The sequence below is a fragment of the Myxocyprinus asiaticus genome, chromosome 30 (assembly GCF_019703515.2).
Source record: "Myxocyprinus asiaticus isolate MX2 ecotype Aquarium Trade chromosome 30, UBuf_Myxa_2, whole genome shotgun sequence".
Taxonomy (NCBI): domain Eukaryota; kingdom Metazoa; phylum Chordata; class Actinopteri; order Cypriniformes; family Catostomidae; genus Myxocyprinus; species Myxocyprinus asiaticus.
Genome location: NC_059373.1, coordinates 9496185 through 9640363, shown reverse-complemented (window position 1 = coordinate 9640363; position 144179 = coordinate 9496185). Strand labels below are relative to the sequence as shown.

The 144179-nt window shown below is 39.0% G+C and overlaps 4 protein-coding genes and 1 long non-coding RNA gene across 7 annotated transcripts in view; all 5 read right to left on the bottom strand.

The window, feature by feature from the left end:
• LOC127420967 (histone-lysine N-methyltransferase SETDB1-A-like) overlaps positions 1-25485 on the bottom strand; it is a 41919-nt gene extending 16434 nt beyond the window's left edge. The window contains exons 1-12 of one of the 2 annotated variants that reach the window (XM_051663625.1): positions 25252-25485; positions 25107-25163; positions 17003-17200; positions 11214-11419; positions 11050-11075; positions 9195-10911; positions 6878-7150; positions 5904-6105; positions 2272-2345; positions 1460-1650; positions 1267-1369; positions 705-1050 (exon numbers count right to left, since the gene is read on the bottom strand). In XM_051663625.1, the coding sequence (XP_051519585.1) occupies positions 705-1050; positions 1267-1369; positions 1460-1650; positions 2272-2345; positions 5904-6105; positions 6878-7150; positions 9195-10911; positions 11050-11075; positions 11214-11419; positions 17003-17193 (3329 nt within the window). In that variant the 5' untranslated portion in view covers positions 17194-17200; positions 25107-25163; positions 25252-25485. The remainder of the gene's footprint in view (positions 1-704; positions 1051-1266; positions 1370-1459; positions 1651-2271; positions 2346-5903; positions 6106-6877; positions 7151-9194; positions 10912-11049; positions 11076-11213; positions 11420-17002; positions 17201-25106; positions 25164-25251) is intronic. The other variant, XM_051663624.1, reaches the window with a different exon arrangement.
• Positions 25486-26647: 1162 nt separating this feature from the next.
• On the bottom strand, positions 26648-31794 carry LOC127420968 (uncharacterized). The gene is made up of 3 exons (XR_007893921.1): positions 31679-31794; positions 26913-26981; positions 26648-26798 (listed from the first exon to the last, which is right to left on the bottom strand). It is a non-coding gene; the product is annotated as an uncharacterized LOC127420968 (long non-coding RNA).
• A 9292-nt stretch (positions 31795-41086) lies between these two features.
• LOC127420966 (histone-lysine N-methyltransferase ASH1L-like) lies at positions 41087-99909 on the bottom strand. 2 transcript variants are annotated; one of them, XM_051663623.1, is made up of 27 exons: positions 99778-99908; positions 98646-98742; positions 87702-88498; positions 82551-86910; positions 75362-76094; positions 74636-74812; positions 74443-74537; positions 73485-73558; positions 73108-73153; positions 71319-71427; positions 71016-71222; positions 68743-68889; positions 64956-65064; positions 63931-64080; positions 63727-63797; positions 63369-63535; positions 63087-63239; positions 59672-59726; positions 59267-59399; positions 56003-56272; positions 54671-54757; positions 54360-54450; positions 53500-53638; positions 53131-53303; positions 52847-53013; positions 47382-47868; positions 41087-43648 (listed from the first exon to the last, which is right to left on the bottom strand). In XM_051663623.1, exons 3-27 carry the CDS (start codon positions 88278-88280, stop codon positions 43557-43559), a joined length of 8871 nt encoding a protein of 2956 aa, XP_051519583.1. In that variant the 5' UTR covers positions 88281-88498; positions 98646-98742; positions 99778-99908; the 3' UTR covers positions 41087-43556. The 2 variants fall into 2 exon arrangements, with proteins under 2 accessions (XP_051519583.1, XP_051519582.1); XM_051663622.1 differs by having other exon boundaries at positions 98646-99909.
• A 2885-nt stretch (positions 99910-102794) lies between these two features.
• On the bottom strand, positions 102795-111482 carry LOC127421246 (E3 ubiquitin-protein ligase RNF115-like). The gene is made up of 9 exons (XM_051664125.1): positions 111385-111482; positions 110358-110416; positions 110139-110211; positions 109657-109889; positions 108346-108414; positions 108157-108229; positions 107826-107919; positions 106226-106341; positions 102795-104221 (listed from the first exon to the last, which is right to left on the bottom strand). The coding sequence occupies exons 1-9, from the start codon at positions 111460-111462 to the stop codon at positions 104090-104092; spliced, it is 927 nt and encodes a 308-aa protein (XP_051520085.1). The 5' UTR covers positions 111463-111482; the 3' UTR covers positions 102795-104089.
• A 3008-nt stretch (positions 111483-114490) lies between these two features.
• LOC127420979 (secretory carrier-associated membrane protein 3-like) lies at positions 114491-136800 on the bottom strand. The gene is made up of 9 exons (XM_051663649.1): positions 136373-136800; positions 134794-134877; positions 133507-133617; positions 130772-130892; positions 129981-130109; positions 121059-121221; positions 119586-119687; positions 118880-118997; positions 114491-116455 (listed from the first exon to the last, which is right to left on the bottom strand). Exons 1-9 carry the CDS (start codon positions 136424-136426, stop codon positions 116306-116308), a joined length of 1032 nt encoding a protein of 343 aa, XP_051519609.1. The 5' UTR covers positions 136427-136800; the 3' UTR covers positions 114491-116305.
• Between the last annotated feature and the right edge of the window lie 7379 nt (positions 136801-144179).

Genomic DNA, 144179 nt, shown 5'->3' with positions numbered 1-144179 from the left:
TATATATATATATATATATATATATATAAACATAAACACACACACACACACACACACACACACACACACACACACAGTACTATGCAAAAGTTTTAGGCACTTGTGAAAATGTTGCATAGTGAGGATGTCTTCAAAAATAATGAAATAAATAGTTTTCATTTATCACTTTATGTCATACAAAGTCCAGTAAACATAAAAAAGCTAAATCAATATTCGGTGTGACCACCTTTGCCTTCAAAACAGCACCAATTCTCCTAGGTACACCTGGACACAGTTTTGGTTGTTGGCAGATAGGATGTTCCAAGCTTCTTGGAGAATTCACCACAGTTCTTCTATCTATTTAGGCTGTCTCAATTGCTTCTGTCTATTTATGTAATCTCAGACTGACATGATGTTCAGTGGGGGGCTTTGTGGGGGCCATGACATCTGTTGCAGGGCTCCCTGTTCTTCTATTCAAATCTTTTCTATTTGCAAAAGTAATGTTTGGGAGTCTAACATTTATATTTCCTATTGACACACTAAAGCTGGAGATAAAAATAACCATCTTAAGACAAATGCTTTTGTGGAACATCTTATGTGCCTAAGACTTTTGCACAGTACTGTGTGTGTGTGTGTGTATATATATATATATATATATATATATATATATATATATATATATATATATATATATATATATATATATATATATATATGGAACTCACCTTAAAGACACTGTTGTTTGCATATTAGCCTTTGCTACCATGGACGAGGGCATTGCCAATCTCTGCAGGACGATTTTAGGCTGGTAAGTGGCTGATGTGGGATTTTGAGGGTTAACAGATGGTGTTTTGGTGACTGTGGTATCAGCTTGTTGTGTCACACTTTTGGGAGTCACAGTTGATGTGGTATTTTGAGCGGTAATAGATGGTGTTTTGGTGACTGCGACATTAGCTTGATGGGTTAAATGAATGGAAGAGATCGTTGTTGAGGTCACAGCTGTTATAGTAGCAGTTGCTGAGGTAACTGTTGTCGAAGGGGAAGTTGTACTGTGCTGAGGCACAGTACTTACTGCAAAACAAAAAACATATATGGAACAATGATGTAGCCTATTTTTTTTTTCCCAATATGGCTTTGCATTTTGTTTTTACTCTGTAAAGCACTTTGAGGAGATACCTTTAAAAGGTGAAACATAATAATAAGGTTTGTTATCATTATCATAGTGTGCATAAAAAAACAACATAAATTCACATTCAAAATCCACACCAACAAGCACAAAAAGACTACCTGGTTTAGCGGGTTGTATTTTTTGAGACAGACGCTTCTTGATATTAACAATGTGCTCCAACTTGTCTGAGCCTTTATACACCCATTCTTTTTGCTTGTCCCCCTGAAACAGAGACACATTTATTAACATCAAAATGACCCAACATCAAGGATTATAATGATCAGCCTCAACTAGCAGCAGACCCCGTTTTACCTTAAAGCAGATCTGGATCAGACTGCCATCCATTTGGAGCACAGTGCAGGGCTCAAACCTGCCATTCCGCTCCGCCTTAGTGTCCTGCCCCACGCGAAGCACAACGGCAATGGGATTTGGAAATAAATAGAGATATTCCTTCACCTCCAATTGAACAGTCTCATCCTCAATGTCCTTCCATACCCTTTTTACTGCAAAAAAAAAAAAGTGACAGAACAATGTTATGGGTGTACAAAATATAGATTGTATCATCTAATTGGAAAAACATGACCAGATAATACAAAATAATAATAATAATAATTTAAAAAAAGACACACACAAAACAATCTTATTCAGAATGCTTTTGCATTGCTCATCCCCCAAAGGCCACAAAAAAATGCAGCCCTATTTTCACTTCGACCACTATTAAAAATATCATCCATTGCCATATCAGGTCCAAATACACACCCGCTGCCTTTCTGGAGTGCAATTCTAACACCCCACCCTTTCATTTGTGTTCAGTTCTTTTCATTCAAAGGTTATTTAAGCTATACTTTTTGAAATCCCTACATATAAATTACCTGACAGTGTCCTCAGAAATCACAACCCTCTCTTTAAACAGGAAAAAATACTCTAGCATGCACAACATGGCCAACATTTTGTTGTTTAGCCAATCAAAAACACAATGTCTGTTATTCGTTTTGCATGTTCAGATTCACTGATGGTATAGCTATTGTATCTTTAGATACAGCTGAAGAAGAAGAAAAAAGGAAATGGAAAAAAAATAACTGAACCTCAACTAAAAGAACAAACAGAGAGAGAGAATTTCTTACTTTGTTTGCAGACAATATGAAGGTCAGGCAGTGCGAGATAAGCTACTTGGCCATCATCATAAAACACCATGAACCTGAAAGGTTTAGCAAAGTATTAGAAAAACTTTCTAATTTATATACTGTTATCACCCACAACATTAAAATAACATACGGCACAGAGTTAAAACACCAACAGCTTTCAACAAAGCTTTAAACTTCAACAAACATAAGAGATAGCCTACAGTAGTTCACTAAAAGTTAAAAAACATTTCCCCTCCAAAGTACCTCAAATGTAATTGTGCTTGCACACATTCAGGCCTTGCAGTTACAATGTCAATAATGTCATGACATCAAACGTAGGGCTGGGTACTGATACAGATTTTCCGATTCAATTCGATTCCGATTCAATATCGATTCATATGGGTTTATTTCAGTTATAATGTCCCTTTTGCTTACATATAAAATAAATTATCTCCCAGCTAATGCTGATAATTATGCAGGGGACCTTTTAACTAGGTTAATTAGGAAAATATTAATTTTACAAATTATATTTTATTAACTTTTCATCATTTTGGTCACATTTTGGCTTTTTAAAAATGAACAAATATATTCAATCAATAAATAAGATATTATATTTCATATATTATTTTTGCTACATATTTATTGTTAAATTGCATAATTTGTACTATTTGCAAGTATTTACATTGATTTGTTGAAGACATGCTAAAACCGGTACAGTCTCTTTAAAACAAAAACTAATTTCTGTAAACAACGCTTTAAAGCACGTTAACTAGAGAGGACTCGAATGGCTTTACCTCACCTTTGCGAGGCATGATTAGAATTAAATGTTTTTTTTGTAGTTGTTTTTGATCAACAACTGACTGTAAAGAACAGAAAGGGTATTAAAAGAGACAGTATTCATGATAATGAGTGATAAATGGTTGCGTGGATCTCGTCCTTGAACACACATTACACAGAACAACTTTTACTGTCAACACGCTGAGAAAGGATCTCGCTGCTGAACACTTCAATGACTAAACTACACAATTACTGGTGATAGAAATTTAAACATTTACCAGCCAGTTGCCAAATATATTCACTTTAGTTGCATAGCACTTAATTTGGTAGCACATGCGAGTGATTTCCTCTCATTTAGTAGAGGGTTGCGCATTGAGTGAAAGATCGATCTTGGGATTTAAGAATCGATATCGAGATCTTTCAAATGAAGGTCGCGATGCATCGGAAAAACAATACTTTTACCTACCCCTAGTAAAACGCCATTGATGGACCCGGGTTTGAAACATAAACTATAACCAAGTAAACTATAGTGGGTTAAACTTCTATAGCAGTGAAATTAAGACCACAGCAAATATTTAAAAGAAAAAGTCATTTTTTCTCGCCAATTTGGCATGCCCAATTCCCAATGCACTCTAAGTCCTCGTGGTGGCATAGTGACTCGCCTCAATCCAGGTGGCAGAGGACGAATCTCAGTTGCTTTCGTGTCTGAGAGCGTCAATCCGTGCATCTTATCACGTGGCTTGTTGAGTGCGTTACCGCGGAGACCTAGAGCGTGTTGAGGCTTCACGCTATCCTCCGCGGCATCCACGCACAACTCACCATTTGCCCCACCGAGAGTGTACCACATTATAGCGATCACAAGGAGGTTACCCCATGTGACTCTACCCTCCCTAGCAACTGAGCCAATTTGGTTGCTTAGGAGACCCAGCTGGAGTCACTCAGCATGCCCTGGGTTTCGAACTCGCGAACTCCTGGGGTGGTTGCCAGCATCTTTACCACCGAGCTACCCAGGCCCCAAAATTCTCTCATTATTTACTCACCCTCATGATATCCCAGGTGTGTATGACTTTCTTTCTTCACCAGAACACATTTGAAGAAAAATAGAAACATGTCTTAGCTCAGTAGGTCCTTCAAATGCAAGTGAATGGTGATTTCTCTTTTGAAGCTCCAAAAAGCACAGACAGTCAGCATAAACGTCATCGATACGACTCCAGCTGTTAAGTAATGTCTTATAAAGTGATACGATCGCTTTTGGTGTGAAAAATATCAATATTGAAGTACTTTTTAACTATAATCCAATGCTTCAGGAGAGGGTGGAGTCCACGTAGTCTCTCGTGACGTATTCGTGTTGACATGGATACCGAGGTAATCTCACATTCTCCACTCAGCTGAGACATCCAGGATAAGCACAAAAATGCACCACTGTGAGTAAAGAAACAGATAATAACAGATCTAAACCAAAACCAACCAAGCTACTGTACAGTGTTCCTTCTACTCACATGTAAACAGCACTGCTCTTCCAGCTGTGACGCACGTGCGTCAGTTCTTGCGCGTTTCAAATGCCAATGTGATTACGTCACACATGTGTACCGCTGCCGACCGGAAGCATGATTTAGGAATTAAAAAAAGTACTTAATATTTATCTTTTTCGCACCAAAAGCGATTGTGTCACTTTAGAAGACATTATTTTAACAGCTGGTGTCGTATGGATGAAGTTTATGCTGACTGTCTTTTTGGAACTTCAAAACAGAAATCTCCTTTCACTTGCATTTTTTAGGACTTACTGAGCTAAGAAATTATTACATTTTTCTTCAAATGTGTTCTGGTGAAGAAAGAAGGTCATACACACTTGAGATATCATGAGGGTGAGTGAATAATGAGAGAATTTTCATTTTTGGGTGTACTATCCCTTTAAGGCTTCAAAAACGAATGAATGACATGAAAAATAATGTTTTTAATACTTAAAATATGTCTCTTTTTGGTCAACTTTAGTTTTGGTCAATTTTACATTTACACTTGTTTTTTAAACTCATATATATTATATTATACATTTAAAAAAATACATCGATTTTTATTATATTATGCAATAATAAAATATTTCTGTCCTACTTTCTTCACTTTTACACATTATTTTAACACTCTTTGATGAAAACCACGAGCCCTTGTTTCTCATGAAGCAAAACCTTGGAGATTTCATTTTATCACTCCACAGAAATAGTGTAAGCATTTGCCTCCTCCTCTGTGCCACTGCATGTTATAAACACTGCATGTATGAACCTGCTGTGACCAGGAATATTTGCCATTAAATCATCATTTCAAGTGAAGCTGGAGCGCTTTGCATTCACGATCAATGTTTATATTTGTGCGTGAGTTTGGCGCATCGGTGCTCACATCAGAGAAGCGCTTCACGTGCTCTTCGGGACAAGAGCTGCTCTGGTTGACATTTGCAGCTCAGTGATGCTTGGAACTGAATGAGACAAACACACCGTTGATGGCATTTATATATTCGCTTTAAATTCCCTTATTTGGGCATTGAAATGTCAGTGGGATTTGAAGTAGCACAAAAATCGCGGATATCTCAATTAACCACGGTTAGATCAAATAACCGTGATCAGACGGTTATTTTAAAATTGCGATAGGCCTAGTGCTTTTTGTAATTTTTAGAGCTTCACAGGCTCAGTTCCTTTTCATTTTTGTTGTATGGAAAAGAGCAGCCTGGATATTCTGCTAAATATTTCCTTTGATGTTACATGATGGAAGAAAAAAATAAAAAATAATTTTGAATAACATAGAGCTGAGTAAATGAGGACAGACTTTCCATTTTTGGGTGAAGTATCCCTTTACCATATATTCACCTCATGCGATTCCTGCGATCAGGAAGTTCAGCCAGCACAGCACCCTTAAACCAGGTCTTTCCTTCATCTTGGCTGCTGGCCACAACACGGCAGCCAATATAAAGATCTTTGAGCAAAGGAGCCTTCAGACTGGCCACTTGATTAGCAGGCAGCACGCTTTTTTTACCATTCTTAAATTCCACCGTATACCTTTTGCCATCCTCTAAAAGAAAAAAAAAATGGACAGATCAAATGATTGCTGCAGTGACATTTTCTAGGAGCTATATTACAATTATTTTCATTCACACTCAAATTTGGACTTTGATTCGAATTTGCAGTTATTAATTGTTGAATATGTCATAGCCAATCACGATCCTGTAAATTTTAATGGTCAAGAGCAAATGTGATCAGAGATATGATTGAGGGTAAGATTTTCAGTGAATAACAATTACAATTTTGGTCTGATTGTCACATAAAATTATCCTATGTACCACCGTCATGATACTTAAATTGTGCTTTTTTTTATTTTGAGTTTTTTCCATCCCCATTCACTGGAAGTACTCAGGAAAATCTGTAGTTATCAGAGTATGGAACGACAAGAGAGTGAGTAAATTATGAGCATTTTTCTTTTCTTTTGACTTTGACCATTTTGAAATTTACATAAAATAAAAAAAAACATTTTCATCATTTCATTATTTACATTACTTATTTCTGTTACTGAATTATACTTGCTAATTATGTTTGTACAGTCAAAGGGGTCTTGTATCATCTTGTAGGGGTTAATTTTGCAATAAAGACCATCTGACTATATATTATCCTGCTTCTTAGATGGCTAAATTCCAAATAAATAAAATGGATATGAAACACTGATTAGAGTTGCCGTGAAACGATAGTAATACAAATCACATTATAAATGACTTCTAATGAATGTCACTTTGGAATGTCTTACAGAAAACTAAGAGAACACAAATATACAGTCAAAAGATCTGTCTTACCTGTTGTCTGGATTTCTTCTATGGTTCCTTGACACCATGTCTTGTTATTCCACTTCCCCAAAACCTCCGCACTGACCTTCAGTTCAATCTCTTTAGGAATTTTAGAAGGCTCGGGAGGCTCATTGGATAAAGCATTGGAAGCTTCACTGGTTGAACCCTTGGAGACGACTTCACTGGTTGAACCCTTGGAGACGACTTCACTGGTTGAACCCTTGGAGACGACTTCACTGGTTGAACCCTTGGAGACGACTTCACTGGTTGAACCCTTGGAAACTGAGAAGATCAGCGACATTAGGGCTTAGCCATTAGGGATTTTCAAATGGATCACTGGAACCACTAATCGAAAGACTGGTCTTCAGAAATCCTTATACAGCCTGTTTTCAGGTTCACCAGACCCCGATTAGACAATTTTCATAAGGAGCATTTTCAAAAGATGTGTTCTTGCATTAAAAAAAGCTCTTATGTGTATGGTTGTAGTGATGGTGCTTCAGAGGCTGCATTTATGCACATTTACTGTAAATTATGCACAGTACACATATAAACCACAAGCCGTCTGTGCAATTTAAAATATATGTGAATGTGCTTTTGCATCTTTGATTACATTAGAGGCTCTTATAATCTGCAACGTTGATTAAAAATAAAAAGGCCGATTCATACTTCTGCATCGAACCTACAACCTAGGCTCCATGTTGTGGCCAACGGGGTGGTTTGCATTTATAATTATGCATTGTTCTGCGAGTACACAACTAAGTGTTAGTATATTCAGAGAACATGCCTTCATTTCTGAAATAATTATTAATTTAATAAATAAACAAAAGCAATGCAATTCAAGGATTCAAAAGGATTTGTTAAATTATTGTAGCATTAAAAATGTTGAGTTCAAATTATGTGAGCATGTTGAGATTTAGGCACATATTTTTTTATAATACATGTCTGCCATGCAGAGAGAAAAAAATACGGCATTTACTGTATACCTGCTCGAGTCGCTTAAATCATAATAATGAAATATTCTGGCATACTTTTGATGCTCCTTGATGAAAAAAATAAAAATAAAACTAAAACTACTAACAACTCGCTTGACCAACACAAAATGGGTGTAGTTGTAAAGCTTATAAGCTGGACATTATAATGCATATAGACAATTAAACCAAATCTGAACATCTGCTTTTTAATTTGCTGACAAATTAGAAATGTTGTGCTTTCATAACTAATGAAATGTAATCATTTAATACACCATGTCAAACATATGGTCAAACCATCGTACAGAACGGAAAGTTCTTGAGTTGAATACAACAAATATTGTGTCACTCACATACCAAATATTTATCAAGTAAAAGCCCAGAGAAAAAAAGCCCAGAGTACATAAGTTATATAGATGTCTTTTTGTTGTGTTTTCGCTTTTAATTTAAAAAAACATAAATGGAACATAAAAACAGCAGACATTCCCAACAAAACAATGCTCTGAAGTCCAAATGCAATATGATATAATGCATAAAGAAAAAAATCTTTGCGAAAATGTGACGCTACATCAGATATCTTTTTATCATCCCGGAGGGACAATGTCTGTTTACAAAGCAGACCAATCACATCTGTGCTGAAGCGATGTGTTGTTACATTTTTGAAGAGGTGCACGTCAGGCTACGGCACAGGTTACGGCATAACTGCTGTAGCTAAGCACAACCCTACACCGTAGCCTGACTTACACCTCTTCAAAAATATAACAACGTGTCACGTAGATACACAAGGCATCTGATGTAGCGCCAGCTAAAGCACTGTACACTGTCAGCACACTAAGTAAAAGTAGTGCAGCTAAAATAGCAGAACTAAAAATATATATATATCAAAGAAAACATCTAGATTAACTAGATAACATCAACAATTGACTAATCGGTTGTTGGGTGTCTGAGAATAAAACTACTGTAAATAAATCTTACAATTCCATTCAATACTGAAAAGTGTTAATACATTTTTTTTTAAAATGTTTTAAAAGGGGGGCCTGGGTAGCTCAGCGAGTACTGACGCTGACTACCACCCCTGGAGTCACGAGTTTGAATCCAGGGCATGCTGAGTGACTCCAGCCAGGTCTCCTAAGCAACCAAATTGGCCCAGTTGCTAGGGAGGGTAGAGTAACATGGGGTAACCTCCTCATGGTCACTATAATGTGTGGAGCATTACAAATTAGTCACTTATGAGGCTCTACTTAGTAAGGATACTGCCATAGAAGGCAGTTGCAGATGTAGGCAGGAGCCAGGTCACTATGTTTTGGAGCAGATCCAATATCCAGGAAAGACAAACCTAAACTAAAAGGAAAGCTTACCTTGTATAACATCTGAAGATTCAGTAAAAGCAGCAGGTTTTTTGATGCTTGAAAATGAGCCGGTCTCTGCTTTGCTGGTGGATTTGTTAGCAGATGAATTTGTAGATGATGTTGAGGATGAGGGTGAATCAGGGAACCATGATGGATCAGATGAATCATCAGAGTTTGAAGGGCTTTCAGGCTCCTCTATGTCAGTCAATTCAGCACTACTTTCGGCAGACGATGTCGTTCTTAGGGTTTCATTTTGTGAACTGGGAGAGCTGGTTTTGGATCCAGCAGCTGTTGAAGATCTCAGCCTTATTGTGGCACTTGATGAGGGCACAGAGGATATGGCAGATTTCTTCCTTTTTGTCCGTTTTTTGGTCTTCTTGCACAAAGAAACCGATTTATCACCGTCCATAGTTCTTGGTTGTTCAGAATTGCCTGGCAGTGAAGACTTTTTAGGAGATGCTCCTGTTGATTGAGGATCAGTCTTATCAATTGCTGTGGAATCTGAATTCTGAATGGTTCTTTTGGGTTGTTCTGAACTGCTTGGAGCTGAAGAGATTTCAGGAGTTGTTGCGGACAACTGAAGATTAGTTTCATTTATTGCTAATGAATCAGAATTCTGACTGGCTGAAGGACTGGTTTGATCTGAACTGTGTGGAGGTGAAGACATTTCACAAGGGGTCATTTCTGTCCATTGAGGATCAGTATTATTTGTTGCTATGTATGCTGAATTATGACTGGCAGTAGTTTTGGGTTGTTCTGATGTGCTTGGAAGCGAAGTCATTATGGAAGGAGGCATTGCTGTCAGTTGAGGTTTATTCTTAATTGTTTCTTTGCAATATGCTTTATGACTGGCTATAGTTTCGGGGTTTTCTGATTTGATTGGAAGCAAAGACACATTGGAAGTAGTTAATGCTGTCAGTTGAGTTTCAGTCTTAATTGTTGCCTTGAAATCCAAATTACAACTGGCAATTGTTTCAGTCAATACTGAACTGCTTGGAAGCAAAGACATTTCATGAGTTACTTCATTCAATTGAGGTTCAGTCTTTATTGTTGCCCTGGACGGCAAATTATCCATCGCAATTAATTTGCATTGTTTGTAACTACTTGGAATTGACGATAGTTCAAAAGAAGTCATTGCCGTCAATTGAGGTTCGGTCTTAATCATTGCAACAGATGGCAAATTCTGACTTTCGATATTTTCATGTTGATCTGAACTGCTTGGATTTGAAAACATTATGGAAGGAGTCACTTCCATCAATTGAGTTTCAGTCTTAATTGATGGACAGTTATGACTGGCAATAGTGTCGTGTTGTTTTGAACCGCTCGGAAGCGAAGTCAGTTCATAAGAGGTTAACGGTGTCAACTGAGGTTCAGTTTTAATCGTTGCTGTAGAATCCAAATTATGACCGCTCATATCTTTACACTCTCCAGAATTGCTTGAAAGCAAGGACATTTTAGAAGGCCACAGAGATTCAGTTTTAATTACTGCAAAGGAGTGGTCTGTTAGCTCCAGGCTTTCTGTGGGGTTTGTCTGGGTAACTGGTGGGGACGAATGTGTAGGTATGACAGATTCAAAAGGGCTGATCTCAGGGGTTGAGGTTGATGAGGGTCTGGAGGTGATATCTGATGAGGATTCAGCATTGACAGAGGAAGTTTTCTTCACCATTTGGACCAAGTCCTGAACAAGTCTGGAGGACTTCTGCATGGCCAAAGTCACCTTTTCAAGCTGAAAGACAGAAAGACCAGCAAGAAAGAAAGACCAGCAAGAAAGAAAGAAAGAAAGCAACCAACCAAGTAAAAAAGGGAGTGAGAATGGAAAAGTATATATTGGCATGCGTGTGATTTTCTCAGTTCATATCCTCACCATTGGTTCCAAGGTTTCTTTGGTAGCTGCAAGTCAAAGAGAGAAACCTGAGTCAAGAGCACAAAATGGTACAGATTTTTTTAACTTTATTTTATTTAAAAAAAAGTTTCATTATTTACCCTAACAACACTTAAGAAAATTCCATAAACATGCATGTCTCCTACCTCCCAGATCAATGACAAAAAGATCATTATCCTCCTCATCACAGCCAGTAATGTTATCTCCGTCGTCCTCATCATCATCTGTGATATGAATGACATCCTGCGGTTCCTTGACCCCTTCTCCTTCCTCCTCCGAGTCCACGTCTCGGTACTCCAGTCCCAACATTCCATAAAGACCTTTCATCACTGACTCACACTCAAGGACTGATCTGACATAGACACCAAATACAGCCAATCAGAGACTTATGGTTAAAGTATGGACTAACATCATCCATATACATTTGCAATAATTCTACTTTGATATTTTTGAAAAGCATGGAGATACATGAAACACCAAAATTAACATAAAACTAACATACATAACTTGGATTCACTTTAGAGACACCAATGGAAACCTTGGCTGATACCTTGGTTGATCAATTTGATATAAAAAATGTTGTTCTAGCTGATAACTGGTTTGATTGTAGAAGTTAAAAATCTTGTTTTGCTCTAATCTAAGGTTTTACATGCCATAAGAACATTTTAATGTACAGTAGAAAAGACAGATAAGTAGATAATACTTGCCACAGAAAAAGAGTACACAGTTTGAATTGAACATATATATATATATATATATATACACACACATACACACACACACACACACACAGGTGGCCAAAAGTTTGGAATAATGTACAGATTTTGCTCTTGCGGTAAGAAATTGCTACTTTTATTCGCCAAAGTGGCATTCAACTGATCATAATGTATAGTCAGGACATTAATAACGTGAAAAATGACTATTACAATTTGAAGAAAAAAAAAAAAAAAAAAAAAAAGAATTCCTCCACGTCCAACAATGACAGCTTTGCAGATTCTTGGAATTCTTGCTGTCAGTTTGTCCAGATACTCAGGTGACATTTCACCCCACACTTCCTGTAGCACTTGCCATAGATGTGGCTGTCTTGTCGGGCACTTCTCACGCACCTTACAGTCTAGCTGATCCCACAAATCTCAATGGGGTTAAGATCCATAACACTCTTTTCCAATTATCTGTTGTCCAATGTCTGTGTTTCTTTGCCCACTCTAACCTTTTCTTTTTGTTTTTCTGTTTCAAAAGTGGTTTTTTCTTTGCAATTTTTCCCATAAGACCTGCACCCCTGAGTCTTCTTTACTGTTGTACATGAAACTGGTGTTGAGTGGGTAGAATTCAATGAAGCTGTCAGCCAAGGACATGCGAGTCTATTTCTCAAACTAGAGACTCTGATGTACTTATCCTCTTGTTTAGTTGTACATCTGGCCTTCCACATCTCTTTCTGTCCTTGTTAGAGCCAGTTGTCCTTTGTCTTTGAAGACTGTAGTGTACACCTTTGTATGAAATCTTCAGTTATTTGGCAATTTCAAGCATTGTATACCCTTCATTCCTCAAAACAATGATTGACTGACGAGTTTCTGAAGAAAGCTGTTTCTTTTTTACCATTTTTGACCTAATATTGACCTTAAGACATGCCAGTCTATTGCATACTGTGACAACTCAAAAACAAACAAAGACAATGTTAAGCTTCATTTAACAAACCAAATAGCTTTCAACTGTGTTTGATATAATGGCAAGTGATTTTCTAGTACTAAATTAGCAATTTAGCATGATTACTCAAGGATAAGGTGTTGGAGTGATGGCTGCTGGAAATGGGGCCTGTCTAGATTTGATCAAAAATTATATTTTTCTGACTCCTAAGCAACCAAATTGGCCCGGTTGCTAGGGAAGGTACAGTCACATGGGGTAACCTCCTCGTGGTCGCTATAATGTGGTTTTTGCTCTCGGTGGGGTGCGTGATGAGTTGTGTGTGGATGCCACGGAGAATAGCATGAAGCCTCCACACGCACTATGTCTCCGCGGTAACGCACTCAAGCCACGTGATAAGATGCGCGGATTGACGGTCTCAGACACGGAGGCAACCGGATTGACATACGGGTGGCAGAGATTTGTCCTCCGCCACCCGGATTGAGGCGAGTCACTACGCCACCACGAGGACTTAGAGCGCATTGGGAATTGGGATTTCCATATTGGGGAGAAAAGGGGAGGAGAAAAAAAAAAGAATGTGAAATGTCAGAATAAGAGTAGAGAGAATGATTTGACAGCTTTTACTCCTTTCATCACATTCCCAGTGGGTCAGAAGTTTACATACACTTTGTTAATATTTGGTAGCATTGCCTTTAAATTGTTTAACTTGGGTCAAACATTTTTGGTAGCCATCCACAAGCTTCTCACAAAAAGTTGCTGGAATTTTGGCCCATTCCTCCAGACAGAACTGGTGTAACCAAGTCAGGTTTGTAGGCCTCCTTGCTCGCACACGCTTTTTCAGTTCTGCCCACAAATTTTCTATTGGACTGAGGTCAGGGCTTTGTGATGGCCACTCCAATACCTTGACTTTGTTGTCCTTAAGCCATTTTGCCACAACTTTAGAGGTATGCTTGGGGTCATTGTCCATTTGGAAGACCAATTTGCAACCGAGCTTTAACTTCCTGGCTGATGTCTTGAGATGTTGCTTCAATATATCCACATAAATTTCCTTCCTCATTATGCCATCTATTTTGTGAAGTGTACCAGTCCCTCCTGCAGCAAAGCACCCCCACAACATGCTGCTGCCACCCCCATGCTTCACAGTCGGGATGGTGTTCTTCAGCTTGCAAGCCTCACCCTTTTTCCTCCAAACATAAAGATGGACATTATTGCCAAACAGTTAAATTTTTGTTCCATCAGACCAGAGGACATTTCTCCAAAAAGTAAGATCTTTGTCCCCATATGCACTTGCAAACTATAGTTTGGCTTTTTTATGGCGGTTTTGGAGCAGTGGCCTCTTCCTTGCTGAGCAGCCTTTCAGGTTATGATGGCTGCGTGGTCCCATGGTGTTTATACTTGCGTACTATTGTTCGTACAGATGAACGTGGTACCTCCAGGCATTTGGAAATTGCTCCCAAGGATGAACCAGACTTGTGGAGGTCCACAATTTTTCTTGGCTGATTTAGATTTTCCCATGATGTCACACAAAAGAGGCACTGAATTTGAAGGTAGGCCTTAAAATACATCCTCAGGTACACCTTCAATTGACTTTAATTAGCCAATTAGCCTATCAGAAGCTAATTGCCTAAAGGCTTGACATCATTTTCTGGAATTTTCCAAACTGCTTAAAGGCACAGTTAACTTAGTGTAAGTAAACCTCTGACCCACTGGAATTGTGATATAGTCAATTAAAAGTGAAACAATCTGTCTGTAAACAACTGTTGGAAAAATTACTCATGTCATGCACAAAGTAGATGTCCTTAACGACTTGCCAAAACTATAATTTGCTAATATGAAATCAGTGGACTGGTTAAAAAATTAGTTTTAATGACTTCAACCTAAGTGTATGTAAGCTTCTGACTTCAACTGTAGATTTAAACAATGTTCATGATCACGCAGCCTTAGGATCGACAGATTTCTAGGGACCAATATGATCTGATAAAATATAAAATCAAATTCTCTTTGAATACAAATAAGACTTTATTGCTAATCTACAACATAAAACTAAACTATCACACATAGACAAGCATAAAACAGGTTAGTGAGTGAGCTGTAACAGAAGGTGAATGGAAATGATCTGTAACAGAGAAAATTTTACTTTATGGTGTCTATAGACCATGCCCTGAGAACCACTGATACTTCATTTAGAATACCTTGATTTGCTATCGGGTTACCCGAACTATTTAAATAAAACACCAGCACTTTCTAACAAAAGTCTGGAGGTGTACTTGCATTTCATTGCCTTGCTTTGGTTCTTTGGCTGGGTCCGTACAAAGTTCTGGTAGTGCTACGTCAACGTTTTGGACCTCTTGTTTAAGATCGTGGATGCCGGATAGTTCGGTGCTGGAATGACCATGCGGGGCTTTGAAGCAATGACTTCGACATCTTTGGAGAAGTCGGACAGGATGGAGTTTGAAAACTCCTGCGTTGCTCTTAAAAAGAACTCCTTTAGTATGCCGTAATTTGAGATCGGGTTACTCAAATTATATTAAAGAAAGCACCAGATTTCAGCGAAAGTCTGGAGGCCTGTACTTGCATTGATGGATGGGTGATGGAATGACCACGTAGAGCCCCGGAAGCGAGGCCTCCCGTAAGGGAGACTTGGGACTTCCCGGGACAGAGGTCAAAGTGTGTTTATGCCGTAGAGCAGAGAAGAGCATGCAAAAGAGTTGTCCAGGCTGGTCTTTTAAACATTTGTTTTGTCACACCCCGAAGAGGCTCTAAGCCAATCAGAGGCGGCTTTTCAGAGGGCCTGTGGTCAAAGTGTCCTCCCTTCAAGATAATTAATTTATGACCCTTTATTCTATGTTTCCTCAGTTTTCCCACTCAGAAAAAGAGCATGCTTTTATCCTGACTTTTATATAATGAAATCAGTGCAAGAGACATGACATTTGTTAACATCAACATTCTCTACGTAAACAGACAAGCATTTACATATGAAACATGACATAATTTTTCTTTGTGGTTACTTCACAACACATTAAAATTTGAATATACATTATTCTACATTGTATAAGGTCAGAATAATGCATTCTATGATTCTAACCACAGTTAGGCATCATGTGATGCATGTTAGCATATAAAACTTGGTTATGTGTGTTGTGAAGTGTAAAGTCAGATTTGAGTGAGTCCAGCAATTGTCAAAGTTCATAGATCCTTTTAAGCTGCTGTTTGCAGAATAACGAGCAGAGAGGATGTCTCATGATTCCTCTTAGTTTAATTTTAAGCATAGAAATAGGTTATGAAACAGAACAAAGAAGTGTTGGAATTGTGTGTTGTCCATTGCAATTAAGGGGGTTTCTTGAGGGAGTCTGCTTTAGCTCCGTGTCTTGGTAATGAAATTTTAGCACATGATGATTATAATGACCATCACCTCTGCCCTTTAGGGGTGAGGGTCTCCTTGCAGAGATCGCCGAGATGGCCGTATCAGTCATGTGACGGCCATTAACATGAGGTTTTTCTGGTCTTACCACAGGAACTAGAAGGGGGTGTAAAAGAAGGATTTGTGCTATCCTGGACAAGTTCCCTTTGTTCTCAAAACGATTAAGGTTAGGTAAATGTGCATTTCGTCTCATTTCCACAGGGTTGATTCAGACTTTAGGGCACAGTCTTGGCAGAGTCTTTAAATTTATTGCCCTAAGAAATTCCAGTGCAGACTGCGGGCCTCTTGGAAGGAAATATCAGTGTAAATCCTGGATTCAAGTCGTTCTGCATAGAAATTGTTAATTCTTCTACCCATAAGCCCTACAACATTCAGCCCATTTTCACTACCAAATTTGTACAAATAGGCTGCTTCATTTATATTGACGTTGCTTGAAAGGGAATGGAATATATAATAGTAGGAAGACGGAGCAATAACTGGAGAAAAACGTAAATTGCACTTGACCCACCCCATTAGCACTTTGCACATGCATTTGCTTACTAACCCACTTGCGCCTAGTCTTAGCAGATGCTTGAATGAGAATATCAAAAATTCATGACCAGGACCACTGACTTTGCAAGTATTATGTATTGCATAGCACTGCGCTTATGGCATAGCGCTCTTAAAATAGGGCACTAAAGGGTAGAAGATTTCAAATTCAAACTAGTCAAGGATTTTTTTTTGTGTGTGTGGATAATTTCGACTATCATGACCTAACCTACCAAAGAACAAATCCTAACCATTTTAACAATTAAATGTGTATAAGTTACACTAAAAAAATCTAATTAGACTTTGATCTAATTCACAAGCACTGCAGCAATCTTCTGAACTCACTCGCAGGCATTGCTGTACAGCAGACGGGTGAAGGTTGACTCCCTCTCCTTCTGCTTCACCCACTCCTCCACCTGCGACAGCTGCTCCCGTCTCTCCATCAGCTGAGGGTTTCGGTCCACCTCTGCCTGGATCCAGCGCTGCAGGTCCTCCTTCGTCATCCTCAGGAGGTTCTCATCTTTTCCACCACTCATCGCTTTACTGTTGGAGCAATATTACAGATGTTAATACAACAAAGTCCTGGCTCAGACAGCACTGACCAATTAACAAAAGCATTCAATCCAAGTCAAACAGAATTAGGGACATTTTACCAGCAGGAAAAGGATTGCTAAATACTGCAGTCACCTTTAACCAGGGGTGTAAAAAGTACTCAGAAGTGTCACGTGACGCCATACAAGGTTCTGATGTGTGAATAGTGAGCTCTGCGCACTTTGCTATTTTTAATACTTTTTATGTCATAAACTGATGAGATTCGATACACCCTGATCCTTAACTGTTCTAGGAAGACAATATGTCAAAGAATTCAAAATCCTCGGGCTCTAGAGACATTAAAAGACACTTACGTGCTCAAGCTGACTCCCCTGACAAGGCCGCGGACCAAGAGAGTCGATTTGGCCGGAGAAGTGAAGGAAATTCGGCGAGAATTGTTAAATGTGCCTGCAATGCTGACGGAGGTCGTTGCTGACTTGGAGGATCTTGCTGTAACACGTCGATCGATCACGGCTATGGAGACGAAATTCACTGAGGTGGTTACAAGAATGGGGGATGTTGAGAAATGGATCGATTATCTGGATTATCTGGGAATTAACTGCTAATCCGCTAGCGACCAAGGTGGATTTGAAGCACATCTGGGAGAAGTTGGAGGATTTGGAGAATCGTAACCGGAGGACTAACGTCCAAAATGTTGGAATTCCTGAGGACGAAGAAGGTCGGGATATGGTGAAATTCCTGGACGGGCTCTTTCAGAGTCTGCTCGACATAACAGGCCTTAAATTGAAAATCGATCGAACTCACAGGGTTCCGGCTTGGCGATCCGCTGAGGGAGACAGGCCCGGATCAATTCTGGCCAAATTTCTGAGATCATCCTATAAAGATCTTGTGTTATGTGAGTCAAGGAGTAAAGGAAGGCTTTCTTGGAAGAACCACAGCATTTTCTTGTTCCTAGACTTTGCGAATTCAACAAGAGAGAGACGTGATCGATTCAAGGAATGCAAGAAACTCTTACATCAATGGAAGGTCGCTTTTGCACTGATGTTCCTGGCCAAATTGAGAATAGATGCTAAGGATGGCCATAAAGTATTTACATGTCCCCAACAAGCAATGTCCTTCATAAAGTCAATGTTATTTTGTGGTTCTCACATTGCAGCTAAGTGGACCGACTCATTGAACATCCACTTGACCATCCGAGGAAGCTGAGTGCCTTTTTTGTTTCTTTTTGTGCTGGTTCCACCTAGCGGCTAGAGTTTGTTTTGCGGAGGAACACACCTTCGGGACAGTTATGTGGATGAATCTACATGTTCTTTGTGTTTATTCCGCCTATTGGCTGGAGTTTGTTTTATAGATTATCTTCTGTTGTGTAATTCTGTTTTACAAAATTTGTACAGAAACACCGGACTTGAGCAATCCGAAGCAAAGTTGTCACGGGGGCTCTCGTAGGCGTACATGGACTGTTTGAGTTTAGAGGGATGGACGCCAGTTGGAAATGTCATGCGTGTCGTCCTGTCGTGTTTTTTTCTGTTTGTTTGGTTCGGGGGGAAGTTTGGGGTTTGATTGTTGCACTAATGTGGAATATGGTCTTTATCATTTTATTTTTGACACACAATCAAGTTTTTCTAATATGTCAAATGTAGATTGTCTCTCTCCACGTGGAATGTGAATGGGTTGGGGCAGCCCATAAAAAGAAGGAAAGTTATTTCTCTTCTTAAACGTAAGAAATATGATATAGTGTTTCTTCAAGAAACGCATCTTTCCCCGTAGGAAGCTGAACAATTTGGGTAGATATGGGGGTGGACATGTTTTCTTTAGCTCTGGCTCAAGTAAGAGCAGGGGAGTCATTACACTGATAAGCATTCACAATTCAAATGTCTCAAACAGATTAAAGATATATTAGGAAGATTCATTATTGTTTTAACAGAAATTCAGGGCCAAAGTTTGATTTTGGCTAATATTTACACACCTAATGTTGATGATCAGGGCTTTTTTATAGATCCTGAAGGGATGTTCAAGCCACTGGCACCCCTCATGATATAATATTGTGAGGAGACTTTAATCTATTGATGGACTCAGTCCTTGACCATAGTGAAGCAAAAGTGTGTAAGCCCCCTAGAGCAACACTGTTGCTTCACAGGATGTGTAAAAATCTTGGTCTTACAGATATTTGGAGACTTTTGAACCCATCTGGTAGGGACTATAATTTTTTTTCATCAGTCCATAAGATTTATTCTAGAATAGATTTTTTTTTTATATATCCAAGTCCCTCATTTCATCGGTTGTTGATTGCTCAATTGGAAACATCTTAGTCTCAGATCACGCCCTGGTGAGTTTAGAGGTGTTGACACATACAGATAAAAAGAAATCATATAGTTGGTGCTTTAATGTATCCCTTTTGCAAAATCCTGAATTTCAACAAATGTATAAGGCTGAAATCAATGTTTATATGGAAACCAACTGGTCCTCAGTATCCTATGTGGGCGGCGCTTGGGAAGCACTTAAGGTGGTTCTTAGGGGTCGGATCATACAGTATGCCTCATTCATCAAAAAATCCAAAGCACGAGAACTCGTGGAGTTGGAAGAGAATATTAAAAGTGCCGAGGCAGGGCTGAAGCGCTGAATGTCGTCTGATGGCCTCAGAGAATTGACCTGATTGAAATACAGATATAATACTATTTTGTCACGGAAGGTGGAGTTTTGGCTATTCAGGGCAAGACAGTCATACATTGAGTCGGGGGACAAAGCAGGGAAGCTTTTGGCTAGATATATAAAGCAGTGAAATCTGTCCCTTTTATATAAAGTGAAATCTGCTGGTGGTGAAATATTTACCTCAGCCATGGGTTGCCCTCTTTTCCCATTATTGTTCTGTCTTGCCCTGGAACCATTAGCAGCCGCGATAAGAAAGGAAGATGATTTTCCAGGGGTGGTGGCAGGAGGTATGGCACATAAGCTTTTGCTTTACACAGATGATATTTTATTATTTGTCTCCGACCCCACTAGATCTATGCCTTGCCTCCACAGAATTATTAGTTCCTTTTCTAAGTTCTCAGGATACAGAGTCAATTGGTCTAAATCCGAAGCTTTGGCTCTGACAGCGTACTGCCAGTAATGGCTTTTCAGCTGGGTGCCTTTCAGTGGCCCAAACAGGGCATTCAATTTTTGGGCATTTTATTCCTAGCAAATTTGTGTGATTTAGTTAAGAGTTAATTTTGACCCCTTAATAAAAAGGTCTGAGCGATGTAGGCAGGTGGGCTTCATTAAATTTTTCTATGATTGGGAAGGTTAATGTTATAAAAATGAATTGTATTCCAAAATTCAACTACCTGCTACAATCTATCCCTGTAGATGTACCCATCTCTTATTTCAAGCAATGTGATAGCATAGCAAAGTCCTTCATTTGGAATGGGAAACGTCCCAGATTACATTTCAATAAATTACTTAGGCCGATTGACAAAGGTGGGCTAGGCCTACCCAAGATTTTGTTGTATTATTATGCATTCGGTCTCCGACATTTGGCTCATTGGTCACTTCCACCTGAGAGAGCCCCTCCCTGGTTTTATATTGAACAGGAAGTTCTTGCCTCTATTTTGCCATTGCAACGCCTTTCTATTAAACAAACCGGAGAAGTTAAGTTACACCCCGTTATCTCGCATTTGCATGTGGTATGGACAAGTGTCCAGAGTGTTTAATTCTGACATTTATTTAAAGGTTGCCTCGAGCATATGGCTGAACCCAAATTTATGTATTAATAAGTTCCCTTTCTGCTGGTCAGAGTGGATTGTGAGGGAGGTTAATAGACTCGATGACCTATATGAGAGTGGAGTGTTGATATCCTTTGAAAATATGGTTCAACATTTTAGGATTCCCTGATCTCAGTTCTTTAGGTATTTACAGCTGCACCACCAGCTCTATACTATTTTTGGGAGTAGCATACACCCCCCTAAAGCGGCAGATACTCTGGAAGTGGTGATTACTGCTTTTGGAAAAGGTCATGAGGCACCAGTGAATTACTCCCTGTTAATTCAGAGTCTGGGGGATGGAGCTTCAACTTCTTAAGAGATTATGGGAGAAAGATTTAAACTTGTATTGGAGGAGGGAGAGTGGGCTAGGATTCTAAAAAACGTAAACTCTACATCTAGAGATGCAACGGTGCATCTGATGAAATTTAAGATTTTACATCGAGTCTATTGGACCCCCTGTAGATTGTATAGGCTTGGTCTTAAAGACACACCCACTTGCTGGCAATGCCAATCAGAAGACGGGGACACAACCCATGTTTTTTGGGGATGTGTTAAGAGCCAAGAATTTTGGTTGAGGGTTCAGAGCTTTATGCGTGACGTACCGGACACCCAATTTTCATTTTGCCCAAGACTCTGTATCTTGATGGGGCAGTCATTAATATTGGGGATAGATATTTATAAAGTTGGGTCCTAACCGGAGCTATGATCGGCAGACGAATCATCCTCAGGGGATGGAAGTCGGTGGGGGCACCCTCGTTTCGGGAGTGGTGCGGGTAGATGGTCAGGGTGGCGGCATTCAAGGAGGTGATTTATAAAACGCTGGGAAAATGGGATTTGTTTGACAGGAAGTGGGGTGGATATTTGGCTTTTTTTGGAGGGTTGTCAGGGAGGGGCAGTGGAGAGGGATTTGTAGTTTAGATGTGTATGTGCATTCTTGTTGTTTTTTTATTTTTATGTTCTAATTGTTGGTTACCACTGTAGTGCATGTTTGTGTCGGGTGTTCGGGGGGAGGGGTTTAATGTATGTAATTGATTCCGTATTTTATGTTGTGTTTGTTTGTGTTAAGAATGGAATCAATAAAAACTGTTAACAAAAAAAAAAAAAAAAAAAAAAAAAAGTACTCAAATTATACTTAAGTGAGAGTATGGATACTGAGTGAAAATTTTACTTAATTAAAAGTCCAATTATCAAGCCAAAAACATACTTGAGTGAAAGTAAAAAAAGTTCACATTAAATTTCAAAAAATTAAAAAAGTATTTTTTTTTCCTAGCTAGAATGAAATCAAGAGAGCTAATTGTGTGTCTCCGACAACTGTCATATTTATCCCCCAGTGGCATTTGCAACCTGTTCATAGAATCATGTTACAATAACTACATTTTTGCAAAATAACTGTTATGTGTCACTCAAATCACAAGTAAAATGGCAGATTATCAGTTCATAAACACCTTTTGCGCTGTTCCTCACACAATGGCATCTTGCCATATAAACACCTTAATGTTTGCATTACATTACCAACTACACGTACAAGCTTGTTGAAGTGTGATCAAATTTCGCATTAGCTCAACTGATAGTGCTGCTTATGCGATACAAAGAACCGGAGTACGAGTTCAGAAGAGCACGCGAGTTGAAACATGAGCCGAAAGTGTCACAGAAGCACCAAAAAATTACGTGGTTGCTTCAGAAATTGTGTTTTTCATCTCACATTTGCTTTTTATGACACTATCAGTTAGGTTCAGGTTTACAGTGTCATGGAATATTAAAGTCTCTTTTCCCTCTCAGCAAGAAAACTCTCGAAGTCCAGGGTTCCAGATGTCAAAAGTTAGGTTTCATTGAGCAAAACAACAAAACCTGAGATGACAGCTGTTCATCTGATGCTCTCATTCCAAACTCTGATCTTTATACACTTTTGTTATCTTGAATCACCTCATACATATACCTCTCTTGCCATTTTATCCAATAGCTGTGTTGCTTTTATTTTCTCATTTTCCACAATTATTTCTCAATTTCTTTGGATTCTCTTTAACGGTGGAATCTTAACAATCAGCTTATTTTTTTAAATGACTTTTAAATTCATTTATTATGAAAGTATACATTTTAAGTAAATAGAATATAACAGTCTAAGCATAATAAGATAACTTAGCTATGCCATCCAGTGTCTGAGGAATATCTTCTCCACCTAGTACCATTGTGTTTGTTACGGCTGAGTGCACCTGTGTTCCTCACAGCATGATCACGTAGGCCTTACAGCCTTCTAACCTTTTTCCTGGATTATATAATGCCCAGGCTATTCTATATAAGTACTTTTTCTATAAAAATATACTATAATATTTTAAAATATACTATAATAGTTATTATTATAATTAATAGTTGCCTAACAACAACAACAACAACAACTCAGCAAACAAGGAGTAGAAATTCATAGATATTTAAAATTTAAATATTAAGGCAAGTGTAGAAATAAATTACATTTAATTACAAAAGACTTATATATATATATATATATATATATTATATTTGCAACATGAATGATCATTTTTTACTTCATAAACGTCCAATCTGTAGAAGTAGTAGGCATTTAGATTAAAGTTTAGGACAAAAACTGTCAATGTTTCTCACTTCGTGCTCATAGTTTTGAATGAATACATCACATTTAGTCAGGCGGTCACATACGGTCTAGTCGCACAAATATGTCAACATATCCGAAGCTCAAATCAGATCCAAAATTCTGCCTCTGCAGATGGCCGAAACTCCACACAGCCGCCGTGCCACACTCCATTTGAAATGGCTGACCTCTGGTCAGTCATCTGTCATTTGTCAGATGCAGTGAAAAGGCGGCTTCAGTCCAGTAAGACGAAAGAAAATGACTGCAAAAATGTAATGAGTACTTTTCAAGCTAAAATTAAATTGTAAGGAGTAAAAAGTACTATTTTTTATTTGGAAATGTAATTAAGTATTATAGTAGATTTTTATAGTAACATGAACTAAAACATAGAAAAGAACTAACATAGAAAGCCTGGACTTTGTGTGACCCAGGAGAGGGCATATGAGGATACTGAAAGTGCTGATGTTGCAAGAAACACTCTGTGCACTCAGCTGTAGCAGAGACAACGGTACTGAGACATGAGAAAACTCTGGGAAGCACAGCAAATTAAAGATTAACACAACCAATAATCAAAATAACTATATTATGCTCAGATTGTGATATATTATTCACTCAGAATGTATACTTTCATAATAAATGAATTTAAAAGTTTATTTTTTATTTTTTAAATGGACTAAAAACCAGGTTTCCACTATTAAAAAGAAGTCAGAGGCTCTGTGAAATAATGGTGGCAAACAGAATCCATTGGATACCAAAAATATTAAGAGGGCATAAACATGAGTTAATGCTAGATAATAAACTGTATAAAAAAGGAGGGTTTTGACCAAGAGATTCAGATCTCAGCTGACATCTCATGTTTGTTGGTTTGCTCAAAAACCTTTGACAAACTGGGACTCCTGACTTCTAGAGTCTTCTTAGAAAGAGGGAAGAAACGTTTTCCACGCTCCACAACAGTATTCAGTTAAATTGCACTCGAGTACAGTACAAATCCCCAAAAATAATACTTAAGTATGTATCCGCAATTACTTTACACCGCTGCCTTTAACAACCACTGTGACAGACATTGCTGAACACTAAAATTATAATTTGTGAATTTGCATAGACCATTTAACTTGCATTGCACACAGTATACATGCTTTGCACAGTATTGACATTATGAACTATTGTCATTGTTTAACATATTTATGCATATCTTTTATTTGCATGCAATATCTGTATGCATTGCTGAATTGTTGCAACTGATTATATATATATATATATATATATATATATATATATATATATATATATATATATATATACTTTTTGTTTTAAGCAATGAAGTTCTCTCACAAAACAGCTGCTGGTTAAATATATGCACATAATATAAAATAAATGGCTTCTGAGAATCATCAAACCCATTTGGGACAAGCACATGTAGAACGAAAAGTTAAAGACTCAGGACTGACAGATCAAACGGGATAACTGACAGTTCAATACAGGACTGAAAGAAGGCTTGACAACAAATGTATATTTATAAACATAAAACTTGTATTTTCCTTCCCTTAAAACTTACCACAAGGCCTAATACAACCAGCTGTGGATACTCCAATATGGCCTTGAAATAAAACACCTGCAGTAGTGTCCAGCAAGATAATTACTTAATGTGCAGTTTTCCCAACTTGCAGCTGCAATATTTGTGCAATTTGGAAGACACTTACATATCCGGCCTAAGCAGAGCCGCAGCAGCGGGGTTATCTCGCGAGCACCGTTTCCAGTTGTACACAACGCCGGTTTGTATTTCGAACAAGTAAAAGTCTGCTGGTACTGCAATGAGTCTTTACGCATAGCCTAAAATCTCCAAAACCAAACATAAAAGTAATAAAAAGGTACAAATTAACTAAAAACACATGGAGGGCAAGAATAAGTACATCGCTAACGTAGTGGCGACTGAAGATCCTGCATAAAGCATTCTGATTGGTTCAGAGGACGTTGACGCGAGAGCATTAGCTCCTCCCACAATCCGCTTCAATCACAGCAAAATATTTATGATCGTGGAAATAGAATGGAAATTATCATGAAACGGGGAAATTTTCCCTAGATAGTCAGTTATAATATATCTAAAGAAACTAACTGTACTGTAATGTTTCACCGAGTATTTTCTATTGAATGGCTGCTCACTGCTCAGGTGTAAATCGTCGAGCACTTTTGATGTAACGCGGACTGTACTGTCATGTGGCATGTGTTACTTTTCTCAGCGCTAGTAAGGATGAACCAATCACAGTCGTTTGTAGATAGAAGACGCATGAGCAGAGCGCTGCAAATGGAACAGCGAGTATAGAAAGACATGTTCTTTTAACAATTTTACAGTATTAAAGCACATTTATTTTCAAGTGCTTTATTTTCAGAAACAAATTAAACAGAAGCATGATGCAACGAAACATAATACATGATACAACAATCCATCCACTTTCTATAGCCGCTTGTCCTATGCAGGGTCGCTGGGAGTGCTGGAGCCTATCCCAACTGTCTCAGGGTGAAAGCAGGAAACACCTTGAACAGGTGACATCAAAGAGTACAACGAAATGTTTTACCATATAAAAAAAATAAAAAAATAGAAAAACAAACAAACAAACAACCAAAACTAAATTATTATTTAACCACATAGCCCATACGACACAAGTGATAGCAACACTGTGAAGCAAAAATAAAATATACAGTGTGTAGTTGATAAATAACATGCATGGACTGTTTTTATTAACATCTAGATTGTAGGTTAAAAATGTTTAATAAATTAGTAAAATTGATATCTTAGGTTGTGTAACTGGTCACTGGTTTCTTTTAAGCTTTTTGAAACACCCATTTGCCTTCAATGTCATTTTAAACATTATTATATTAAATAGCATTGCAAAGATATGCAAAAAATATTTAATTATATAATATAACAAATATTAATCAAAATGAAAATGAATAACTGGCACAATCAACACATTCTGGAACCTTGCGGAGAGTTGACGCAAGTATTTCTTGTGTTAATCTAGCTACCTGTCCAGTCATTCACCCTGCACACCTTTGGAGGGACAGAATTCAGTTCACTGCTTAACACACCTGAGCAATATGAATGGCACCTGCATCCCCGATACTATTAAAGGCCAAGTTAAGTGACAGGAGGTTTTTGTTGGCAGAGTGTAGAGTTGAAAGAACTGAGCCAATCAGGCGAGCTCCCTCCTCTCCTACATGACTGTTGTGCAGTGATATGTCTGTCAGCCTAGCATGGACATAGAAAGCTATTTGAAATGGGCTGAGTGAAGAATGTATTAAGTCAACATGAGAGAGATAAATTATTTAAGTGTATGTGAGTTAACAAATGAGAATGACTTACATGCTGTCCTCCCCTATGAGTAAGTGATAACTCTGCTCAGGAAGTGGATTACCATCCAAAACCAATTTCCTAGAACAGACATCAGTTAAAAAAAGACTTCATTATCTTTACAGTATCTGTAATCATACTACTGAATTATTTTAAAATGAGATCCTTTTTCTTTTTTTTTTTTTTGAACACGTGCCAAGCCAGCAATATTTTACATAAGATTTACCTAGTCTTCCAAAAGTTGACGTCATGCACTAAAAGCAGTAAAAATACACCTTAACCCATCAATGCACACCTCGGGTCTTTAGTGACCCATGCCTCATTCCACCTTCCTGTACCTCATCCATTTTTGGAGTTATGCTCACACATCTTTAGTATTGCCCAACCTTTTTCTTCTGAATAGCGTAAAATTGCAAAAAATATATATATTTTTTTATAACTGCTTAATTACCAAAAGTTTATAGGGTCATTAAAGACCTGAGATATGTAATAGTGCTGTTTTTTTATGCGCTTCAAAAATTATTTGTTTATGATTATTTCTTATCTAAATAAGTTTACTGTCACAGGATATATTATTTCTTTTTTATTACAAGACAAATGAGTATTATATTCATACTATATCACTATACTGTATCACATTGATTTTCTGTGAGACAATGGTAAATTATCAGTATTTCATTTGCATGTAGTTTGTACACATACATGCTATTTGTTACTCAAGGTTTCTCTGATGTTTCAGTGATTGACTTGATTTAAATTTGACGTTGCTATTTGAAGAAGAAGCAACATGGAAGTAGACATGACTACTGTCATTTGGATTTGCGAACTACTAAAATTATGTAAACTGTGCATCTATTTACACTCAAAAATTGACTGAGAAAATACAAATGTGTAGTTTATGTGTAGATTATGTGTTATGTGTAGCTCTATATGTGTTTGACAGCCAGTTGCACCTAATGAAATTTCAGTGTGGGAGTAATGAATCCTGTTCTATATTTATTGCATAATCTCTAAGATATATGAAAAATAAAACATCAAAATATATCAGAATATATTATATTATATTATTTTCGCATTGCCTTGAAAATGTTTTGGAAACATTCTGGAAAACATGCAATCAGGGAAACATGCATCTGTGCATTTTGCAGATCCATTTGTGATAGATATACGTGCCAGGTCGCTAAAGACCCGAGGTATGTAATAAACCGATCACTCTGTCTGGAGGCAGGGCTCGGGGGACCAAGTTGTAATCTGACATTAAAGGGATGGCTGTAATTGGCTTTTTCTTCAATACAGTAGAGTTTTCATATGGGAAGATAAATGTTTTTTTGTTTTGTTTTTGCATTTAAGTCATTTTAATGTAATGGGGGCCAGCTGGTATGTGATAGCTGTGTGGTATGTGTTAACCTCACTTCCCTGGCCTCAAGAGGCGCACTAGCGACTGACACTAAAGGCTGTAGCCTTTAGCCTCCTTGTTAGCGTTCCCACATCCCATTCCGGCTGATGCCAGTTCGAATTCCACTCAGAGCAGTTCGAGCAGAATTCGAACAGTGGTGCAGATTCGAACCAGGGTTTCTGCGGCATGCTAACGAGGAGCCTCTAGCGTCAGACGTTAGGGCGCCTCTTGAGGCCAGGGTAGGGTTGCACCAGCTGTGCGTAAGGTCTTATGTAAGTTGGGACGTAAAGTTCACACTAAGGGCTTAGTAACTACTAGTTAGTTTGTAACTAAGTCAGTGCTTAATTTGGTTCTTAAGGCAAGACTTAACTAGTAGGTCGTAAGCACTCCGTAAAGTAATGCATAGTTGCATAATATGACGTTTACCTGTATTGATCCAATAAGCAGCCTTCAAATTTGTACACAGAACTGTTAAAATCCGTGAATTTTAATTTGATCTTGTTACGGTTGATGTTCAAACCTTGTTTGCTCACGTAACTGTCAGCTGTAATAAATTACATCCCCACTAAAATACGATATGTAATAAAAGTAGATTTGATAAATAATATATTTGCCCTGTGTAAATAACAATATATAGGAACTGTATCTAAAATAAATAAGGGGGGATAAATATATACTAATACAACAGGCTGGAAAAAATAGACATTTATTCATTTTAATATCTATATATATTTTGAATGTGTTGAAACTTGACACCGGGCGACGCATCCTGAAAACTGCACCGTTTGAACGGTTTCATGCTGAAGAGTTGCTTAAAAGTAATTTTTTTCTCTCTCTCGTAAATGTAAACAAATGTAAATGTCAACATTTTACTGTATGTTGAAAGGACTGATGCCTGTCACGCAAAACATGAGCTCACTGATGTCATAAAATATCAGTCTGCTTTTTTATTCCAAACGTTACTCCTGGTCGGAGGCTTCCATAAATACTTAGTTTATACGTAGGGTTACATTCTACTTAAGTTTAATGGTGCAACGCTCAAATTTTTAGTAGTGCTTAAATTGTGACTTAATGCCCATTTATGCCACAACTAGGCTAAGTTGTAACTTACGTATAGCTGGTGCAACTGGCCCCAGTGGAGTGAGGTTTACCAGTAGCGGATTTAAGCATGGGCGACATGTGCAGTTGGCCAGGGCAGCATCTTGGAGGGGGGGGGGGGGCGGCACGAGACCCCCACACAGACCCCCACACGCTGCTCTGCAGATCTTTGTTTTGAGCGCACTGTCTGTGCTCCCTCCACGCATCTCATCTCATGCACAGAATAACGGATGTGTTGCGTTCAATTGTATTTACAGTGCTCTAAATTCACTTTAACTGGCCACTACAAGTTACTATACAATTACAAATTGAAAATCTCATAACACTAGGATTTTGTGGACAGAAGCAGAGATGAGAGCATTTTACCATATTGAAATTCACAGGCACTCATTCAAAGGCTTTTGTTAACGCCGACTTCACACAGAAAATTTCTGCATTTTTTTAAACCAGATCACATAGCAATGCCGTGTACAAATTAATAAGTTATTAGAGAATATTACTTGTATAATAATAATAATAATAATAATAGTGTTGTTGTTATTAGTTATTGTAATACATTTGTAATCAGGGCTCGACATTAACACTTGTTTTTTAATTCGGCCAGAAAAATAGCCTGATTAAAACTTCAATAACGACAAAATAACCGGCTACATTTGTGATATTGTCTAGGCCTGTGTCACATATTACAAAGTTAATATTCTAACTAATTGGGTAGCTCAGCGAGTAAAGATGCTGGCTACCACCCCTGGAGTCGCGAGTTCGAATCCAGGGTGTGCTGAGTTACTCCAGCCAGGTCTCTTAAGCAACCAAATTGGCCCGGTTGCTAGGGAGGTTAGAGTCACATGGGGTAACCTCCTCGTGGTCGCTATAGTGTGTGGTTCTTGCTCTCGGTGGGGCGCACAGTGAGTTGTGCATGGACACCACAGAGAATAGCGTGAAGCCTCCACACGCGCTATGTCTCCGCAGTAACGCGCTCAACAAGCCACGTGATAAGACAGTCTCAGACGTGGCGGCAACTGAGATTCGTCCTTCGCCACTGGATTGAGGCGAGTCACTACGCCGCCACGAGGACTTAGAGTGCATTTGGAATTGGGCATTCCAAATTGGGGAGAAAAGGGGAGAAAATTACAATATATATATATATATATATATATATATATATATATATATACTTAATAATAATCCAGAGTGCATAACTGTATAATTCGTGAGCGATCGGTGTATGTGTGTGTGCTGAACATGCGCGTGTTCCAAAAATGCTCGTGCTAATGTTCACCTGAACAGTCAAATACATTTCAAAATTCCACCAAAATGCCCGTCTTGGTGAGGTATTCATGTAAACAGAGAGAGTGATGTGTTAAGTGAATGTAAACAGCAGAGAAAAAAGCGGATTTGTATTAAAATGTCTGACTTGTGAGTATAAATGTAAGCTAATAAACCTGCTGCCATCTAGTGTGTCATTATAATAATCAAACAACCAGAACAAGAAAACAAGAAAACACTCACTGCTCTTGACTGCGTAACTTTAGTAGCTTTAAAAAGTATTAATGTATTATAATCATACAGTGAAGACCAGTAGTAATTTCATATCGCATTTCATTCTGAATGTTTACTTGAATACTTGAAACTGCTGTTAAAAACTTTTAAAGCTGTCAAAAAAGCACTGTTTTCATAGTATTTTTTGTTCTATAATTTGTTTCTATATCTATTTCTATTCATTGCTGTTTTTATTGCTGTTTACTTTTTTACTGATGGTTCATAGTCTTGAATAATAACTTGAGAACTTGAAACAATTCTTACATAGTTAACAAATTAGTTACTGTTATTATTTGTTGTGGTATTGAAAGCTTGTATCAAGAATCGTCAAATTAAATGACTGACTACTAAAATTTTGTGCATTGTGACAATATATCATAATATACCAGACAAGTAACTTTTTTAGTCAGACAAGCGAATAACCAATTTACTTGTCCGAAGGACAAGCATGTGACAGTGCTTACTGAACTCACTGAATCAGTGTTGTTCAATGTTCAAATGACAGTGTAGCTAGCTACAGATCCACTTTTACAATATTTTTTTAATAAATGTAAAAATTAAAATGTTACACAAGAGCTGAATTATGAACACTGGCACATGGACTTCACAGTCATCTGGACAACAATATCAAAGGATGGTGAATATCTGGAGTTTTATTTACTTGTACTGGCAACCGTATAATTGGGGGGAAAAAATATTATTATAATAAAAAATTATATATATAATGCACAAGTACCATGGAATTTACCAATAGCTTCTCTCTCTCTGTAGTTGGTGACACTTGAGTTTCCTGCTTCAGCTTCACAGAAGGGTCTTTCACACCCATGAGCTCACAGAACTCCAGAAAGTCCAACTCTAGATTCCCTGAACACTGGTAGTCATCTAGTATATGACACCATAAAACAATGGAAATAAAATTGACTTTATGTGCCTGCATCCATCCATCTATCTATACAGTAATCTACCTGCAGTCTTTGGTGGTTCCTCCTCAGTCCCAGAATCCACCTTGGCCACTTTCTCCTTGGCAGACTTGTTTTCAACTCGTTTTTTAATCTTTTTAAGTGGAAAAATTATTCAGCTGCGACAGCAGATTAAAGCAAATTAACATAAAACAACATTTAAAAAAATAGATCAAAAACAATTCATCAGAATAATAACCTAATTATTTTTTTTTAATTCAGTACGAGCACTGTCGCTATGCTCAGTGTATGCTCAATGCTCTTGTATTCTGTTGCCATGTCAACAGAACGTGCTGATCGTCGTCACCCAAAATATAACGAATGATTTTGGCGCCACCCGGCGGATGAGACGAAACATCTCTGAGAAGTTGCTGCAAATACCGTTGTAAAGACCAGCTGAAAGTGTAGGTAAGAAAGCACAAAATAAAAAGAAAAAATCTATTCCTCATTTGTGAGGGGCTGTTCAGACCGAACGCGTTCTTGCACTAAGAATAAGCTAGACACGGCGCAACGAGTATAACAGAACACAGGTGTCTCCAGACGCGTTTTTAAAAGTTGACATTCTTGTTAAAGGGATAGTTCACCCCCAAATGAAAATTCAGTCATTGTTTACTCACCCCTGTGTTGTTATAACCCTGGGCCCTAACCACAATATACACTGAGGGGAACAAGTCCCCACCAATAATCAGATATGGTCATGAAATGGGAGGGAAATTTATATAAAAATTTAATTTTATATAATTTGATTCCGTATTTTCTGTTATGTTTATTTAATTTGTTGAATGAAATTAATACAAATTGTTAATAATAATAATAATAATAATAATAAAAGATTCCACTGGGGGATAAACACAATGTTTTGTGTATTTTCTTTTTGCTAGCCAGCTGTCATGTCATTGCACAAAAAGAAGGAAAAACAGACAAATTGCTTGCAGTGTATACACAGTGGTAGACTTGTACTGTGTGAACTTCTGTGTGAATTTTGTTTTATCTTTTAAAACCAAAAATTATAAAATTTTGGACCTTTATCGCATTTAAAGCCTTTATTCAGAAAATTATTGCATTCAGAGCCTTTACTATTTTAAAGGACCAAAGAGGACAATTATATTTGTGACCTCAACACCCGCGACCTCTCCACCCCCAAAATGGTTTGGTCCCCCAATGTTCAAGGCATGGTTACGGCCTTGTTATAACCCCATTTAAAGCTACACTATGTAATTTTTTTTTTTTTTAATAAAATGTTATTAATGAGAGAGTGCAACAAAAGCCCATCTTCCAAACCATGTCTTTATTTTATCCAAATACACTTTGATAAACCTATAAAAATGACTGATATTTTAGAGCTGTCAGGACGGATTTCTTGGGAAATTGCATACATACGTCATTCGCCCGTGTGTGTCACGTCATATCCGTACACAGAGAAAATAAGCTCCGGTTACTGTAGTGCATGTATGGTGTGGGATTATCTGAAGCTGAAAGTTTGTTGTCACAACGAAAGAGAAAATTTGACCATGGATCATTCAAAATTGCAAATCACTGGATATAAAAACAAAGAAACCCCAAACAGAGCAGAGTCTACAAGCAAAAAAGAGAAAGCGTCAGAGTCCGTAATGAAACCTGAATCAACATCAGCTTGGCTTTTCAGAGGTGGTGACAACTGAAAGGATTTAAAAGCGACCCAGAGATGTATTTTTTCTTACTCAACAGGTAAGATATTTCATTGAAATGGTTTATGTATAAATGTGTAATCACACACACGTCTGTGTGTGTGTGTGTGTGTGTGTGTGTGTGTGTAGTGAAATACAATAATTATACTGTAATCAGTGCAGAACGTTTCACTTGATAGCACGTGTGTATTTTTCTTTATAACGGCAATAATTTATGTAAATAAATCCTTTAGTCCTAGGCTTGCCAAGGACATGTGAGTCTTGAAATGATGTTGACTACTGGTTGGTAACAATGACAATCTATAAATTAGTTACTACTGTGGTCTATTTGGCCAGAATATCCTGCAGTTATAAAAACTTTACAACGTTTGACCTTATCAGACTAGCAATCATTATGTCTAATGTTAACGACCGATACTTCTAATAAATAGATTTTTATTTTTTTTTCCTTGGGATAAAATGGGTCATTTAAAATTTTAGTCATAATTCATAATTTTTTTTTTTTTTTTTTTTTACATTTGTGAGCCTAAACAGAAAATTATTAGACTTCTGTTTTGTTTACCCTTACAAAAATTAACCATGGTTCCACGACAGTAACTATAGTTTAACCATGGTATTTAGTTAAAACATAGTTACCACACAATTAACCATGGTCACTACAACAATATTACTTTAGTAAAACCATGGTTAACTATTTTTTTAATTACTTATTAACAACAATTACATACATTTTAAAAATTGTCACCTTTAGATGTTATTTTAGCATGAATTTATTCCAGAAGCAGTGGTGTAGTAGTGTCTGAAGAGGTGAGCATACTGTGAATTTATGAAAAACACCACCCACCCCCACCCCATAAAAATAAAAACACATGCACCCGATCTCTAAAATTCATTTACATTTATATACAGTACATATGCAAAATGTGTACGAAATTTTTTTCCCATATACAGTTGTGCTCAAAAGTTTGCATACCCTTGGAGTATTGGTAATATATGTAACCATTTTTAAAGAAAACATGAGTGAGCAAGCAAAACACATTTCTTTTTATTTCTTAGGGGTTTCATATTTAACTGTAGGTTATAACAGAATGGCACAATCATAAAACAAAACATGGCAACAAAGAAAAAAATGAAATGACCCCTGTTCAAAAGACTGCATACCCTTAGTTCTTAATACTGTGCATTGCCCCCTTTAGCATCAATGACAGCGTGCAGTCTTTTGTAATAGTTGTCTATGAGACCCCAAATTCTTGCAGGTGGTATAGCTGCCCATTCGTCTTGGCAAAATGCCTCCAGGTCATGCAAAGTCTTTGGTCGTCTTGCATGAACCGCACGTTTGAGATCTCCCCAGAGTGTCTCGATGATATTAAGGTCAGGAGATTGTGATGGCCACTCCAGAACCTTCACCTTTTTCTGCTGTAACCACTGGAGGGTCAACTTGGCCTTGTGCTTAGGGTCATTGTCGTGCTGGAAGGTCCAAGAGCGTCCCATGCGCAGCTTTCGTGCAGAAGAATGCAAATTGTCTGCCAGTATTTTCTGATAACATGCTGCATTCATCTTACCATCAATTTTCACAAGATTCCCTGTGCCTTTAGAGCTCACACCCCCCCAAAACCTCAGTGAGCCACCACCATGCTTCACAGTGGGGATGGTATTCTTTTCACTATAGGACTTGTTGACCCCTCTCCAAATATAGCGCTTATGGTTGTGACCATTAAGCTCTATTTTGGTCTCGTCACTCCAAATTACAGTGTGCCAGAAGCTGTGAGGCCAGTCAAGGTGTTGTCGGGCATATTGTAACCAGGCTTTTTTGTGGCATTGGCGCAGTAAAGGCTTCTTTCTGGCAACTCGACCATGCAGCTCATTTTTGTTCAAGTATCGTCGTATTGTGCTCCTTGAAACAACCACACCGTCTTTTTCCAGAGCAGCCTGTATTTCTCCTGAGGTTACCTGTGGGTTTTTCTTTGTATCCCGAACAATTCTTCTGGCAGTTGTGGCTGAAATCTTTCTTGGTCTACCTGACCTTGGCTTGGTATCAAGAGATCCCCGAATTTTCCACTATTAATAAGTGACTAAACAGTACTGACTGGTATTTTTAAGTCTTTGGATATCTTTTTATATCCTTTTCCATCTTTATAAAGTTCCATTACCTTGTTACGCAGGTCTTTTGACAGTTCTTTTCTGCTCCCCATGGCTCAGTATCTAGCCTGCTCAATACATCCACGTGAGAGCTTACAAACACATTGACTGTTTATACACAGACACTAATTGCAATTTAAAAAGCCACAGGTGTGGGAAATTAACCTTTAATTGCCATTTAAACCTGTGTGTGTCACCTTGTGAGTCTGTAACAAGGCCAAACATTCAAGGGTATGTAAACTTTTTATCAGGGCCATTTGGGTGATTTCTGTTATCATTATGATTTAAAAAGCCAAACAACTATGTGATAATAAATGGCTTCATATGATCACTATCCTTAAATAAAAGACAGTTTTTTGCATGGTCAGTTATATTTTCAAAATCAATGCCAAACTTTCACAATTTCTGCCAGGGTATGCAAATTTATATTTATATATATATATATATATATATATATATATATATATATATATATATATATATATATACACTATTATTCCCACATAAACTAACGAAATCAATCAAATCAAATCAAATCACTTTATTGTCTGAATGTATATCAGGGTAAATTTCTTGCTGGTATGATGTAGAGAACCCTGCTAAGAACCATGGTATGGTAACTTGATGTTAAATATGTATTTAAATTAATAGGACTCATTAATGTTCCTTTTATTAGGCTACTATGAAAATTGTTAATACTTCATTATTACTATAACTAATAAACTAATTCATAATACGCAATAAACTGTTAAGCATTGTAACTAATATGAGTAGTAATGTTTAAGTTAACACGTTATCTTGTATTACCATATATAGCCTACATAAGAATGTACGGTTATTTGCTTTATTTGTATACTATTATGTGCTTTTCTGTGTATAGTGAAATTGTTTTCCTATTTAGAAATATAAATTTAAATGATTTGATATCACCAGAAAAAGGCTCGGACAGCAGCAAAAGGCAAAAAAAAAAAAAAAAAAAAGAAAAAGAAAAAGAAAAAAAAAAGAGCATCAAAAACTAGCAAGGGTGCAATAACATGCAGTATTTTCACAAAGTTTAATCGCATAAGTTAAATTTAAATGTATAAACATATATTTACATTTAGCAGGGAAATACCTTTACAGTGCAAATTATGGTTACTCCAGGGATGCTCCAGCATTAGAAGCTGGAAATGACCCGCCCCTTACTGAAACGTAAAATATGATTGGTTAGCAAATTTCCAATCGCGTCTGAAATGAACGTTCTGATTGGTGGATCAGCTTAATCCGTCTTGCCTGTGCCATCAGTTGCAGCTCCATGCTTGTTTATATAGCCTATATACAATTCACTCAACGGTGCTGCGGCATCGTATAAGTAGATTGAAAGTTCAAGGTCAAAAGACTACTCGTTGTACTGGCGGCCATACGTATCATCACTTATTTCAGGTGGGCATACGCAAAATCCTAAGAAAGATAGGTGGGCATATGGCGTGTGCCAGAGTATGCCCTAGACTTCACTACTGTCCAGAAGCTGTTTCTCTGATTTTCTATCATTACCTCTACAGGACACTGATCCCTCTTGTTTGAACGAGCCTTGTGACGGCACAAGCGCTTGTCTGCTCGTGTCTTTCAGCATGCATGTTAATATGAGCGGAAGAAGAAATAGTTCCCATCCTGCACAAGTATTTGCTAATATAGCCTAATCATTTTTATTTAACTTTGAAGCTTATGATTATTGTTCACGTTAACCAAATAATAATATCCCTAGTATAAAAAAAAAAAAAGTTTGAATCTATATTTTTGTGAGGATCGATATTTTTGATACAACATCAGTATCGGAAGTATCGAAACTTTAGGATCTATTAGCCCATACCTACTCCTAACATGACGGCAAACGACACTTGATAAAAGGTATATTTTCAATGTTAATCAGAGTTTTGGTCCTAACCAGCCTTGGTGTGCGACAGTACATTCTGTGGATCACTTGGTTTCTATTTTCGGCATCGCGCAATTTGTGCCGTACAGCACCGCCCTGTGAACTGGCACCAGTCCAAAAACTTACTCATAACAGTTTATTGAAGCCTGTATTTCACTAGCCGGTTAAAAACTACTTGATTTTGGGAATGTTACACCTACCTACAGGGCCCTAGCTAGGGGGGTGAAATGTGGTAACGATTCTAGGGGCCCAAAGGACCAGGGGGCCCCACAACAAATTCTAAACAGTATTTTTTAATATGAAAGGGGCCCAGATGAAGATACAGTCAGGGGGCCCATATTACCTTGCTATGGCCCTGCCTACCGAATGTTTTCGCTATATCGATCTCTTCAGTCGGAGGTCTGTCACAAATGCTCACCTGTTCAGAATAGAAACATTCCCGCTTCCTCTGTCTCTCTCAGTTCGATTGAGTACTCTGTTTCAAACAAATTTGGCTGGGCATCAGACATATTTAGTAAGTTCAGTTCTCTGGTTTGTGTGCTGCTGTGTTGTGTTGTGTTGTTTCTAGTGGTGGACGGTGGACCTGTCTTTAGATAAACAAAACAAGTTTTCGGCTTTTCGCTTGAACGGCCTATGTCGCGAGAGGGAGGCTGCGTGAAATGCACCTCTCGTGTAGTCTCATGAACGCGCAGAGGAGAGTAAAGGCCCAAGTATTGACCTGTTTCAGTGACGTCACTTTTCCACTTAGCTGCCATATTTGTGACCATAAGTGGGAGGAAACAATGGCGGTGAATGGAAAAACACCCGAAAAACGATATCAAGAAAAACATCAAAAATTGCTTTTGATCCATGCCAAGTCCCAGGAAAAGTTCATACAGGTCTGAAGACAGCACAGATATTGCCAAATTGAACTTTCGCGGACATTTAAAGATATTTTATCCACGATTCATCCACGGACACAGGCGAGTCTGATGTGTGACCAGCAAGTACACACGCCCACTGTAAACATCTCTCATTAAGAAGTTACAAATGTTTTTGTGTTGTTTTCTGGTCTGATTTAGTCACAGTATTAAAAACCGTCTGTTATGATCCTGTCTGTATAAATGTAAGATTTTCTTTTAACTCCTGAAGGTTTTTGTCTCATCTCACAGCCCAGCACAATGAAGGTAATATTGGTCACAAACATGGCTGCGCGGTCATACAGTGACGTCACATGAAACAGGTCAATACTTTGCATGTTCCGGATAGCCTCGCACCTGGTCGACTGCGTTGCCTTTGTGAGTATATTTTTCTGACCCCAAACGAATATGAACGCGTTCGACGCATGCACACTACAACTGCTTTGTGACACTCTTTTAGTACAGTCAATGACCGGCACATGTGCCGGACGTGCTTAGCCGAGGGCCGCGTATGCGAGTCAAGAAAATCTAGGCAGCGCGCGGTTGAGCCGTGCGGCTGTGTTGATGATGCAATGTGCACACCCAAAGTATACTTTGGCCTTAAAAGCCAAAGTATACTTGGCGCGTCCGCGTTGGTGATCGCTCCACGCACAGTATGCGTGACATAAATTTAGTCATAATCCAGTATGCGCGGCTTGACAGATTTTCTCGACTCACAGATGCGGTCGTCATCTGTGCGCATCGTCGACGTGTGCGCCGGCCACTGACTCTACTAAAAGAGTATCATAAAGAAGTTGTAGTGGGCATGCGAAAAATGCGCTTCTGAATTATACTTTTGCGTGCTTTTGAAGCTTGAAGAGGTGGTCACCATAAACTACCATTGTATGAATCACTAAGCACAATTTGTTTTTCACAATTTCTCCCATTGTGTTAAGAAAAAGAAAGTCATATGGGGTTATAACAACACAGGGGTGAGTAAACAATGACTGAATTTTATTTTTTGGGTGAACTTTAACCTGACACAGCGTCTACAAAATGCGCGACACAACAGGGGTCAGATGGGTCGAGCGGCGGCTGCTGGGCAGGGGTCAGATGGGTCAGGAAGCTCGTCCGCGGCCGCTGGGGACTGGACAGGCTCGTCCGTGGCCGCTGTGGACTGGACAGGCTCGTCCATGGCCGCTGGACAGGGGTCAGGTTGGATGGCGGCCACAGGGAACTGAACAGACTGGGCAGCGGCCGCTGGACAGGGGTCAGTCTGGGTGGCAACTGCAGAGAACTGGACTGACTGGTGAGGGGTCTGACTGGAGGATGACCTTCGAGGTGGTAGGTGGATGTTATCGGGCTCCAAAGAAGCTGCAGCGGGCTTGGACCCCTCCTGGCATTCTGCAGCAGCCTCGGAACACTCCAGAGATGCTGCAGCTGATTCGGACCCCTCCTGGCGAGCTGCAGCGGACTCAGACGTAGGACCCTGTCTCCTCCTCTTCCTAATCCTGTGGGCGGTGGGAAGAACTGCTGGGGACAAGGTCACCTCCTGACGGTCAGCAATGGGCTCTGTCGCCTCCTGGCAGTCAACAATGGGCTCAGCTGCCTCCTGGCGGTCACACGCGGGCTTGGCCGCCTCCTGGCAGTCAACCGCCTCCTGGGAGTCAGCATTTAATAAATTATTTTATTAAACAACAGAAAACAAAGAGGCAACACAAAACTCTCATGGGGGAGAGAAAACAAACTAAACATAAACCAGAATAAAGACAATAACAAGGACCAAATGGGAACAGGAACAAGACTCGAACAAGACAGGCACAAACACAGAGACGAAACAAAAACACCCACAGAACAAAGGGAGGCTGCCAGACCAGTCTCATGACAGTTTTATGTTTTGTGTAGCTATGTTGTCTATGTGTAATATTTGTGCTTAATGTCATTGTTCTATGTCAGCAAAAAAAAAAAAAAAAAAAGCATGTTTACATAGAAAAATGTTGGTAGCCCAGGGATGCACAGCACAACAAAATTAGCAAAGCAAATAAAAGCTGAAAACACAACATAACTAAGCCCCAGTACAACAAAATAAAGCCGGAACACTACAAAATTCCTTTTTGTTTTTTTTAAACAAAATAAGGAACAAGTTGAAATTTAGTTTTGTGGTAAACAACATTATGCCACAAATGCTTTCGATTGAGCTTAACTTGTATTGAACATGGAATATTCCTTTAATGTAAAATGTAAACGTTTTCATGCTGCTCTTAAATAGATCCTTTTAAAAATTAATGTTAACCTTAGTTTCCTTCAAAACTCTACTCTTACAGCACTTTTTGTTTCTACAATAAAACTGCCTTGTAACATGGTATTACCCACTACCATTTATCAAAGAAATTAAACAAAATGACAAAGATTCTGAAAGCTATACCTTGTTTGAAGGAGATATCTATATTATTTCATTATAATTTTAATAGGAAGTGTCCGGTTTTCATGTCTGTGGTTAATTAGATAAGGACATTTAATAATGATATACTGACTTTGGCTCAGCATTTTCATTGTTAATATGCTTTGTCATTCAAATGATGGTACACAGTGTCAATGCGCTACGCAATAGTTAAAATTCACTTTATTTGAAGATGTATTGACTGTCCATACAATTAAAATACGATTTGTCTGCATACCTGGAGTAATAATGGTTATGACCTAGTAATGAACTGCATCACAGATTTTCTGCTAAATGTATGAGCAATAGGCAAGTATATTCAAATAATGTAGTGCTTTTTATTAAAAAAACAAACAAAACAAATAGAATAAAAAACAAAAAAAGAATATATAACAAAACAAAAAAAGTAAAAACCAACAGCATTTTCATGACTTTATAATTACAAACTTTGAACGAGAGTGGAAGAAGTTTCGACAAACTGTACATAACATCACAAAATGCCTGCCAGTCTGTCCATATACAATGCTTGCATCTTATTTTGTGATTGTCTAAAAATAACTAAACAAACCACACAAAAACACACAAATACAAGTAACACAAGCATTATATTTATGACCACTGCCACAAAAACAACATTTTTTTTCCTCATAAAAAACAAAAAAAAAAAAAAAAAAATCTAAAAGGAGATTAAGAACATTGGGTTGACAGATTCTTTTGTTCTGTCATTTTCCAAAATATCATTTTACATTTTCATGTTGGTTTGTTTTTTTAGTGTTCAACACTTTGCAGCAAAAAACGAGGAACATTTTATCTTTTTCTCCTCAAAAGTAATAATAATAATTATAATAATGTTAATATTAATTATTACAGTGACGGGTGCCAGGTTTGGGGTCACTGCGATGCCCCCTTCAAAAAAGTCCATTCGACAATCCTCCCTCTCGCAGTGTGCTAAATTCATGTGTTTTGGGTAACATGATTTCTGATGGTTTCCATTGTCGCAAGAAATTTGTTGCGATTATTAATCGTTAAGGTTACATGTGACAGTTCTGTCAATACAAATCGCATAATCATAAGAATGGTAGTAATAATTATAACAATAATAATAATAATACATATAGGGCTGAATCCTGTACAATACAATACACAAAATCCATAATCAAGATATTGCTTTTGGAGACATCTCTCACATTTCCCCGTCTGTATATATACATAGCTTGGCACTATACAACTTTCTTTACTTTGTCAGTTTTTTTTTTCTGTCGGCCCATCTAAGGGGTGAAAATACTTATCTGTCATAGCTGATGCATTAAGGGCAAATCTCATTACAATTTTGTTAATAAACATTCTCCATGGCATCCTGAAAGGCCATTAAAAAAAAAGAAAAAAAACAAACAAACATGAAAACCGCGAACCCCCCTTACAAGCCACTCACAAAAAATATGACATCACATGATACATTAAGTTCTTGTGATCATGATTTTAACTGTTTATTAACTGCTGTCAAGCCCTTAGTTTTTTCCTTTTTTGTATTTATATTATCAGTATGGGCTCACACTCATACACGCGCACACAAACACCGTACACAATCGCACACACACTACCTTAAACAAAAGCGGTCAAGATTGTGGCATTCTAAGGCGTTATATAAAGCCAGCGCGCCTCCACTGATAGATTTTTTTTTGTTTTTTTTGAGCTGGTGAATTAAATACATTAAAAGGGGGGGCGGGGCTGGCAGCCACCCTAACCAATCACAATGCCCACAATAACATAAGCGAAACATTCCAACCCATTCCCGAAGTCCCGAGCTCCCTCCCTATCGTGCTTCATTCCTAATGTTATAAAAGTATAACAAAAAACTAAAAAGAAGGTAATATACTTATTTGTTTTGCTTTATTGTACAGCATTGATCAATACTGCGTGAGTGTTAGTGTGTCTTATCCGTACATCTCCGGGAGCGATTGATGTCCGTGTTGTTAAAAGTGCAGTTAGCAAACGTTCTTTCTCAGCTCTCCTCTCAGTCTCTGGGCAGCGTGTATGTGCGTTACACAACACATCCTTTGTTGCTCCTATTTGCGTATTATCCTCATCCTTTCTAGGTTGTTCTCAAGTCTTCCCCACTATAGACACAAGGGGGTGCTGGTCTCCCATTTTCCACTTGCAGCTGAAGCTAATTTGATCCTCGAAGGACAAATATAGTACCGCACGCTTCCTTTAAAAACAACAACCTTAGTCAACGGTCATAAGAGACTTTTGATTGACGAAGGTCGAAAGTTCAGTCGTAGTTCTTTTGTGACCATTTGATTTGAATTTGTTTTCTTCAATTTGAACTCCTTGGAGTACATTTTCCTATGTTTGACACTTGCCATACTTTTAAATGCATTAAGGTGACGACTTTTTCAACAGCTGGAAAACTGCATGTCTTCAGTGCAAGGCTAGGGTTGGTCTCTCTCTTGTTGTTCCTTTAAAAAGCGAGACTGCTGGATTTAAATATGAACAAGAGAGACTTTGTGCACTTGGTGTTGCCTCCCTCTTCTGTTCTCCCCTCTTTTTTGGTGTTGTCCAGCCATACTCCTCCTTTATCCTCTTCTTCTGCTGCTCAGCAAGCGTGCTCGGCAGAAACTCCTGTCTGCATTACTTCCTACAAATAAATTCGCTCAGTCCAAGAGTCCGTCGGCGAAGGCGGCGACCAGAGCCTACCTCGAGAAGGTACGTCACATCTACCGCTGCAGGAGGGACAGAAACAAACAATTATTTTCATCAAAGTAGAGGTTTACGATTTTGCATATTTTGCAAAATTACACATTTTTATAATTAACTACTCGTGGGTTGTCTAGTCAGACTTAAGGAAGCAATGTATAATTAAGGTCCACCATTAAGCTGATCATTCACATTTAAGAAACACAATTTCTTTGGGGGATACAACAATTAGGCCACACAGAATTCTTCCCTTTTTTATGAAAACTAAAAGATTTGTTATTCTTAGTAAAATAATAAGAATGTCTGATTGCAGGAATAGGAGAGGGTGGGAAGAAAATTATTCGAAGAGATACATTTATTTAATTTAATTTCAATTTACAGTACTGTGCAAAAGTCTTAGGCATATAAGATGTTTCACAAAAACATTTGTCTTTATATCTGCTACTTTAGTGTCAATAGGAAATATACATTTTATACTCCCAAACATTACTTTTGCAAATAGAATAGAAGAAAAGGGAGCCCTGAAACAGATGGCATGGCCCTCACAGAGCCCCCCACTGAACATCAGGTCAGTCTGGGATTACATGAAGAGACAGAAGTAATTGAGACAGCCTAAACAGATTGAAGAACTGTGGCGAATTCTCCAAGAAGCTTGGAACATCCTGTCTGCCAACAACCAAAAAAACTGTCCTGGTGTACCTAGGAGAATCGGTGCTGTTTTGAAGGCAAAAGTGTTCACACAAAATATCGATTTAGCTCTTTTTCTGTTTACTGGACTTTGTATGACGTTAATTGATTAATGAAAACTATTTATGTTATTATTTAAGAAATCCTCACACAAGTTTTTCACAAGTGCCTAAAACGTGTGCACAGTACTGTGTATATATAAATGATATATTAATATTATAGCACTTTTAACTACATAGTTTGAAAGTAGCTTTACAAAAATAAAAAAAAGCAAATTATCTGTGTCACTGCATAAGGCATACATGTTTGACCTGTTCCACATTTTTTCATCAGTTATCTTTATTAAAGCTTCACATTACCAGCCAAGTCTCCACCCTTGTTTTAGCTCTATGATTGATTGACAGAGCAGTCAAATTGTAAATTAAATAATCGAAGACTTTATCGAAAATATAATCACAGAAAAGTTTTTTTTTTTTTTTCGCTCAACAAATTCAAAATAAATGTCTATTTCAGCCTTGTTAATGGTTGCAAGCAAGTCATACACTCAGTACCAGTCACGTTTCTCCCTTACAATGACTCATTAGGGGGCATATGCCCTTTAGCTGTCATCAAAATGCAAACAGATTACATTACATTTATGCATTTGGCAGACGCTTTTATCCAAAGAGACTTACGGTGCCCTTATTACAGGGACAATCCCCCTGGAGCAACCTGGAGTTAAGTGCCTTGCTCAAGGACACAATGGTGGTGGCTGTGGGGATCGAACCAACAACTTTCTTTCTTGATTAAAAAGTAATGGATTACAGTACAGGGCTCCAGACTAATATTTGAGAGCGGTTGCACCAGTACCTCATTTGGTAGCACTGGTGTGAGGTAGGGGTCTGGGGCCTATAAAATTAAAAATGTAGAAACCAATGACAAAAATAAGTGCAATTATCAATAATATTGCATATTCTGCCCCACTGTATTGCTCATTCAATTATAAGGCACTGATTTTGAGTTGGTATGCAACTGTACATTTACTGGTATTGACAACAGCAAGGTATATAACACCTATAAAAAACAAAAGGTTAACACCTAATATATACAGGGCTAAATTATTCTGACAGTGCGACTGAATTGGACTCCTTTCATCAGATGTTGATTCAAGTTCAGTCATCTTTTGAAAATTGGAAAGCAAATGAAACCAGTTATCTTTTTCTATAATCCAAGGGCATTAGAAGAGAACAGATTTTACACAGAAGGAAAACTAGCTTTCACAATAATTCACAAAGTGTTTTAGTTACAACACCATGGTAACCTCAGGTAAAACCAAGCATGGATCTTCACAACCATGGATAGATGTAATATGATTTCTATAAAACAGACTTTGGCATTTTTGTGATGAAACAGTACCCTAAACACAAAAGTCTAAATACAAGATATAAACATTTAGAAACTTCTATAGTTGCAACAAAAATGAAAGGTATTCCCTCACACCCTAATGTAGCCTATTTTAAATTTAATAGAGCTCTAGTTGTAGTATGATAATATTTATTCAGAATATATTTGTCTAATATACTATTGTTAATACAGTTAGCGTTACATTAGTAAATGTATGGTCATTTTTAAAGGGCTCTGATGTGTGTGAAAAGACTGCTAATTTATATCTGTGCATGCCAACGTTTTCTCCTGTTTATTTGTCAATGCTGTTCAGAATGTCAGGCCGTTTAATATGATTTTAAACTAGTTTACTCACCAAGGGTTGTCATAGAAGATTCTACCAGAGAATTCTGTGCTGAAATCTTTTATGTTTTTTGCATCTCGCACCGTACTACTAACGCTACGTGTCCAAATCCACTCAATAACACTCACAACACCCGAGAGCAGCCACTTTGGGCTGTGTTTGTAATATGTAAAGTGAGTGTGTATTGTCTACCATTGCTTTCAGTACACAAGCAAAAATGTCATCTTAAATATGCCAATTTACAATTGGAAAGATGCCAGCGGACAAGTACCATTAAAGATTTACGCTGCGCCGCAGTTGAGAGTTCAAGACCGGTCCGCGAGTAAACGCATCTCTGTCCATTAATCCAGGTAGCACATAACGCTGTTTCGTTCCACTTTTGATGTGTGTGCCGGTTGATATTGCTTTTCAGAAAACGGCAGCTAAAGCTGTCTCTACACTAGCTGATTTTTCCAATGATTTTCAGGTGTTAGCTTTAACATAATCACTGGCAGGTAGAGGGAGTCAGAGCCACTATTAGCACGGGAGGTGTTAATCACTTGACTGTCTGGACTCCCAGCTGAGTTAATGTCTTGAAACACTGAAAATACACATCCGGCTTGCTTGAAATTATCACTGCCTGTGGGTGGGGCGGGAACACGCCACCAAGGCAGTGATCAATGAGTGCAGTTCATGTATAAAGTGTTTTTTTGCCAGAGGACGGAAGCTATTTTTTTCTGCAGAAAAAGCATGGCATCTGGAAAGCGCTTGTGGATGGTGCAATTGGAGGAGAAGTGCTCTTTGGAGTCAGCACGTATGTTTGTATGACATCTCATATGTCATATCATGACAGACCATAAAAAAAAAAAAAAAAGTGGTCGGAGATTGCTGCCGAACTCAATGTACATGGTAAGGAACCATTTAAATATACAATAACGATGAGTAGCCAGGTTGTAATTCATATTTATACTACTGCTGCAGTGATAAGGCACAGAACAAAGTCAAAGGCAATTGTTAAGTGTGACACCTTCCCTCCGTTTTTAATTGGTAAATGTGACAGGCTCATTGACTAAGAGGGCAAGATTAGCGAAAACAATCATTAAGTGTGACACCCCCCACCCAAATCGAGTTGTTCTGAGTCTGCTAGTGTAGTGCCAGCTTTATAAGTGGAGAGTGAGTTGGCTGAAATCGCACCAGTGCGACCTATAATAAAATTGTCGCACCAACGGGAAAAACGTCGCAAAATGCAACCATTTGTTTGCAGTCTGGAGCCCTTCAGTAACTAATTACTTTGAAATCAGCTTACACCCAACACTATTCACAGACAATTACATTTTTCTTTTCCTCTTTAGTTCTCTCACTCTTACCATTCTTGCTAGGCACTCGGTGCAGCAGGTCGAGCAGAATCTTGTTCAGTCGCTCTCTCTGCGCTTCCCTCCTGCCCAGGATGGATGGATGAAGAGGTGAAGAGGAGAGGGAGGAAGAGGATGGGGCGTCCAACACGTCTCGTCTTCCTGTCCTCTCCCGAGAGCCCTCGTCCAGCTCCCTTCTCTCTCCCCTCTCCTCGCCCTCTTCCCCTTCTTCCACATCTTCCTCCTCCCCGCACGTCTTCCTTTCCTGTGATGTGGATAGCAGGGGAATGGGGGTGCTGCTGGAGTCCTCCTGGGTGGTGTCCATGTCTCCCTCCACTCCTCTCCCTCCATCCTCGTCCCTGTCTTTTGAGAAGGTGACGGACAGCGGATCACACGCCCTGGGGGAGGGGTCTTCATCACAGGTCGATGCACCCTTGGGCCGTTCACTCTTCCAGGCAGAGCGACCGCCATTACGCTTGTAGTTGTCTGGCACATAGTGAGGCTGAAGAGAGAAAAAAAAAAAAAGAGTGCAAGAGACAGAGAGAACAAACTAGTTTAGATACAAATATTCATGAATTAAGTGGATGTGTCAACAATGTAAAGAAAGCAGCCACAAAATGTAATCAGATATAATGTAATAGTAAATAAAAATATCGGTTTTACTGATTTATCATTGCCTGCTTTTTGGAACTATCAGTTATAGATTTTTTTTCCCTCCCCTGTGTGCCTCTGTGGCTGGAGAATACTACAGGTAGAACAACCTGGTTCTACAGCGACCTCTAAAAGTGAAATAAAAACAATCACTGACTGACAATATTCATCCATACTTTTATTCTCACTTCAAATTTGCTTATAGTGATTAGATAAATCAAGTGTTCTAAATTGAAGCGAGGGCATGAAAAGAAAAATGCAATATGGAAATGTGCCCTGTCAGCACATACAACTTGTTTCCAACTTTGTATCTTTGTGAAGAATAATACATACAGGTGCATCTCAATAAATTAGAATGTCGTGGAAAAGTTCATTTATTTCAGTAATTCAACTCAAATTGTGAAACTCGTGTATTAAATAAATTCAGTGCACACAGACTGAAGTAGTTCAAGTCTTTGGTTCTTTTAATTGTGATGATTTTGGCTCACATTTAACAAAAACCCACCAATTCACTATCTCAAAAAATTAGAATACATCATAAGACCAATAAAAAAAAACATTTTTAGTGAATTGTTGGCCTTCTGGAAAGTATGTTCATTTACTGTATATGTACTCAATACTTGGTAGGGGCTCCTTTTGCATTAATTACTGCCTCAATTCGGCGTGGCATGGAGGTGATCAGTTTGTGGCACTGCTGAGGTGGTATGGAAGCCCAGGTTTCTTTGACAGTGGCCTTCAGCTCATCTGCATTTTTTGGTCTCTTGTTTCTCATTTTCCTCTTGACAATACCCCATAGATTCTCTATGGGGTTCAGGTCTGGTGAGTTTGCTGGCCAGTCAAGCACACCAACACCATGGTCATTTAACCAACTTTTGGTGCTTTTGGCAGTGTGGGCAGGTGCCAAATCCTGCTGGAAAATGAAATCAGCATCTTTAAAAAGCTGGTCAGCAGAAGGAAGCCTGAAGTGCTCCAAAATTTCTTGGTAAACGGGTGCAGTGACTTTAGTTTTCAAAAAACACAATGGACCAACACCAGCAGATGACATTGCACCCCAAATCATCACAGACTGTGGAAACTTAACACTGGACTTCAAGCAACTTGGGCTATGAGCTTCTCCACCCTTCCTCCAGACTCTAGGACCTTGGTTTCCAAATGAAATACAAAACTTGCTCTCATCTGAAAAGAGGACTTTGGACCACTGGGCAACAGTCCAGTTCTTCTTCTCCTTAGCCCAGGTAAGACGCCTCTGACGTTGTCTGTGGTTCAGGAGTGGCTTAACAAGAGGAATACGACAACTGTAGCCAAATTCCTTGACATGTCTGTGTGTGGTGGCTCTTGATGCCTTGACCCCAGCCTCAGTCCATTCCTTGTGAAGTTCACCCAAATTCTTGAATCGATTTTGCTTGACAATCATAAGGCTGTGGTTCTCTCGGTTGGTTGTGCATCTTTTTCTTCCACACTTTTTCCTTCCACTCAACTTTCTGTTAACATGCTTGGATACAGCACTCTGTGAACAGCCAGCTTCTTTGGCAATGAATGTTTGTGGCTTACCCTCCTTGTGAAGGGTGTCAATGTTGGTGGACAACTGTCAGATCAGCAGTCTTCCCCATGATTGTGTAGCCTAGTGAACCAAACTGAGAGACCATTTTGAAGGCTCAGGAAACCTTTGCATGTGTTTTGAGTTGATTAGCTGATTGGCATGTCAAAATATTCTAATTTTTTGAGATAGTGAATTGGTGGGTTTTTGTTAAATGTGAGCCAAAATCATCACAATTAAAAGAACCAAAGACTTGAACTACTTCAGTCTGTGTGCACTGAATTTATTTAATACACGAGTTTCACAATTTGAGTTGAATTACTGAAATAAATGAACTTTTCCACGACATTCTAATTTATTGAGATGCACCTGTACATATACAAATACACACACACACACACACATATATATATATATATATATACACTGTACAGTATATATATTGCATATATATATACACTATATTGCCAAAAGTATTCGCTCACCCATCCAAATAATTGAATTCAGGTGTTCCAATCACTTCCATGGCCACAGGTGTATAAAATGAAGCACCTAGGCACGCAGACTGCTTCTACAAACATTTGTGAAATAATGGCCCGCTCTCAGGAGCTCAGTGAATTCCAGCGTGGTACTGTGATAGGATGCCACCTGTGCAACAAGTCCAGTTCGCTACTAAATATTCCACAGTCAACTGTCAGTGGTATTATAACAAAGTGGAAGCGATTGGGAATGACAGCAACTCAGCCACGAAGTGGTAGGCCATGTAAAATGACAGAGCGGGGTCAGCAGATGCTGAGGCGCATAGTGCGCAGAGGTTGCCAACTTTCTGCAGAGTCAATCGCTACAGACCTCCAAAGTTCATGTGGCCTTCAGATTAGCTCAAGAACAGTGCGTAGAGAGCTTCATGGAATGGGTTTCCATGGCCGAACAGCTGCATCCAAGCCATACATCACCAAGTGCAATGCAAAGCGTCGGATGCAGTGGTGTAAAGCACGCCGCCACTGGACTCTAGAGCAGTGGAGACGCGTTCTCTGGAGTGACGAATCACGCTTCTCCATCTGGCAATCTGATGGATGAGTCTGTGTTTGGCGGTTGCCAGGAGAACGGTACTTATCTGACTGCATTGTGCCAACTGTGAAGGTTGGTGGAGGGGGGATTATGGTGTGGGGTTGTTTTTCAGGAGCTGGGCTTGGCCCCTTAGTTCCAGTGAAAGGAACTCTGAATGCTTCAGCATACCAAGAGATTTTGGACAATTCCATGCTCCCAACTTTGTGGGAACAGTTTGGGGATGGCCCCTTCCTGTTCCAACATGACTGCGCACCAGTGCACAAAGCAAGGTCCATAAAGACAAGGATGAGCGAGTTTGGTGTGGAAGAACTTGACTGGCCTGCACAGAGTCCTGACCTCAACCCGATAGAGCACCTTTGGGATGAATTAGAGCGAAGACTGCGAGCCAGGCCTTCTCGTCCAACATCAGTGTCTGACCTCACAAATGCGCTTCTGGAAGAATGGTCAAAAATTCCCATAAACACACTCCTAAACCTTGTGGAAAGCCTTCCCAGAAGAGTTGAAGCTGTTATAGCTGCAAAGGGTGGGCCGACGTCATATTAAACCCTATGGATTAAGAATGGGATGTCACTTAAGTTCATATGCGTCTAAAGGCAGATGAGCGAATACTTTTGGCAATATAGTGTATATATATTATTGCGAGGTGGGGCATCCCTAGTTTGGACTTGTTGGTCCAGCACATCCCATAGATGCTCAATCGGATTGAGATCTGGGGAATCTGGAGGCCAAGTCAACACCTTAAACTCTTTGTCATGTTCCACAAACCATTCCTGAACAATTTTTAAAGTGTGGCAGTGCTTATTATTCTGCTGAAAGAGGCCACTGCCATCAGGGAATACCTTTGCCATGAAGGGGTGTACGTGGTCTGCAACAATCTTTAGGTAGGTGGTACAAGTCAAAGTAACATCCACATGAATGCCAGGACCCAAGGTTTCTCAGCAGAACATTACCCAGAGCATCACACTGCCTCTGCCGGTCTGCCTTCTTCCCATAGGGCATCCTGCTGCCATCTCTTCCCCAGGTAAACAATGCACACACACCCGGCCATCCAAATGATCTAAAACAAAATGTGGTTCATCAGACCAGGCCACCTTCTTCCACTGCTCCATGGTCCAGTTCTGATGCTCACATGCCCATTGTAGGCGCTTTCAGCGGTGGACAGGGGTCAGCATGACCGGTCTACGGCTACACAGCCCCATATGAAGCAAGCTGCGATGCACTGTGTGTTCTGACACTTTTCTATCATGGCCAGCATTAAGTTTTTCAGCAATTTGTGCTATAGTAGCTCTTCTGTGGGATCGTACCAGATGGGCTAGCCTTCGCTCCCCACGTGCACCAATGAGCCTTGGGCGCCCATGACCCTGACGCTGGTACACCGATTGTCCTTCCTTGGACCACTTTTGGTAGGTACTAACCACTGGGGGAACACCCCACAAGACCTGCCGTTTTGGAGATGCTCTGACCCAGTCATCTAGCCATCACAATTTGGCCCTTGTCAAAGTCGCTCAGATACTTACGCTTGCCCATTTTTCCTGCTTCCAACACATGAAATTCAAGAACTAACTGTTCACTTGCTGCCTAATATATCCCACTGTAATGATATAATAAATGTTATTCACTTCACTTCACATTATATAAATCAATTAAAAAAACTATCGGATGATTAATTGGTTATCTGCCTTTTCCACCACCTTATTTATCGGTATTGGCAAAATCCACCATTGGTGAACCTCAAATTTCAAGACCATATAGGCATGTTGCAGTGACATTGTTTCCATGACAATAAAAACATTTCCCCCTCAATTTCTCATTATTGTAAAGTAGATTTTTTTTTAAATCATAGTACATTAATGAAAAACATTATGTAGTCCAGACACAATGTTTTTCTTTCTGTTCTGTTTTTTTTATTTTTTATTAAATCAGCACAAATTAAATTCAGTATTTATTTAATATACAAATATTACCATAATGGATACTTACAATTGTAGTTTACAACAAATAATGTTTTTCGCATTACAAGCACAATAATTTTTCTTGCTTAATTGTCTTGACAATAATGTCACAATGCAAAATGCCTTAATAAAATTTTAGTTTTTTGGGGGGGATAAATATTGACATTGAAATATAGACACAGAGACATTTATTGACAGTTTTCATGAGAGTCATTCTTATCCAAACGACCTGTTTAAGCCCAGAACCAAAAGATTTCCCATTTACTACTCACTGAGAAGTCCCTTTTGGGTGCGAGTCTCTTAGGGAAGTGGTTGAATGCGTAGGGTTTGGTGCACACTGGGTACCGGTTGCGGTGGATCTTGTAGAAGAGGTGTGCAGATTTATCCAAGCGGTAGTCACATATGTAAACATCCTGCTCTTTTACCCCTTTCGGTCGACCTGAATCAATTAGATACATCAGGCATTAGCACACAAAGTATATGGGGTTTTCATCATGTAACATTTCATGAATCTTTTTACTATTGTTATATGTGTAACTGTAAGTGAGTGTCTCACCCTTGCAGTAAGTGTACAGGTCCAATACACAGCAGGTCCCCACCACTGCCTCCAGTGGTATGATCTCATAGAGAGGCACTCGGAACAGCTCATTATGATAGAAACGGCGGGAAGGCGAGTGATGCGTCTCATGAGGACGGAAGTAGTGATGACCAAAAGCAAACCTCTCACCCCTACCGTGAAAAAATGTATGTGTAAGGTCGATCCTTCCATTAAGAGTCATTGTAATTTAGTCATGAAAAATAACAATCAACGTAACAGTCACACTACTTAAAATTGGTTGCCGTTTCACATTAACTTCAAAGTCAGTGCTTGGTTTTGATTGTAAACATAATTGTTTCAATTCTATCTTAGAAAGGCGAATCTCACTTTTCGTTTTTCCAGAGTTTCTCGATTCGGAAGATGTCCAGTTTGTCTCTGTTGATGTGAGACAGGAGACGGTATGACTGACGCACCGGCTGACCTTCTGGCGTGCATCTGCTGTCCCTCATGAGGTACACACAGTCACCTAAAACAGCCAAACACAACCAAAAATATGCTTAAAATATGGCAAACACCTCTATAAATCTAGAACAAAAGGATTTTACACAAATGTAAACCTATATAGTTATACAACACACTGTCCCAACAAGACTCCCAGCATGTGGAGGGTCATGCTACTCTCCGCAATCCACGCACAACTTACCACGTGCCCCACTGAGAGCAAGAACCACTAATCGTGACCAGGAGGAGGTTACCCCATGTGACTACCCTCCCTAGCAACCGGGCCAATTTGGTTGCTTAGGAGGCCTGGCTGGAGTCACTCAGCACACCCTGGAGAGACTCGCGACTCCAGGGGTGGTAGTCAGCGTCAATACACGCTGAGCTACCCAGGCCCCTTCCACACTTACTTTTTTAATACATGGTCTTACTGTGCACAAATCACCAGTCCATGTTATTCCAAAGAAAAAATGTTTGCCTTTATATTCTTTCATCAAAAATATAATAACTTGCTCCACAAATCCCTCTTACTTTTTTCAACCCCTTCCCTCTCCTCCAACCACCTGGCTCCGTTCTGGTGTGTAACGCCCTTTTTACACAATCCAATTAAATGCCGATTTATAAAAATAATGTCTCATTGAATGTGTCAAATTATGCAAGTAAAATGGTTTGCGAACAGTGTTTCAAGTTGGCTTAAAATATTATTTATTTATATGAACGCTCCCATAAGAACACAAACACACACATACCCTGATGCAATAGCAAGTCATCACGAAGCAGGCAGATATAGTAGATGGATCCTGATTGGGCATAGCTGGGTTGGGGCACCATCGGAACCTCCTATTGGAGCATGATAGGAAATGTGTAAGAGATAAATAGACTCAAGGTAACCTATGAACTCGGCTTTCAAAAATTTCATACTCTGCGAATGTCACAAGAGTAGAGATCTGAATCCTGGTGTGACCTTTAAATTTTGAGATAAGAGACCATGTAGCCAATCTAAACAAAGTCAGAGAGGAAGAATAGATTGTAAGGTCGTATAGACTGAAAGGTCACATACCCTGTCCACCGGTCGAGGGTCACACTGCTCACACAGATAATGCTCCACCTCTGCTTCTAAACGCATACAATCACAGTGCTGCCACACCTGACAGATAGATATAGAGAGAGAGGATGAGTCACTGCAGTTTCTTACAATTGTCCCATTTTAAGATGGTTCAACATCCCATCTTTAATTTACTACTATACTAAACTATTAGTATAGATACACCCTATAAAAACCAACAAATTATGTCAATGTAATTCTATAGGATTTTATTTGCCTTTGATTGTTATTTTATCATCCTCCAGGCAAAAATAGTTTAAGTAAAAACATCCCTCTTCAACAAATTGCATAATCTGAATTATTAATTAAGTTTAGTTCTATTTGTATAGTGCCTTTTATAATACACATTTTTCCAGAGCAGCTTAATGGGATAGTTCAACCAAAACATTGCAAGATGTGTATGACTTTCTTTTGCAGAACGCAAATTAAGATTTTTAGAAGAATATTTCAGCTCTGTAGGTCCTTACAATGCAAGTGAATGGTGGCCAGAACCTTTTAAGCTCCAAAATGCACATAAAGGCAGCATATAAGTAATTCATACAACTCTAGTCATTAAATCTAGATCTTCAAAAGCAATATAATAGGAGTGGATGAGAAACAGATCAATATTTAAGCCCTTTTTTATTATAAATTATCCTCCCTGCCCAGTAGGTGGCGATATGAATGAAGACTGTGAATCGCCAAAAACAAAAGAAGAAGAATGTAAAAGTAGTAAATAAAATGATAGTAAAAAAAAAAAGGACTTAAATATTGATCTGTTTCTCACCCACACTTATCATATATCTTCTGAAGACATGGATTTAACCACTGGAGTCGTATGGATTACGTTTATGCTGCCTTTATGTGCTTTTGGTGTTTCAAAAATCTTGTACCCATTCACTTGCATTGTGAGGACCACCAGATCTGAGATATTCTTTTAAAAATATTAATTTGTGTTCAGCTGTAGAAAGAAAGTCATACACATCTGTAATGGCATGAGGGTGAGTAAATAATGAGAGAATTTTCATTTTTGGGTGAACTACCCCTTTAAGAGAAAATAGAAGAAATAGCAAACACAATTCTTGTCTGTAGCACAAATGGTGTGGGAACAGTAATGCACCAAAGTTTAATACTTAGGGTCAGGGGTTTAAGTCACTAATTCTAAGAATGAGCAATAAACGTACTATTAATTAAAGCACTACTAATGATGAAGTTATTTCACACTGCAATTAAAATGTGACGGTCACTTAAGTGAATTGGAATTACAATCATCAGTGAGAACTGTATGAAACAAAGTAAGTGACTCACCATGCACTTCTCGCACTGAATCATGAGCCCCTCATCCTTATACATGCCACAGATGCAGCGGATAACATCATCATCTTTATCGTGACTGCCTCCTCCATCATGGTGGTGGTGGGCATGGTCTCTCTCCAGCGAATCAGAGCTGTCCGCCTCACTGGCTGTCTCGCCCACAATCTCATCAATTTGGACAGCAGCCTCGTGACGTGCACCGTAGTACGCCTTCCGTAATCGACAAACATCGCGACCTGTAGCCGACTTGCGCCCATAATATTTCTGTTGAGAATAAGGTTAAAAGAATTAACAGAATGTCTAAATTAGAGTAACAGATAGGGCTGTCACAATTATGAAATTTGGCTTATTATTGTCAAACAAATAATTACAATTATGATGATTAATTGTGTGTTTTAGGGCTTTCATAATTATCTTCATACACCTTACAGTCATTTATTCATATTTAACTTTGAATCATATGATAAAATAGGGATATAAGATCACCTTTAAGGCTTAAAAAAATTATGAATGATATTGAAAATAACATCTTAAATATAAAAAATATTTCTAAATACTTCAAATTAGGGCTGTCAATCGATTAAAATATTTAATCTAATTAATTACACGGTATGCCGACGAATTAACAGAATCACAATTAATCGCATATATACATATCTGCTCAGAAAGCCCCTCAAATAACAATAATTCAATATATGATTAAATAATTATAAATAAAAAATATATATATTATACAAAATCATTCAGATAATTAAAATGCATTACATTATTGTGGCAATACAATACAAAATACAAAAATATACTTTAGAAAATCAATATATTGGGTCTTGGTGAGCTGCCTCGCTGTCTCTTGCCTATATAGGCAGCTGTCTTCTATGGCAGCATCCTTACTGAAATGATGCCTCACAAGAGAGCGATTTGGAACACTATGTAGGCTGCTCCGCACATCATTCAAATAGGGCTCCTCACGCACAGCGCACGGGACACTCGACTTGCAACTTATTTCAACACAGGTGACACGAGAGAAACGACGCGGTCCTCTATTGAGCCTAAATACACACGGCACACACACATTTTGGGTAAAATAGTCAGTTTTGTATCGTATTAAACTGTTATTTTTCTATACTTTTTAGTATTGAATGGATAAGTATATTTATAATCTAAATTTCTCTCACTTCGTCCGCCATCTTGGATTAATTTTTCCACCAAGCTCATCACGGTGCATTCTGGGATTGCCTACACGGGAAAGGATACACCTGATGCTACCTTAGAATTTGGCCAAAATGAGATATCTTAAGAGGCAGCATAATTAAGATACCTACCATTTGGAACAGCCTTTGCATCAAGAGCGCGCCTATGATGCCTTAAAATGTTGCTTCCGGAGGATGCTCACTAGGTTTAGGAACAGACCTATTGTTTATTCCCATATTATTAAACTTATTGCATTATTATTTTTGAAATTATTGCATTGCTGAACATAAGCCAATCATTGGCCTAGACTTCACAGCAATCCTTTTTGGTATTGAATTCGTTAATCAGCCCCAGATTTATTTTAAGGGCTTGTCCAATGTACATATGCATCAGACGGACAGTTTTGGATCGTCTCACTTTCGTTGTGTCGGGTCATAAACATACCATTTTTTGGTCACTGTGTCAAGTTTGAAGTAGTTTGAAACACGTCTTGAGGTCCCTTTGCGCTCCATCAAGCTGAATTTGAATGCAAGAACGAGTTTTCATCTTGTGCTGTCTGCTGTCGGCAAAAGTTAGTGATGTCCGATTCTTGAACGAATCGTTCTTTTGAGCCGATTCTCAGCAAGTAACTGATCGAACCAGTTAAACAATCGAACTGAAGTTCTGGGTTGATGACACAAGATGCACAGCTGAAGTACTTGTGTTGGCTAGGCAGCACGTCGAACTTCGAAAAAGAACCGAAAGAGCTGCTCCCACAAACTGTCAATGTTTCCAGAGGATTACAGAGGACTTGCAATGTATTAACAGTAGCCGAATAAAACATTTAAAAACCTACAGTTTGTTTATGTATTATTTTTAAATATTTACAAATGAAGGTCTGGAGAATTATGTAGGCATTTTTCCTCAATGATACTACTTATAATTAATAATACATTCGTTTTCTAGTTATGTTTGTATGTGATGGATATTTTCAGGAAATCTGAATTTCATTAATTTATGTATAATATACTAAAACGATGCTAAATCCAGATAACTAGCAGCCTGAGACAGAGTTCAAAATAAACAAGTTGGACTCATACAGGCTAGGAGGCTCTTACGAATTACTAGACCAGTTATTGAACCAAAGAAACTGTTTGAAATGAATGAATCAAACTACGAGCATGTGTGTACCGAGAGGACTTGAATGAGTCTGGGGCGAAATTTACATTTCTTTAATAAACAAAACATACAGAAAATATGTTAATGAATAGTTTTCTTAATTAAAATTTTTAATAAAACATGAAAAAAACTTTTCGGTTGAGAGATGTACATGAATTTTACTATTGTTTATTGTATATGCAGATTATATTCTAAGTTGTTGTATGGTGAATCATGGTTTCTGGTGAGTTGATTAAGACTAGTTTATTTTCTTAATATGCTTTAGACATGTAGAACATGCATCAGTGTCTGTTTTGGGTGCTTTAGGTGCAGAACTTTAATGTAGGAAACTTATTCTAGATGTAATCAATATTTGTCAGTTGTATTCAACATGCAGGACCACAGAATCAAACACTGATGAAAATAAACACACTTACTATTATAACTATAATGAACTCAATATAAAAGTTCATTATCAGCAATATGTGTTTACATATGGCTTTATTTGAAAATTTCTGCATGAATACCTTGATATTAGAATTACGTACTTGTGACGTCATTACGTGACAACGTAAAAGAACTGCAGATCGTTTTTTTTAACCAGTTCATTGAAACGAACCGTTTGAAAGAACTGGTATGCAGAAAACACCTGGAGTTTTGATTACTGAAAGCAGTTCATTTTCAGTTCAACTGAATGAGACACACAAATGCACCATTCATCACATTTATATATTCGATTTGAATTCCATTATTTGGACAGTAAAATGTGATTGGAATTTAAACTGCACTATAATCATGGTTATTTAAGATAACTGCAATTACTGTGCACTTTAAATTCCAATCAAATATCCATGATCAGATGATTATTTAATAATCTTAACAGGCCTAGTTACAGATTAACAAAAGAATTCCCTGACAAGTGTGACTGACCTCAGCATTGCGAAACACTTTGAGCATATCTGTATCAAAGGCCTCGACGGTTTTGTAGTGTCCAGTGAGGATCTGCTTCTCTATTGTACTGAGATCTAGCGGATCAGTGACTTTCTCATAGTACTGCATGTTCCTATAGAGACAAATAAAGAAAAATTCAAATATTACTGTGAAGGATGTAAATGTTACTGTGACTGTATCACATCTGTAGCATACTAGGATTCTAAATGCAACAGTCCATAAGTACTATACCATAGTACTTGAACGTCATTAGAACTATACCTGTGGATCTCTGAAATTCATAACATCATCTAAGACTCTGCAGATGTAACTGCATCAAATATGGCAAAAAGTACTTAACTAAATAATAAATATTCTGCGATAAGAAGGTAATATTGTACTCACCTCTTCCTAGAAGGCAGGTTAAGCAGTGGAGCAGCAAGAGTCTGACCAGATGAATCTAGAAAGAAAAGAAAGTAATTGATTATTTGAGAGTACAGGTCTCCAGCTGTTTAAGTTTGTGTGCACGCATGCATGTGTGTGTTTACTCTAGCTATGCAAATTTGTCACCAGAAGTTAGCTAAATCTTCCTTTGGGGATATTTAGTGATGCCGTTATTTGGAAAAAGAGTTACACTGGCAGCCAAAAGTTTGGAATAATGTACAGATTTTGCTCTTATGGAAAGAAATTAGTACTTTTATTCACCAAAGTGGCATTCAACTGATCACAATGTATAGTCAGGACATTAATAATATGAAAAATTAAAATTTGAAAAAAAAAAAAAAAAAAAAAAAAGTTCACAACTTCTTAAACTACTTCAAAGAGTTCTCATCAAAAAATCCTCCATGTGCAGCAATGACAGCTTTGCAGATCCTTGGCATTCTAGCTGTCAGTTTGTCCAGATACTCAGGTGACATTTCACCCCACACTTCCTGTAGCACTTGTCATAGATGTGGCTGTCTTGTCGGTCACTTCTCACGCACCTTACAGTCTAGCTGATCCCACAAAAGCTCAATGGGGTTAAGATCCGTAACACTCTTTTCCAATAATCTGTTGTCCAATGTCTGTGTTTCTTTGCCCACTCTAACCTTTTCTTTTTGTTTTTCTGTTTCAAAAGTGGCTTTTTCTTTGCAGTTCTTCCCATAAGGCCTGCACCCCTGAGTCTTCTCTTTACTCTTATAGATGAAACTGTTGTTTAGCGGATAGAATTCAATGAAGCTGTCAGCTGAGGACATGTGAGGCGTCTATTTCTCAAACTAGAGACTCTGATGTACTTATCCTCTTGTTTAGTTGTACATCTGGCCTTCCACATCTCTTTCTGTCCTTGTTAGAGCCAGTTGTCCTTTGTCTTTGAAGACTGTAGTGTACACCTTTGTACGAAATCTTCAGTATTTGTTTTGGCAATTTCAAGCATTGTATAGCCTTCACTCCTCAAAACAACGATTGACTGATGAGTTTCTAGAGAAAGCTGTTTCTTTTTTTGCCATTTCTGACCTAATATTGACCTTAAGACATGCCAGTCTATTGCACACTGTGGCAACTCAAAAACAAACGCAAAGACAATGTTAAGCTTCATTTAACGAACCAAATAGCTTTCAACTGTGTTTGATATAATGGCAAGTGATTTTCTAGTACCAAATTAGCAATTTAGCATGATTACTCAAGGATACGGTGTTGGAGTGATGGCTGCTGGAAATGGTGTCTCTCTAGATTTGATATAAAATGACAGTGATAGTGATGGTGCTGTTTTTTACATCAGTAATGTCCTGACTATACTTTGTGATCAGTTGAATGCCACTTTGGTGAATTAAAGTACCAATTTCCTTCGGAAACAGCAAAATCTGTACATTATTCCAAACATTATTATTTGGCCACCAGTGTACATTTTTTTATTATCCTAAAAATGCAAAAGGTTTTATTATAGGGGTGGAGTTAGGGATAGTGTATAGTAATTATAAGAATAGATAGCTTAGTAAATGTGTGTGTACTAGGGCTGTGAATCGATTCAATTTTATTTTTATTAACCGCACAGTTTTCTGTGATTAATCACGATCACGATTAAATTATGGTACATGATACATTACAAAAATAAAAATAAAAAACATAAAACTTAAATATATTTACTTTATACTCTGTCTCAAAGAACTTGCAAGTAATTGGTTTGCTATCATTTAGAGTATTTTAATTATTTAAATATGTACTTGCTAAAATGTTGTTGTTTTTTTGCGGATAGAGACGACATATTTTTACAGGTATTAATCTTTGATACAAGTATATGTACACATGGCATAAAATCAGTGAAAATGTTGTAATTACAATTTGGGCAAAATCTTCTGCCATTTTCCAGTGGACATTTTTTAATAATAGGATCGATTGGGCAGATTTACTTCATTGGTTCATTCATGAAGAAACTGATGTGCAATTGTAGGGTGCTCCCTTAAAATGCACTTTCCAATAAAAGTGAATAACTGGGTTCGTAAACAGTAGTCCACATGACTCATGTGCTGTGTTCCATGTTTTCTAAGTCACACAACAAACTTATGTGAGGAAGTGACCCAAATTACTGATGGGTCATTCTCAAAAAATGTTGACTTTCCAACTTACAAAATATTGACATTTTCTGTTCAGTTCAGTTTTTGCCCATAAACAGTGAAGGTAAATATTTTGTAACATTTTGACATTATTTTTATTCATAAAGGATAACTTGACTTTGTTCTTTCTTTAATTATTTAAAAGGGTTAACACTAATGAGGGTTAAATGGTTACATCACAAACATTTTTGTGAAAATATTAGTTAAAATGTGAATAAATAACCTTAACATGCTGTGAAAACCACTACATGCATATTTAAGCAGCCTCTGAACTTTGACCTTAAAAATGATTTTCCACAACTTTTTGTATTAAAAAAAAAAAAGGTTTAACATTGATAACACCAATGGCATGAAATCAATGGACAAACATTGTTTTTAAATTATTTAAATTATTAATAATTATTTTGTTTTGCTTTTTTGCACACTTGTTCAGCCTTGCATTAATGCTTGTATTAAAACTTAGTAAAAAATAAACACATAAATAACTGTAAATGTCATAGAAGTGGTGTACCAGATGAAGGGGACAAGGATTTTTTTCAGGCAATTGGCAAATTCAAATATATTTTCTAAACAAATTTGTAAAACAGAGTCAAGCTATTTTATATTATTAAAGGTTTGGTTATAGAATGCTACCTTTTAAAGTTTTATTTTTTTCATGACTAAAACAGTCAAGGGACATGTTTGTCAACATATTTTGACACTGACCCAAATGCTGTCAGAAAAAACATGTTTTGTGAGACACAAAGCTTTCTTTACCCAAGGGACGCTTGGCAGCTCACAAAACTGAATCCTCCATTGATCTGCATTCAAATTCAGAACCTTTTCCATCTCAATGGAGAATTTTTTCACTCTGGAGAGTAATTTGTAATTAAAACAGAGTTGCAAGGATTCATACTTGTGAAATCCACCACAGCAGTCTCTACAAAATATATTTTTTAAATCCTCAACCAGTAAAAATTGATTGCGATTGGTCCATTCTGAAAACGGCCACTGCATTAATTTTTTTACGTGTTAAATTTACCTGCCCTAGTGTGTACGCAAGCAAGTCCCAAGACAACGTGACACTGAGGTAATAAAAAAAAACACTGACAATAAATTCAGGAATGTGAAGTGAGATTAAAATCAACGTCTTTGATGAAACCAAAATCAAAACTTTGTAATTTCATTTCATTTGTTCAAAGTTATGTGTAGTGAGAGCGTGTTTGTGTGAATAAAGGGTCTGTGCTTACCTTTGTAGCTCATTATCATATCACAGATCTCTTTGAAGATGTGTGCCAGGCGTGCTGTGCGTGTAACTTCTGTGTTCTCCTCGGCCGCCGCAAGTCTGCGCGTGCGTACTGAGCGTGACGTCTGTAGTGCTGAAAACTGTGTCAGAAATACATCTGGAAAAAACCAACATTCAATTGTCTCAGTTAACAAGTAGTATGAAGAATCGATGTGGAGAAATTACAAACTTGCCTTCATATTACTGGTCAAAGCAAAACGATGTTTGTGTGCATGCCCACACTCACCTGATTTGATGTTGCCGTCATCCCGGATGACTCCTCCCCAGCGAGTGTAAAGAGAGAGGCCACTACTGTCCCTCTCTCGCTCCCCCTCTCTCTTCAGAAGTTCCTGTTTCTCCCTCATCTTCTCCCAGTTCCGAAGCAGGAACACTCGATGTTTCAACACAAAGTTCCTGAATTAAACAAATAATAAGATCAGTGGAAAATGCAATGAGTTTTAATAAGATCTTGACTGTGTCATTTACAAAAAGAAGTCATAAAGGTGCAGTAGCATTCTTGGAACAAATTAAATACTAGAAAAGTGTAAAATATGGCCCCTTTAAAACCAGCCACCCAAAGATAAAGAGCGTATGATGGATCCTACCTCTCTCTGTTAGACATGGGCTTCATTAAGAGGTGCTGGTAAAACTTGCTGCTGTCACTGGACTCTTCCTCCTTTGTGGGTTAAACAAGAAAAATGTAATTAAATTGTATTACATCTGAATCTTTTTTTTTTTTTTAAATAACAGCAATTGAGTACTATTGGACAAAAAATTATCTTAAAAAAATTGCATTTTCTCTCTCATACCCGTTTTTTAAGTGAGTGTTTGGACTTGCGTTTCTCCTTCAGTCTCCCCAGCCTCCGGGTTCCACCCCCTTTCCCAGGCAGCCCATTGATTCGCTGGCTCTTACCACCAATGATGCCACGGCAACCCTCCGAGCCACACTTGCAGACTTGCTGCATAGCAACAAGGACAGAGAAACATTACTATTCGGCTAGAAAAAATATTATATGTCCAATGTGAAACATCAAAGAGGTACATTGTTGCTGCTGGCATTTTTTGCCTTCAAGCTTTTATTTGTTTTGTATCAAGGCTGCAGAATAATTGTCATTTTGGTAAGAAAATATATTTAAACCCAGACTGTCATATTGCAATAAATAAATAAATAAATAAATAAAATAAAAATTGACCATAATTAATTTCTTAATAAGTATCTTCAGTCCTGTTGTGCCTGATTCATCAGTGCACTATATTCTAAAGAAAACAAATTCATTTTATTAGAATGCATTCATTTTCTTCACCTCTAAAAATGACTTGACTTAACGCGGTGTGTGCGTGTGAAAATAATGTTAACCAAAAATAACAAAGCATACATTTTAACCGATTCAGTCAAATCCTGATGAATAAAATCAAGTCCCATTATTTCCTACTGAACATACAGTTTTTAGTTGGAAATATGTCACATTACAGATATATTTGTCACATCACATTAGGCATTGCAAATTCTGTTTAATATTGTTTTTAATAATAAGCATTACAGAACACACATTTAATTTAAACAAGCGTTTTGAGCTCCAACTAAGATAACTTTTTGACAAAATGTTCTTAACATTAACTTAAGAGTCTTGTTTCATCCTCTGCCAAAATTAAGTAGCTGTGATGGATTGTATCAGGGCTAGAGGTCAGCACCACTGATTTGGACGAATGATGTACTCAACATGTACAAGCATCTACTACAAAACACAGGTGTGTGTGCGTATGCATATACATGCTCCAGACAGTTCTGTTCCTGACATGAAGGATGTGGGTGACTGCAAAACTGCCAACATACCTGTTCTTCCGTGTTGAAGGAGTGGAAGTTGTAGTCGTATGTCAGCTCAGTTCCGCTGTTGATGTCTTTCAGAGCAAACAGACCAATACGGTACACTCCATTCACTGACCTGAGAGAGAGAGAGAGAGAGAGAGAGAGAGAGAGAGAGAGAGAGAGAGAAGTCCTGATTAAAACTCAGCCAGAAATGCTGTCGACTGAGCTTAACTTGTTTTGAACCCAGAATGTTCCTTTAAGGGGTCGTTCAGAACAAACGCATTCTTGCATTAAAAAAAACCTTGATACAGCACAGTGAATGGAACAGAGTTTTCTCGAGTTTTAAAGTTCAAGTTCTTTTAACTTTATACAGCTTAAAAACGCGGTGCTCCTGTGTAAGACGCTGAAAAAAACCCCCAGCAAAACACAGTGCAAAGGTCAAAGACATCAATCTAGTGGGTGTTTACATAAAAAACAATAATATTTAAAATGATCGACAACAGACTAAATTTCACAGACCACATCTCAAAGACCGCAAGATCATGTAGATTTACACTGCAATATCAGGAAGATAAGACCCTTCCTCTCTGAACATGCCACACAACTGCTTGTCCAGTCACTTGTCATAACTAGACTGGACTACTGTAATGCTCCCTGCATGTGCATTTAGACCCTGCAAATGATCCAGAATGCAGCAGCACGTCTGGTCTTTAATGAACCAAAGAGAGCACATGTTACACCACTCCTCATCTCTCTCCACTGGCTGCTGGTTGATGTACGTATCAAATTCAAGGCTCTGAGATGCTGGCATACAGAACAGTCACTGGGTCTGCTCCAGCATACCTAAAATCATTTATGCAGAGCTACGCGCCCACTAGAAGCCTGTGGTCAGCTAAGGAACGTCGCCTTATTGTACCTACACAAAGAGGCACCAAAACACTTTCCCGGAATTTCAGCTTCACCGTACCACGTTCCCAACTCCATCCGTGAAGCTGACTCACTCTGTCTTCAAAAAACGACTAAAAACACATCTTTTCCATGAACACTTAACCAGTCATTAAAAAAAAAATAATAAAATAAATAAAAATTCCTGTTGCACTTTATTCTGTTTTGAATACTATTATGATGCTAGTGAAACTTTGTAATATGGCACTTTTCATACCACTGTCTCCTTAAGATGATTCGCTTATGTTTTCCTCTTTTGTAAGTCGCTTTGGATAAAAGCATCTGCCAAATGAATAAATGTAAATGTAAATGTAAAATAGAGGTTTTACCGATTAATCAGTGCCGATAGTTGCTTTTTGGAACTATCTTTTATTGGCAAAAATCTATGCCGATATACAAAACCCTTAATTCGATGAATATATAGGCTAAAAAAAATATATACTTTTTTACTTGTACGTTTATACTTTTTTTTTTTTCACCGAAAACGAACCACATTATAGTGACCACGAGGAGGTTACCCCATGTGACTCTACCTCCTTAGCAACCGGGCCAATTTGGTTGCTTAGGAGACCTGGCTGGAGTCACTCAGCACGAATTTAGTTTATACTTAAATAAAGAGCACTGTAATGTAGCCAAGTCTGTTATTTCAAAATAACAGTCCACGGAGTGTTTCAGATTTGTTTATAGTAAAAAGTCTCACGTTATACACCAAATCTTAATTTATTCTGATTATTATTGGGATTTTGGTTCAACAATAGACTACATCTAGGATTTGATTCATTTTGGACTATTGTAGCCACTGTCTGTGCCTATCATAGCAAGGAAAGTAAAATAATTTTTTGTGCTTCACAAACTGTGGCCGGTAATGCAGTACTGTATCACATTACCGGCAGCTATGCGTATCTGTAGTGCCTTTAAAGTCCTGCTCCTACACAATGATCAGGGGGGTTTGTAAGTTAGGCAGAGTTATGCAAGTCATATCTAGCACACCCATATCATTAATCAGTAAACCATTTTTTCAATGTCTGATATAAGGGAGTTGTTTTACAAAGCTATTAGGCCTTATGAGAATGTCACTGATGTGTTAGGCGCAAAAGGATGTTTAACATTTGGAGTAGGGATGCACCGAAATTTCGGCCACTGAAAAGTTTAATCCGAAAATGCTATTTTAGATTTTTAGCCAAAAGAGAAAAAAAGATGAAAATCTTGGCCGAAAATCTAATAAAAAAACGTTACTTTAAAATCTGGTAACTGGAACACTGACATGGAGAAAATGCATTGTTTATGTGAAAACATGCAGTGGCTGATGACTGATGATAAATTGCTATTGACGGTAACTGCTTACAGTTGAGACACGTGCATCTCTTTATATAGTATGTGTGTGTGGCCACTCGAACAAGCGCAACAGCACAAAATATCTCACCGAAGTTCATGAATGAATACTGTGATAAAAATTCAAATGCAATTGTGCAGTTAGTTAGTTTTTGTTAGTTGCTCACTAATGTCCACATTCCCAGAAGAGATTAAGCGATCGCTTTTGTGCTTATTAGTCCATTATAAAGAGAATTTTCCTGTGCTGGCTGTGCAGAGGCTGTTTATCATGAGTCACATCTGAACTCTGCGATCAAATAACCCCACCTACTGTTCAAGCCCAGTCACGCTCTACATCAGCGCTGCTAAACACATGGAAGAGCCTGACCCACTCGACATCCACTTGCAGTCTCGTGCATACGCGCAAATTCGCACTTTTCACCTGAAACTGGATCAGTGAGTGACTCTGTCAAAGAGAAACCCGTTTATTTTCCCACTCACGACAATAACGACAACATCAATGATGGACAGATACAAGGAAAACTAGTGGAATAGAAAAATATGCATTTGTTCTTTTGTTGTGTATTTTTAAGCACTTTATTATTACTTTGAAGGGTAAAGATGTGCTTGTACCAGACTTTTTTTTTTTTTTATATATAGAGTTGTACAATATTTTAAAAATATTATCCAATATTTTAAAAGTTGTTTAAGCCTACTAATGTAATGTTCTAAGTGTAATCACTTATAGCCTTTAGTAAAAATTTATTCCAAACAAAGTCTAATTTTAAAATAGACATTTTTAGCTTTCGGTTTCGGCCCAGTGTGTCCAGAATTTTCATTTTGGTGCATCACTAGTCTGGCAAAAGTTTGGGAACCACTGCTTTAATATACTGTAGCTAAATTGAATTAGGGTGACAAAAGCCTCGAAATTAAAAGGACTAAAGCCATTAGTATGTTAAGCAACATCAAGCATCGTGGACTTGATATTAAACAAATAGGCTGAGTCCTACACATTACGCAATAAGGTAGAATGAGGCCATTTAGGCAAAGATACAGTATGTGTGTATGTGTGTGTTCTAACAGCGAACTACTGGGCAGCACAGCTGTGTCCCCCACCCTCCAACACAAGCTACAGTTAATCGCTCTTCTGTGACAAGATGGATGATCTGCCACCATCCAGCGGACAAGCACAGTCTAGTGTGTAGGTGTCAGTGTGTGTGAGCGAAACAGAAAGAGCAAAGACTAGACAGAGAGAGAGAGAGAGAGAGAGAGAAATTATCAGTAGACTATGTGTGACACACTAGTAATGTATAGGTTTCCAGTCAATACTAAAATAAACGCTTTCCCCCTCTTTTGAACATAACCATGGATTGTTTATAATGAAACAATTTCTGATGTTCTCAGGATAAAATCATTGCTTACTCAGTGTTTGTGGTTTTCCACGTCGCCAGTGACTCACCGTAAAAAATGACCTTTCTGTTTCTGGACTCATCGCTAACTGATGGGATTTTATTGGCTTACTTCATGAGTGACTCATCAATGGTCTCGTTTCACTCACCATTTCTGCATCTCACAGTTGGGCTCACAGCTGTGGTTGATGAAGCGGGCCTCATTTCCCATGCGGTAGCTGTCGATGACCATACCGCTGTCCAGATTCAGACAGTACTGACCGCTGTGGGAGAAGTACTGCTCCATCATGCGACTCCTAAACATGCGAAGAGACTAGTTGAATGTACTGGTAAACTCTTGCAAAAACATTTAAAATGCCATCTCAAACCCAAACAAGGCACAAGACTAAATCAAAGTACAAAAACAAATTAAAACAAATATTTGAAAAAGTGTCTGTGCAAATGTAGAAACATCCACAGATGCTTTTAAACTTTTATGGGTTGGAAGTGAGAATGAAACTTTGGGTCTTGACAAGGCGCTATGCGTGAAAGCATAACGCATCAAGCATTAAATCATATATCTGCCATGTAATTAGGGGTCCAAGCACCGAAGGTGCAGGAACCCTATTTTATTTGTTCCGATTTTCTTCTTCTTTTTTTTTCTGCCCTAAAAGTGTCTGGACATCAGAGACCGTAAATCGTAGAGATTCCAAACTTGGCAGGAGGGTTCCAAATCCCCCCCCCCACCCAAAAAAAACACATTTTGGGCCATAAATCTTGAACCGTAAGGTAGAAACAAAATTCTTTGTTTTTCCTCTGATTCCTTGCATCATGCCGAAGAGTTTTGCCACCTGACAGAATTTTGCTCCGCCCCTTCATTTTCCCGCTATTCTGGATTGTTTGAAAAAAATTTAAAATGAACTCGTCCTAGGCCGTTTGCCCCATCGGAACCAAACCAGTGCAGAATGATTCAGCAGAGTCCCAATATGTTTTTCTGATTCTGATTTATCGTCAAACAGTACGCCAAAACGTTTCGTAGTGGGCGTGTCCATTTTACTAAAACGGTTATAACTTTTCAACGGATTAAGGTATTATCACCAAATTTGGTAAATGTATGTATGGGCTCATGCTGAGGTCACACACAAAATATTGCATACCTTTGCTTCTTGGTGGCGCTATAATAATTAAAAAACTAACTATGGAACCGTTGGTCCGATTGACTTGAAATTTTGCATGCACTGTCTTTGTCCAAGGTTCCATCAAGGTCTATGAGCACAGTCTAATATCTTTAAAAACATGGCCGCCATCGACCAATCAGATTTCAGCAGCTTTTATATAGGGTTAAATAAGGCCGATTGGAACTAAACTTGGTATGCCTATTTGTCTCTTGGCCCAAGAGGTCTGTGCAAAATTTGACAAAAATTGGCCACCTGGTGGCACTATTGCATTTTACATTTAAATTTAATACATTTAAATTGTATATGCCATTGTGTTTAAAAAAGAAACACGTTATTCAGACCATGCCGTAAACCTCCTCAATCTAAACAACTTTGCCTTAAGCACCATTGGGTTGAAACAAAATGTTCAATAAATACTTGAGAATATTTTAAAAGATTACTTTTTCGAACTAGTCGTAGGCCGTTCGCCCGATTGTAACCAAACCAGTGCAGAAACATCCTCTGGATTCCCAAAATGAAACGTTATCAAAGGAATTGTAAAATTTTAATTTACCGTCAAACAGTACGCCAAAATGTTCATAATGGGTGTGGCCACTTTTACTAAAATGTTTATAACTCTTGAACAGACACTCACAAATATTACGCACCTCTGCCTCTTGGTGGCGCTATAATGGTTAAAAACATAAATGGCTCTAACTATGGAACCGTTGGTCCGATCCACTTGAAATTTTGCATGCAGTTTATTTGTCCAAGGTGTCATCAAGGTCTATGAGGACAGTCTCATATTTTGAAAAACATGGCCACCATCAACCAATCAGCTTTCAGCAGCTTTTATATAGTCCAATTGTGTAATTTGGCATCCACTGGATGATTTCTGTCAATTCTGATTATTTTGGCTATTTCTTCACATGTGCTTGGACCCTGATGATTGCCGCTTGCGGCTATATTTTATTTCGTTTTTGTCCTAACCAGCTGCGACCACCACAAACAAAGCACAACAGGACATTTTATAAGTCGCTAGGTTTCTTTTTCAGTTGTCGCCCTCAGTAACCCCGCCAACATTGAAATCACAATGGTCCAAAATCCTGCTCCACACAGCTGTATCTTAAACATAATTTCTGTTATGACTGAATGTGATTTTTGTAAATTTGCATCATATTTTTCCATTTAGTGAGGAAAAATTACTTGTTAGAACAGTGACACAAGGGAGGGCAAAGGAAAAATGTGCATTGGCTTTATGCATAAGTTGTGTTTAAGCTTCTTACCTAAACTCCTGTTCGCTGACAACCTCTCCCAGGTACTCTATGATGAATTGGCCAGCACGTAGGGGCTCCTTGGTGCGAATGCCCCAGCCCTTCCCCTCCGCCCGGAAGCGCTCGAGACACTGCACCCACTCGTGCCTCTGGATATGCTGGTTATCACATTGATCACCACACGGACATGTACTCTGAGAACACTCGGCAAAGATCATCCTGAGACAGGTAGGAAAAAAAAGGGAAATATAACTGCATCAGTAGGTAAACAGAAGAGTAGATATAAGCCTCTTTGCTATTTAAGCACGCTATTACCTGTTTAGGCAGTCGTCCTGACAGCCCATCTCAGCGTGGTCTTCAGGCGCCCTGCAGTTACAGGTAGTGGCTTCATAGCCAGAAAGAGGCTTCACATCCACATAGACATCTAAGAAGGAAAAAACTGATGGGTTATAATTCTTCAACACTGGAAGATACAATCACATATGTAAACACAAATACACAGTACACATACAAAAACAGTAGGCAGCCATCTAAGAAATATAATTTTGGCACAAATTCTAAGGCAGCATTAACGGCAAAGTATCCTTCTCAGATAAGAAAGTCCCAGAATGTAAAAAAATGACTCCAAGGTATCGAGAAAAATGCTTATGGTAAATATACGTATTTTTTATTAAATACTTAAAAGTATCGATAAACATTAGTGCCATATCATTAAAAAAAACTATTTTACCTAATATTGTATTTATGTATATTTAGGCTTAATTTAGCAACATAATAATGCCAAACTCTGATGAAATGAAATAATGTGAGTAGTACTATTTGTGTGATGCACATGAGTTATGGTTAATAGAGTTGAAGCCTATGAAGTAGGGCTGGGAGATATGGTTAAAAAATAAAATTTCACTATATTTTTCAGCCTATTGACAATATTCGATATATCTCAATAATTTTGTAATTGCTCTGAAATGGCTCGGGTTTTTTTTAATCCGATGAAACAACATTTCATCCAAAATTCTATATTATTAAGGCATTGAATAAAAATCTATTTAAAATAATGAAGGCATGTTTTCCACTAAGGCATGTATTTCACTAATGAAATTCACTTTTTCATTGATATGCACGTGTGTATATATATATATATATATATATATATATATATATATAATTTATATACAATCACACATCCAGTAGTAGCTTAATAAAAAGCATTATTTACCTTTATATATTCTAACTAAAACATTTTTTGTGAATGAACAAGGTGGGCAAAAACGTATTAACAATTCACTTATTTTTAGAACCCAGTTGAATATTTCATATTACTAAATTATTACTGTGGGACCCAGTCAAGTTTATTATTATAATATAATACTGAATTATCATTAGAATTTTGAGAATTAGATTTGTTTTATTAAAAGTAATATATTTCTGTCCTATTTCTTCACCTTCACCTGGAGCTTTTATTTTGACACCGAAAGTGCAGTTTGTAGTTTACAATATTCCGCATCTGTTGAAACGCTGTCTTCTCCTCCTTTTCTGTTATACTGTGCCACCTTTGGAGATTTGTATAATAACTTGAAGCGGTTTGGAATTGTGTGAATGCTTGAACATGCAGTACTTTTCTTTCACAATGCATGTGAGCTGCTCTAAAAGCCCTAAAAACACAAGCCCACAAGCCCTGCGCATTTATATCATGTACACCGATCAGCCACAACATTAAAACCACATGCCTAATATTGTGGTGAGAAGAATATCATTGTTGTGGTGTTTTGGTGGCATGAGGGGGACCTACACAAAATTAGGCAGGTGGTTTTAATGTTGTGGCTGATCGGTGTTTATTATATATATCACTCAGCCCTACAATGTACAGTGTTTCAATCCTATGGTAGGATGCTGCATTAGTAAGTAGCTTTCTATAAAAACAATGAGGAAATTCACTAGGTTTTGAAATGGAGTCAAAAACAAGAGAGCTGAGAAGCCACGAAGGAATCACCAACCCTCAATACTCCTGTCAAATGAGTATATTTTTGGAAACATACGCATGTCAGCACTACAGCTCTCATGTGCACACAGGTAGGGATTGAGACATAAAACGAATTAATCTTACTGGATCTGATCTTCTTGTAGAGAGGCACATCAGGTCTCTTGTATAGCTAAAAAAGAATAAGTATGCTTTCATCAGCTGAAAACAGTTAAAAGCAAGAGATTCAGAAAGATAATGCTTATCCAATACTGTTCCCATACTGAAAGCCAAGCTGTAGCCAAGTTTTCTGTTTTTTAAAGGGCTAGTTTAGCCCTAAAATGAAATTGTCATTATTTAGCCTCCTCACCCTCATGTTGTTCAAAATTACTTTCTTTCTCACGTGTAGACAAGGGTGAGTAATGATTTTCATTTTTGGATGAACTACTCCCTTTAACCTCCCCAAAAATAAATACAAATACAGTGGTCAAATAAATGCAAGAATTGTTTCTTAAAAAAGCTACCTGATCATGTTTCCAAAGCCACAGGATATCATAAGGCAGCTGGAAATCGATGCGTTTCTGTCTCAAGTATTTCCCTGGACAAATGCAGAAAACAAATTGCAGTTATTAATTCAATCTCTTTGTCCTTTAACTTGAGGCTGCACCATTCAATATTGAATAAACTAATCACCTCATAACTCAAACCATAACTAATCAGCCTGATAGCCCATAAGGACATACATTATCAACTGGTTATAAATGTCGACAGAAGTCATATACCAATACAAGTCCACCTTATTCTTTGAAATAATATTTCTTTGAAATTTATGTATAATATTTAGCTGTTATGTTAAAAGCTGAAAGTTAGATCCAATTGTCAAACAAACTGCAATGCGATATTATGCTACATTAAGTGATGCATGAGGCTGTCATGTTCAAATTTGTTTGCTAAGTTTCTAGCGACAAGTTATTTTGATCTTTCTGCACTGAATGTGATACTAATATGCCACATAACACAATTACAGCTAATCAGAATGTATTTGATGTTCAATATACAGCTATATGGAGCAGGATTTTGGGCCAACAAGATTTCACAGTGGATGGGGCTATGCAGCATGGGCCGTTCACACCAAACACGTTTTTATGTCCATTGTTTTTCTATGTAAGCATGCGCAAGATGGGCGTCTATGACCGTTGCAGCGTGTCTCACTGTTTTTTTCCAGGGTCTTGCACAAGAACGAAGGTTTTTTTAAGGTGTGAGGTTAAAAAGAACATCTTTAAAAACCCATCTTGAGACACCTGCATTCAGAAAACATTTGGTCTGAACAGATCCCAAGTAAACAACCAAATGCCCTGCCAATCGCCATTTGCCGTAGTCATAGCTTGTTAGGATAAAAACTCAGATTTACATGGAAAAGAAAGCTTAAATCGCTTGTCACTGTAAAATGTAACAATTGCTATATTTCAGGTATAGACTCACCAACATGAATGGGAGCAGGAAGAAGGCCATATTCATGTTCACCTGGAGTGTATTCCAACTTCTCCTTCTTTAACTGTAGTAGCTGACTGCGAGGACTGATAGGGGGGTGGGGATGGAGAGATACAATTTATTTACCTGGGATATGAATTTTATTTAAAATCCTATTGCTTAACAGTATATCTGTGCTCCTTACTCATCAGTCTTGTACACATCAGAGTAAAGTCCCGCTTTCTGGAACTTCTTTTTAGGTGGTCTAGCAGCTCTCTTCTCCCGTTGGCTGGTCACTGATGTGTTTGGCGCTTTTTCCAGGGAAGTGGGACCTGTGCAATCTGGGGTGGGCTGGCCATCAGGTTTTCCCTCCAATGCACAGCTATGTAAAAACCATTAATTCACTATGAGAGTGAGAGTTCTGTGACTTTAAAATCAACAAGAACAGCATCTATAACCTATTTTACATTTGTAATGTGACGTTTTCCAGGGAATTGATTGGATCATGAAAAGTTTGCAGTCGAATGGTTTTGAGGGCATCCTGACATATCCCAGTAGTAATGCAGTATGATGGTGCCACAGCACGTTCTGTTCTGATGCTTCTTTTTCAAATCTATCGTTATTTGCTGCTATGGCCGTAACTTTTATTACATTAACCAGCACTGAATTACTGCATTAAACATTAGCAAGATAAGACAAACATGTTTCATTGATGAATCGTGCACAAAAATATCAGAGACGTTTATTAGGAAAAGTAAACAGGGTCAATTTCATGTTGACTTTAAAAACGTTTCATGCACCATATACATTCACCTCCATGCTCAATTGTGTCCACTTATGTCGGGAAAATTAACTACACAATTTATCTTGATACTTTGTTAAAAAACATGAGTTTGTTTAAAGCAATGCATTGTTAGTATTTAAAGCATACCTGCGAAAACAATGCATTTCTTCCTGTGTCAACCATGCCCTCCCTCCTTCTGTTCTAGCTTTCGGCATAATTTCTTCTTCTCTAGCAGCTGACTGTTCTTCTTCTTCTTCCTCTTCCTCTCTCTCCTCCTCTAGTTGTTCTTCTTCTTCCTCCTCACCTCCGTCTGTCTCTCTCTCCCAATGTTTTCGCTTACGTCCATTTCTGCGATGGCTTTGTACTACCGACTCAATGGCATCAACCACAGTGTCTTCCTCCCACAGCACACCTCTGTCCCTGTTGGATACCGGGTGGTTCTCTGGTTCAGACGGTTGTGATGGGGGTGATGGAGAAGGCAAGGGAATCGGGTGTTTGCGGGGACGCCCTGGACCCCGTTTTTTCACCACGTTGTTTCCTGTGCGTGCTTGCCTCTGCAGCTTCTTTGCACGAAGGATCTTGTTTACATGGTGCAGGCTGTTTTTGGGAGGGGGTGGGGCTAACCGATGGGAGTGGTGGGAAGGGGAGGAGTCAAAGCATGCAGGCTGGGAAGAGCATGTGGATGGACTGGCCTGGCAGCTGGAAGGGCGAAGAGGTGCCCCGCTTCCAGGCTGGTCAAGAGTGCAATGAGAGAGGCAAGAAGAAGAGTGAGACAGGGATAAAGGAGGATGGTGGTGATGGTGGTGTCTGTGTTGGGGACCATCAGAAACCTCTGGGACACTGGACTGGCCACCACGGTTCTGCGTGCCAGATACGTTCCCTAGGAGACAAAAAAAAAAAAAAAAAAAGAAAAGACAGACAGAGGGTTTGATATTTACTTATTCTGCTTTCATAGAATACTGCCCTAAAAAGGCCAAACGCAGCAACTACAACAGTGAAACTGAGAAAAATTGTTAAATGGTTAAATAATTATTTGGACTTTGTGTGGATTTTGTAGTTAATGCAATTCTCACACAAACATAGTTGTGCCAAATATGTCTGTCCCAGGACAGGCCAGAGAAACAACAAAGTAAAACTAAACTAAACAAAAAACAGCCTGTGTATCTGTTTAATGCCCCATTTGGTTTGCTTTTGACACTTAGCAACATTCAATGCAGATAACAGCATCTTGCAACTGACTTTCAACAAAGCAACACTCTCAAAGTCATCTTGGTATGTTCATTTTCTTTATAAAGGGGTGACTTTATAAGAAGGTATATGAAAAAGGACTGGGACATCATTTCTAAAATTAATAACCTGCAACCTCATCTATAATCCAATTTATGCATTTATCTCCTGATCTCCTACTAAACAAATTCCGAAGCAGCAGAAAATAACTGTCTTACAGATTCAGCAAAAAATGCAACTACCAAAAGCAGCTAACAGGGCCCCATTAGCTCTGTTCCCTTTATCCTTTAATTAACTTAGTCTCAGCCTAACTCCTTTTCAACACAGTCTAGTCTATTTTGTACTGTTCATCTTATCTTTCCATCAGTCGAAGACCCATCCTTCCACATCTTTCTATTTCATCAACACAATTCCACTTTCTTAACCATTTCATTACTCTCTTTGTCTATTCCAGTCTAAAATTCCAGATACTGATAGTATTTCTTAACAGGACTCAGCTAACCTTGCAATAATAATCAAAAATTTTCCAGACTGTATCTCTTTATAATTGTAGCCTATTTCATTACTTGCATTAGATTTGAAAATTTTTGGAAGAAAATGTGAGTGGTGTCATGCTTTAGTTTGGACTGGCTTTATTGTGCTGTTATGCTATGTGCTGGTCACTACATATAGCTCAGGTCCCTCCTTCAGTATAGGTCAATGGGATTTTTTACCTGTTTTATTTAGGGGTTCATGATATATCGGCGGGCAATATATTAGTGGCCGATAACAAAAAACAAAAAAAATCAAAATATTATTGCACCAATAGTGGAATTACCACATAAATTGTTACGATTTATTTGCTTGTGGCTGAGAATCTCTGACTGATTGCGGCTTCTCTCCTTCAGGCAGACAACTGAGGCAGTCTCAAATGTGACACATAGGGTTGCAAAATTCCGAGAATTTTCAAAGTTGGAAACTTTCCATGGGAATTAACGGGAATATATGGGAATTAACGGGGATATATGAGAATTAAAAGGAATCAATGGGAATAAACTGGAAATTTGCAAAATTGCAAGTTACCCTATAACAGGGAACTTAAATGTAGTTGAAAAAAAAAAAAAACATCTTGCAGCATAATCTTGGTTAAAACAACCAGATTTAATGCAAATTCAGTTGAATTTCTACCCTGCGCATTCCTCAATCACATGCACACAGCACACTACTTACTGCAGGCTACTTACTACAGCAGGACTATTGAAGCCACACTACTGCATTTGAGCCAAAGGACTACATCCAGTCAAGTAAGTTTTGATGATATTACTAGGGTAAATATATTTGATCTATGGTATTAAAGTTTAACTAGTAAATACTAAATCAAAATGTGTTTATACAGTAGCTAGCTAGCCAGTAAATTAGATATGCTAAATGTAAGCTAGCTAACACCATTTCATTGACAATTTAAGAGGCTAGCTATCATGGTGCTAGCTAGCTCAACTGTGATGCTGTTTCTTCTGCCTTCTGCTAGCCAGTTTTCTGTTATACAAGAACGCAGGTTATAGTTTGATTTAGCATGCTGATTGAGGAGTGTTCATCTATTCATCTAGCCTATTTCTATTCATTTGTCCAGCATCAATTGTAAAATATTTTTACCATTCCAGAATATTCCAGTTGTTTAGCTAACTATTTATATATCTATGCATGGCATTGCATTAGTGTTTTTTACAAGCTTTTTTCTAATCTTATTCTACAGAACAATGCTACATGTGCCATCTGATGTGTGGATACATTTCACCTCAGCCAATGTAGAAGGAAAGGCTGTGTACATTTGCAAATACTGTGCAAAGACCTATGTTAAGAATGCTACAAAGATGCAGCAGCTTATAGCCAAGTGCCCAAAGTTTTTTTCCAATATTTCCAAAATTCCCCAGCTTAGCTTCCCATGGAAAGTTTCCGGAAATTTACCGGAAATTTTCCGCCCCTTTGCAACTCTAGTGACACAGTTTTAAAAGCCAGGCTGGTTGTTACAAGCAAAGCTCATGTTGCAATGTGAGGATTATTTCAACATCTCTGCATCTTGTTACGTTGTTTTGGGGCTTGTTTTAATTGGGATCATCTGCTCTAAGCAACGATGTGCCATTTTCCATATTCTGTTAATGTTTCATTAAGTAATAAATGAAAACGAGACAAAACGTACATGTATATTACTTAGTGGCAATCATTTTAGAGTATTACTTAATGAAACATAAACAGAATATGGAAAATTGTATACTGTTACTTACAGCAGAGGATCCCAGTTTGAAATGAGACCAAACACAGTGTTCCACAGTGCATTAGGGCTGGGCGATATGTAAAAAATATTTTAGTGATAATTGCCTTAAAAAATGTTGCGATATCCGATTACATTGTCAACCCACCTGCCGAGGGTCGGTGAATTTTTTTGCTTTATTGATTTTGCTTTAATAATTTAAACACAAAAAACTTAAACAACATTTCTAAATACTAATTGCACTTTAAACTAAATGAAAAAAGCATTAAAATAATGAAGTGGTCAAAAAAAATTATTTAACCACCTCCCCAAATCCAAACATTTACCGTCTCCAACGGCCCCATTTGCCATCACGCAAGGATCCATCAATGCAGATGGAAAATTACTAATAGCCTACAGATTAAGAACTAAAGATAATTATAATGTAAAGACAATGATAATCAAAATAAATAAGCCTAATAAATTCCCTTGTGTTCCCAAAATAATGCTGCCAAATGTGTGTTATCGAATTTGTGCTTGTATTGCGTTTTGGTAATACAGTTAATGCTGCCAAAAGAAAAGAAAATAATACTCAATTTTAGGTTCAAGGTGAACATGTCTTGTATTACTTTATGATTTATTCACTTTCGTCTTTGTTTCTTTAATATAAAGAAAGGCTATATATTACTGAAACTGCAGTTGTGTTCACAATGCATGCTAACCGTGTGGAAATAAAGTGAACTAAAGTCACAGCACCCCCTGAGATGATCAGAGATCATTTGCAGCATTCTCACAGATGACAGTATTCTTTAAAACAGTTTTGAGATGAATGAAACAAAGAAAAAAAAGAGTGAAAACTCTTTACATGCACTTGCTCCACGAGACACGAGACCTGTTCCAGCTCATGCTGCACGCCTCTGAACAAACAGCGAATCAGACACAAGCAGTAGCTATGTTTCCATCCGAGTTGTGAATTTAATTTATGCGAAAAATCTGAATATCGCAAAAACAATGTGCGGATAAAGCCGCGTTTCCATCCCTTGCATTCAAAAGAACAAAATCGTCACTTCTGGAGATATTGTAGCGGTTGTGTGACTCTTTTATTAATAAAATACTTTAGTAACTTGTTTCATGACTGGAAAAGACAGCACATCGCACAGTTCTGGGAACACTATATGTGTGCGCGTTCCTCCATCATGACTTTGCGGTGTGGATCTATAAGATATTCTTTTAGATATTCTTTTTTCTCCCCAATTTGGAATGCCCAGTTCCCACTTCTTACTAGGTCCTTGTGGTGACGCGGTTACTCCCCTCAATCCGGGTGGCGTTGGACAAGTCTCAGTTGCCTCCGCTTCCGAAACAGTCAACCCGCACATCTTATCACGTGGCTCTTTGTGCATGACATCACGGAGACTCCCAGCATGTGGAGGCTCATGCTACTCTCCGCAATCCACGCACAACTTACCACGCGCCCCATTGAGAGTGAGAATCACTAATCGCAACCACGAAGAGGTTACCCCATGTGACTCTACCCTCCCTAGCAACCGGGCCAATTTGTTTGCTTAGGAGACCTGGCTGGAGTCACTCAGCACACCCTGGATTCGAACTCACGACTCCAGTGGTGGTAGTCAGTGTCTTTACTCGCTGAGCTACCCAGGCCCCTATAAGATATTCTTTAAAAGTATCAATAAACCTGCTCTTCGGGAAAAAGTGCACGTTTGTGTTTAACTTATTTGCTCTGCAAACTCTATGCAGGCTTTGGATTTTTAGGATACCAGGATGACCAGGGCTGCAATTCAGCTGCAATGATTGGTCCGCTGGTTCGTCCAGTTATGAATTAATTATTCAGTCACATGATTGTCTTGATGCACATCTTGTATTCCTGTTAAATTCAATGGGACTTTATTCGGTAAATGTGCTTCCATCATAGTTTATGCGCATTTCTTCTTATCGAATAAAAAAATGTATCCACCTCAAGCAAGCGTATACATTTTCCATGTGCATTTTGGAGATTTTATTAGCATCTTGGTGTTTCCATCCAGCAGATTTTATGTGATATCCTAAAATGCGTATAAAAAAGCTTTGATGGTAACATAGCTATTGACGGCTTTTCTTTTGTCTGTTCTAAAAAATATAATAAAGTGTGTTTCTTCAAGCGCATGTCTTTGTGACTAACAGCATTTCTTGTCATATGTCATTCCAAGACGTCTTGCAGTAGGTCACCTGCCTGTTGCGGGTAGATGAGCAAAATTACCCACACATGTAATACATTTGGATGAGGAGCTCGCGAACTGGATTCAGCCTCGTCGCATTTGGCGGGTGCTAGTTTCACACCCTGGTCACTGTTTAATATATCTGCCGACTTCCCAGATCCATGGTTTTGCCAATATTTCCCAATATTGTCGATCTTGTCTGTTCGGAATCGGGATCTTTGCAAGACATCGACGATATCCGATTACATCACAGCCCAGCCCTACAGTGCATAGACCTTTAAATAATAATCAGTGTCACGTGAGGTAGCTAAACACAAGTTTGTGAGTGAAACTATTGGACTTGTTGTATTTTACGAGTTGAGATTTTCCAATGTTTTGACTCTTGTCTTGCAGTATCATGTCATATCACAAATGGTGCAGGATGGTTTACACACCGAAATGTACTACTTAGGTTCAATGATTTGGGCTTCAATTCATCTACTCCTCCTTCGAATCACATCTTATTCACTGCCTTATTCACATTTTTTAACATTCCCTTTTACTTCCAACAATTATTGTCCTTTTACTCATTCTCATCAGATTCTCTCCCTTTCTTGCCACTACAGTGAATTAATGGTGCAGTCAATGACCATTGGATGACCTCATGTCCTGAGCTCTAATCCTGGATTACATACTATACTTTGCCATCTCACTGGGGACCCACTATGCATGAGCACATATACACAGTCCTTCCATCTAAGCATGACTGAGAAGCTGTTGTTAAAAAAATTTTTTTTTAAAAAGGGTAGTTCATTTCACATAGCTTAGCCCTGTTACGCCTGAGCAGGTGTGTGTATATGTGAGAGTGAGGATAACGTAAGAAATCTAAAGTCAAACATTTTTACTGATGCTATTGGCCTTGGAGTGCAATGACAAAGATTTTGCAAAGCCATTTCTCTTTTTTGCTGTTGCTATTTAAAGGAATGTGGGAGGTATTATGTATTGTAGAACTTTTTAATCTTTTGAATCTTTAAAAATTTTAGGATCTTTAAAGGGCTAGTTGACTCAAAAATTAGAATTCTGTTTTCATTTACTCACCCTCATGTTGTTTCAATCCCATATGACTTTCTGTCTGACGTGAAACTCAAAAGAAGATGTTAGGCAGAATTGTCTTCCATAGAAGAAAGTCATAGAGGTTTTGAACAACATGAGCAAATGATGACAGAACTTTCATTTTTGGTTGAATTATGCCTTTAACAACAAGCAGCAGATTCAACCATTCTTGTGTCAGCCACTTTAAACCACTAGTCGTGCAAAATGCTGTTGTATTATGGCTTGACCCTGAAATCAATACAGAACACTGACTGGAAGTGCTGGAGACTAATCATAAATTTGTTGCATGCACTGAAGCAAGTGACGTCCAATAAAATTTCAGCACAGAAATGACTACACTTCACAGCATTAATTTTGCAACCTTCACAATGTCAAACTAAATTTGGGTCACCTCAGGAAGCTCAAGCACAGATTTGCATTCAGCTGTTTGAAAACAAAATGTTTTGAAAAGAGCATTGTTGTACTCCATTGCATATGCACTGTGATTATTGATGACAAGTTCATTACAATCAACTGGTCAATCACTATTCAATAAACTTTTGAATATCAGCATTAGTCCATAAGATTTTTCCCTTACCCAACTCTCTCCTCTCTGCAGATGTGGAACGATCCCTTCTCATTTTCCGGTCCAACCGCGAGAGGCTGGGACTCTCTGACGTTCCACCTTTTTTGCCATGACTCCCCCTGAAGGAGTTACGAGTTAGTGCAGATGCAAACAAGTTGGTGTGGTGGCTGGTCTCTGCCTCCTCAAGGGGGGAAGTGGCATCTTCCTCCTCACTTTCTGAGCACTCCACTTGATTTTGTGCATATCCTTCAGAGAACGTACCAGACCCAGAAAGGGACTGGTTCCTAGAGAGTTTGGAGTAATCAGTATCAGAACTTCCAATCCTGAACCACGAGTCAACAGGATGATGCCCCCGGCTTCCACTACCCATAGACAACCGTGAAGGCCCAAGACAAGACATAGAGGCCTCCTTTCGCTTGTACCGTTCTGCAGAGAACGTGGAGGAGGAGGAGGGAGAGTTGGCAGAAGCAGCAGCTGCTTGTTTGTTTGCACTGGAGTCAGCAGAGCCATCTCGACCATACCGGCAGCGTTGAAGGGACTCTACATTTCCTCCAATTCCTTGCTCCCCTGCCCCCAAGCCCTCACCTCCAATTTTTCTACCTCCTCCACCACCTATAGCTCCACCACCTTCATCACCCTCCTCTTCTCCACAGCGATCACGGTGCTTATGCCTATGCTTGTGTTTGTGGTGCCAGCCAAATGAAAGTTCGGACGACATGGCAGGGTAGAGTACTGATGAACGACCCCCACTTAAATACTCCTGCCTAAGTAGCTTATGTTTCTTCTTGTGAAATTTGGAGGGGTTAAGAAGCAGATGAGATGGGTGATGATGATGGACATAAGAAGAGGGCGGAGGTGGAGGGAAGGAGGGGGAATGCACATGGTGCGATGGGCCAGAGTGGGGAGCCTGATGGTGGGGATGGGGGTACAGAGCACTTGCTGGGGAATAACCACGATAGTAGCCAAGTCCCAGTGGGGCAGAAGAGTATGGGACACCATAAGTAGGATGATAGAAACCTCCACTGGAGAGGGGAAAGCCTAGCCCAGGTACAAAAGGTACCTCTGATATAGATTCTCTGAGCTTAGGTGGCCGCCCTCGTTTCTTCTTAAGGTCAGGTTTCCGGACATAATGAAGTGAATCACATGGGTAGGCTGGGTGGGGTGAGTAATACCCACTAAAATTTATCCTGAATATGGTGGGCAAGAGGTCTCTATGCAGATAGTGACGGGGTGGTGGATTGGTTCCACCTCCGAGGCTGCTGCTGGCCCTAGCACTGCCCAGACCAGACCCACGACCCATGCCTGCTGCTCCAGCACCCAGACCCAAGCTGCTACCCAGACGAAGTGAAGGTGTGCGATGAGCAATTCGTACCTCGCTGAGCTGCACACAGATCTCATCCAGCTCAGCCAAAAAGTCTGGGTCTTGCCTCCTCGAACGAAGCTGAAGGTACTTCTTCTTGCGTTTACGTTTTTGTCGTTTCAGTTTATCATAGCTTGGGCAGCCATGTCCACGACGCTTGCACTTATGCTTGTGCTTTTCTTTATGTCCAACCAGTGCAGAAGATGGGGCAGCAGGGTGTGGTCTTCTTGGGTCAGGTGACGCTCTCACTCCCAGTGGGGAGGGTGTAGGCGAGGGACGTTCCAAGAGAACTGAAGATGAATGGCTTCTCCTACCTCTGGAAGGGACTCCAATTCCAACTCCCACTGATGACCCTATGACACCAGGCATTAGGAGTCCACTTGCCATACCCTGTTGGACCCCTACACCAGTTAAGCCACTGGCACTACCTCCCTTCTCCCCACGGTCTGAGGTGCTGTTGTTGTCTGTTCCAATGCCACTGTCACTGGGTACTGTCTCTTCGCTGTGTGATTCACTGACTGGGGAAGGTGTGGCTTCCTTTAGCTCACTAAGAGGAGCAGGGGATGTGGGCAACAGTGGCCTTGGAGGAGAAAACTTTCGATAATGGTAGAGCTGCCGGTAGTGGTGGTGGTGATGGTGGTAGCCTCGGCAAGAAGACTTCTTCTGAGATGGGTGTGCTGATGTGGAGCTTCCTACAGTGCGAGCAGATGGGGCTGAAAAAGTAGGTGGGGGAAAGGAGAATGAGTGGTGGCCCTGATGGGAATGGCTATAGTTTGAGTGGGAAGTGAAGTGCACTGAACCAGGCTCAACAAAACTGGCATCACTAATGGGACTTTGGCCCCCACTTGACTGTGAGAGTGATGGGGAAGGGAACACCTCAGATTGGTGTTGCTGGTTTTGTAAGGCGTGTGACTGGTTAAGATGGTGTGGGGAGGATGTGTTTGGGGACAAGAAAGGTTCGGGAGGGGGCGTAGGGGCACCTGTGGTGAGATTAGCTGATGTTTTTGGCTTACGACCCCTTCTTTTACCCATATATATTGTCCCCTTTTTGCTTACATTGATCTGGGGACCCAATTTACCCCCAAATGTAGCAGCAAGTGATGAAAGAGACTGTGTTGTAGCAGCCACAGGGGCTGGTGCTCCACTGCTTCTGGATCCATCCTGCTCTGGCCCTGAGTTTGACCCAAGCAGTATCTGATTGAGGAGCCGCTTCCTTTTCACTGTCTTCATTTGATTGATTTTGCCTATGATCGACTTCATGATGAGCTGCCCATTGCCTTTAGTACGAAAAGCTTTATCACCTACTGAAGTATCCCCTGACTCAGGAGCAAGAGTTGGAGGCTGGGTTTCTTGTGGAAGGGTTGGAGGTAAACGTTTGGGTCGACCTCGTTTTCTTGCCATGGATTTAGGTGGATTCAAGTCCACTTCAGGGTGCAAAACAGGGGGATCCTGCTCTTCTTTTGACTTAAGCATGGTGTAGACTTTTGAAGGGGGCAGTTTGTTTAGGGGACGGCCGTGTGCAGGTGCATCTAACTGAGGCATTTTGGACTTGGGACGTCCCCTCTTCTTGGGTGGAGATGCAAAAAGTTCTGAAACAACAGGGGGTACACGATTAACATTAGGAGGCCGTCCCACAGGCCGACGAATAGGGGATGAGGGGTCAAGCCCTGAAGGCAAAGGTGCGTCTGGTTTCTGATGGTTAGAAGAAGCTTCTTTCAGGGTGCGATTGACCACCTTAGTCCAGCGAGGTCGTCGTCCACGCCGTTTCTTAAGGGGCTTAGAATCTAGTTCGGTTGGTGAAGCAGGAGATATAGCCCCAGTGTCATCACATAGTGGTGGTGGGCTCCTGCTGGCACCAGAAGAGTTAGAAGGCGAAATAGTGCATTTGGTGGACTCAGCAGGACTTGGCACCCCAATAACGCGACTTTCCTGATTGGGACTACGTTTGACTGGGCTTAAACTCTTACCCCTCTCACCTCGAGGAGCTGACAGAGAACACCTTTCTTTAGCATCCTGCTTCCCTGGAACAGCTGAAGTTGAGCCCTCACCTAAATCTCTAGGACTGTTTATGTCTTTTTCTTTGTCACACTCTTTGTCTTTCTCAGTAAACTCCTCTGTTTGGGAGGGACTCGCTTTAGGCCGTGATCCTAGGGAGCCTGGCAAACCAATGTAACTGCCTGCATTTTCTATCCTCTCCAAGGAGGAGGATGAAGAGGAGGAGGAAGTAGTTAAAGAAAGAGAAGGTGTGGAGGAAGAATGAGATGGGCATTGCCCAAGACGAGACTGAGATTTCATTCCATTGGTGGAACTATTGTCAGTGATATCACTTGTGGTTGTTGTCAAACGACTACTGCTGTGAGACAGTGCAGTACTAGTGGTGGTGGTTGTGCTGCTGTTGCTACTAGTAACCCCTTTTGAAAGTCCATCTGATTCCTCTTTTCTAGAGGTCCCAGATAATTTCTCCAGGATACTGTCTTTATTTTTGGACCCATAAGGTCGACCTGGGGGTCGTGAGACAGGTGGTGGTTGGGCAAGGTGCCCTGCCCTGGAATAGGTGTTCCTATTGGCCATAGCCCGTTCAGGGCGCTGCAGATTAGAAATCAAGGGAGGTGAGCTACTGTGTGCTGGAGCTGGCGACACCTTCCGAGCTTTCGGTTTAGGGCACTTTGAGGGCGGGCATGTAGCTATGAGCTGAGCAAGTTTCTCTGTGACTGTAGGAGCACCCCAGGCTGGCACCCCTCTTTCTTGCTCCTTCTGTCCATCAGCATAATTGTACTGAGGATTTTTTAGGATCCCATCTGTTTTGGTGTTCTGTGGTGATGCTGCAGTTGGGGATTTTGTTGGTGGCGATGGGACAGGGGCGAAGTTGGTTTGTGGAACGTGGCTCTTCTTTCCAGAGGAGAGTGATTTGCTTTCTGTTACGGGGCGATGAAGGTTTATGGGTCTCTCTGAAGATGCGACAGATTTTACCTCAGCTTTTCCCTCTGACTTAGAAGCAAGTTTTGCAGGCCCCTAAATATAAAGAAGAAAATAAGGTTTATAAGCCACAGCTACATTGTAAAAACAATTAATGTGACAGTTCACCCAAAAAGGAAAAAAATCTGTCATCATTTACTCAGCCTTCTGTTGTGCCAAACACAAACTATTTTCTTCCTTCCTTTCTTCTTTTGGAACACAAAATAAGATGTTTGGCTGGTAGACTCAGTCACCATTCACTATTATTCTATACACAAAAGATGTAATGAACATGAATGGTGACTGAGGCTAACATCTATTTTTGAGTTCCATGGAAAAAGAAACTCATATGGGTTTAGAACAACATGAGGGTGAGTAAATTCATTTTCAGGTAAACTATCGAGTTCCTTATGAACACACTCATTGGAAAATGTTCTGAATTCTACCTTTTATACAAATTATGTTTATTAAATTTTATATTAAATTATGCATGTTTATTATATATTATATTTAATTTGTTACACATCACAAAATTCCTGTTGATTAATGGAATTTTTTACCATTTTTATCTTTTTTCATAGAGAAAATTAGGAAAAGTATGACTGAAGAGACTAAGAAAATGTGGGAAGATTTGCAAAGCTTGTTTATCTGATGAAACCACACAAAGGAAAGTGGTGTGTGAGGGATACTTGAGAGTTTGTCTATCCCATTCAGTCACGCCACTGTTGGTTTGCCATATTTAAACAGACACTGGGAATCGACGCGTGTTATGTAATTCCCTCTAGTCTCTTTATTTACAATTCTTAAGACGTTTAAGAAATACTGTGTTTGCATTTTCAAATTAGTACCTTTTTTGCTGGAGCACTCCCATTCACAGAAGTGACTGGGCTGGTGGAAACGGGAGGAGGAAGAGAAGGTGCGGCAGACAAAGCAGCAGGAGCGCAAGACGATACAGGCGCTCCTCGGCTGACAGAGGGGCTTTTCTCTCCTTCTTTTCCACAAGGTGGGCTAGAGGTTTTGCTGCTTCCATCACTGGCTCCGCCCCCACGATTAGCACGCCCTCCACCTCTGCCTCCACTATGCCTTACAGTGGCTCGGAAGGCTGGCCGACAGACATAGTTCTCCAGGATCTTAGGAGGCTTCTTCATGCGTTTGGCCTGCAGGCCAATCTTGAGTTTGACGTTGCCCTCTGAGTAACTGGTTTCTTTGACCGAGAACTGTGGAGGCTGCGGCTGCTGCAAGTCACTTGTCACACTTTCAGCACCACAAGTATCAGTCTGCACCCCATCTCTTGGTTTCTCTCGTTTCTTTTTCTCCTCTTCATCGTCCTTCTTTCCTCCTACACCCTCCTTCTCACGCTCTGCTGGGGGGGCATTGGCGGGGAGGGGGGGTGGCGTGGAGGGCCCCCCCTGTGTCCTCTGATCCATCAGTGATATGGGGAACAAGGGGGGCTTGAGTGGGGCAGGATGTTCTCAATAGTGTATAGCTTCTTACAGGGGGACTGAGAAGATGTCAGGTAGGAATACAAAAGTGGAATAAAGGGGAAGGGGGAGGGGGATATAGCAGTGGTTAAAAAAAAAAAAAAATCCTTGGTGGGTTGATGCAATCTTGTCCCTTCCGAAGTGGTCAGCCCTCTCACTTCAAACTGTGGAGATAAAGACATAGGATGGGGGTGTTAAGACCAAGAGACAAATTAGCTACATTTCTGAGATAGTCTTAACCTTTATTTAATTATTAACATAGAATGGCCTTGCAAACATGGGTCACTGCCACCACAAATATGACTTTGAATGATTTACCTAAGGGCACAGAAAGGCTAGATTAAATTATACCATAAAAGGCTAAATTTATCATAAAAACAGTAAAATAACATATTGTGCTGCTTGAAAATCACTAATGAACATTCAAACCCTAAACAAGGTGTTTGAATATCACTGGCTCTTTCAGTGTCTACTCTGTGAATATGTTTATGAAGCTGAAGACCTATGTGGCAAAACAGAAAGCTGTTAAAAACATGCCTGAAGGACACAGATCCACAGACCCAGTTTCATGAACCAACTTCACAACTCAACAAGGAATACAATTTTGTAAATCAGAAACACTGTCTATTAAGTTAACAAAAACTTGTGTGGAGACATTATTAAAATTCCATCTAAGCCTTTATAAAAAATTTTGCACAAAACTATTTAATAACTTGCACAAAATAGAATGAATATGAACTGGCCTTTCTAAACACATTTCAGTCATATTGTTATCTTAACTTGTACGCACCATTTAAGCTTTTGAGGAAAGTGCCCTAAGTTAGGCTATATGGTTTCTTGTTCTTATAAATTTTTTATTTTAAGAATCATAATTTACCCTGTAGGGATGTGTGAAACGACTAATTTCACTGACGTTTAAAGGGAAAGTTCAACCATCTCAATATCTCAATTGGTGTTATGCAGAAAAAATAAAGTCATACACATCTGGGATAGCATCAGGGTGTGTAAATGATAAGATAATGTTCATTTTTGGGTGAACTATCCCTTTAAACTGAACTTTTTGAGTCGACTAGTCTAAAAAGTAAGAAACTCTCAGAAAAGTCAAAAAACATTGTTTATGCGACCCATTTAAAATCCTTAATCAATTTCAATCAGACACTAAATTCCACTGAAAAGGGGCATTTATCTGAAACGTGCTTGCTTTGCACAGGGCCTGAAATTCAGTGCAGGATCGCAGGTATTGCGCACAATTTTAATCATTCCTGCAAGTTCCACGTTCATAATGCGGGAATTTCCCACACACTTTTATTCACTTTACAGTGCAGCTACGAATGTGTAAACCAAAATATACAGATGAACAAATCAAATCAATAAACTTGTTTTTGTATCTAACTGTAATTCCAGAAGCTTCGCGAGTACCGCTATAGACACGAGGCGCCGCATAAAGCCTAATGGTTATTTTAACAACAGTAGCAGAGACACCACTACAGATACTGGCATCTTTCACTTAAACACATTACAGAAAACGTAAATTAAGCAAAATGAAACTATCTTCATCTGTCTGATATGTGATTCAGACGGTTCAGCTAAGCCAGGTTTGTGTCAGGACATTACGTGCCACCTTCGGACTATAATGTTTTTCCTGTCTAGATTTAGCTTTATTAATCAGCATGTTACGAGCCTTTCATAATAAACATTTTTGTTCTAATTTTGTGAAAATTAATCAGAGATGCCATCAAGGAAAGGAAAGCCTATTTATGCTTAAATTAAGCAAACGGCTATTTAATGTTTCACTGTTATGTAATTTATTTGTTTGTTGTTAGTAGATTCTCACTTTAAGGAAAATATAAAAATGGTCCATTCAGACTTTTACATTTTTATACATTTTCTCTCAGGGGACACCCCTGAACCCACAGTATTATTTTATCTGTCAAAAGGCCTCCTATGTCCCATAGATTCTGAATGTAAAAAATATTTCAACACAAAAACTGGACTGTTGTCATTCAACTTCAAAATAAACTGTTGATCTTATCTTTTAATATTCATTGCCAAGCGCCCTCGACTGATGAAGTCTTGATGAAATATTTTAATCTTTTGGTAGAAAAGACCTCTCAGACCCCACTACTTTAGCTCTATCTGGGCCCCTAATGTCCTCATCAGGATTTTTTTCTTGTTTTACAAAGTACTATTGCTGCCAACGTGGCAAGTTATAAAAACTATTAAAATAAAAAAAGATACATAATTTCCTAGCCATATAACTACTGACACCATGTAAGCTACATATTATTATCCGGACCTTTGCTGGGAAGGAAATGTAGAGAACGGAACTCTTGGAACTTTAATTGAGTACCTGTTCTAGAGTTCCATTCAGGGTTGTAAATTAACGGGGGCTCTGGGAAAAAAAATCCCCCTGCAATCTGATATAGTTCCAAATAGATACAACGCGATCTTCATTTGAATTTTCGCAGATCATTATTTGTTTCGTGCTGTCCATTGTGCAGATGTTGTCAAGCCAGTGGTGGATACTCGCACCATAAACGCACACAGACGAGCACTCTCACGAGCATGCATCAGTTTGATGTCGTGCTCCCACACTAAAAATAAAACATTATTAATGATAATATAATAATTTTACAGAACATTAACATTTAGTGTATGACTCATATCTCTGACTACTGTTCATTGTTAAATGTTTATTTTTGCATTGTTTTATTCAATTGACATGGAGTTGCTAAGTTTTTTTTATAGGCTCCTCATTCCAAATTTGGAGAAATGCTGTCATCTCGTCTGTGTCGGTGCATTAGTTTTGTAGGCTATGTTAATTTAATAGCCAAAATATTTTGGAAATGTGTGAATGAGAAAAAAAGTTGTTTCAGTAACAATGCAAATAATGCAATGTAGCGATCATGTGATTTTGTAATTATTGAAACATTCCATTTTAAAATTGAATTAAAGTATTTGACATAAAAGGATGTCATTTTATAAGGTTAGAAAAATTTCCCTATGTAAAGGTAAAAATGCCCCTGAAAATCAATTCCAGGGGGCAAATATTGCCCCTTAATGGAAAAGTTGATTTCTGACCTTGGTTCCATCTGACCGATACAGGAATTGAGAAAAATAGCTCCCTCGTGAGATTTAGTTGAGTTTGTTGTAACATTTCAGATGTTTTAGTGTTATGAGCAATATGAGCCGTGTAAAGGGGGAATTCCTCCCCCTTTTTCAGAAATGAATTTCAGCTTGCATTATGATCATTGTACATTAAATATAGAACATGACACACATTCACTGAATCGACGTTAGCGAATACAGGCAATCAGGCATATTTACTAAAAACAATTCAACAAACAGGCAGTGCAGGACCAATAAGAGCAAACCTAGTAGCCTGTCCTAAACAGAACTCACCAAATAAAAGTTACTTAACATATTAAAAAGGTCTGGACATTGTTGAAAATAATTAACAGGTAAGCCAAATCTACAAGAGAAAAAATTCACTGAAAAGTGTGCGTATTTCATGTGCATTAGTTTATTATCTAATATGTTCAGCTGTTCAGTAAATAACGTTAACCAATAACAGTTACGATGTAAAACATTTTTTGTATAAACTATACTAATATAGAAAAAATTAGACCTGTGAGAAATCTACAATAAACCTAATGTATTGTTCTAAACATAACATACAAACAAAATAAAATCAGTTAAGCAGTCAGCACATCGTTGAAAATTGCCTTAAAATTCTAGGCTACTTAATCAGAGCATACATTATTAATGAGCAAAATTAACATGTCAACATGGTCTGGTGAAAGATGGGACCTGACTCACCGGAGGCGTTTATCCTGCACTTGAAAAAGCCCGCTCAGCGGGAAAACAACTTGCATGCACAGATTTAAAGAAGACTCAAATATGAAAACATCCATGGCGACTTGCAAGCTAACGTTTCGAAAATCTGCTTCCTGCACCACCACCGAAGGGATTTCATAGCTAGTTTGCTCATCTTGCGAGAGGACATTTTCCTGCAAGCGCCGCGAGTGAGAGAGGGCAGAAGCACACGTGGCCTGAGGTGAAATTAAACTTTTTATACATCTGCTCTGGATAACCTCTTTTTAAATAATTGTATTATTAATTATATTTAAAAAGTAACATTAACATCATAGTAATTTATGCGCATCCTTTGTAAAAATTTAAAGCCAAACGTGAATGTTTAAAAATGTTGAACAGATTAATGGGCAAAAATACTGACCGACTAGTAATTCCAGTGTCGACTTTCAACCATTTAGTCGACTAGTCTTGCACATCCCTACTTCCTTGATAACAGTTTGTATAATAATGAAAGCATTCTTTAGACATCAATCCTATATTGAAAAGAAATACACTAAATGTATATTTTCATTAGTCTAAAACTCTAAAACTAGCTTTCAAATCTTGTTCAGTTTTAAATATGGCATGTCAAGACGTGTTGCGCCAGGTTTTACATCAATGACAAGACACAAGAGAATGTCATTGGTGTCAACCTGTCAAAGATTTCATATTTGAATTGAACACAAGACCGAATGACATCTACGCAACTACAGCGTAGTTGTTATTAGTTAGTTCTTAATTGTTATTGAAAACTTAAAGCAGTAAATTCACACACAAATAACAATCCCGTTTTACAACCCTGTTTAAGAGAGTTTCTGAAAAATTGACTGAGATTATAAAACGCAGAGAACGTAAACTTTTGGAATTAAAAAAATAAATTTGTCTAGGGGCTTGACAAAAGTAACCTTATGCACCAAACACACCTCCAAAACAAAAGGCCACGAAGTAATTTAGTACCACGCCAGCCACAGGTGCTTTCAGAGGGTCAAGTCATTCAGAGGCGAGTCAGAGCAGTGACCTCAGCATAAAGGGCTCTCTGGGAGACAGAGGATCCAGCTTTTCAAGCCCTTTTTATGACTGCCATCAGAACAGCGCAGACTGCCACCGAAAGACTGAAAGACTGAGAGAAAAAACAGAATAGTTTCTCTATGCCCTACTGAGACCGAATGCTTACACATTATACAAGTCTATTAAGAATGCCTAAGTCATTTGAACAGTACACGTTCGGTTACGGCTGTTTAGCGCTCGGCATCAAAAAGAGCTCGAGTGCCATTTTACGGAGTGTTGTTACATTAGTGGTGGTCTTTTATATTGGGGTAGTCGTTTTCTGTGAAATCACCACAACTATAAACTTAGCTCCAGAACTTGGAGTCCTGCCTTTCTTCCCCCACTTCTCAATGTTTACTATAATTACTCACCCCATTTCACTTAAACACGCCCTTTCTCTTCAGTCCACCCTGGCCCGTTTCACTTACTGCAATCCAAAAATCGCACCTCTCTCATTCTCTGCCCAACCTACCCTTTCACCCTGTTCTGTCATTCTCTTCATCCTCTCACTCATTCACTCTCTTGGTAACACTCACTTGGAAATCTAGCATTAAAGCGGTCAAACTAGAGTCGCTGTGTTCCTGCTAATCGAAAACACATTTTCCAGAGTGCACCCTCCCTCCGTCTTTTTTCCTTGTCAGTCCCTCCCTTAGTGACAATCATTCCCCTATTTCCTCAGTGCTTTGGGTCGTACTCCACTTCTTGTTACTGTGTTATTCACTTTTTCGTCCCTCCTCTCTTTGCTGAGAAGATGCCAAAAATAAATGGTACCTTGTATTGTAAAATGGCTGCGGGAAAAGTCTTGAGGGGAAGCGGGACAAATTAAAAAATGCTGCAAGTGGGTTATCGTTTACTTATAAACCAACATTTTACAATTACATTTATGGGTATTTGTCGCATAAGACGTCCATGAGCCATTTTTGATCAACATCAAGACTTTAATTTAACTTGATTGGAATGAATAAGGGAAAGTGTAATTGCTATTTTTTCACCACTTTTAAATCACCTTTTGCTTTCACTGATTCATTTGAAATGCTTCTGCGGCGTGAAATGTATTTAAAAACAATCCATGTATTCTCTCATAACCTGAAATGCATAACAATTATGAAAGCCTTAAAATTCAAATACTTTTAGATGCGAGTATAGCAGGACATGTCATGTTCCCATAAGTATTTAATGTCAACTACCCTTACAAATTTAGCAGACATTTTTATCTAAAGTAGGCTTGGGGGCCGTTCCCACCGCTAAAATTGCTAGACGCAGCACCACGAATAAAACAGAACACAGGCATTTCAGGACACATTTTAAATTCTTTTAAACTTGACAAAACTTCTACATGTGTCGCTCCAGAAAGTATTTGTGAGACGTGGATTTTTTTTTTTTTTTGAACAGCACGGACAGATGGAAAAATGTGTTTGGTGTGAACAGCCCTTTAAAGTGTTCAAAGTATACATGTTATTGCGTGGTCCCTGGGAATCAAACACATGCACTTGGTGTTGCTAGCACCATGCTCTATCAGTTGAGCTACAGAAACCAATTGATTCTGATCTCATGTACTTGTACTCAGAATTAACCAATACTAAAAACCAATACATCTGACGTACGAATGTCATTGTGTAAACATTAAGCGCACAAATTAAAATCCCATTATGTCCTAGTGTGATTCTTAACCCACAAAGGCTGTGATTTAATTAGATAATTATTAAGTTTGCATGTGCTCCACGCTTTAAATTAAATGCGTGAATGTGCTGCTCATACACGGAAAACCACAGATATATATGCAGAACACACCATCATGAGCATCACACGCTCTGTTTGTAGCAGATGACAACGAGTAGAGCGCTAACTCACTTTGTAGCGAGCAGCATATATGGACTACATATGCATTTAATTAAATAGCAGTCTTTTAGGGGACCTGGGTAGCTCAGTGGTAAAATATGCTGGCTACCACCCCTGGAGTTCGCTAGCTGGCTAGTTCGAATCCCTGGGCGTGCTGAGTCACTCCAGCCAGGTCTCCTAAGCAACCAAATTGGCCCGGTTGCTAGGGAGGGTAGAGTCACATGGGATGAACGCCTCGTGGTCGCTATAATCGCTATAATTCGTTCTCGGTGGGGCGTGTGGTGAGTTGTGCATGGTTGCCGTGGTGGATGGTGTGAAGCCTCCACACACGCTATGTCTCCGTGGCAACGCGCTCAACAAGCCACGTGATAAGATGCACGGGTTGACGGTCTCAGACGCAGAGGCAACTGGGATTCGTCCTCCGCCAACCGGACTGAGGCGAATCACTACCCGACCACGAGGACTTAAAAGCACATTGGGAATTCCAAATTGGGAGTAAAAAAAAGGAAAAAAAAAACCAAACATTTGCAGTCTTTTTTGGTTTAATTATCAACCTGGCCCTGCGATTCAAACCAGATAAATCTGCCTCCAAAGGGCACTTCGAGGGGAGAGCAATCATGGTAGTCATGCTGTAAGATCGTGTCAAACAGCTTTTCCAATAAAAAATATTTAAAAAGTGAGTTCAGAATTACGTAAACTTATTTTTGAGCCACACACCTTTCAACCCTCCAAAGCTCTCATGGTGGATGGTAAAGTCTTCAAACAGAATAGGGCATAGGGATGATCACTTCTGAATGAAACACATCCCGAGTCACGTAGCGACCTGCTTTCCCTGAGGTGAGAAGCTACCGTAAAACAAAACAAAAAAACCCGGAAACGGAGAGGGCTTCACTCCAAAACAAAAGCTTCCACCAAAATAAAATCTTCATTTATATGGAAAAAGTATGACAGAAATATATCACTACTGCATAGTTATGTAATACTACTACTACTAATAATAACAGTGATAAATCAATAATAATTATATTTAAGCAATATCTCTCATCTGTGATGTTCCATTGTGCAACACTTTATTTAACCAAAAATAACTCCAATGTTGTATTTTTGATTGTGCAGCGAGGTTCTGTATGAAAGCACTTCATTTCATAAAAATAATACAATATTGTGTTGAAAATGTATTATTCTATTTCCATTTGATTAAAGTTTTAATTAATTAATTTATTTAGACACCATTTTGATGATAAAACTGACAGAAAAAGAAGTTGAATATGGAATTCAGGAAAAAAACAAAATAACAAAATCATATCGTCGAGTACCGAAAAGGAAGTATCAGTACTCATTCTCAAAAAAATGATATCAGGACATCCCTAATCATGTCACTTTATTAAATACACAAACTAAAGAGAGCTAGAGGATAAAGCCATTTCTTAAAGGGATAGTTCACCCAAAAATGAAAATGCTCTCATTATTCACTCACCCTGATGCCATCCCAGATGTGTATGACTGTCTTTCTTCAGCAGAACACAAATGAAGGTTTTTACAAAAATATTGAAGCTCTGTAGGCCCTTATAAAATGTCAGTAAACGGGTGCCATCAGGCTGCTGGCTATTTAACGGTCCAAAAGGCATATTTAAGCAGCATAAAAGTAATCCACACGAGTCCAGTCGATCAATTAATGTCTTCTGAAGCAAATCGATAGGTTGGTGTAAGAAATAAATCGATAATTAAAACTTTATTAACTTTTTTTTTTAAATCGCTTCCTGCCAGCAGTCAACACATCAGTGACGTAAGTGCTATGGCACGTTCACGCGGAGTCGGAGGCATACACTATGTATACAACAGAGGAACGAACGTCAGGCGAGAGTTAGTTCATTTCAGACAGTATCCCAGCGCTGGCAGGAAGCAACGATTTAAAGTTAAAAATGTTTTAATTATCGATTTGTTTCTCACACCAACCTATCGATTTGCATCAGGAAACATTAATTTATCGACTGGACTCATGTGGATTACATTTATACTGCCTAAATATGCCTTTTGGACTGCCAAATAGCCAGCAGCCTGATGGCACCCATTTACTTACATTATAAGGACCTTCAGAGCTTCAATATTTTTCTAAATATCTTAATTTGTGTTATGCTGAAGAAAGACAGTCATACACATCTGGGATGGCATCAGGGTAAGTGAATAATGAGAGAATTTTCATTTCTGGGTGAACTATTCCTTTAAGAGTAACATCAAAGTGAATTTATTAACACACAAAAGATACCCTACAGAAACTCAGAAGGCATCTTTTTCTCTGCTTTCTTCTTTGTCCACACTCTTTCAGCACCTGTCACTCACAACTCTTTAATCTGTGCTTGTTTTGGCAGCCTAAAGATACAATATTCTAACTCTGTCTATTTAGATATTCTTTCTTCTACTATGAAATTACATGCCCTCATTTCTACTATGAACACTGAAAGCCACTACAGCCAGCCAAAAAACACTTTCCTGGACAAATCGGGATTCGGGAGACACTGAAAGAGTTGAGACTGAGGGTGACTACTAGATGGCAAAAATGAGAAGCCAAGTCAAATTACAACACAAAAATATGTTGTAGAAGACTGACAGCAAACAATAAGCATCTCCTCCCCTTTCGCATCCTGATATACTTGATTTCTCCTTGTAATTTTCTCCTCACAGTCAACCTTACAAGACCTTTCTGTTCAATGCTAGTAAAAATAAGCACTAATGCATTATGTCTGTTATTGTCATTATTTAGAAGGTGTACATTGGTTCCATACATCTCCTAATGGTTCATTTAGCTACTGAAGCGTACTGTTTGCAACATAGCATCAAATACAACCAGAAAGGACCATGAAGGGATCTGCTATTAATCTGTATTCAGATTTCAAACTTAAAGCATTCAATCTTTTCACACCACAAACTAAATGCCTTCTGAAATCAGCTTTCCACTCAACGGCACTGTCAGCGGGAAGCGTTAGTTCTGGTTTCCTTGACAGCGGTGTCAGAGGTCAAAGGTGGCTCAAAGGCTCCAGACAGCTCTCACTCGGCGCTTTCTACACAGACGTTCGCTCGTTATACAGCTGCATGTGCTCCAATGGGAAAAATGTTTCCTAGTAAAAGGCGCGCGCAATTTGCACGTGCGATGAACCCTATTGTGAACGAGGTTAATTGAGGATTATCTGTGGAGCTGCTGCCACATAGACCGAATGAATTACACAACTCGCAGGTGACACTTAAGTTGGATTTGTATGAATTTGGTCTTCATTATGATTAGCTAAAGGAAGAATAAGTCAAACTCACTGACCAATTCACCTGTCTTTTGTGAATGAATACCACAGAACTTCTGAAACAGATTTCCAGCAATACTTTCTAGGAGACAACAAGCACACAAAGCTCATGTATTATGCTGTACTACTGCATTTTTATGTCATTTATATTGCTTATTTAAGTCAACCTAACCACCCTCCAAACACCTGTGTACAAAGAACACACTCCCACCGTCCATTTGTAGGCTAACTGTACAAGCAAATATGTAATTTGGTACACAATGCATAAAATACTCACCTTGATAACGATCCTGAACGGTGCTCACATCATTTGGGATCAAAATCCTCCCTTCGCACGTAACAGCATGGTCGCCTGGATATTTATCTTGAAATTGCTGATGTGCCAAAAAAAGAAAAAAAAAAAAAAAGCAAAAGGGGAAAAAAATGGTCAGATTGCTCGGGATAACATTCCAGCCAATGCATTGCATAATGCATGGCATAACACAGGCTAATATTCGTCGAGTCCGAAGATCTAGCCACCCTGCATGCATCAATAATATGCGGTAAATGTTATTTATCTACATGAGGCGCACTGGTCACGGTTTATGATCCTCACCTAGCTAGCATAACTCGTTAGCCAAGAGCAACCCACAATGATCGCGTCCTAAATCATGCATACGTATGCTTACAACTAAGCGATGTGAAATTAAAATGGCAAGCTACTTGGCTGGGACTGTCACCACAACGGGACGTCAAAATACCGTACTGCCACTGCAATTTAGAAAGACACATGTCTGCGAGCAAGTGGCGCGCGCTCAATCACTCTTATCTCGCGCTTGTCAGAATTCACCCTTTGTGACGTTATTGTGTTTATTAGGTCGCGAGCTTGACCGCCAAGAACGATTCGCGATACTTAGATTTATATCTCCTCAGTGACGGTTCGGCAAGGTAAGTTGGTTTCCCCTCATCCTCGCAGCTATAACTGCACGTATAAAACGTCAACGTTCATTCAATTCTCGTCTTCGTGTTTACTAAACCCCAAAACAACTAGCCTCACACCAGGTAATTCGCACCTCTCAAAACACCCTGTCAGGCATATTTACTTGTATAACCCTCCGTCCACACGACTAGTAATTGAACGTAGCAGCCGCTGTTGGTGTGGCTTAGCTCGCCTAGCTTAGTAAAGTGTTGCCTTCTCGCCCAAGCCGTCAATAAAAATCCACCAACAAAGTATAAACATCCACAGAAGCGCCAAAGGCAGCGGAATTGAAAATCTAAACGCTCTTCGGGATGAGCCCTGCACGGGTAATTAAAAACACGAACTGTCAACAAAATGGCTGCCGCTGCGTTGAATCAACAGAGGAGCCCGAAATGGATCTCTCTATAAAATTCTTCGCCCTCTCCCTCCTCTCGTGCGTGGCATTCGTTACCCGTGATGGTCCGATACGTCGCCCGAATCCTTCTTCGGGTCCGCGTTAGTCGAGCTCAGACGCGTCAGAATGGGCCTCTCTCGTTAATCGGGCCTCCATGTCTGCTAAGCCCGTATCGTTTCTGTCAGTACATCACTGGCATTCTCACCGTAAGAGCGGGAGGGGAGGGAGAGCCGCGGAGAGGAGAGGAGAGGAGAGGAGGGGGACGGGGCGAAGGGAGGGGAGGGCAGTTGTCGAAGGCTGTTCGACACTTTCTCAGTGGCTCACAAATTCAACTGGTTGCGTTTGAATATAATTGAAGATGTATTTTTGTATGTTTTGTAGTGCTCTTGAAATGCATTTGTTATGCATTTTGCATTGCACAATATCTGACTATTTAAAGGGGGGTTGTGGGGTCGTGTTGTCGTACGCTCGTGGCAGTGTTTACCCACAGTGAAATATAGAGACTCCCGTGGGAATTGTTGCAGCGAGGCGGGTTGAGTGAGGGGCCGTTCACACCGAACATGTTTTTACGTCCGTCCGCGCTCTTTTTCACTTGTTTTCCTGCGTAAACATGCGCCTTTTACCGTTGCGCCGCCTCTCGCGTATTTTGTCGCCGTGTTGATTGAAAAAGAACTTAAGCTTTTAATATCTCAAAACACCTGCGTTCGTGGCGCTGCGTCTAGCGTTTTTTTAAGCGCGAGGACGCGTTCGGTGTGAACGGCCCCTAACTGTACATGTGGGCTGAATCCAATCATTAGGAGAGAAGCAACGACAACTGCTTTTCATTTGACATTTTTTCTCCTTTCACACCATCTCCCATTAAACCATTGGCTCAAGTTCGGAGGAGGTGGGACGGTGAAATACACGGTTGCACAATCCATATGGTTATTTTTGACGTTGATCTAACTGGCTGCTCTATTCTGCATCAGCACACTGGAGTCGAGTGGCTGGATATGTCAAGGGATTATTATTGTGGGGACGTGACTTCACGAAGAAAAACGAACTGTCCCGAATTCAAGACTCGTTTGCCGCCACTAATCATGCCAAAATGCAAGGTTGCGACATTGGCAAAACAAATAGAAACTTAGTGGTATTTTCAGCTAAACAGTGAAACCAGTTCTTTCTTTCTTTTTTTAGCTGTAAAGGAGAGAATTCTTCATGCAAGTTCTTAGACAGTCTAGGTGTAATGACAGATGTCAGTATGACCAATAAGTGACCTGCTATCGATTTGAAAAGCAAATTTAGCTCTCACACTGTTTACATTTACATGTTTATGCACATTTACATAAGCAAATACATTAACAATAAAGAATGGTAATATAAATGTTTGAGTAACTAACCATAATATATCTTAACTCGGATCAATATATCAGCTGCTCACACAAATTGTCTGTTATTTAAAGGTACATTCGATAACTTATTTAAGTTGTCTTGAGCTGTCCCAAAATGACACTATACATTATGCACTTACAAAATATTCTATGCACTCAGTCATCAAGTGTATGGATTTAAAGTGTAACATCTAAACTGTTACACATCTTTTTTTTTTTTTTTTTTTTGCTTCACAGAAGTAACATTGGTTTTTCTTGGAAACATTTCATTTTTTAAGTAGCTGTATGGTATAAAATTCCAGACACCACTCTAAAAGATACAAAAGGCATTCCATGAATTGAGCTGTCTTGTAAGTGGTACTGTATCTTGTATCAAAATATGGAGCAGAAAGTCTAACAACCCTGAGAATGAAGGCAAAATTATCCTAATGTACATCAAAATGTTCCGAAACACTTAAATAAATAGTGTCAGGTTTAAACACGTTATTAAAATAAAACACAAATACTGAACTAATCCCTCTTGAATCAAAAATGGCATTTTTGTCAATAGCCATGAGAAGCCACACAAATATTAGAAAACATTAATTTAACCACTGGAGTCGTACTGATGATGTTTATGCTAACTGTCTGTGATCTTTGGAGCTTCAAAAGAGAAATCTCCATTCACTTGCATTTTAAGGACCTACTGAGCTAAGATATTTTTCTTCAAATGTGTTCTGGTGGAGAGAGAAAGTCAAACACACCTGGGATATCATGAGAGTGAGTAAATAATGAGAGAATTTAAATTTTTGGGTGAAGTATCCCTTTAAGCGCATTAGCCAACCTCAGTTCAACACTTGTATCTCAAACAATGTACATATTCACACTGTGAAGTGATGGTAAATCATTTAACTTCGATTTCTAAGGTGCTGTCTCTACTGAAGTTTCACTAGTTGCTACGTTCTCCAATATTTACAATTGTTTTGTCAGACCAGCAACACAGCCAGGTGACTCTGCTTATTCCGCTACGTAAGGCAGGCTCATAGTGTCCAACATTCCACACTCTGTTTTTGACGGTTGAAGAAGTGCATTATCCGGGTACTTGAACTACACTTATTTTTGTTGCATTTTCAGTGTTAACATACTACTGATACTACAATATAAGAATAGTGCAGAGGTGTGCGGTTTGGGACGCACCCTTGGACTTACACTGACACTTAGGCACGTGCATGGAGGAGCATCATTTAAATGCAATAGTTTTCAGTTACCGTTGCCATTGAAGAAATGTACTATTCACAGTCAGCCATGAGCAATTTAATCCATGAGTGAAAGTATCCAATAACAGGACGTTGCTGCGATTAAGAGAATAGTATTTGACTGGTCATGTGATTCTAGCATGGCCACCCCCATGAGGGGACCCTCTTCATATAGAATAAAATAGCTTTTATAAGGTTACTGATACGACTTGAGTCTTCATCTCATGTAAGTGGTCATGATTTTATTCACATATTTCAAAGGATTAAAGCTTTTTTAAGAAGAAAAAATATTACTGAATGCCCCTTTAATCTAAACAGTTTTATGTATCATTTGCCATCATTAAGCTCTATTATTTGTAATATATCTTATATTATATCGCCATTGGCTTTTGAAAACCTCATTTCGGTCAACCTGTTGTCCATGCACTCTGATGCCAGCTCAAAAATCACAAATAGTCATACAGACAGTGTTATGTGCTTTATTTGCTTTGTGAGTGCAACCTTGATCAATTGGTTTATTTTATGGGTGAAATGCCTTTTTCTAGATATTTGCTGCAACATTGGTTTTTCTTGGAAACATCTCATTTAGCTGTATGGTATAAAATTCCAAACACCACTCTAAAAGATACAAAAGGCATTCCATGAATTGAGCTGTCTTGTAAGTAGTACTGTATCTTGGTATCAAAATATGGAGCAGAAAGTCAAACAACCCTGAGAATGAAGGCAAAATTATCCTAATGTACATCAAAACGGTTCCGAAACATTTAAATAAACAGTGTCAGGTTTAAACATGTTATTAAAATAAAACACAGATACTGAACTAATCCCTCTTGAATAAAAAAAAATGGCATTTTTCTCAATATCCATGAGAAGCCACACACCATAACAATTTAACAATACAGACATTACACACATTTCTCAATAAGAAAGTATTCTTCACTGTAAACATTGATGCCAATCAAGGATGTTACAAAATGTTCAAAATGGGGGAACCGAATGTAAAAGTTTGAGTGTTTATTGTGGTTAAAGCTCTGGTGCCACCACAAAACTTGTAATGTGTAGACTGAACTCATTTATTTTACAGTGCAAAAATAATGCAGATACAGTAAAAAAAATTGTCTATGTGATGCCTTCAAAAGGGTGAAGGCATGTGTGGAGCAGATTTCATGAATTGACAGGTAAGTGGAAGTGAACTGTGTGCTCACTTATTTGTGAGGTATTCAAACATTTAAAGCTTGAAGAAGCTATAGGGTAAACGTGCATCATAAAATATACATATGCCATTTGAACTGTACCCTCTGAGACTGTCTCCGTATCATCTAACTCAGCTCCAGTCCTGGGGGCACACCTAAGATATTGTGTTTGTTCCAACCTGGAATTATCCAAATTGATTAATCTTGTGTTGGCTGATGACTTTGGTAGTTGTTCATTAGTTTAGGTTGGATAGTTAGGTAGTTAGAATTATCCCACAGGTGGAAAGTCACTGGGGATAGGGTTGCAAACCTCTAAATTGAGAGCACAATTGGGAACAACTTAACAAACATTTAAAAAAAATACAAATGCTGATCACAAAAAAAAAAAGCTTTCTCAAAATTCCAAAATGATTATAATATAATTTGATTCCAAGAAGTTTGTCTTTCTCAGTTAAAATGTATTTTGAAATAAAAAGCACACGGAAGGACATTTTTTGGGGCTCTGCACATTGCTTACATTGACTTTGCTTCTCTCTGTCAGTCCTGAATTGATCAGTTGAATAAAAGGTGTCTAAAGAGTCTCAAAGTTGCTATGCTCTTCTACAGTCGGTGGTGATGGGATTGGCTCTGGAGGTGTTGTCTGTGACTGGAAACTATAGTCTTCACCATTCAGACTTTTCCGACAGACAGGACAGGTGTCGTGCTGTTAACAAAACATTGCAAAGTGAGGGCATAAAGTTACTAAAAGGCAAGTACTAGGTCTGTTGATTTAATGCTTTAATTCAGTGCGATTAATTATATAAAAATAATGCGTAAAAAATTTATGCAATGATTAATTCACTTTGTATCGTAATAAGGAGTTTTCCTACCAATCGGAGCAATTCAAGCTCTAAGTACCACCTTCAAGTTTTTACAAGTGTCAGTCAGCAGGGGGCAGTAAGCACAACTCTAGCCATACAGGCACCACAGCAAGACCAGGACTCGTTTTTGCTTTCAAACACAGCTGGACATAGCTCAACTCTGAATGCAGAGGTCTCAAAATGTGTTTTTCTAAGTTTCAAACTATGTTTAACTTGACACAGCATCCTAAAAACACTACTTATGACACAACACATCCAAAGTGCAAAGCTCCCAAAAGCATATGTTTGATGCATCCACATAGATGCGTCCTTAGAAAAGCCTTTATAATAAGTCTATCTCGGACAGATGGAAAAATGTTATTGCAAATTTTGCAATAATTTGGATTGCTTTGGACTTTAGATCGATGATTGGCAAGTTCAGTGAATATGGAAATAAACAATATATTGCATTCTAAAGCAACTTTTTGCATTGTCTTGTCTGCCACAAATGTATACTGTATTTTAATTCTTTATTATATTTATAATTATATCTAATAATTTAATCATTATATATTTAATTGTTTTATTTGGGGGCCTTTCTCTGCAAATATTGATATGCGATTATTAATTAATCGGTAATGATGCAAATAATTTGATTAAATTTGACAGCATAGTAAACTAACAAAGGAATAAAGTAAAAGGTTTTAATAATAGATAATATGGTTGCAAAATATGGATGCATTGAGGCACTATGTTTGAAAATACTAGGGGTGGCACCGATCCGATACCTGGATCCGTATCAGGTCCAATACTGATGTTTTTACCCAGAACAGGTATCGGTCCAACGAGCCCGATCCAAATCCGATACCGAATGTTGGTCACTGACATTACGGTCAAGCTCAAATAATTACATAAATAACTTTCAAATCACCAATAAAGTAGTACATATAACTTGTGCATTTTATTCAGTCTCTTACAGTCATCCAAAAGCTTTGTGAATTGCAAAAGGCTGTTTTTTTTTTCTTTTCTTTTCTTTTTTTTTTCTCCCCAATTATGAATTATAGATGTTCTAAACTCATTAAGAAAAAAAACAACACTGAGATTGGATCGGTATCGGCTGATATTGATAGTTCAGGTATCGGAATCGGAAGAGGAAAAATGCTATCGTTCCATCCCTAGAAAATCTGCAAGTGCAAGATAAGAGATATGGCAGAAGGGAAGAAAAACGACTTGCATTTTGGTCTTCAAACAAAGATACAGTATTGTATGGCTTTTGAAGACATAAAATATAGCACACAAGTCATATGGACCACTTTTATGGTGCTATTTTTGACCTTTTGCAGAGTTTGACAGGCCTGATTCCCATTTACTTTCTTTGTATTGAAAAAAGCAGCCTGGATATTCTGCCAAATATTTCATTTTGTGTTCCACAGAAGGAAAAAATACCTAGGTTTGAAACGACATAAGGCTAAACAATGACAAAATGTCAGTTTTTTGGGTGAACTATTCCTATATATTTCAGAAACAAAACATTGAAAATGTGTATATTGAGCATCTCAATGTCATTCTTCAACTCATCTAAGGTAAAGTGAGGAGAATACATTGTTCCTTAATTGTAACCTATTGTTGATATTATGAATAGGGTCTGATTTGTTTTTCCTCTGTATCTTGTCTTAACATTCTTGCTTGTCAGTTAAAAATAGTTAAAAATAGCTTAATCATCAATTACACATGGTCACTGCTATTCACAACAGCTAGCAATAAAATCAAGCTTACATTTTAGTTTTATCAATCTCTTTTTGAATACATAAACATGAATTTATTAAGATCTTTTTACTCCATTACAGCTTATTTTATGGGACTCATACCAGTTGTAGCCAGGGCACAATGCAGTTGCTGTGAAAACAGTGCAGACAGGGCAGCTGTCGGACAGATTCCCCTACAGAGTACTCCTCTCTACACACAGGGCATTCCAGTCGGAATGCTGTGAGAGATAAAAAGACAGAGCAAAATATGCATGGATGAACAAACAGAAGGAAAAGGGAGAGAACAGTTGTCAAGTGCTGCTTATACTGTACTGTACTGAAATGGAAAGCTTGAGAAAACCCTAACTAAATGAACATATGGACTCATGGCTTAGGAATCAATAATGTGGAGGAAAATGTTCATTGTAATTGCTCATACTTTCAGCTAGCGATTTGAATACACCCCTGATCCTATTCCTAATTATTACATTTTGGCATGTACACAACTTCTCTGTGCGATAGACATGAACGATATCTATTATGCAGCTTGCTAAAAAGAAATGTGCAATTATTTTTCTAAGCTTCTGGACAGTTTCACCTAGCAAACAACAAAGCAGATGAAAAAAATCCCATGGATTTAAGGCAGAAACACTCTATGCAAGTATGTGAATGCAGAAGCTTCTAGCTTTGCAAGCTCGATTTCGTGCATTGTTGCATTCTAAAATGAGTCAAACCACAATTCATAACACATCGCAAGAATGAGTTACATCCTTAACGTTGCCGCAAGGGGGGCTATAGCAGACATTAGTTTGAACTGTCCGCTTTAACTATGAGTTTTATCTTTCAAGCCAACTACTGTCATGGCATAGCAGCAGTTTGAAGAGAATATTGCTTTGCAAATAAATTGAAAGCAGTACATTTATTGCAACTTACCTGAATAATAATGCATCCAGTTTATTGGCACAGATTTCTGAATGAACTCTACCACCCCCTTGAGTACTGAGGTTTGTTACCACTACAGTAAAGCCAGAAACATACTTTACACAAGTGCGCATATGCAGATTCGAGCGCTTGGCGAACACGCGGTCTGGTTGAACATGCTTAACATTTGTTCTTGCGTTACTGTTGCGGTAACAAACCTCAGTACTAAGGGGGTGATATAGTTACCTTTAAAAGTCTTTGCCATACAGTAGACGCTCCATAGAAGCAGACAGTTCACATCAATATCTGCCAGACACACTGTAGAACGCAACAATGCACAAAATCGAGGTTGCGTAGCTAGAAGCATCTGCTTTCACGTGCTTCCATAGAGTATGTTTCAGCCTTACTGCAAGAACACATGGTAAGTAAGTTTCAGGTCTTGCACTGAAGGAGGGACCTGAGTTATTCCAAGGGGTCTTTAGCCAACTTGGGGGTGGGCTCTTTGAATTTGGTCAGTAACCAACTACCTAGCAGCCACATAGCAGCACATTGAAAATGACTCCGAACACAATTTTGCATGGACAAGCACCACTCACATTTCTTCTAAAACTGTAAAAATCTAGTTTAACTCCCCATTCTCCAGTTCACCCTCTGAAACAAATAGAATAACAAATTTAGCATTCTCAATATAATAGTGAGCCATGAAAGTGGGGGTGTCCGAGTATGTGAACAGCCTCTCGTTTCACAGAACTTAAAAGCACTGTAGTGTGCATGATGACTCAAGAATATTATGGGAATTTACCAGCCTGTTCTGGCGAGATGCTAACGGTAGGGAGGGATGAGATCATCTCTTTCTCAGCAGGAGGGGGACCAGTATTTTCAGACTGACCAAGCAGCTAGAAGAAAAAAATGCCAAAGGTTGAGATCTTTAATAACTCTGTAATTTAAGCATGAAAGAACAACATCTTTGATGACTCTAGCCTCAATACATTTTCTTAAATAGAGAACAAATTTAGTTTTGCCAAAAGGCAAAATTCAGAGAAGTCTAATGAGGCAAAGCAAAATGGTTGAGGACATGAGTCATTTCACAAAATGGTGCATTAGATGATGTCACCGATGACAGTGTTACTCACCTGTGTAACGACCACATCTAAACCTCCTTGTCCCCAAGCATAGTCTCCAGGGTTAGAGTGTAAAACGCTAGACCTGAGGAACAGGGTTAATGATAAATCACTGAATGTGTTTGTAAATAATGGCAAAGATTATATGTATGAATTTGGATGACAAAAAAGGGACCCAGCATGAAGGCTATAATCACATACCATGAGGATGTTTGGGATTCTGTACTGTCAGAATTGGAAAACAGACCAGCCAGGAACTGCTGAACAATCCTTAAAGAAACAAAGAGAGAGTGTAAATGCTTTTAAAGAGAAATGTCAGAATATCAGCCTTTTGTGCTACAAAAGCATCGATTCAGTGGATGTAGTTATCTGTTTACAGAAGCACCAATGTTTTTCCAAATAATTTAATTTTGGTAGAATTTAAAAGTAGTAGAACAAAGTAGTCTTCCTCAAGGGGGTGCAGGAATTCAAATCTAAGGACTTATTTGTCTTATTGGAGGCATTAACAGTGTTTAAATGGTTTAAATCTATTGATGCCAAGAATTGGTACATGACCTGACCAATTACAGGGATATGCCCTAGCAATTGCTATAAAATTATTAAAAAAAAAAAAAATCCTTAACCAGTAATCATGAACAACTGGAAAAATCTTAGAAAGGTCATGGAAATTGACTGGTCAAAGGTGAGGTAACCCTACACTGATACAAGAGGGACAATAATTAAAATATTGATTTACTAATTCATAACCAAAAGGTTTCATGAACATGGCCAAGCTTGATTTAAGATCTTTATATGTGCATGCTGACCTGAAGTGAAAAGTGCATGCTAAAATGCTGCAGGTTTTAAATCAAATCCCAGTGCAAAGTAATAGAAATGTGATTATACTGTATTAAATCCATTATCAAAGAACTAAACTGTGCAAAACAAACTGTCCACAGATTTCAAAAATAGTACTTCAAAACAATTAATCTTCTATATTACATTTGAATTTTAAAATTGAATGTTAAACTTGCCCATACACTGATCATCATAGATTCCATCTTAAGCCTAATTTATACAATGGAAAAAGCCCCCAAAAAATAAAATAAATATCCTAAACAACCTAAAGCACCCTAGGCAAACGAAACCAAATTTATACATGCTGTGTAATTTTAAAAGTAGTTTGCATCATGTAAAAAGTGTCATTTTTAACAACCTCAGAGCGACAAGCTTCAAAGTTATCCATTTTTAATATTAAGATGGTAATCTTGCTAGCTACATTCTCCTCAGATGGCATGACAAAGCACACTCACAACCAATCATCAATGTTCTTTGACTAGCCAAGTTCTCCTAGGTCAAGAATTTCAGGGATGTGCACCAACAGGTGAAATATCACCAAAGGAACGACCTAGCAGCAGAACAACGACATAGTGCATTTGGTCATAATTTTTAGGCATACTAAAAAAAAAAGCAAGTTTGTCCAGCATGTATAAATTAGCCTTTATAGAACTCCTAGTAGACAACACTACACACCCCTCCACAGCCTGTCCCTGGTCCAGTCTAGAGGGTTGCTGCTGGTTGTTTTGTTGAGGGAGGTGTGCAGGCTCTGTGCACTCTGAAACTGTCTCCACGGAAGCTGCAGGTCCCACTGTCCCAGAGGCAGGATCACCAACTGCTGCTTCCACACCAGAGCGGCTGCGGAGCACGTCTGTTACTGTGGGGTCGGAGAGGAGGGATGAATGTTCCATGAAGAGCAGCTGCCACAGCTAATGATGAAGAGAACACAAAAGGCTTATTGAGAAAGAAAACTATTGAATGACCCCCCCAAACACACACACACACACACACACACACATACACATTACAGTACATTACATTAATTTCCTCTTCACCAGAAAACAATTCTTTATCAGTTTGAATTATAAGTCAAAGTAAAATGTGTATAATGTCTTTCCAGTGTACAAGGAGATTTAATTTCGGACAACTGTCTTCAAGGATGGAGTAAAATATTATACCTCTGCAATCTGTGAGGCCATGTCATCGCTGGCTACAGCTGTATCACCAGTTAAGTCACCACTCTGTAGAAGACTGAAACATCATTTTACTCATTGTGAATGACATCATAATTCAAAAACTGAATATACCCATAGACACTGATTTCATGTGCTTTCTAAATATATTTCATGGAGAACAACACTATGAGCCACAATTATTGGTGTTAATGAGAAAGTCACCTGGAGTTCTCTGCAACTTCTTCAATGAAGCCAGATTCACATCTGGGACATACATATTCCTGTTTAAAGGGTTAATAAACAGGTGTATTAATAAATAATATCAGGTATCTGAAGCTGTTCATCTATAACTCTTTATAGTTTTTGTGTGTGTGTGTGTGTGTGTTTCAGAGGTTATGTCATCACCAGCCAACAGTCCCACATGAACTGTTTCCAAATCTGATCTTTTAAAAGTTCCCAGTGGGTGACCAGGATTTTGCCAAGTATGATACGTTGGTCTTGGAACAACATGCCTATCAACCAGAACCAATCTCATTTAGGGGTGAGGCTGAATTTTGTTCCAGCAAATTATGTTTGCATCCATGATCCTGCTTAACAAAATCAGTCACCGTTTTAGGAGGTGAAAACTTAAAATAAATCATCATCATAATACTTTATAGTCTGATTGCTCAGATTCACCAGAGTCACCACCATTGAGCGTAAGTTTAAAACAGGTTAAAATATATAGCTAACATAGAACTTGTATAATAAAATAGATAATAAAATATTATTTTGGCTATTTATACTGTACTGTTTTAGGCATTATGCTATCCCAGACATGCACCTTAGTGTCAGGCAAGCTATCATGGACCTACACACACCTGCCAGTCACTGTTCTGCCTCTTCTATATCTATATACATGTGTTTTTGCTTTAACAGTGTTGCAGACAAGTCAGAGACGTTCGTGACTGTGCTAAATTTGGCATCAGTGTAACTCCCAAACTTGGATCCCGAATTCCCCGCAACTACGGCACTATCACACACACTATATAACGTGTAGTCCGCCGTTAACACAAATACAATCCACGGTTGTTATAGCAATGCTCGTGAACTAATACAACAACAACAAAAATGCATTTTAAAAGTAAAAAAACATACTATCCTGAAAGTTACAAATATAAAAGGAAAACTTTAATGGTTGAGCTGCGATTGAAGCAATCAAGCACACTGAATGCAAATGAATACACCTCAGTTGTTGGTGCGGACTCACCGGTAACTTGGGCTCAGTTTCACCTTTACAGCAATGACAGAAAAACCGGTGTCCTGGAGCCGCGGCAGCCTCCGCCATCTTCACTCAAGAGCTTATAGAATTGTGACGTTGCGCGGCTTGTATAGAAAGGAGCATCGGTTGTCAGGGAGATGCGTCAGTATAATTAGGTCACTTGGAATTCCATGACCTTATTAATAAGGTTATAAAATTCCATATATAGCATATGTTTGTAAGCTGTTTTCAAATAGCTAAACTTCATTTATTGCAACTTAATTTAAAATAAAGTGTATTTGTTTTTCAGTGGAAGTAGAAGCATGTGATTTCCATTCATGTCAAGTTGATATAAAATGTTGTTCTGTTTAAAGCTGCTGTAAGTGAAAAACTTCTCAATGATTGCTGAGCAGATACTTGTATAACAACAACAAAATAAAACCATATAAATAATAAAATGCAATAGCATTATACATAAACCAAAATATTTCATTTCAAGGCTTCTTACCTGACAGATATCCCTGAAAAAAAGTGTCCCGAGAAATCACACAATGGTGTAATTTGCTATAAATTCTTAGATTATTATGAAACCAAACGCATTAAAGAGGCCATGACATGCCTTTTTATTATTATATATTCCTTGAGGTTCTCTTATAATATTAGTAAAATGTTTTGCACACACACACACACACACACACACACACACACACACACACACACAAAGTAATATGTTTGTAAAACATGATCATTTTTCACCTTCATTCTGAGCCTCTGTTAGAAATGCTTGGTTTTGGTGCTGCATCTCCTTTAAGACTTGATAGTAAATGCCCACTGTTACGATTGGCTCTCTGCTGTTGACTAACCTGTCATCTCACCGTTCACCACTGCTGGGCGGGGCTACAGAAGTAATAAGGTAAAGTAGGCGTTGATGTGTTGTTGTGGAGGCGGTCAGATGCAAATGTCTACCACAGTGTGACATCACAATGTGGAGGACGTAGAGAACCACTGGTTTTGGCAGTGTAACAGGAGTCAGCTGGTATGTGATAGCTGTGCAGTGTGTGTAAACCTCACTCCCCTGGCCTCAAGAGGCGCACTAGCGTCTGATGCTAGAGACTGTAGCCTTTAGCCTCCCTGTTAGTGCACCCACCTCTCATGCCGGAGATGCTGGTTCGAATCCCACTTGGAGCAGGTTGAGCAGGACCAGTTCCAGTGGTGCCATGACCCAGATGGGAGTGAGGTTTAGGGGGGTGAGTGTAACAGGAGTCAGCTGGTACATGATAGCTGTGCAGCCTCCCCGTTAGCGTGCCAGCCATCCCATGCCTGTTCGAATCCTGCTCGGAGCAGGTCAAGCAGGACCGGTTACAGCAGCTTGGTTTCAACAATTGCTCTTTCTTGCAGTGAGGAGGAAGTTTTGAGTTCTGAAACTTACAGTATGTTTTTATAGTACAATGAGTACAACGGGAAATTTGATTCCTCATGTCATGACCTCTTTAAGACAAACAGTACACTGTAAACCCTGAAGCTGTCATTACTGGAAAACCATTTTGTCTTAATTAAACATTACTTGAAATGTCAAGTTTTGTGCTCATAACTCAAATATCTAAGTTCCTTGAACTTATTTATCTTAAAAATCTATAGACTTAAGATAATATTAATAACTCAAATGATTGAGTACAAGATTGAGGCTATAAATACCCATAGTCCCTTGCACTTGAATTACTTAATTATGTTTCTTTGGTCAAAAGGAATTTATGGGGGCATTTAAATAGTTATTAAAAATTCATAGAGGTTCTTAGCACTTTTGAAGTATTATGTTGATTTAATGCAAATAATTATTTACCATTAGGGTGATCTGTGTCCCCTTTGGTCAAGTTGGACCCTGTTAACTTTATTTCAGGTCACCTTAAGAATGTGCAGCAGAAATACAGGTATATATGCCTTTCAGTGGAGAATTAAGTTTATTTAATGATTGACCTAGAATCAGTTATAATCTTCTTTATTTGAGCTGTGTTATTGTATGATCCAGTAGCGGTTTTAACCACCACGCAATTGCGTGGGGCCCAGGACGTCGGGGCCCCCCGCCCCGATAGGAAATCTCCGCAAAAACCGCTTGAGGGGTGACATGTTGTTCTGGGTAAATGCGCGGTTCACAAAGCCGCCGGGTTCGGGTCAGTAGGACTTTGGGTTTGGGTTTGTAATTTATGAAAAAAATATACAGGCCTTCCGAACTTGTTTCGCCCACGCGCTCTCTCTCACAGACACGTGCGAACGGATGAGGGGCTGTTCACACTGAATGTATTTTTGCGTGCGTCTACTCTGTTTTTCCATTGTTTTCCTGTGTAAACGCACTGGACGAATGTCCTTGACTGCTGTATCGCATCTCACTGTTTCTTCAATGTCTTACAGAGGACTGGCACATTTTTAGACACTGTGTCAAGTTAAAAAGAACTTCAGGTTTTAAAAACGCGTCGAGACAGCTGCGCTCTGTTTCATTCGTTGCGCTGTGTCTAGATTGTTTTTAGCGCAGGTGTCACAAAGATTTAACTTTCTGAACAAGTTCAGGCTGCAAAGAGGTGACTGTTACAACGTTTAACATTATTCCAGATTGTTCTGCACCATGCAAAGTTTCAGCGCTTGATAAAAGCCAATTTTCACCCCCTGCTGCTCTAGTGTTCTGAGGGGCCGCCATGCCTTGTAAAATATGTTGCCTACTATGCTTACATAAAATACAGCCTTTTGCAACATGATGAACAATACACTGTAGCATCAGAATATAAGCTCTAGGTGAAAGTCAATAAGACAAATATATTACTATTGTGTACAGTAAATCCTCAAAGTAATAAAAATACTGTATCATATTATAATGACAATCTGGCCAACAATAAATAATTGTTGGGTTATAATATTAATATATATATATATATATAATATATATACACTGTAACAACGGAATTCCAAATTCCAAAATGTTACTGGGTGAAGTAGTTTTGCACCCCTGTTCACAAAAAAAAAAAAAAAATAAATAATAAAAAAAAAGTGTTTTGTAAAAAATATATGTAGATAAATATCACTTTTTTATCACTGTATTGTGGAAAAACTGGAAAACATGCATTAATTATCTTTAACAAGATTTTTATTTCATTAAACATTTTGAATGTACTTGGCTGCAATGGCTGATAAGATGAATTTAACATTATGATTTAAAATAAATGTCATTTTTTAAGTAAAAATTTTCAAAATGGGGCCCAGTGTTGGTCGGTTGCTTGGGGCCTCAGAAACCATAAACCCGCCCCTGGTCTAAATTTGAGTCAATTCAACTAAAATTAAGTAGAAACAACAATGTTTAAATAGAAAATCTGAGTTTAGTCTACTTGCATCTAATTACCTTAACTTAAATAGTTAAGTTAATTCTATATGAACACCAAGTTAAATGAACTTAACACAAGATTTGCAGATGTATTACTCAATCCAACTGAGGGAACGAGTTTACTCAAATCAATTGAGTACAGTCAACTTATTTGGGTTTTCAGTGTGTAAGATGCATATTCAGGAACTTTAATAAAACAAAGAACATTGTGACACTTATGGTAACAACATACAGCAGCAATATCATAACAATGAAAACAACCAAGTAATACTTTCATTTAGGTACATACTTTAACGTTAGACAAAATGTTAGATCGAAGTGTACGGAAAAACAAACAAAAAATACTAATCACAAAAGCAACACAAATATTTTAGCCACAGATAACCGCACCATTGTCCGCTACCACATTTGATATGCAAATTTGTACATTTGATCTTCATGGTTTCATATTTAGGTTCAGCTGTCATAATGTTTTCAAAGCACACATTATCTTAGCTCATGAGCATGACCTAACCTGGGTCACGCATCACAGCAAAAAGGTACATACAGTAGTTTTTGTTGCATCAAAATGTTAAGCATGCTTTTTTGTATAAATCAAGGTCAGTTAAACAAAGCAAAATAATCCACCCACCTTTACACTGATAAAGTGAATCATGAATTTCTAAAATATGATTTGGGATTTCTCCCTTACATATAAGAAAAAATGTTTGGCAATTTAAACTTCACAGGCTCTGAATAACCTCCATTCTAGAGCAATGAAATAATTTCCTTGCCATGTACATCTATTTACACATATGAAGAACAAATTCAAGGCAAAAGCTAAATCTGACTGTGGCACATCTTTTTGGAATCTGCACATATGCTCCACCATACACTTTGGAGAAGCTGCAGAGATCTTAAAGGGATAGTTAACCCAAAAATGAAAGCACAAAAGGAGTTGCAAAGCAAAATGTTAGCCTTACTCATTGCCATTCAGTGCAATCACCATTCACTTCGATTGTAAGAAGAAACAAAAACATGCAATGAAAGTGAATAGCGACTGAGGCTGTCGGTCCCTCACAATCTGCCTTACGTGTTCCATGGATTAAAGAAAGTCATTCAGGTTTGGAACAGCATGTGGGTAAGTAAATGTATTTTCATTTTTGGGTGAACTATCCATTTAGAATTGGAAGCCTAAACCTGGGGTCTTAGGTATTTAAAATGTTACTTTAACAGTAATGTTTTTGGTACACTTTTTCACTTTTCTATCCTGATAATGATGAGAGCATTTCCATTAACCCTATTCTCAAATTAATGAACACCTAGATCCTTCCTGTCTGTTCGAAGTAGTGGTGAAGTGCTCAGCATAGCCGACAAATAGAGTTCCAATAGTTTCCAATGTTGCATTACTATCATTATGCATCCATTTATCTTGTCATACATGCAAGAGGGGTCTAGGCTAAGTTTGAATTTGTTGGTTTGTAACTAGGCCATGTTGAGGAGTGCTAGTATGTGTCACTATGTCTTAAGATTGCGGAACCAATCAGGTTCCTAAACCTCATTTCTTCCTTCCCATCCAGCTCTCTACCGGGCTCCAGTGAAGGCACCCTGTGCAGCAGAGACGGTGGCATTGGTAGCTGCCTGGCGCACTGCCTGATTGGAAAGCACACCAGTGGCAAACTCTGCCTGGGCCTTCTCAAAGCTCGCCCCAGTCTTCCTGTACATAGAATGAACCTGAGAGGAGGTTAAAAATAAACAAATAAATAAATAAATCAACATATTACTAAAATGAATCAGTGAGTTTTATTAATTTTAAAACTACAGAAATTCCTGTCTAATGAATAACAAAGACACAAAGGCTAAATTAAAAAGAGGGAGACTGGAGCTAGTTGTCACATAGGGAAGTTGTCATAAGGGCTATATCTTAGTAAGCATAAGGTTTTGAGTCAGAAGTCAAATTACACAAATGTACATTTTCTCTAGAAGTTGGTTTGTATGTTGGTTTCAAACATTTACTGAAATGCCATCACTATTGGGGCATGTTGTCACAAAATGCCAAATTGTGTTAAATGAACTATATCTTTTTTGCTGGGCAGTAGCGGTGGAAAAGTTTCTCCCAAAAATGAAAATTCTCTCATTATTTACTCACACTCATACCATCCCAGATGTGTATGACTTTCTTTCTTCTGCAGAACACAAATGAAGATTTTTAGAAGAATATCTCAGCTGTGTAGGTCCATACAATACAAGTGAATGGGTACCAGATTTTTGAAGCTCCAAAATGCACATAAAGTCAACATAAAAGTAATCCATATGACTCCAGTGGTTAAATATATACTCTATATGGCCAAAAGTTTGTGGACACCCCCTTCTAATTAACAAATTTGGTTACTCCATTAAATCCAGTAAAGAAAAATCTTAATGTTTCTTTATGTAATGGCTTGGGCTTTGTGTGCTTCCAAATTTGTGGCAACTGTTTGGGGATAGCCCTTTTCTGTTCCAGCATGACAATGCCCCTGTGAACAAAGTGAGGTCCATAAAGAAATGGTTTACTGTGTCTGGCATGGAAGAAATTGACTGGCCTGCACAAAGCCCAGACCTGAACCCCACTGATCACTTTTGAGGTGAACTGGAACAGCAACTGTAAGTCAGGCCCCATCGACCAACATCAGTTCCTGACCTCACTGATAGCCTTGTGTCTGAATGAGAGCAAATCCCTGCAGCCATGTTACTACATACAGTATAGTGGAAAGCCTTCCCAAAAGAGTGGAAGCTGTTATTACAGCAAAGGGGGAAATTGATGCCTAAGATTTTGAAATCAAATGTTCATCAAGCACATATGGTGTCCACAAACTTTTGGCCATATAGTGTATCTTCAGAAACGATATGATAGGTGTGGCTGAGAAACAGATCAAAATTTAAGTCCTTTTTTACTTTAAATTCGCCTCCCTGCCCATTAGGTGGAGATATGCATGAAGAATGCAAATCGCCAAAAACAAAAGAAGAATGTGAAAGTGGAAATTGATAGTAAAAAAGGACATTAATATTGATCTGTTTTTCCCACACATATCAGATCACTTTTGAAGATTTGGATACAACAATTGGAGTCATAAGGATTACTTTTATGCTGCCTTCATGTCCTTTTTTGACCTTTATTGGATGGACCTACAGAGCTGAAATATTCTTCTAAAAACCTTTGTGTTCTGCAGAAGAAAGAAAGTCATACACATCTGGGATGGCATGAGGGTGAGTAAATGATAAGAGAATTTTAGTTTTTGGGGGAGCTATCCCTTTTCTTCACTGAAGAAAAAGTGTAACAACTAGCCCCAGACTCACCTATAACAGAGAACCTGAATTACAAAATATTATTAAGCATCAAAGTATTTATTTCAGAATGTAAGGCACTCAAGGGCATGATGAATGTGATGCGTTCTGGCAAAATCCAAAAGCAGTCATCCAGATGTGGACCAACAATAACATATGAAAATGCAGCTGGCGTTCTGCAATTGCCGTGCATTTACAAACTGAAAGCTGAATCCTAAATGACTATCAATCTTGCATCTATTGCAGCAGACATAATGCATTATTGAATGCTTTCAAATCGAGCACACACAAAGGTGCCAAGACTGAAGTGCTTTAAATGCTGTACTTGAGGCCTTTTTTTAAACCTTCTTATTTTTAAGTGTACTTTTGGTGTACTGCTAATGGATTTGTACAGGTCAGGGTTTCCACACTTTTTGGCCAATGAAGCTCAATGATGTCTCCACTCTAATTCAGACCTATTCACTAATGAATCATTCACACCAACTTGTGAAATGATTTGTAAACGATTCGCTCACAACTATGAAATCATTATGCTTGTGAGCAAGTCAACACCTAACATCACATCAAACCTCAATGGTTCATGTGCCATAACATCATGACGTTTCGGCACAAGATGCGCAAGAATTTTTTTTAGGTATAGAACAACATGACATTGAGTAAACAATGAGAGAATTTTTCATTTGTGGTTGAACTATTCCTTTAAGATTTGATTAATTTCCAACTTTCCCAGGCCTGGAAATCACAGTGATGAAGTTCTTTGATATTTCCAGGTTTTCCATGACCGTGGGAACCCTGACAGGTAAATTTGCTGCTGTTATTGAAGATGTTATTTACCCTCTTGAGCAACACCACTCCCATGGCTGTCTGACCGGTGAAGAGCACTGAATTCAAAATCATGATCACAGCGACTACCTTGTTGACCTTAAGAGCGGCCAAACTCACAATCCATCCACTGAGACATGAAGAGGAGAGAAAGAGAATTTCAGAAGATTTTAAGATCAACAAGTATTTGGTCAAATGATAGAATGGAACTGACAGAGGTATATAAAAAATAAAAAGTTATAGCAAGTAGTGTTGGGTTTGAGTCCACTTTAGTCGACTCCAAGTTAAAACCAAGAAACCCCCTAAGTCAAGAAAATTCTTAGTGACAATACACACAATTATAGCTAGGGGTATTCTTACAGTAACTTAAGGGGTTTCTTGCGACTAGGCCTTGGTATTTAACCAATGAAGTTTGGGTCAAGTCCAAGTCCAAAGGGGGCTGAGTTTGACTCGAGACTGAGTACATAACAGCCGAGTCCAATTTCGAGTGAATCTGTTCATGAATCTGAATTCAAATTACAGCTGTAAACTCATCATTAAGCCATTACATCAATATTTTAAGCTTATTTTAACCTTCACAACAAAGAAAAACAATGAGTCAACATCAGGGTCGCAACTATCCACTTATGGATATAGTTGTTCTCCAGATCATCGATTCCAAGTCTGGACTCAAGTAAACAACTCTTAATAGTAAGCATGTCTATTTTGTCATGCTCACCTGAAGCCCCAGCCAGGGATTCCGATAGTCGTAATAACGTAAACGACCAGCTGGGCGAAAAAGACGAAGAAAAATGCAAAGAAGTTGAAGGAACTGTCACTCCTGTTGAGAAAAATAAAGCATAAAATGGCTACAGATCCACTTTTGTCCAAGAAGCAAATTCAACATGATACCAACTCAAGGCATTTGAGCAGTTTTTAAATCAACATGAAGATTTTCGTTTCAAATGTATATTACTGTGTAATGAAACAGTATATTTGAAGTATAGAAAATGAAGACTGCTACTTAGGTTTAAATGTATCCAAAAAGAATCCAGAGGAGAGGTGCTCATTGCCACATGGGGCATTAAAAAGCCAACGCGTATCGGCACACTAGCTACCTTCATCATGCCCTGACGATGGTAGCTAGTCTGCCGATACGCGTTGGCTTTTTAATGTTTTGTTGCCTATGAAATAAACACTCTGCATTGGAGATTGAGTGCCATGCTCTTTTACTATCAACTGGCATTTGAGTATAATTTTGGTGCTGTGAGTTTTTTATCTTTACTAGTTAATTTTAAATGGTTCTGAGGTGTGACATATTATTATTATCATTATATATAATAAAAAAAAACTATATGTAGCAAAATGTTATTAAAAATAGTTTAGGATGGATTATAGCAGGACATGTCTACTTGCCAAAAGTATTGAGAATGTGTTGGTTCACATTTAAACCAACACTTGAAATGTGTATATTTTAGGTGCTGTGACTGGTCACCATTTCTTTACAAAATATTTCAAATCTTTTTTCAAAAGATTTAATTACATTTTTGGCCATGCAGTGTAACAAATACATTTCTAAAATTACAAAGTACCAAAGTCTCTAAAATGAATATGACATCATAAAAACTGCAGGCATAATAACTAAAAAAAAAAAACACTTATTTAAAATAGCTTTAGACACCATGTAGCATTTCACATCACAGGACATGTCTTCTTACCAAAAGTATATCATGGCAACAACCATTTAATAAAGTTAATTTTGATCAATGTTATAATAATATTGATTACCACAAAAATATTTTTTGACTAGCCCCTCCTTTTCTTAAAAAGCAAAAGCAAAATTCAAGGTGACAGTGGGGCACTTACTCTTCCCAGTCTGCTCCTGGCCACAAGACATAAACAACATGCATGTGAACATGATTTTAGTGTGATAAAATCGCTTACTAACCTTATAACTAAGGTTATAGCCAATTTTATTAATGATAATGTAGTCAAGAAACCCTAAAACCCTAAAAAATGACTGTAAAAATTATAATTTAAACAACTTTACAGCTCAAATAATACATGAGTTTTAACAGAAGAATTAATGTAAGTGCTTTTATAAAATTATAAGCTTCACATTTCTGACTTTGGAATTATTTTTTTGTGATGATCAACATTATGCCACAAATGCTGTCGGTTGAGCTTAACTTGTATTGAAAGCAGTACGTACCTGAAGGCTTTGTACACAGGCCTGTACCAACAGACGAAGGAGCAAGGAGTGAAGAGGATAGCCCAGAGGATGGCAAGACCTAAGCCCACTCCACTACCAGTGGTGTCCACACAGAACATAGCCAAGGAGGAGATGAAATTAAAGAGCAAAGTGCATGCTGTGACTAGAAGAAAGAGAGAAAGAAGATGAACAGGAAGGGGGGAAGGTGGGGATTAAGACAAATGAAAACTACAGACTGGCAAGCAAAGTAACACTGAAGTAGTGGTCGACCAATACGATTTTTTTAAAGGCCAATCCAATATCTAGAGAGCAGGGTGGTTATTTTATACAATTCTTGAACTTCGGACTCTTTCATGTGCCAGGGGTTGATTTTTTTCTCAAACTAACAGATTTTGACCTTTTTTCTTTTTGTTATATGAAGGTCACATTAAAACTGATTTTTCTTTTTTTAATTCTTACATGCCTTTGCCATTTATTTTTATTACTTTTTAAATGCAATTTATGTATAGATTTTGTTGTTTTAGCTTTGTCCCAGACCCCGACATTCAATATTAAACTAGTACCCGCCACCTGCCAAATGTGACGAGGCTGAATCCAGTTCACAAGCTCCTCGTCCAAATGTATTTCATGAGTGAGTAATTTTGCTCATCTACCCGCAACATGCGGGTGACCTGTAAGACGTCTCGGAGTGACACATGACAAGAAATGCCGTTAGTCACAAAGACATGCGCTTGAAGAAACACGGGTTATTATATTTTTAAGAAAAGACAAAAGAAAATCTTTCAATGTTTGTGTCTGATTCACTGTTTGTTCAGAGGTGTGCAGCATGAGCCTGTCTTGAGGAACACACGCATGTAAAGAGATTTCACACTTTTTTCTCTGTTTCATTCATCTGAAAACTGTTTGCAAGAATAATGTCGTCTATGAGAATGCTGCAAATGATCTCAAATCATCTCAGGAGGTGCTGTGAGTTTAGTTTGCTTTATTTCCACGGACCAGTTCACGGTTAACATTGTGAATGCAACTCTGCAGGTTCAATAATATATAGCCTATTTTTGTATTAAAGAAACAAAGACGAAAGTGAATAAATCATAAAGTAATACAACACATGTTCAGCTTGAACATAAAAATGAGTTCTATTTTCTTTTCTTTTGGCAGCATTAACTGTATTACCAAAACACAGTACAAGCACAAATTCGATAACACACATTTGGCAGCATTATTTTGGGAACACAAGGGAATTTATTAGGCTTATTTATTTTGATTATCATTGTCTTTACATTTATAATTGTCTTTAGTTCTTAATCTGTAGGCTATTAGTAATTTTCCATCTGCACTGATGGATCCTTGCATGATGGCAAATGGGGCCATTGGAGACAGTAAATGTTTGGATTTGCGGAGATGGTTAAATAAGATTTTTTGATCACTTCATTATTTTATTGCTTTTTTTGTTTAGTTTAAAGTGCAATTTAAATTTAGAAACGTCTTTTATGTTTTTCATGTGTCAATAAATGAATTTAATTTTGAAAGCAAAATCAATGAAGTAAAAATATTCACCGACCCTCAGCAGGGGGGGTTGACGATATAATCGTATATCGCAATATTTTTTAAGGCGATTATCAATAAAATATTTTTTACATATCACCCAGCCCTAGAGCACATTTCATCTCTTTGCAAATGACGAGCGACATTCAGGAACGACTACCGATGAGATAGAAAGCAGTGGAGGTCACGTCACCCGTCTACTGTGAGCGTGAGATACTGGAATCAAATGCAGGCAAGACGGTGGAGAGGTTAAAAGTTTCTGTGAGCGATTTCACTGTTTATATCATTTGTCTGTAACCATATACATGGATATGTATATGGTTACAGACAACTGGCCATTAACACTTACTTAGTTTACTCATTTTAAACCATGACCTCCACTATACATAAATAACTAATATATTGGCATTATATTCATGCTGTTAGCCAGAGGGGAACTGGCCCCCACAGTGAGCCTGGTTTCTCCCAAGGTTATTTTTCTCCATTAACCAACATCTTATGGAGTTTTGTGTTGCTTGCCACATAGACGCCTTCGGCTTGCTCACTGGGTTTCTAAATACAATTATGTAAAAGAGGACGCGAGAAGCAGTTTTCCTTTTTCAGGTGACGCTTTTATTTCCCCTCTTCCTCGACACCACTTTATAGTTACGTTTATACACTCTTTCCACACTAACACACACACTGCTTCTACAAATAACGTCCACTATTCGGGAATGGTCACTCTGGCTCAGCTCTGTCATATCCAGTCTCACTCTGAGCGTTGTGTCGCTCTCTTTATGACGCTCTCCCCGTGCTCACTGAAATTAGAGACAAGTGTTAGACATAATTTAGCTCAGGAGTAAGCGCCCTTACCGCTTTCTCTCTCCGGAGAGATGCTTGACCACGCCCCCGCTGCCACATATCCCCACCGCCCGACTCAGGCCGGGGCGACATCCGGCCTGCCTACCACTCCCCCCCCATTCCTGGAAAGGAAGTCAGCGACAGCCATCTGTGCCCCCGGTCTGTGGACCACCTTAAACTTAAACGGCTGAAGAGCCAGATACCAACGGGTGATCCGGGCTTTAGTATCTTTCATGCGGTGGAGCCACTGGAGTGGGGCGTGATCCGAGCAGAGGGTGAAGGCCCGCCCCAACAGGTAGTATCGGAGAGTGAGGACTGCCCACTTGATGGCGAGACACTCCTTTTCCACGGTGCTGTACTTAGTTTCCCTTAACGAGAGCTTACGGCTAATGTACAGCACCGGGCGCTCCTCCCCCCCCACCACCTGCGAGAGCACAGCCCCCAGCCCCCTGTCTGAAGCATCTGTCTGTAAAACAAAAGGGAGAGAGAAGTCCGGTGAATGTAACAGCGGCCCCCCGCAAAGTGCGGCTTTAACTTGCGTGAACGCCTGTTGACACTGCTCCGTCCACTGGACCGGATCTGGAGCTCCCTTTTTAGTGAGATCAGTCAGCGGGCTGACGACGTCCGAATAGTTAGGCACAAACCTCCTATAATAGCCAGCCAGCCCCAGGAACTGTCTCACCCCCTTTTTGGTCTTGGGTCTCGGGCAGGTCACAATCGCCGCTGTCTTGTCAATTTGGGGACGCACCTGCCCGTGGCCCAAGTGGAACCCCAGATACCATACCTCCACCCGCCCAATCGCACACTTCTTCGGGTTCGCTGTGAGCCCCGCTCGGCGCAGCGATCTCAGAACCGCCCTCAGGTGTTGCATATGACGCTGCCAATCATTGCTATAAATGATGATGTCATCTAAATAGGCAGCGGCGTAAGCTGAATGCGGCCTGAGGATTCGGTCCATGAGACACTGAAACGTAGCCGGGGCCCCAAACAAACCGAACGGAAGTGTCACAAATTGGTGTAATCCAAACAGTGTGGAGAAGGCAGTTTTCTCACGGGAAATTGGTGTCAAGGGGATCTGCCAATAACCCTTCGTCAAATCCAATGTTGAATAAAACCGAGCAGTGCCTAACCGATCGAGCAACTCATCAACGCGAGGAATTGGATATGCATCAAATTTAGACACCGCGTTGACTTTTCTATAATCCACACAGAATCGCACAGACCCGTCGCTCTTAGGCACTAGAACAACTGGGCTGGACCAATCACTGTGGGATTCTTCTATTACCCCCATATCAAGCATCGCATCCAATTCTTCCCGAACAATTTTCTTTTTGTGTTCGGGTAGTCGATAGGGGTGGCTACGTACCACCACCCCCGGCTCGGTCTCAATGTGGTGATGGATGAGGTTTGTACGTCCCGGTAGAGGGGAAAACACATCTGCAAACTCCTGTTGCAACCTGGCAACCTCCGCGAGTTGGCTCGGTGAGAGGTGGTCTCCGCAAGTGACCGGGGTGAACTGTTTATGTTTTGAGCTCACCTCCGGTCCGAGCTCCGCCTTCTCGGGAACCACCATAGCCAACGTCACGGGGACCGCCTCCCTCCACAATTTTAGGAGATTGAGGTGGTATATTTGACGTGTGTCCCCTTTATCGGATCGTTTAACCTCATAATCGAGATCTCCCACTCGTCGTGTGACCTCAAAGGGTCCTTGCCACTTGGCGAGTAATTTAGAGCTCGATGTGGGAAGCAATACAAGCACTTTATCTCCCGGTGCAAATTCCCTTAGCTGAGCTCCCCTGTCATACAGTCGGCGCTGTCGTTCTTGAGCTTGGAGCAAATTCTCCTGTGTTAGTTGCCCCAAGGTGTGGAGTTTTGCTCTAAGATCAAGAACGTACTGAATTTCATTTTTACTGTTTGAAGGTCCTTCCTCCCAGGCTTCTCGCAATACATCAAGCACTCCGCGTGGGCGTCGCCCATACAGCAGCTCGAATGGGGAGAAGCCAGTGGAGGCTTGCGGGACCTCTCGTACTGCAAATAACAGGGGGTATAACTAGAATCATCGTGCACGAACTTACGAATCATGTTTTTGAGGGTTTTATTAAATCGTTCCACCAGGCCATCCGTTTGAGGATGGTATACACTGGTGCGAATCGATTTAATATTTAATAACTCGTACAGTTCGCATAGTGTCCGTGACATAAACGTTGTGCCTTGATCGGTGAGGATTTCTTTCGGAATCCCCACCCGGGAGATTATTTTGAAGAGTGCCTCCGCAACACTGCGTGCTGAGATGTTGCGAAGAGGCACTGCTTCCGGATATCGCGTTGCATAGTCCACTAGGACCAATACAAAGCGATGTCCGCGTGCTGACCGTTCTAATGGCCCGACGAGGTCCATCCCAATTCTCTCAAAGGGGACCTCGATCAAAGGGAGAGGGCGCAATGGCGCTTTTGGGGTGGCCGGTGGGTTAACCAGCTGGCATTCGCGGCATGCCGCACACCACCTGCGGACATCGCCGCCAATGCCCGGCCAATAGAAACGGGCTATTAGACGGTTCAGTGTTTTCCTTTCTCCTAGGTGACCTGCCATAGGATTATAATGAGCCGTCTGGAATACCATTTCCCGACGGCTCCTTGGAATCAAAAGTTGGGTTGTATCCTCTTTGGTTCGAGTGTCCTGTGTCACTCGATACAACCGCTCATTTATAATTGCAAAATAGGGATATGAAAGTGCGATGTCAGGCTGGAGTCGTTGACCATCGATAACTCTCACTTGGTCAAAGGCGTGTTTGAGGGTTTCGTCTCGCGACTGCTCCAAAGGGAAATCCCCCTCAGGGAATTCCCTGAGAAGGGGAGGGGCCGCAGCCTCTCCCTCTCTCTCGTCATCATGACGTGGAGCTGTCGAGGATGGCCCCGGCTCCGCCTCCCCTGCCAGAGCATCGCACATCACACATCTCCCTATTCTCACACAGGACCCATCCGCACAAATTCCCTTTAATAAAGCTTTAAAATCAGGCCAATCAGTCCCCAAAATCAGCGGATGGGTGAGGCGGGAACTAACCGCAGCCTCCACTCTATGCTTTTTCCCCCGAAATTTAATTGTCAGGGTCACCACTGGATACTTATGAATATCCCCGTGTACACACTTCACCTTCACCGTTTTGGATGTGACCAATGCCTCGGGTTGAACCAGGCGTTGGTGGATAGTGGTTTGATTACACCCGGTATCCACCAACGCTTGGTGAGTACCCCCCTTGACACTTACCGGTATCCGGTACGCTCCGGCCCGGTCGGGGGCAGCCTGTGGGAGGTCAGAGACCCGCACCACCGTCCCCAGCTCCATCAGAGGGCACGGATCTCGGAAGTGGCTCGGGTCTCCGCACCTCCAGCAGGCCGGCCCAGACGCCACGCCCGCACTTGCGTCGGCGGGCGCCCCCCCCTGAGGGGGAGAGTGGCGGGGCACTGGAATAGGGGAAGGTGTCGCCTCCCACACCCGGGGAACTGGTCTCAGGGGCTGGGTTCCTCCTCGTCTGCGTGGGGCAGGAACGGGACCTGGAGAGAGAGCAGACGAGAGAGAGAGAGGGGAGGGGGAAGAAACAGAGGGAGGAGAGAGAAGGTAGGAGGAATCTTCTGTTCTCGGGATCGCCGCCATGTGGTCCTCCGCAAGTCGGATAGCTTCCTCCAACGACGCCGGGCGGTGGCACTGGACCCACTCCGCCGTTCCTTTTGGCAGTCGAACTATGAACTGTTCCAGTACCACCTGGTCGATAATTCCCTGGACGTCGCGATCCCCCGCTAACAGCCATCTTCGGCAGGCGTCACGGAGCCGCTGGGCAAAGGCAAACGGGCGGTCAGAGCTTTCCAACTTCAAGCTCCGGAAGAGTTGACGACTTTCCTCCGGAGTGCGACCAACCCGTTGCAAGATGGCTTTTTTTAGATCTCCGTAGGCCAGGAGGCTCGACGCTGGCAGTTGTTGAGCCGCGAGCTGGGCTTCCCCGGACAGTAGTGGGATCAGTCGGGCTGCCCATTGGCCGAGCGGCCAGCCCCAGATCTCGGCGGTCCGCTCAAACAAATCCAGGAAAGCCTCGGGGTCGTCCGCCGCCCCCATTTTCTGTAATGCTGGCGGGGGTAACGGCGTGGGTGTGTCCGGGGTCGCGGCTGAGGAGGCTCCGGATCGCCTGCCGGTCCTCGGCTTGAGCATGCATGAGCTCGACAAACCGGCGGTCTTGATCTTGTCGGAGCTCAAGCAGCGTTTGTTGGTGGTTCCGATGTAGGCTGGCGAGGGCTTGGAGGATCTCCGCCAACTGGGAGGACTCTACGGGACGACCTCCATCCATCTTCGACCCAAACTTCAATTCCCGGGTTTCGGCACCAGTGTAAAAGAGGACGCGAGAAGCAGTTTTCCTTTTTCAGGTGACGCTTTTATTTCCCCTCTTCCTCGACACCACTTTATAGTTACGTTTATACACTCTTTCCACACTAACACACACACTGCTTCTACAAATAACTTCCACTATTCGGGAATGGTCACTCTGGCTCAGCTCTGTCATATCCAGTCTCACTCTGAGCGTTGTGTCGCTCTCTTTATGCCGCTCTCCCCGTGCTCACTGAAATTAGAGACAGGTGTTAGACATAATTTAGCTCAGGAGTAAGCGCCCTTACCGCTTTCTCTCTCCGGAGAGATGCTTGACCACGCCCCCGCTGCCACAAATTATTATTTATTTATTTATTTTTATACACAAATTACAATCATATTTAATCAAACTACACAATGATGACTCTAAAACTTTATAGATATTACAGTTTCATTTTCTGTTAATGCATGATTTTCTGTAAAGCTGCTTTGAAACGATGTGTGTTGTGAAAAGCTCTATACAAATAAAAATGACGACATGACATGGGATAATAAACATGATAAATGGAAAACAGTGTCAGCATTCTGAGTGAGTTTGATTCATACATTGATAGATCGTTTGTCTTGTTCATGATATGATGCATTGAGCACTGCTGCAGGTTAAATAAAATGCTCTCCCTGCAGAATGCTAATTTTTAGAGGCAAGAGAACTGATTCCTTGTCAAATTATTTCACAGCACTAATTCTGAAGCAATCTAATACGTTTTGAGTGAGAACAGACCAAAATATAACTCCTTTTTCACTGTACATCTTGCCATTGGAGTCTCTAGGCACGGTCATGATTTCAAGCTCAATTACACTTACTTGTGCTTGATGCATGCGCAGGAAGTGTAATCGAGATTGAAATCATAATCGCCAAGGAGACCACTGATGTCAAGATTTATAGTGGAAAACAAGTTATATTTTGGTCTATTATCACCCTAAATAAATTAGATCATTTCTGAAGATATGGATTAAACCACTAGAGTCGTATGAATTACATTTATGCTGCCTTTATGGGCTTTTTGGAGCTTCAAAGTTTTGGTCGCTATTCTACTAAATGATCTTCTAAAAATCTTCGTTTGTGTTCTGCAGAAGAAAGAAAGTCACACATCTGGGATGGCATTAGGTTGAGTAAAGGAGGAGAGAATTTTCATTTTTGGGTGAACTATTCCTATAAATGTGTGTAATTACTTACTGGTTGTTGATATAACAATATGTAGTTAAAGATACACATTTAATTTGGAGGAAAAAAAACATTTTACTTAAAGAGTATTGTTTTTGTAATGTGTTTTAACTATATAGTAAGGAGCAATTACTCTTTAAGTACGAAAAGAATTGTAAATGGAATCATTAATGAACTTGAACCGTTAAGTGAAAATTTAAATCTTAACCAGAATCATTAAATTATGAAAATACAAATTTTTGTTTCATAGATCAAATCAACATTGAATAATGCCAGGGGCCTGGATAGCTCAGCGAGTATTGACACTGACTACCACCCCTGGAGTCGAGAGTTCCAATCCAGGGCATGCTGAGTGACTCCAGCCAGGTCTCCTAAGCAACCAAGTTGACCCGGTTGCTAGGGAGGGTAGAGTCACATGGGGTGACCTCCTCGTGGTCCCTATAATGTGTGGTTCTCGCTCTCGGTGGGACGCGTGGTGAGTTGTATGTGGATGCCGTGGAGAATAGTGTGAGCCTCCACCCACGCTATGTCTCCGCGGTAACGCGCTCAACAAGCCACATGATAAGATGCGCGGATCGACGTCTCAGATGCGGAGGCAACTGAGATTCGTCCTCTGCCACCCGGATTGAGGCGAGTCACTACACCACCACGAGGACTTAGAGCGCATTGGGAATTGGGCATTCCAAATTGGGGAGAAAAAAAAAAAAACATTGAATAATGCTGATCGTCAGCTGATGGCAATAATGCTAAAATGGACAGATATCGGTCGATTAATCAGTATATCAATATACGGGAGACTCAGTTTAACAGAAAAAAGCACAGAGGATGAACTCATTACTGACATGTTTGCTTAGGATGTCTGAGAATTCAATTAAATAAATAGTATTTAAAAGAAACAGATACAAACAGTTGGATGACACACATGCTTGTAAAAGACACGCCCAAGTGGACAAACTTACACATCCAGTAGTAGTACATGGTGGTGACAGTGCGCTGGAAGTTTTGGCTAATTTCCAGATTAATGTCCTGATAGAAACAGGGTCCCACCGGACAGAAGGAAGGCAACGGGGGCCAATTATTCTGACGAGCTTAGAGAGAAAAAGAGACAGAGATTCATTTCCATACTCATTAATCACATCCGCTCGCATCACTCCATTAATGTCTTGTTCATTACTGCCAAGGTCTAAATATCACTCCTCTGCAAATACCATCCATCCATCACTGTCATCTTTTTAACAGTTCAGTTTCTTTTTCCCCTCCTCTCTTGTTCTGGATTCATCCATCTCTGCACCTTCAAATCAACATCTTCCGAACAACTTCTTGAGTCCCTTTCAAAAATAACCACTAGACAAGGGGAGAGGGATGTGCAGAATTTTATGAATTATGACCTACTGAAATTATTGAAATTTCTGCATCACAGATTTCATGCGCGCTGTCTTCCTCATCTTTGTTTATACTGCCGTCATGGATCCTGATCCAAAATATAAACAGTCATGACCTGTTAGGTTATGTGTTCTTGGAGGATTTGTTTTAAAGAAAAAGTGATGATTTAGGAACACCTTATATTTGTAATTATAGTCTTATTCACCAGGTTATAAAAGGTCAAAAACTAACCCTAGATTAGCACTTGTCCACCTATGACTTTTTTTTTTTAGACATGATGCCAGCAGCATGAAGCTATTTTCATTTACTTGTCCTCCAACACAAACCACACAAATCAAGTCACTTTCCCTGTCTATCCTTCACTCACAGGCTCCAGAGCCAAGAGCATGAGCATCCAGCTCTCTCTCTCTTCTCTCCAGCTCCTTTGCTTTTCTTTCCAGTTCTTCCTGTTTCCTCAACAGATCTGCTGTGGTGGCATTCACTGCAGACTGCAAGAGAAGAAAGAAATATATAGAGAGAGTAGACACAGTATGAAATGCATAACTGTTTTCTGTTAATACAACAGTAATATGGGGGCCTGGGTAGCTCAGCGAGTATTGACGCTGACTACCACCCCTGGAGTCATGAGTGACTCCATCCAGGTCTCCTAAGCAACCAAATTGGCCTGGTTGCTAGGGAGGGTAGAGTCACATGGGGTAACCTCCTTGTGGTCGCTATAATGTGGTTCTCGCTCTTGGTGGGGCGCGTGGTGAGTTGTGCGTTACTGCAGAGACATAGCGCATGTGGAGGCTTCACACCATTCTCCGCGGTAACGCGCTCAACAAGCCACGTGATAAGATGCGCGGACTAACGGTCTCAGACGTGGAGTCAACTGAAATTCGTCCTCCGCCACCAGATTTAGGCGAGTCACTAGAGCGCATTGGGAATTGGGCATTCCAAATTGGTGAGAAAATAAATTAAAAAAATTCAACAGTAATACGTTACATAATCTAAAAGTAAAATAAATGCATTTTTAAACATTATCAATAACAATACTGAATGCATGTTGAAAAGTGAATGGCTTTTTTAAAGAACTGAATTATTTTATTGTTTTGCCTGAAAGTTCATTTAGATCAGATTTTTTTCCGATTATTCACTTATTACAACAAAGCTAAATGTGTATTTTGAACTACATGTTGTCATATGAACAATCAGTACGTAACTGAGTCCCATGAGCCTTAAGTACACAACACAGTAACAGTTCTTGATTTATTTCAAAGTCAATTAATTTTGTCAGATTCACTCAGCTGGCTTCAACAGATGCACAAGTCTTATTGATTCACTAAAAGAGCCAGCTCTTGAGAGTCATTTGATCTGGAATCGTACAACACTGGTAGCTCTGTAGTTGTTGATTCTCATAAAAGAACCTGCTCAAAAGAGTCATTTGTTTGGGAATCGGATTACACTGGTCACGCATTATCTCTTGTGCTGTAGATTTAAAAGGACTGGCTCAAAAGAGTCATTTGTTTGGGAATCGGATTACACTGGTCACGCATTATCTCTTGTGCTGTAGATTTAGAAGGACTGGCTCAAAAGAGTCATTTGTTTGGGAATCAATGTAATTCAATGTATCAAAATAATGCAAATAGTTGTAAACAGTACAAATTCTGCAATTAAATGATAAACATGAAACAAAATATAATATATGCAGTACAATATCATATTTATTGATTGAATACATCAATTTGTTCATTTTTAAAAGCTAATAAAACTAATAAAATATATTAAGTAAAATGAACATTTTCATAATGTACCAAGTTAGAAGTTCCCCTATAATTTACAGCATTAGCTGGGAAAGAATTTCTTTCAAATGTAAGCAAAAGTGACATTATAACTGAAATAAACACATATGAATCGATATTGAATCGAATTGAAAACTAATCTAGCGCTTGTGAATCTGAATCAAATCCAATTGGGAAATCTGTATCAATACCCAGCCCTACCCGCCACACTGTGAAATTCATAGGCCAAATAAAAAAAAATTACCAGCAACTGGCACTTGGTGGGTGTTAATCTTGGATTGTGAGTAAATGACATTAAAGCTGACATATCTGAAATCTTGAAACTATGTATGACTATTATGTATCAAAAGATGGATTATCACCTGCAATGTTAAGAACATTTATTCAAATCAGTTCCATCATATTATTTATGTTCTGAGAAATACTGACGCATTCCAAATATACTGTGAATATAAAGTGATATAATTTTAGATTAACCTTCACTACATTAGATAGTTGCAACTTGAAGCTACCCCTTGATTTCTCAATAACCAGTGTAGAATTGCATCACAGTAGTAACATAGCCTAGATCTAACAGAGTGATACTAAAAATGCTGCTTAACATCAGAAATAACAAGGATTCAGCGCTTCAGATATTAAGTAAATGTATGCTGCCTTTAACATTGTTATTAAAGAAATATTCCGGGATCAATACAAGTTTAGCTCAATCGACAGCATTTGTGGCATAATGTTGATTACCACTTGTTCCCCCTTTTCTTTAAAAAAAGCAAAATATCTGTGTAACAGTGAGTCACTCACAATGGAAGTGAATGGGGACAATCCATGAACGTTTAAATACCAACTTTTTCCAAAGGTATAGCCACAAGACGTAAACAATATGTGCTAACATGACTTTAGTGATAAAATCATTCACTTAACTTTTCTGTACAAAGTTATAGCCAATTTTACAACTTTGTTGCCATGACGCTGTAAAGCTACAGTATATACCGTAAAACCATAAACAATTGTAAAAAACAACTTTCCAGCTCAAATAATACACAAGTTTTAACAGAAGAATTAATGTAAGTACTTTATTAATTATAAGATTCACATTCCTTTAAACTCTCCAATTATTGGCCCCATTCACTTCCATTGTAAGTACCTCACTGTAATCTTGATTTATTTTTTTTATTTTTTATTATTATTATAAAAGAAGAACGAGTCCAAATTATTTTTCGTGGTAATCAACATAGTGCTACAAATGCATAAAAATAAATGCAGTGTTATAAAACTTTGTGAACAACTATGAGCAGTCACAGACCACTGTAAAACTAAAGTGCACCTGTGTTCCATTGGATCCATAATTCCTGGGTTCAGTAGGCGTGGTCCTGTTTGTTGGGGTTAAGGCGGGGGGCGGGGCAGCTGGAGATGTTGCCTCATAAGGAGGTGGTGGCTTTATTAATTAAAAACAAAAGTGAAAAAGACAAAAGAAAGAATGTCATCTTAGAATATAACACAAATTCTGAGACATTAAACTAAATTTTCTGAATACTCAATTCTGATTCACGGGGATATGCGTGTTAAAATCTTTTAATGCACTAGCAGTTCCAGTCAGTTTTAATCACTCTATATTAGTGCACCTACTCTGCTGTGCTCCGTAATGAGACATTGCGAGAGTTTTATGCTTCTGTTTAAGCAAACTACCTCAGAGCTGGGATTAATCGTCACATCACAAAACACAACATCATAAGTCATGCAGACCTCAAGTCACGCAATGCTGTCTTTAAATCAATTGTTAAGCGCTAGAGAAAAACGAAAAAGACACCAGTGTTCATCATCACCCCAGTATTACTGTGTTCGGACTGGATAGAATTAGAAATGCACCTGAACTTTCCCCTTACACACCCATAGGACTTGTAAGGGAAGTATGGTTTGGCATTCAGCAATGTTTTGCACAGAGAGGGAGGGAAGTAACCTGGGGACCCTATGAAAGGCATCTATAATTGTCTGGCAAGACGATGTGCATTGTAATATGATAAACATCATCTAATATTGCTGCGCTGCTCAGCGTGTGCCGCACATACCTGCTAGAGAGTGTCACTCGCTCACGCATCACTGACTGAAGCGCTCAATCCAGAGTTTATTTTAACACGCAGCCTTCTTCGGTTTAGTAATTACCCAAGGACATATCGCAATTTCAATCTTAAATCGCAGCCTTAATGGACACCATACTCATGTCTCAGAGATCAAAGTCGGCAGGTTTCAAAGTGTTTTGGATGGTTTTCCCTCATCATGTAAGTGACACTTTTACAACTGTCATGTCTGCAATAGCGGTTTTTCCTCATTAAAGTGAAAATGACAAAGAATACAAATTAATTTAAACACGCTCCATGGAGGCAACCTGCTTTGCATCAGGTGGTTCTTTGCCTCCATGTTGTGCGTTCAAATCAATTACCGCACACCTAGCTTTGTATTATACCTTACGTAAACCATTGGCAGGACTGGCATAACACGACTATTATTACATAGAAAATAATATAATAGCCCTTTAGTTTGGTACATGAAAACATCCTCATAAAGTAACTAAGAATTTCTCTCACTCCAAGACACAAAATCTCTGTATATTTACCCCAACGGTGTTGTTGTCGAATGGGTTGTAGAGGTCCAGCGTGGCATAGCCTGTGTTACTGCTATGCTGAGTCACTGACGGATCCTGCGAACACAGAAACAAACCTTTCAGTTAATTTAGAACAAGTGGCAGCCACCGGTTAAAGATATAGGCTGCTAAAACAAAGGTTAGCACATTCTAAACCCAAGTAAATGTGGCCTAAGAAGTATCAAACTACTAATAACATAACTTACTTTAACCCTTGTTAATCGTGTTAATGGCATGTTTGGTCTGAATTGGGCCTAATAGGTGTTTGGAACTTGTTGCTTAACCCTTGTGCGTCAATTAAAACGTTACTCAGAGGACAAAAATTTCCATGTCAAAAAACTGCCATAATAATATTATATATTAATATTATTTTCCACTTTCAATTTGTTATTTTTTTAACCAACATCAGTCCTGATCATAACATTTCACACACACATTTCTCAATACACACATACAAATTTAGCTGCATCATTTATTCAGTTGGCCTGCAGTGCTCTATAATACAGCAAACAGAAAATAGGGAAAAAGCACATATTTGCTCCATAGGCTAAACATGAGAAAATGGCGCCATCTGGTGGAAAATATATATAAAAAAATACATTTGGAAGCCAGGGCTCCGGAATGAAAGCATAATATAATAGAATTCATGATTTTACCTTAGGGACATTTTTGTTTTTTCAATCAGTTTGATTGTGTTAATGCCAACGGCATACATTTTGCCAAAGGTGTTTATTTTTTGGGGAATTTTGGAATTTCAATCTCAGTTCCTATAATACATCTATAATACACCGTGTACACAAAATAGTTAAATTCAAGACCTTCAGGACAAAAATATCCCCATTGAAACCCAATAAATCTGCAATATTTGATCCCAGTGCCATTAAAGCATAAAATCATGAATTCTACTATATTATGCTTTCATTCCAGAGCTCTGGCTTCAAAATGTTATTATTTTTTTTTTAATATATTTTCCACCAGATGGCGCCATTTTTCTCATGTTTAGCCTATGGAGCAAATACATGCTTTTTTCCTATTTTCTGTTTGCTGCATTATAGAGCACTGCAGGCCAATTGAATAAATGATGCAGCTAAAATTGTGTGGGTGTGTTTTGTATGTGTGTACTGAGAAATGTGTGAGTGATATGTTATGATCAGGACTGATGTTGGTTAAAAAATAACAAATTGAAAGTGGAAAATAATATTAATATATATAATATTACTATGTCAGTTTTTTGACACAGAAATGTTTGTCCTCTGAGTAACTTTTTAATTGACGCACAAGGGTTAAGCAACAAATTCCAAACAATTATTAGGCCCAATTCAGACCAAACATGCCATTAACACGATTCATTAACCAATGGAAACGACAAAACACAGCAATGGAAATACAAACATGGAGTGAGCAATATCATAAAGATATGACAGGTCTGACATCACTGTCAAATCACATTATGTCAAGAGATGCTGCACTTCAATAACAAGGCCACACTTTAAAACAACAACGAAAAGCAGTTTTCAGGTGTACTGTTTCAAACACAATAGTACAATATTACCTGAAATGGATTGTGATCATCAGTGGCATCAGGAAAGGTCGTATATTTTGACATCTTGGTTTTGGTTTGGCAGATTAGATCTTGTTAAAATCCCAAATTAGCTTCAGATGAGACGTGTAGACTAAAGTATTGATAATGACACGTTTGTATAACGGAAAGTAACAGTCAGAAGTCAGTCCAATGCAATTAATTCCCTCTTATCTTATTATGATTTAACCAAAACAAACCAGACTGCGACCCGGTCAACGCCACCTGCTAGCAAACCAACCAACGTTAAAACCATACGTCAGGCTTCCTTTTCAAACCATTATCATATCCTTCCCGTATTTTGAAGTGGTTTATGTTCTTGTTTGTTCTTATTGATGTTTTTCTTTATTCACTATGACAGCGCCGTTGTGTTCCGCTGTTGTTCAGGAAGTGTGTTCAGATCACATGACCAGGGTGAGCCATTCAGGAAGTAGTTCTGTCATGTGACGAGGAAAGAGAAACACTTGTCATGGACGGAAGGAAGGGGGCGCTTTTCACTTTTAGGCACATTTTAAATGTTTTATTTCAAGACAGTCCTATTATTTAAACAATTTCATGGTGTATCGTTTATAAAGGTTTCATCCACCAAAAGCCGTTTAATATTAGGTAAATAAGTAATGTCCTTAAAATCAGCAGTTCCCATTTCAACCACAAGACGTCACTGTTGCCACTAAAAATAAGTGAGCAATAATGTTTGTCCTTAAAGGGATAGTTCACCCAAAAATTAAAATTCTCACCCTCATGCCATCTCAGATGTGTATGACTCTCTTTCTGCTGCAGAACACAAATTATGATTTTTAGAAAAATATCTGCAGCTCTGTAGGTTCATACAATGCAAGTGAATAGGTGCCAAAATTTTGACGCTCCAAAAAGGCAGCATAAAAGTAATCCAGTGTTTTAATCTGTATCTTCAGAAGTGATATTACAGGTGTGGGTGAGAAACAGATCATATTTAAGATCCAAAAAGCACATAAAGGCAGCATAAACGTAATCCATTCAACTCCAGTAGTTTAATCTATATCTTCAAGAAGCGATAGATCAATATTTAAGTCTTTTTTCATATAGAGAAAAAGTGCTGCAATATATTTTATATTTTATGAAGTGTTGTAATTGTTTGGTCTTAATGTACCTCTGATTTTACGTGGTCTTTTGCCGTTCTTGTCTGTTTGTGTCTGAAGCTCTACTACTAATTGCCCCATGTGGGATTAAAAAAGTTGTCAACTAAACTAAACTAAACTTTATTTTTACTATAAATTCTCCTCCCTGCCCAGTAGGTGGCAATATGCACGAAGAATGTGAACCAGCAAAAATGTGAACAAGAATGTGAACGTGAAAGTGGAGATTGATAGTAAAAAATGACTTAAATATTGATCTGTTTCTCACCCACACCTGTCATATCGCTTCTGAAGACATGGATTTAACCACTAGAGTCATATGGATTACTTTTATGCTGCCTTTATGTGCTTTTGGAGCTTCAACATTTTGTACCCATTCACTTGTATTGTATGAACCTACAGAGCTGAAACATTCTTCTAAAAATCTTCATTTGTGTTCTGCAGAAGCAAAAAGTCAAACACATCTGGGATGGCCTGAGGGTATGTAAATGATGAGAATTTCCATTTTTGGGTGTTGTGTTTTATTTGACAGCCAATGAAATTGCAATAAATAAATTAATTAATTTATTAATTCATTTATTTAATTCAGTAACCCTATTTATTTGGTTAGCTTTTTTGTACCCAAATGTAAATTTCTGTCTGTTAAACCACCTTTTTGCAGTGTTTTCTATTTACTACAATGTGGATATTCCTGCTTCTTACATCAACTCCAATGCTGATGTTTTTGTACTTTTATATTATGTAACTGTGCTTTGCTTTCTTTTCTTTTGAATACCTCTGGCACTTTTGCATTAAATAAAAAAATAAAATAAAAAACAGAAGTTTAAATCCAAAAATAAATCAAGAAGTAATGCTTTTGCAATTATATATGATTCATTTTTATACCTCTGTATCCTATCCATCTCTTTCAATTGTAAAACTCTAAACTGAATTCTGAATTCCACTTCAACATTTTTTTCTTTCCTGTGTCATAACCTTTATTTCTCCCCAATCAAATGTCACATGAATACACATCCCACACTCATAATCTAAATTTCACTTATAATTTCTTGGCATGTATTATTTTATATCTCTACTTTGCTTCTCTCCACCTTTACTGAAGGCTTGCAATTTGCTAGTCATGTGAGGTCACATGGATGACAAGGGGGCAGCCAGTCAGTCATATGATAGCACAAAACACACAAACATACACACACGTATCACAACACTCACACAGACACACACACACACACACACACACACACACACACACACACACACACACACACAAAATCATCACCTACTTTTAAATTTGCTTTTGCTATTCCTTGTAAGCTTGTCTCTAGTCTCCTATTTAGCTTATTCAATTGTGGGTCCGTTAAAGTCTCTGCTCTATGAACAGATACAGTATAATACATATAGGATTATGTTTAAAAATCAAAAAAATATTCTAGATATGTATGAATATTTATCTCAAATGATATAGAAGATAATGTTTGTCTGAGGGTCATTTACTCTGCCTTATGTCCTCCAAAATGCATTTGACTTTCTTTCTTCTGTGGAACACAAAAGGTGATGTTAAGAACTGACAGCATCAGTCAACATTCACTTTCATTCCTGCTTTTTTCCATACAATGAAAGTGAATAGTGTCTATGGCTGTCAGTCCCTAACATTCTGTTTAACATCTCCTTTTATGTTTCACAGACGAGAAAAGTCTTGCTTTTTTTATTGGGGTCACTGGGTTGACTGAAAGTCTGGGTGGGGGGTCCATAAAGGGTCTGTAAAGATTAAAAAACGCTGTCCTTTATAACATTTACTGTATATACAGTATATTCAGAAAACATCCTTTTCAAGTTTCACCTTGCTGACCACAGAAGTTCAGGTTGATTTCTCTGATTATATAGTTTCTACTGCTGCTAATGCACAAAGTGTTCCAAAACGAATGCAGCACTTTGACTTCAGTTGGTCGTGAACAGATGTGGAAGAAATTTACACCTAATGAATGGAAACCAAACACTTGACCATATTGCCTGTAAAACAGCATGATTTCTGGATCAGACTGTATGGTTCTCTAATCTTCACTCAAGCTTCCAGAGAAATAAATATGCAATACATTAATCATTGATTGTGTTGACAAAGTTGTAAACAGGAATGAGATCTTAAAGGGATAGTTCACCCAGAAATGAAAATTCAATTTTAATTTACCTACCCTCATGTTGTTCTAAACCTTTATGACTTTCTATTATCAATGGAACACAACAGGCGAATTATTCAGTCTCAGTCACCATTCACTTTTTATTGCATCTTTTTTCCACAATGAAAGTAAAAGGTGACCAAGACTGAAAATGCTGCCAAACATCTAATGAGAAACAGCATGGTGTTTATCTGTGTTCATTTTTTAAGTTCAGAAGGAGTATATTCAAATGTTATAAAGATTTGTCACTGTAGTCACCTAACCTTCTCTCATATTTCTCTCTAATAGGCCTATTTTCTTTTATCTCCCTTCTCTTTTCTGAATGGGTGTGTTCCCTTTCCTTTTGCTTTCCTCTTGAAACCACAACATTCCACAGCCAATCAAGCAATGCATGGCCCCATGACATCACCGCCTGTGGAATGAGCTGACATGAAGTCTGCACAAGAGACTTGCCAAGGCAACCAGCAGGAAGGATGGAGGGAGCTTCTATGGACCGTGTGGGTTTGTGAGTTTTGCCCATGTTTTCCAGCAGTATGGTCTAGATTAAGGAAGGATAAAACTGGTCTTATAAAAACTACGTGAGTGTGGCAACATTTTTGCAAAATTATGTGGTTCATTACATCACAGCAGTTCTGTAAAATGTCCACTGAGTGATGTTAAAAGTGAGTTATATTTTCTCCCAAACACATGATTTTTATGAAGGTTAATGCTCCATTGAGTTTTAAATCAACAAGACCTACCTCCCTACCCTAAACTTTAAACCTAAACCTAACCGATGGTGTCATAAAAAGCAAATGTGGGGGCCTGGGTAGCTCAGCGAGTAAGGACGCGGACTACCACCCCTGGAGTCACAAGTTCGAATCCAGGGTGTGCTGAGTCTCCTAAGAAACCAAATTGTCCTGGTTGCTAGGGAGGGTAGAGTCACATGGGGTAACCTCCTTGTGGTCTCTATGATGTGGTTCTCGCTCTCAGTGGGGCATGTGGCTAGTTGTGTGTGGATGCCGCGGAGAATAGCGTGAAGCCTCCACACGCACTATGTCTCCGTGGTAACGCGCTCAACAAGCCACGTGATAAGATGCTCAGATTGATGGTCTCAGACATGGAGGCAACTGAGATTCGATCCTCAGCCACCCAGATTGAGGCACTACGCCACCACGAGGACTTAGAGTGCATTGGGCATTCCAAATTGGGGAGATAAGCGGAGAGAAAAAAAGCAAATGTGACATAAAAAATGCAATTGCTGAAGCAACATCTTTTTGTGGTGCTTTTATAACACTTTCAGCTCACTTGTCAACTCGTGTGCTTTTCAGGAATCGTACCACAGTCCTTCGTGTTGCAAGTGTAACCCTTCGCCACTTGAGCTACCGCGCAAATTGAGTGCATAAGAACAAGTTTGTAAATGTAATTGGCTATTGTAATGCAAACATTAAAATTTATTGCCTTCCAAGTCATGCACTATAGTGAAAATGTTTAGATGTCATAAGGTAGCATTGTGTGAGGAACAGGGTGAAAAATAAGTGTTTATGAACAATAATCTGCCGTTTTACTCATGATTTGTGTTAAAGGGAATAAAAGTCATTGTCACAAGTTGATGTTATAGTGCCTGTAGTCTTTATTTCACAAGGAAACTGCTGCAATACTAACAAGATCACTCTTAAAATCAGCATATTGTTTTCAATATTTCCGGTACACTAGGATCGGCCATATTATGCCAACTCACTGACAAGCAGCATCTCCTATCAGACATGTTTGCATTGGCTTCAGTGTGTTTACCTTCCCCTTTGGCACGACCGAAAGTGAATCACATCAGCAGTATGGGAGACCCAGGTTCAGATACCACGCTGAAACCAGGAAGTAATAACCTTCACATAATCTGTGACGAGCGCAATTCAGAGGTTGCTTTTTCCCTACAACATTACATTTTTACTCCACTGATGGTTGGGTTTAGGTTTGGGGTTTGGGGGGCTGCAGTTTATAAAATATGCATTTCTCTTCACTGTATTACAGCATGTACATTTAAAAACAACTCGCTTCACAACTTGCTTTTGGCGCCCCTCTGTAGACATTACATCCAGAAAATGGAGCTCACATGTGCCATACACCCAACAACACTAACCGCTTTGGCCACTGGGGGCAATTTTTCTAATTCTGTAAGCACAGACTGATTTCAGCTAAAGAAAAGTCAACCTACTGTTTCCGATTTTACTGTGAGATCAGTCTGGCAATACATACAAAGAGCCACATAAAAAATCATTTCGCAAAAATGAAGGTATAGGAACATGAAAACTGTGCTCAGATTTGCCAAGATACTAAAGTTTGCAATCAAATTTTAACATGATCTCAAAGAATTCTCAACTAAAAGAGCATCCTTTGAGCAATATAATATTTCTCTCTGTGAATATGCCAAGCTTCATGGCGGACATGAATTTGTGTTCAGATGTTTTTTGGCATGTTCTCGGGATTGGAATTTTGGATTTGCATAAAGGAGCCTAGACAGATGGAAAAATTAGAAGTTGATGCAGTACAAAGGGTACAAAGTATGCTTCTCTTAAGCACATTTTATGCAAGAGTAACATGAACTAGATTTGTTTTAATTTCTGATGAAAATGTGAGTAGTGCTTGCCCATGCAAAACTTACCGCTACAATGCTAGGGTGTTGTGGGTGGTTGCCAGGGCATTGCTAGGTTCCTAAGGTGCTCTGAGTGGTTTGTAGCGTGTTGGTATACAGTTGCCAAGTTTTTCTGGGTGGTTTCCAGGGAGCTGCTATGCAATTGCTAGGTTGTTCTGAGTAGTTGTAGGGTGATGCTAGATAATTGCTTACAAGTCAAAAGAGCCCATCCACAAGTTTCTTTGATATTTTGTCCTTATAAATGTCTTGATTCCTTCAGTGTAAGTCTATGGGATTTGTTTCACCCATTTTATCATCCAACAGGCACAAATTGTGAGTCTGAGTGCATAGAAATTAAAAACACCAACAAGCAGCATGTTTTGAGGTATTTATTTTTATAGCTCAAACAAGTGACATGCTAAAGTTTAATACTTAAGGTTAAAAAAATGTATGAGTAATAATAATAGTATTTGACTTGTCAAGCACCTCTAAAAATATATTCACTGTTTAGCAGAGGGTATACTAATTGGTTTATTGACTCGCTTACCCTCTTGCACAAAGCGTGTAAACTTGACAATGACCTTTGTACACTGCAGCATGCACACATTTTGGACTTCAAGTGTTATTAGAACATGAAACCCTTAAAAGGACCTTTGAGAATCGTAGAACACACACATGTGCACACATACTCAGCACAGAAGAGTAAAATTATGTGCAATCTTGAATCAGTTCACAGTGTGCTCTATTGTCTGGGAAGCTGGAAAAATCATCATTGGCTGCAGACTGAAATAACACAGCAGTCTGTGAACTCTGCTGCGGTAAATAAGTATCTGTGAATGGAAAGAGGAAAGATAGGAAGAGTAGAGGGAAGAGTCTTAACATAACTTGTATATAACTTAACATAGTTTATGTTATGTTGTACATAACTTTTAGTTGTACACTGCAAAAAAAGTTCGCTTATTCAGTATTTTTGTCATTTTACAAAATACCTACAAATCCTTAAAACAAGATACATTTTAATATATGTGAAATGTTCAGACTTGATTAAAAGAAGTTTAGTTGTGATTTAGTCTGTTGTGATTTTCTCACCAAACCCATTCTAAACCTGTATGACTGTGGAACACAATAGGAGAAATGTTGACACTGCTATTTTTTTCCATACAATAAAAGAGAATGTTGACTGTGGCTTTCAGGGCCTACAGCCTGATCTCATAGTGAAATCGGAAAGAGATGGTCGACTTTTCTTTAGCAAAAATCGGTATACTGTACACTTACCAACAGTGGTGAATTCTCAGGGCCAGCAAAGCCTTCTCTGCTGGCCTAACATGCCAAATAAATAAATATTTTTCATCCTTTAATTCTCAAACACCTTTTTTGCCTATGTATTTTTAATCGCTTTCCACTCTTAATTCATCTACAAACAAATAGAGAAAAAGAAAAGTTTATCCAGTCAGAATTTATTCCTTGATGCTTACAAGCGAAGCGTGACAACTGTTTCACAAATCACATGCCCAAAGCCGAGCTCGTTAGCCGAAGCAGCGTGTGAGTTTGAGCTCCACCCCCTCAGGCCTTCAGATTTTCCACAGAATCCCTCAACAGTGCAAATGAATGAGCAACTAAAGTCAGATTGTCAGATTCATCAGCCAATCAGATTGATTTATTTGTTCTTGGTGGGTGTGATCTTTAGGATATGTCCCGGTCGAGGCCTTCTAGCTGAGAGTGACGCAATCATGCTTTAAGTGATATAATTTGAAAGCGAAGAGCACGAGATCTTGCTGATGAGTCGACTGTCATTACTGCCACTATCGCCATTGAGAAAGAGATCCTTATGGATTTAAAAACCTGAGATGTTCTGCATGACCGTGTGATTGCTTAATTTATTA

Bases quoted from the DNA above. Each gene is read 5' to 3' on its own strand.
- LOC127420966 (XM_051663622.1), bottom strand. From the start codon at position 88,280: ATGGATCAGAGGACACAGGGGGGGCCCTCCACGCCACCCCCCCTCCCC. The intron at 74,813-75,361 runs GTATGCTTTAAA...GTTTTTACATAG, and splicing joins GAAATGCATTGTTTTCGCAG to CTGTGCATTGGAGGGAAAAC. The intron at 74,538-74,635 runs GTAAGGAGCACA...CCCCCCTATCAG, and splicing joins GATGTGTACAAGACTGATGA to TCCTCGCAGTCAGCTACTAC.
- LOC127421246 (XM_051664125.1), bottom strand. From the start codon at position 111,462: ATGGCGGAGGCTGCCGCGGCTCCAGGACACCGGTTTTTCTGTCATTGC. The intron at 108,415-109,656 runs GTGTGTAGTGTT...TGTTTCTTTAAG, and splicing joins CAGGGACAGGCTGTGGAGGG to GATTGTTCAGCAGTTCCTGG. The intron at 107,920-108,156 runs GTGAGTAACACT...TTTTTCTTCTAG, and splicing joins TAGATGTGGTCGTTACACAG to CTGCTTGGTCAGTCTGAAAA.
- LOC127420979 (XM_051663649.1), bottom strand. From the start codon at position 136,426: ATGTCAAAATATACGACCTTTCCTGATGCCACTGATGATCACAATCCA. The intron at 121,222-129,980 runs GTAAGTTTGTCC...TCTTTCTTCTAG, and splicing joins CATGTACTACTACTGGATGT to TCACAGCATGCACTTTGCTC. The intron at 119,688-121,058 runs GTACGTACTGCT...TTTTCTCAACAG, and splicing joins CCTGTGTACAAAGCCTTCAG to GAGTGACAGTTCCTTCAACT.